This window comes from Papaver somniferum, unplaced genomic scaffold (genome assembly GCF_003573695.1).
Source record: "Papaver somniferum cultivar HN1 unplaced genomic scaffold, ASM357369v1 unplaced-scaffold_125, whole genome shotgun sequence".
Classification (NCBI taxonomy): domain Eukaryota; kingdom Viridiplantae; phylum Streptophyta; class Magnoliopsida; order Ranunculales; family Papaveraceae; genus Papaver; species Papaver somniferum.
The window spans coordinates 7,092,929-7,237,107 of record NW_020621603.1 but is presented as its reverse complement, the minus strand read 5'-3'; the positions used below and the strand labels follow the sequence as shown (position 1 = coordinate 7,237,107).

General features: G+C 37.5%; 4 protein-coding genes across 4 annotated transcripts; 2 read left to right on the top strand and 2 right to left on the bottom strand.

Moving 5' to 3' along the window:
- Nucleotides 1–8,165: 8,165 nt before the first annotated feature.
- Nucleotides 8,166–12,161, bottom strand: LOC113331616. Its single transcript, XM_026578308.1, has 6 exons — nucleotides 12,024–12,161; nucleotides 10,750–11,784; nucleotides 10,051–10,110; nucleotides 9,880–9,893; nucleotides 9,343–9,448; nucleotides 8,166–9,189 (listed from the first exon to the last, which is right to left on the bottom strand). Exons 2-6 carry the CDS (start codon nucleotides 10,918–10,920, stop codon nucleotides 8,446–8,448), a joined length of 1,095 nt encoding a protein of 364 aa, XP_026434093.1. The 5' UTR covers nucleotides 10,921–11,784; nucleotides 12,024–12,161; the 3' UTR covers nucleotides 8,166–8,445.
- Nucleotides 12,162–44,252: 32,091 nt separating this feature from the next.
- On the bottom strand, nucleotides 44,253–44,624 carry LOC113331269. The gene has a single exon (XM_026577997.1). The coding sequence runs from the start codon at nucleotides 44,622–44,624 to the stop codon at nucleotides 44,253–44,255; it is 372 nt and encodes a 123-aa protein (XP_026433782.1).
- A 14,833-nt stretch (nucleotides 44,625–59,457) lies between these two features.
- On the top strand, nucleotides 59,458–61,087 carry LOC113331268 (HIPL1 protein-like). The gene is made up of 4 exons (XM_026577996.1): nucleotides 59,458–59,493; nucleotides 59,732–60,523; nucleotides 60,608–60,821; nucleotides 60,921–61,087. The coding sequence occupies exons 1-4, from the start codon at nucleotides 59,458–59,460 to the stop codon at nucleotides 61,085–61,087; spliced, it is 1,209 nt and encodes a 402-aa protein (XP_026433781.1).
- An 8,796-nt stretch (nucleotides 61,088–69,883) lies between these two features.
- On the top strand, nucleotides 69,884–136,033 carry LOC113331267 (pentatricopeptide repeat-containing protein At1g12775, mitochondrial-like). Its single transcript, XM_026577995.1, has 2 exons — nucleotides 69,884–70,057; nucleotides 135,167–136,033. The coding sequence occupies exons 1-2, from the start codon at nucleotides 69,884–69,886 to the stop codon at nucleotides 136,031–136,033; spliced, it is 1,041 nt and encodes a 346-aa protein (XP_026433780.1).
- Nucleotides 136,034–144,179: the final 8,146 nt, after the last annotated feature.

Here is a 144,179-nt window from a genome sequence, read left to right as displayed (position 1 = left end):
AAGATATGCAACAAAGTACCTAATTTTGGTTTTCCTATTTCCAATTAATGTCAAACAATATCTCTGAATCTCTTAGAAAATTTCTATTATTAGTTTAGTACCTTAACTAATAATCTTTTTCTAGAGTATACACTTTAATTGCTGGTAATTAAAACATATATAATCGAAAATCATAATTAAATACTTTTCAATACTTAGGTTGGGCTCAGCTTGAGCATCAAGGAATATCTTTGAACAATTAATAAGAGTTATGCACATGTTCAAATAACGTCGACATCTAGAAGTTTCCTATCTTAGCTAACCCTAATTTCAAATTGACACACAACATAAAGAAATATGTGAATGTTGGAAACTCGGTTTTTCTCTTGGGATCGGTTATACCATGGCTCCAAAACTAAGTTAGGAACGGTTATACCATGACTCCCAGTATAGGTTATGACCGTTTATAACTTGCTTCCCAATACTAATTAGGATTGGTTATACCGTGACACTAGATATAAGTTATGACCGGTTATACCATGCTTCCCAAAACTAGTTAGGATCGGTTATACCATGTCACACAATATAGGATATGGCCGGTTTTACCTTGATTCTCAACATAAGTTAAAATCGGTTCTACCTTGTCATCTTGCATTATTCATCCAAATATTATTCAACAGTAAACTGGACCAACACACTTATGATTTTCCTTTCGATTATGAAATGAGTTCATACATATATTTCCTTAAACCAATGTAATAATACATAATTTTCTAGGATGAAATTGAAAAGGCGGGGGTCTAACAACCACACCCAATATTTCGATTAGCAATCTGTATGGACGAACTCCAATATACTTTCTAGGTAATCAACTAGATAGTCAGACTCAATTTAGAGAAAAGTATATCGAGGAGTTGATATCTCTCTCACTTGATTTGATTTGATCTTTACTCAAGCAAATAAGAATTTTCCAGTCTTTATCAAATACAAGGATAATAAACTTGGATGGTACCAAAGACCAATATCCAAGGATCAATCAATTTCCAATCAACAACAAAAGGTTGTATTTCACAATTGATCGATACAACGAACAACCTGTGATATTTCAATTATATAACAAAATATAATGCGGAATAGAAATAACACAGACACCAGAAATTTTGTTAACGAGGAAACCGCACATGCAGAAAACCCCGGGACCTAGTCCAGATTGAACACCACACTGTATTAAGCCGCTACAGACACTAGCCTACTATAAACTAACTTCGGTCTGGACTGTAGTTGAACCCTAATCAATATCACAATGATTCAAGGTACAGTTGCGCTCTTTACGTCTCTGATCCCAGCAGGATACTATGCACTTGATTCCCTTAGCTGATCTCACCCACAACCAAGAGTTGCTACGACTCAAAGTCGAAGACTTTAATAAAAAAATCTGTATCACACAGAAAAGTCTACGATAATATATAAATATGTCTCCCAACAGAAAAACCTACAAGTTTGTTCCGTCTTTTAATAAAAATCAAGGTGAACAGGAACCAATTGATAAACCAGACTTAAATTCCCGAAGAACAACCTAGTATTATCAATCACCTCATAATAATCTAAATCGTATGGTAGAGAAACTAGATATTACGGAATCACAAACGATGAGACGAAGATGTTTATGATTTCTTTTTATCTTGCCCTATCGGAGATATAATCTCAAGTCAATTATTCAATTGAACTCGTACGATGGAAAATGGCAAGATCAGATCGCTCAACTACAAGAGAAGTAGTTTCGTCTGGCTTCACAATCCCAATGAAGTCTTTAAGTCGTTAACCGACAGGGTCTCGAGAAGAAACCTACGGTTAAAGGAGAATCGACTCTAGAAAAACCAACTAGTATCACACATGAGGTGTGGGGATTATTTTTTCCGGTTGCTAGACGTCTCCCTTATATAGTTTTCAAATCAAGGTTTGCAATCTAAGTTACCTTGGTAACAAAGCATTCAATATTCACCGTTAGATGAAAAACCTGACTTATCCAAGATAATATCTTTCAACCGTTAGATCGAAACTTAGCTTGTCTCACACACAAATGAAATGTATTCATTTAGGTTTGAGTAACCCTACCTAAACGTGTACATTGGGTTGGTTCACAAATAGTTAACCAATGGTTAGCCATATGAGCACTTTCATATTAACCGTATTCATCTTTCTCATAACTAGTTCAAATGACTCATAAGAACTAGTTCAAGAGTTGTTCAATTGCTTAGGTCTTTATACATAGACACAATTGAAAAAAAATTGGTTTGATTCACTTGAATCAATTCATGAACAATATAGCCACGGTTTGCAAAGATTGCATTCCTTATTGATTTATTGTTTAAGTTCATGAACTTCCGATTTGAGAAATATAACCAGCTTAGGTACGCAACGGGTACGTGTACCATAGCTAACGGACTTGAGTTTGGAAACTCAGCAGAAAATTTCGGTTTGAAAACTTCTATGGGTACGCATACGGGTACGCATACATAGGTGACTGGTTTTTTCAGTTTGCAAACTTCACAAACTACAGCAGAAATTTTCGGTATGAAAACTTCCGCCAGTACGCGTACCTAACCTGTCTCCTTCACCAATATCGCGTGCACACATATACATGCACTTGGTTTCCGGCACATGGATTTATACACTAATGTGCACTATATATGCATATATCCATAGTGGTTACGTAATCTCAACTCCACATTTCAATCATTGAAAGATTCTTCTATAATGTTATGATAGTCGCTAGACAAAAAGAATCGACTATCGTTATCAAAGTTGTTTTCAAGATTGAAACGTCATCATGACTTTCGCCACGGGTAAAGATGAAAATGGTTAAAGCAAAAGCTTACCAACACATATTTCAAGAAACAGATAGGCGAGTAAACTCGACTCGAAATAGCAAATGTGTATGTATGAAAACTATCATACTGATACGACTTTTGTCTCAAGAGTAGGAGATAGAGTAGATAGACTTTTGAGTGACATGTGAGTTCAAGTATCCACATACCTTTTGGTCGGATGAAGTTCCACTGGTTCCTTGAGTAGTTCTTTGTCTTCGTAAGATAATCGCCATGGAGTCTGGAGCTCAACTATACCTATCTATCCTAGACCGAGACTTAGTCATAAGTAAACTAGAAATCAAGACATATAGTTCTGATCACTAACATTGACAAACATGCTTGAGATAGCAACGCATGCGAGTTCGACCGAGCAATGCTCTAACAGAAATTACACATATATCCCACACATAATCAAATAACACTTTATATAGATTATGTTTATGTCGTATTTACGAAGTCCAAAAGATAAGAGTTATACTTCGTAATTCAATATAATTCCTTGATACTTTGACCATAATGTTATGACCAAGTCTAATCACTAGAGTGTCATAAGTATAGCTTCGCATGTTATGTTTTCAATATAAAGCGACTTGAAAGATACGTTAAGAATGTAAACAAGTCAAGTCAGTATTACTAACCTCAAATGGAAGGATGATGTCTTCGTTACAATCGTTACTTCTTCACATTCTTCAGAGTATAATCTTGTAAGTCTCAACATTCCTAGACTTTATAGTCTAACCTAAACGAAGTTGACTCTAGTAATTAATCAATCGACTCTAGATGAGTTTTGATACTAAAATATGACAACGAAATCTGACATACCAACGCTTGGTGGGTTCAACCGAGCTATGCTTTAACAGGTTTCAAGCTATCAAGTGAGTCATTTGAGATTATTCATTTGCAATCTCATTGTTTTCTTGGTTGACAGTTGTGAGCAGTTAGGTAATTTAAAGAATGTACTTCTGGCTATTGAGCTCATTTCTAGTTTAAAGGTGAATTTCTAAAAAATACATTAGTTTCATTGGGTAATGCTACAAATACTGTTGAGGGTGCAAACATTTTTTGTTGTTGTATAACTTCTTTTCCGATGAAGTACTTAGGTATACCACTTGATAGTAAATCCAAAGTTGTAAGAGTTTGAGATGTAATATTGCAGAAGTTCCAAAATAAATTTAGTATGTGGCAAAGGAGATACTTATCAGAAGGAGGGAGGTTACTGTTGAAATCCTAGCTTCAGTTGAAAAGCAGATGAAAAAAGTTTATGAGACAATTTATTTGGAGTATTGTGAATCAAAAATTTAAGAAAGGTTGGATAGGATGGGATAAAGTTAGCTTGTCAAAAGAAAAGGTGGTAGTGCAGGAATCAAAAAAATTAATACTCGTGAACAAGGCATTGCATGCAAAGTGGATTTGGAGGTATGGGAAGGAAGAAAAATCTTTATGGAGAAGAGTTGTTCATCACAAGTTTGGTGGTTACACGAAGGCCTTTTTGCCTAACAACTCTAATAAATATGTTGGTAAGAGTCGTGGGCTGGTATATTGAAGAGCAAAAGTTTTGTTGCACAGAACTCAACAAGTGAGTAATGATGGTAGATGTTTATTCTGGAAGGATGTATGACTCAATGATCAAGCAATTACATACATGTTTCCTGATTTATTTAACATAAGCAGATTACGAAATGCTAGTATTTAAGAAATGTTCGAGGTAAAAACAGGAAACAATTGGAATTTTGTTTTTTGCGGCTTTAAAACAAGAAGAGATTGAAGACACTGCTCATCTGCTTAATATGCTCTCAACATTCAACAACGACGTTGGTAGTGATCACAAGGTCTAGCAAACTAGAACCAAAAATTTCTCTGTGTTAAAGTTCTACAAGAATTTGGAAGATGATGGGATGCTCATTTTTCCTCACGAATGTGTTTGGAACCCAAAGATGCCACAAAAGGTGGTCTTTTTTATTTGGACTCTTTGTTATAATGTTGCTCCTACTGTGGACATTTTTTTTAATAAGAAAAACAGAGAAGTTGTCCAAAACAGAGCAGCTAACTGATGGTTACAGAACCGCATTCTGTTGAGCTAGGCATAGCACCAAGTTGAAAGCTTTCACCACAGTACATAGTAGTTTGGTTAGGAGTGATATCCTCTGCATCAAAAGATTGTAGAGTAGTAAATAATTCCTGTCACTATGGACACTATAAAAAGCTCTATCATGATCAATAGTTGTTTTTTATGTAAGGGAGCTGCTGAATCAAATCAACATCTCGTTTTGCATTGTGATACAATCAGATAAATATGGAATTATTTCTTATCTGTTTACGAGTTGTATTGGGTGTTTCAAGATTCTCTAAAAAGCACCATTTGGGAGTGGAAGAGAAAACATAAAACTAATGACAAAATAAGAAGAAATATTTAGGATATCATCCCTTTGCGATTTGGTGGGAAGTTTGGCTAAAGAGGAATGATAGAGTTTCTAATTGCAAATACAACACTATTGACAGAATCAAAGACAGTGTCAAGGCACTGATCTATAATCGTTGTGTACGAACAACTAGGAGGCTCCGTGTTTTCCTCTTTTTTTTCCTTTTTTTTTGTATAACTTTTTTGCAGATCCATTATTATCTTAATACACTCATTTTTAATAAATTTTGTTCTTTTCGTGTAAAGAAAAAGAATCGTAACTCATGGCTCTGATATATGGCTGGTGCGAGGCTTTTCACCCAGAGCTTGCTATTTCTTTTGGAACTTTGAAAATTAGATGCTCTGATTATTTGGGATCCACTCTTTTTGACGCTGTGCATGGCCTTTTCTTGTTTTCTGAATGCCTGATTCTGAAGCTCTGATCTCAGCTTTTTTATACTTGTACGTATTCTTTTTCTTCTAATATAATCTCACAGTTCAAAAAATTATAATATAATATTTGTACGTACTCTTTTTCTTCTAATATATAATCTCACAGTTCAAAAAATTATAGTATAAAAACGCAAATGTGCGGTGATTTTGTTTCGTTTATTTTTCTAGTACAGTATCAAAAGGTTGGGAAAACTGTATACATAATAGCTTCTGCAATAGAATGTATGTGAAGATAAATGTCTAAATCCACATAAAATAGACATTCATTTTTCCTAAAATTCTTTTCCAACCCCAACTTCTTAAACAAATGTGAAAATGACATGGTTTCATTTTTTTTTAGACATTGTCAAGGTGAATGTCAAGTTTTAGACATTCACTTTGACAATGTCAAGTCATCCTAGTAAGCTTTTGCTTACCTAAATTAATTGAAATATATTAAATAACCATTTTTAGCTCTAATAAATCTAAAAATTACTAAAGATAAAATTTATATTTAATCCATAAAAATTCACAATCAACACCATTGGAGAAGAACTATTTTTCCTCCCTAGAGTTATGGAAAAATTGGAATGAGTATGTTTTATTTGTGTTGCCACCTAAGAAACACACAACCACTATTGGAGAAGCTCTAAACAATACCATCGGTTGATGTTGCCGACTAGTTTCTGTCCTTGCCGCTTTCTAAAACATCGAAAAGTGAGAGACGTACGCTTCTAAATTATGCGAAGCTATAACAAATAAATAAAATAAACATGGAACCTGGTTATGCGTGAAGGAGTGTCTACCAGGGAATGCGCATAAAAGAGACAAAGGAATAGGAATTTGTTCAAGATACTAGGTTCAATGTTCAGGAGAGGAGAGAACGAATACAAAAAGAATCATGATGATTATACCATGATACCCTAGCTCCTTGTGAATTCCGTTCAATATTCAAGGAGTGCATGGCCGTTCTTAGTTGGTGGAGCGATTTGTCTTGTTAATTCCGTTAACGAACGAGACCTCATTCTGCTAACTAACTATGCGGAGGATTTCCTCCGCGACCAGCTTTTTAGAGGGACTATGATCATTTAGACCATGGAAGTTTGAGGCAATAACAGGTCTGTGATGCCCTTAAATGTTTTGGGCCGCACGCGCGCTACACTGATGTATTCAACGAGTATATATCCTTTGGCCGACAGGCCCGGATAATCTTCGAAAATTTCATCGTGATGGGGATAGATCATTGCAATGACCTTGGCCGGAATGACCAGACTACCGGACCCTTCAACAATGTTGAGCGTTAAGACCGTCGTTGCATCAGCATCTGGTGACATGCACATCTGGGTGGTAAGCCGTATACATGGATTCTTGTTCATGTGTACGCCCCATTCATTAGGGTCAACTTAGACGATGGTCATACCCTCAGCATGCGAACTTGTAAAACCACTAGTTGGCAGACTTGCTCTGCTTTCTAGGCAGGGATAAAGTGAATATGCTAATCTAACGGTCGTGAATACGTAAACCCAACTAGAGCGATGTGTTCATTCCCTGTTCATCACAACACGACACGGAATGTGTTAAGGATTACTCCTACCAATAGGTGGGTTGCGCCTAGGCAGGCAGACGGCCGATGTAAAAACTTTTGTCGCATTTTGGAGATAAGATCGTTTCGCGGTTTATCTCAGCTCTACCCGGTAATTATTACTGGAAAAGAGTTTCGGTTCTCGGTTCTCACCCTAGCTCCTTGTGAAACCTCGCTCTGACAGAATTGAAGAAATGAGTTTTGTCGTTAACATTTTTCTCATTTGTTCTTACTTGCTTCTTCTTCCACTCCCTTCTGCTTCTCATCCCTTATGCCTTGATTCAAGTAAGTCTCTCATTCTCTCTGCAGCTTTACCGCGCATATTGAAATTCTTTTAATGAAATCATGATTGTTTTTTGGTTTTTTTAAATGCTACAGAGGCACCATTTAGGCCGAAAATCCCTTTGGAATTTTGTCCTAACGATGAGAGTGTTTGCTGCGACTCCAACCAGGAGTTGGAATTGAAGAAAGCATTTCAGTCTATGAACATTTCTCACCCTGATTGCGCTTCTCTTGTTAAGTCTATACTTTGTGCGGTACGATTTGATCCTAGCTTGCTATTTTATATTGGTTGGACTGAATATTCAGCATGTCAACATACGTGCTGTCTAAAATTCTTAACTAGTTAAGCATGAATGTTAATCATGCTTATTGAGTTTCAATTGTTTGCTAATGTACTTACATGCCAGCATGCCACTATATTATTTTATTTTGAAATTGATATTTGAGATATCAACTTCTCGGGCAATAAATTGAAAAGCAGAAATTCAAATTGGAATATATGGAAGCATCAACCAGGTTGAAATCTTAAATAAGTTGAACAAGAGTGTGATAGATGCAACTTGATGTAAAAAACAAAAGGGCAGAAACCTAGTTTTAGATAGAAAAGATGACATGGTAGTACTAGAGGCAACAAGAGTTGTAAATATCTTATATGGAGAAGCTTAGTACCCAGTTCATGGAGATCAGATTGGTGGTGGAATTTCCGCTCACCTTTTTCATACCTTAGTACTCAGTTCATAGAGATGAGAGAGGTAATATTCGATATACTTGAGGTGACTGTTCAACCTAGACCCATTGACGAAAAAATATTTACCCAAGACTTGATGTTTGATGCTAATGTACAGGAAGAAGACATGGAACTCTAAACTAGAGTTGGACATAAAAAAAGAAAAGCAAGAGACTCATTGGGTAGCTGCAAGTTCTTCCTCTGCTTCACGAAGTAGCTTTTCATTGGTAACAATTGCAGCATTAGTCACATTAGCTTTAGTTGCAACTTCAGCTACAAGCCGTTCCTGAGTAGCTGCATGTGCCTGGGCTTCTACCCGCAGTAGGACCAGATTCCTTCGCAGCTTAGCAATAACGCTTGGAAGTTGCGCCCGCCGAGCATTTACCTTGGTCTCAATTTCCTTCAAAAGAACTTCCATCCAATTAACATTGAAGTTCAGACGTTGAGCGGAAGCTATTACCTTACCCCACCCTTTTAACTTCTCCGCTGAAGGAGGAACTTGCTCAGCTTTAGTCATATCATCGGCAATTTGCAACAGGCTGCGAGTCAAAGAAACCAATGTGTTCATCTCGGGAAGGATTTCCATACTAGGAATGTGACCCTGGTTTTTCACAATCTCCGTGTACATGGCCTCATGTTCTGGAGGAACCCAAAAATCGTACACCAGCACATAGCCGCCACAACCAATCAGTGAATCACGCTCAACCAACTGCTCAAACATAACAGTCCTTCTGCTTTGACCGGAGGACTGAGCAGTGGAACCTAGCTCATTTGAGACAAGAGGAACACCTTGATTGGTACTAGATGGAGTACTTAAAGCAGCTAGAGAGGCAATACTACTCTTGCGGCGTTTAGTCCTGCCATCTTTGCTGGCGCCTTTCTTAGCCTCATGAACCTCATGCTTTCTCGTAGCTGAAACCTCAAAAATAAAAGTAAAAAGAGAGATAAGAAAAATAAAGGACTTTAGACAAACACATCAATAAACATTCCGTGCCAACCCATTCATCCCAGTTGTTGATGCTGATGGTTTTTTCATTTATAGAAGTCAAAATACGTTATCAGCCAGACATACTGGATTCTTGCCTGTACCCTGCTGTTTTAGTTTAAGCTCCTCTTGCAGTTTCTTGTTCTCTTCAGTGAATTTCAACAAATGTTCCGCGCCAACCCAATCATCCCAGCTGTTGATAACGGTTTTAACATTTTTATAAGACAAAATATATTACTAAGCCAAACTTGAAAATTTAAAGACAGTAATATCACGAAAATTTAGATTCCTTTTACTTTTTACTCAATATACAATCTATTATGATTCCACTTCATGATGGGAAGGCATAAAAAATCTGTTAAGTACCACTATTTAACTAGACACTAAATCCATGTTTCTTTATGGCACTGTCAACAAAATGAATTTTACACAAGTTTTTCTTAGACCAATTATATTTAGTTAAAAGGCACAGAACTCATACACAGGAAACTGCAGAAATAAGGGTATGTCCTATGATAGGTAAGTGCGAGAGAGAAAGAACAGTTAAGTATGAGTTAACTTGCATATCCCACACACAAGTCAATAAATTTCTTTAAGACTAAGGTAAAAAGAGCATAAACTCACTTTCTGTTCCAACCCTGCAAAAGAAAGATAGTGTGTTAATAATAGAAGGGTGACCAATCATTCAATTTCTCAACTTTGTGCAGTTAGCAGTAAAACAGTTCACTAGGAAATACAATAAGCACCAGCTCAAAAGAAAAACAAATTTACAAGAAAATAAGAAACTTTACTCACAAGGTAATGGATAAAATATCTCTTTTCCTCCGTAACTTTCTGCATCTTAACTTTTAGGACCTTCATGAACAAATGAAGTATATGTAAGCCATGATAGAACCTAAATAATGATTCAACAGAAGGTAACAAAACCTGTAATTGACACATCGAATAACACATGCTTACTTTATTCCTTATGAAGAACAAGTAATGTAATTCAGATTTTATAAGGTACTACATGAATTATAACTATACGGTAAAAATTATTTCTTTGTTGATGATGATGCAGGCGGCTCTCTTGTGGGGACTAAAAGTGATTCCTATTAATCAAGAAGTAACTCCAAATCCAATATCCCTACAAATTCTTCCATTTTACTGCACTGTGAATTTGGCCAGCTTTAAATTCGGCACCCACGGGGTCAGCCATTACTAGTTAAGAATGGCATTACTTAGAGATGACGAATGGCAGAAACCTAAACCAGTCCATCACCAAATAAATATAGAACTTTCAGTAGTTTCAGTTCAATCAATATGAGAAAACCTAAAATTAGATACTACTATATGTTCAAAACCCTAGATGAAAGCAGAAATTGAAAGTATGATAATTCATTTCAAACAAATGTTTCTTTTCATTCAGATAAAATTTCAACCTTCAAACATTTTCAGTAACAAATTCTGGCCTAAGATTGAAAAAATTAGGTTTTTTTTTATGTTATGAACCTTCGCATCGTGAATACGAGGACCGTGATAAGCAAAAACTCTTTCACCTTCAATATATTCAGAAATACCTAAAGAAGAAGGATCTGCTTCACAACTAGTATTCGCAGAATAATCACCGACAACATCGGCGTCTGTTTCTTGTTGAACACCTCCTGATTTAGGGCAACCCATTTTGGCGGGAAGATTAATGAGAGTGGTGTAGGATAATAATGTTACTTGATCTGTGTTTTTGTTTGATGATAAAGATATTTGTTTCCGAGAAGATTTGGAACTGAGAATGATGAGGGTTTTGCCTTTGCCGCCTAAAATACCCCCCAAACTAAGAATAAAGGGGGAAATTTCAGTTTGGTCGTTTTGACCGCTGTTGTTCACAGGGCCACAAAATGTTATATACAGGGCCACATAAAGTAAACTCCTGTCACCAAAAAGTAAAAAGTTGAAAAAGTTGACTCTTCTTTTCTCATCATTGGAGTTCAGATACACAGGGCCAATTGTACCGCTTTACTCCGCCGCACCACCACCGGTTAATCCCAGAACTCCACTGAACCACCACCGGATAATCCAAAAACTTAGTTTATGAAATTCGACGAAGGTCGCTTAATTTGCGGGTAAGACGAACACAAGCATTGGGGAAACTATGACGATAATCGAAAATCATAATGAAATAATCAATCAAAATCAAGGTAACAAACTAATTTTTGTATTTGAGAAACTGAATTTTCCCATTCATACCCAGAGCATTACAAGACTTCCAACAACTTTGAATATACTTCCTTGACAAACTAAAAACCGTAACATCACAAAATACCTAAAGTTCCAAACTCTAAATTCAACCTTACAAAAATCTCAAATCCATGAGCAAACCACTGGTGCGTTTCATCCACCTCCTTTTGCATCTTCTAATACCTTGAATAGTATCTCTCGGCACTTCTCCTCCTTTGCATAGTTCTTCCTCTCCTATACTTTCTCTTCCTGACATTTTCCAATCCAAATATGTTGTTGTTGTTTCTTTCTTTCTTTTGGTTTGGTTTGTGTCTGCTGATAACATACATAAGCATACTTTAAAAAAAAAAAAATAATAATAAAATAAAAAAAGGGATAAGCAATAAGCCCTGACTGGAACTGATGTCCATTCCCACAAAAAAAAAAAAAAAATCCTTTTCATGTTTTATGTCTTACTACAGACCTTTTGAAGATAATAATCATCTAGAATTAAGATTACGGTGAACTGAAAAAGATTAGGAGCAAGAGTCACATCTACCGGCGGTGGTTACCTTTTGTGAATTTTTTGGGTTAATGTTTTACATGACGTGGCTCGGAGTGCATCTAACACTTTCTCGAAGAGATCAAAATATTCGGCCCTCACAGACTTTTCGGTCGTGTATTTAAGATTCCAGCCGTGTTAATATCTAGGGTCGTCGTTTTTAGGTGGTCCCAAATTATGGTCCACTAATAAAAGGGATTTTATTTTATTTTTGAAGAGAAAAAGAGCTCAAAGGAGCTTCACTTTATCGAAGGACCTCAAACAGAGAGGTTTGAACAGATATACAAAGAGATTGAGAATTTGCGTTCCACCATATATTTACATTCTCATGCATATCATATTGGCATAACAAATGTGCCAAATTATTTGCACTTTTAGGAACATAAACAAAGTTTTCATTAATAAAAGAAGTTGATATATCTCTAACTTCTAAAATCACATACCTAATACTCTAGGGAATGTCATAAACATCACCAAGCACAGCATAAGTAACATTGGCAGCATCACCTTCTATGACTTTGGTAAAGCCAAATCTTCTACCCAATTCAACTCCCAGTTTGCAGGCTATAGACTCCACTAGTAAAGAAGAAGTAGAGTCAAAAGTGCTGGTAGCACATCCCAGAAACGCACCGATGTGATCTCTAGCAATTGCGCCTGCATCGCCATTATTAGGAATGAATGTTGTGTTAACATTGATCTTGATAAAAAGGTGAGAAGGAAGATACCAGTCTGGTAGCCGATGGCCCTAGAGATCAGCAGCTGAAAATTCTGAAATATCGCGAATACACAAGTTGAAATCCTGGGTAGCATTCTTGATAATAATGCTTTCTGAGAAAGTAGCATGTGAGAAAACAATGTCGTTTCTCATCTTCCACAAGTTCCAGAGTATGCACATCTTCATTAAAAAGTGTTAGAGCATTGCTCGGTCGAACTTGCATGCGTTGCTATCTCAAGCATGTTTGTCAATGTTAGTGATAAAAACTATAAGTCTTGATTTCTAGCCTACATAGCTAAAGGTCTCGGACTAGGATAGAAAGTGTAGTTGAGATCAAGACTCCAAGACAATCATCATACAATACGAAGGACTACTCAAGGAAATGGTGGATCTTCATCGACTAAAAGGTATGTGGAGACTTGAACTTATCTGTCACTCAAAAGTCTATCTATTCTATCTCCTACTCTTGAGACAAAAGTCGTGCTGATGTATAGACTTTCATTATACACATTTGTTATTTCGAGCCGAGTTTAACTCGCCTATCTATTTCTCGAAATATGTGTTGGTAAGCTTTCGCTTTAGCCAAATTCATCTTTACCTAGTGACGAATATCATGTTATGTTTCAATCACTTTGGAAATTTCTCTGACAAAAAATAGTCTGTGAATAACGGCTATACAACGTCCTCTGAGAATGTTTCAATGATTGAAATGAGAGTTTAGATTACATAACCATTGGTAGGATATAAGCGTTGTTGTGGAAACACATATATGTATAAGTCCTTATTCCTTGAACCAAAGTTTGCGAACTTTGTTGATCAAGAGAAACGAATGTGGCGTAAGCCAAGTCCGCAAACTGGCGGAAGTTCTTGACCCGAGAATTTCTGCTCGAGTTTGTGAACTCCTTCCGTGAGCTGAAGTCCGCGAACCCAGTCCGCGAACTTGAGCAGGTTATATCTAAAATCGGTTGTTCTCGAACTCATGTTTATATAAACTAAGGAATGCTTTTGCAAACCGTGGCTATAAAATTCATGAACCGATTCGAGTGAATCAAACCATTTTTGCTTTGATTTTGTCTTGTGTAGTTACATAAAATCTAAGCAATTGAACAACTCTCTAACTAGTTCATTTGAGTCATTTGAACTAGTTATGGTGAAGAAGAATATGGTGGATATGAAAGTGATCATATGTCTAACCATTTGGTTAACTATTGTTGAACCAACAAATGTTAATGTTTGGGAACGGTTCGTAAACCCAAAATTGGACATTTCATTTGTGTGTAACAAGCTAAGTTTTCGATCCAATGGTTGAGAAATATTAGATTGAATCTAATCAGGTTTCTAACGGTGAATATTGAATGCTTTGTTATCAAGCTAAAATTGATTGCAAATCCTGATTTGAAAACTATGTAAGGGAGAACTCTAGCAACTGGGAAACCTAATCCCCACACCTTACGTGTGATACTAGTTGCATAGCTAGAGTCGATTCTCCTTTAACCTTTAGTTTCTTCTTCTAAAACCAGGTTAACGACTTAAAGACTTCATTGGGATTGTGAAGCCAGACCGATACTACTTTTCTTGTAGTTGTGTGATCTGATCTTGCATTTTATGTCGTTACGAGTACGATTGTAATAATTGGCTCGAGATTTATATCTCCGATAGGCAAGATAGAAAAGTAATCACAAACACTTCGTCTCATCGTTTGTGATTCCACAATATCTTTTTTCGCTGCGTCGATTAGGATTATTGTGAGGTGATCAATAATTATAGGCTGTTCTTCGGGAATATAAGACCGGTTTATTGATTGGTTCCTGTTCACCTTGATTTATCAAAAGACGGAACAAAACTCGTAGGTATATTCGTGGGAGACGGATTTATCTATTATCGTAGATTTTTCTGTGTGATACAGATTTTTTTATTAAAGTCTTCGACTTTGGGTCGTAGCAACTCTTAGTTGTGGGTGAGATCAGCTAAGGGAATCAAGTACGTAGCATCTTGCTGGGATCAGAGGCGTAGGAGAATAATTGTACGTTGGATCTGCGTCAGATTGATTAGGGTTCAACTACAGTCCAGACCGAAGTTAATTTGGAGTAGGCTAGTGTCTGTAGCGACTTAATACAGTGTATGTTCAATCTGGACTAGGTCCCGGGGTTTTTCTGCATTTGCGCTTTCCTCGTTAACAAAATTCTGGTGTCTGTGTTATTTCTTTTCCGCATTATATTTTGTTATATAATTGAAATATCACAGGTTGTGCGTTATTCAATCAATTAAAATATCCGACCTTTTGGTTGTTGATTTAAATTGATTGACACTTGGATATTGGTCTTTGGTACCATCCAAGTTATCTCTCTTTGATAAAGACTCGCAGATTTATATTTGCTTGAGTAAAGATCAAATCGAGAAATTGAGATATAAACTCTTTGATACACTTTTATCTAGATTGAGTCTGACTGTGTAGTTGATTCTCTAGAAAGTATATTGAAGTTTGTCCATACAGATTGCAAAGCGAAATATTGGGTGTAGTTGTTGTACCCCCACTTTTTCAGTTAGTTTAATTGAATTTTTTGGATTCAAATTCATACTTGTATGTGATTTGTTATGTCCAAAGAAATCCTTCTTTTCTTTCGAAATTAAGGACGCTCTTGTTGTTCTTTCGGGAATGACATTTTATGGGGGAGAGTTCTTTTGAACTTGTGCTTAATTGTCAAATCTTTGTGGAGAGTGCGGCTATGGAATATTTTAGGGGTTATCTTGTATCTTTACAAACTCCTTGATGAATGCATTTAGCTCCGGCTTTATGATTGCATCTAAATAAGATGATATGCTTTTGCTTTCTTTTGGTCAAGAAATGTCTCTTTCGGAAATTTCATTAGGATCCCGTTCTTGTACCTTTGCCAATTTTATTGACAAAAAGGGGGATAATTAATATGTAGTTCACACTACAAATACATATGGTTTTCGGATAATTATGTAAGGGGGAGTGGTTTCCATGTGAGATGGAGTATTGACTAAGGGGGAGTGATACATATCACCATAGTATTGTTGTTGAAGTTGTGATACAATTGGACTTTGACGTTGTGTAATGAAACTATGACATTGTATAACAATGATTGAGAACTATTGTTTTCTTGTTGTAATAGCTACGGATTTTCAAAAACGATGATGCTAAACTTACAACCTTTTGGATCATTGGAGTACTTGGAAGTGACGAAGATTCGAGTAATGTTGAAGATTAGGTAAGAGGAATAGGAGCTACAAAAGTTAATTTATTTATTTTTTTGTATTGCATATGTATTAATAATTTCGTCACTAAAATTGACAAAGGGGGAGATTGTTAGAGCATTGCTCGGTCGAACTCGCATGCGTTGATATCTCAAGCATGTTTGTCAATGTTAGTGATCAAAACTATAAGTCTTGATTTCTAGCCTACATAGCTAAAGGTCTCGGACTAGGATAGAAAGTGTAGTTGAGCTCAAGACTCCATGGCAATCATCATACAAGACAAAGGACTACTCAAGGAACTGGTGGATCTTCATCGACTAAAAGGTATGTGGAGACTTGAACTTATCTATCACTCAAAAGTCTATCTATTCTATCTCCTACTCTTGAGAAAAAAGTCGTGATGATATATAGACTTTCATTACACACATTTTCTATTTCGAGCCGAGTTTAACTCGCCTATCTATTTCTCGAAATATGTGTTGGTAAGCTTTCGCTTTAGCCAAATTCATCTTTACCTAGTGACGAATGTCATGTTATGTTTCAATCACTTTGGAAATTTCTTTGACGAAAAATGGTCTGTGAATAACGGCTATATAACGTCCTCTGAGAATGTTTCAATGATTGAAATAGAGTTTAGATTACATAACCATTGGTAGGATATAAGCATTGTTGTGGAAACACATATATGTATAAGTCCTTATTCCTTGAACCAAAGTTTGCGAACTTTGTTGATCAAGAGAAACGGAATGTGGCGTGAGCCAAGTCCGCGAACTCAGTCCACAAACTTAGTCCGCGAACTGGCGGAAGTTCTCGACTCGAGAATTTCTGCTGGACTTTGTGAACTTTTTCCGTGAGCTTAAGTCCGCGAACCCAGTCCGCGAACTTGAGCAGGTTATATCTAAAATCGGTTGTTCTTGAACTCATGTTTATATAAACTAAGGAATGCTTTTGCAAACCGTGGCTATAAAGTTCATGAACTGATTCGAGTGAATCAAACCGTTTTTGCTTAGGTTGTGTCTTGTGTAGTTACATAAGATATAAGCAATTGAACAACTCTCTAACTAGTTCATTTGAGTCATTTGAACTAGTTATGGTGAAGAAGAATATGGTGGATATGAAAGTGATCATATGGCTAACCATTTGGTTTACTATTGTTGAACCAACAAATATTAATGTTTGGGAACAGTTCGTAAACCCAAAATTGGACATTTCATTTGTGTGTAACAAGCTAAGTTTTCGATCCAACGGTTGAGAAATATTAGATTGAATCTAATCAGGTTTTCATTTAACGGTGAATATTGAATGCTTTGTTATACTTGGAAACTAAAACTCATCTATCACTTGGAAAGTCTATTTATACTCTATCTCCTATATTGAGACAAAAGTCGTATTACTATATAGTTTTTGATTATATACATTTGAGATTTTGAGCTGAGTTTAAATCGCTTACATATTTCTCGAAATATGTGTTGGTAAGCTTTCGCTTCAACCAAGTTCATCTTATATTCTTGATGAAAGTCAAAAGATGACCATGTGAAATTCGCCGAGTAACATCTTACATGGTTTGTGTGATACAATCATTTGGTGTAGACTTGGAATGTTTCGTTATGATTATTTCAATAACTTGAAAATTGCTTTGATGCTAATAGTTCGTGAAAACAGTTATTGTCATCCTCTAAGAATGTTTCAATGATTGAAATAGAGTTTAGAAAACTTAACCATCATTGGATTATGAACATAGTATGCGTGCTTGCATATATGTGATCCATGGCCGGAACTATAGTATGCATATCCGTCTGCGTACCTGTTAGTTGAGAAATTCCAGAGCCTAAATACATATACCCGTACGTGTACTGGCGAAGGGTTTCGGTCCGGGAATTTCTGCTGCGTTTGGAAGTATGCGTACCCGTTTGCATACTGGCGAACCCAAACTCAGTCCGGCTACTTTAAGTATGCGTACCCGTTTGCATACTTGAGTGGTTAAAGTTCTAGAATCGGTTTGTTCATGAACTAATACATTTAAATAATAAGGAATGTATTCTATGAAAACCGTGGCTATAATGTTCATAAATCAATTCGAGTGAATCAAACCGATTTTGCTTCAATTGTGTTCTTGTATACTTCTATGAGAATATAGCAATTGAACAACTCTATAACTAGTTTAATTTGAACTAGTTGTGGTTAAGATGAATAAGGTTGATATGAGAGTGTTCATATAGCTAACTTTGGTTAACTACTATTGAGCCAACCTAGTGTACACGTTTGGGTACGGTTACTCAAACCTAAATGAAAGTACATTTCAATTATGTATAACAAGCTAAGTTCGATCTAACAGTTGAAAGATATTAGCTTGGATCTAATCAGGTTTTCATCCAACGGTGAATATTGAATGCTTTATTACCAAGGTGAAAAATATATAAAGGAGAAATCTAGCAACTATGAAACCTAATCCCCACACCTCCTACGTGATACTAGTTGCAACTAGAGTCGATTCTCCTTTAACCTTAGGTTTTTCACGAAACCCTGTAGGTTAACGACTTAAAGACTTCATTGGGATTGTGAATCCAGACCCAACTATTTTCTCTGTAGTTGCGTGTTCTGATCTTACGTTTACTATCGTGATTGAGTATTATCTTTGCGAAGATTTGCTTGAGATTTATCTCTGATAGATAAGATTAAAAGTAGTCACAAACATCTTCGTCTCATCGTTTATGATTCTGTTAGAGCACTGCTCGGTCAAACTCGCATGCGTTGCTATCTCAAGCATGTTTGCCAATGTTAGTGATCAAAACTATAAGTCTTGATTTCTAGTCTCTTATAGCTAAGTCTCGGACTAGGATAGTAAGTGCAGTTGAGTAGAAGATCTACTCAAGGAACCGGTGGAACTTCTCGACAAAAAGGTATGTGGAGACTTGAACTTATCTGTCACTCAAAAGTCTATTTATTCTATCTTCTACTCTTTGAGACAAAAGTCGTATGCTATATATATAGACTAGATCATATACATTTGGTATGTCGAGCCGAGTATATCTCTCCTATCTATATCTCGAAATATGTGTTGGTAAGTTTTTCGCTTCGACCAAGTTTATCTTTACCTAGTGACGAAAGTCATGAATGTCTCAATCACTTTGAAAACTGCTTTGATGAGAAATAGTGTAACAACTACATAACGTCCTCTAAGAATGTTTCAATGACTGGAATAAGAGTTTAGATTACATAACCAATGGATTCCTTGAACCGAAGTTTTCGAACTTTGTTGATCAAGAGAACTGGAAGTATGGCAATTGGCAAGTCCGTGAACTCAGTCCACGAACTGCCGAAGTTCTCAAACCCGAGAATTTCTGCTGGAGTTGACAAACTACATGCGTGAGCCCAGTCCGCGAACCCAGTCCGCGTACCGGCGTAGTTCTCGAACCCGAGAATTTCTGCTGGAGTTTGTAAGCTCTATCCGGTGTCTTAAGTCCGCGAACCTAGTCTGCGAACTTGAGAAGGTTATATATCTAAAGATGATTTCTGAACTTAATCTTAAAAGACTAAGAATTGCATTTGCAAACCGTGGCTATTAAAGTTTATGAACCGATTCGAGTGAATCAAATCATCTTTGCTTCAATTGTGTCTTGTATAGTTACATAAGATTTCCTTGCAGTTGAACAACTGTCTTAACTAGTTCATTTGAGTCAATTGAACTAGTTATGGTGAAGAAGAACATGGTTGGTATGAAACGCTCATATGGTTAACCTTTTTGGGTAGACTATTGTTGAACCAACAATGTACACGTTTGGGTACGGTTAACAAACCTAGAAGCGTACAGTCATTTGTGTACGACAAGCTAAGTTTTCGATCTAACGGTTGAGAAATATTAGCTTGAACCTACATCAGGTTTTCATCTAACGGTGAATATTGATTGCTTTGCAACTAAGGCAAAACCCTGATTTGAAGACTATATAAAGGAGACATTTAGCATTGAGAAAACTAATCCCCACACGTCCGCGTGATACTAGTTTCTCTGCTAGAGTCGTTTCTCCTTTAACCTTTGGTTTTCTTCTTCTAAAACCCGGTTAACGACTTAAAGACTTCATTGGGATTGTGAAGCCAGACCGATACTATTTTTATTTTAGTTGTGTGATCTGATCTTGCATCTTCTATTGTAATAGTACAATCATATTGATTGGCTAGAGATCGTGAGAGTTCTCCTATAGGTAAGATATAAAAAGTAATCACAAACACCTTCGTCTCATCGTTTTTTATTCCACGACATCTTTTTTCGCTACCATACGATTAAGATTGTTGTGAGGTGATTGATTAATCTAGGTTGTTCTTCGGAAATATAAGACCGAATTATCAATTGGTTCCTGTTCACCTTGATTATTATCAAAATACGGAACCAAAAATTTTAGGGTTTTTCTGTGGGAGACAGATTGATCCTTTGATAGACTTGTCTGTGTGAGACAGATTTGTTTATTGTTAAAGCCTGCGATTTTGGGTCGTAGCAACTTTAAGTTGTGGGTGAGATCAGTTAAGGGAATCAAGTGCGCAGTATCCTACTGGGATCAGAGGCATAGGGAGTACAAATGTACCTTGGATCAGTGGGAGACTGATTGGGGTTCAACTATAGTCCTGTCCGAAGTTAGCTTGGAGTAGGACAATGTCTGTAGCGGCTTAATACAGTGTGTATTCAATCTGGACTAGGTCCCGGGGTTTTTCTGCATTTGCGGTTTCCTCGTCAACAAAATTTTGGTATCTGTGTTATTTCTATTTCCGTATTATATTTGTTTATATAATTGAAATAATACAGGTTGTGCGTTTGAATCAATCAATTGGAAAACCGACCTTTGGTTATTGATTGATATTGATTGATCCTTGGACATTGGTCTTTGGTACCGTCCAAGTTAATCCTTGTGTTTTATTATAGACTCGCTGATTTCTATTAGCTTGAGTGAATCAAAACAAGAGAGAGATATTAACTTCTTGAGATACTTTTATCTAGATTGAGTCTGACTGTCTAGTTGATTCTCTAGTAAGTGTTTCGGAGTTAGTCCATACAGATTGTTAATCGAAATATTGGGTGGTGGTGTTAGACACCCCGCTTTTTCAATTGGTATCAGAGCAGGCAAACACATTTAAGACCTTACAAGTATGTGTTTGTAGCGATCTGACTCTATGTTCAGAGGTGCTATCTCTATTAACGTACCACCAGTCTTCGATGGCTCTAATTACTTATGGTGGAAAATTGCTATGCGAGCTTTTCTTCAAGCACATGATTTTCAATCATGGGTATATGTTGTTAATGGCTATGATGCTCCCATTGTGGAAGTTGGAGATGTAAACGTTCCCAAACCTATTGGTGAATACACCCCTGCTGAGATAAATACTGCAAAGCAAAATTCCGACGGTTTGAATACTATCATACATGCCATTACCCCAAATATTCAGCACCATGTGTCTAATTGCACTCGGTCTAAAGATGCTTGGGGTATCTTAGAAACCGTATGTGAAGGTAACTCCAGTGAAAAGGAATCCAGGCTTCAAAACCTTAATTCCGATTAGGAGAACCTTCGTATGCCAGATGAAGATACATTTGATGAGTTTAATCACAAAGTGTCTGAAATTGTTAATGCATCTTCTGCATTGGGTAAGACTATTCCTGAAAAGGACATTGTGATGAAAATTCTCAGATCGCTGCTATCTAGATACGAGTCTAAGAAGCATGCCATTGTTGAGGGAAATAACCTTGATAATTTTTCCAGAAATACATTAGTTGGAAAGCTAAAGATCTTTGATCATGAGCATACATCCAAAATCGGAAAGGATGTTGCCTTTAAAGCAGTGAAGAATACTAAATTACTTGATAAGAGTAAAAGTGTTTATGTCTCTGAGGATGATCAGTCTGTGGGTGATTTTCAGATGAAGATCTTGACAAATCAGTCTCCTTGATCACAAGACAGTTTAGGGATCTTCTATTGAAGAGAAATAAACGGTTTTCAAGAGACAAACCTAGGTTATCGGATAAACCTCACAATCGTGTTCCTCCTAAAAACAGGGATGCTGACGAGGCTGATGACGAGGATATGCCACAGTGCTTTAAGTGTAAAGGTTTTGGTCATTTTGAAAACGATTGCCCAAATCGTAGAAAATACACTGGGAACAAAGGTCTTGATGTAACACTTGATGAGATGTCTGAGATCTATGATTCTGATGAAGATAGAAAATCAAGTGTCAGTCTTCTATGTGAAAACATCGATTTTGATAACTGTAGCAATACATATATCAATCTTGATGGTTTCGGTGAAGATAAGAAGCCAATCATGATGGAAGAATCAATTGACCCAACCTTTGGAAACTCTGTCTGTAATGTTTCAGGATCTACCGTGTTTTTAGCTGTTGTTGCACCACAGATGCCTGATTATTATCCAAGATTGACGTGTTCGTTTTTTTCTCAGAAGGGTCATGAACTATCCATATGTTACAAGTACAAACATCAATTGAGGCACGCCAACAAACTTCAACGAAGAGCAAATCAGTTAGCAAGGAAGCTTAAACTTGCTCAGAAGACCGCTGAGGTATGTAGGATTTTATCTTCGTCTAAGAAGTTAGTTTCTAAAGACAAAACAAGACCATTTGAGAAGAAAGTATGGTCAAATCGCTTTGATAGACAGAAGTCAGAGGATTCCTCTCATGAGGAAAATGGTGGACAAATCATTTTTCACCACAACACAAATTAATTGTGTTGTTTGGTAAATCTTGTCTCATATGCCTGTTCAAAAGAGACAAGGTTGTGAACGCACAGGATTTAGGAAAAGTTTTCTTAGGTTAATTATTTTCTGTCTATCAAATAAAAGGAAGGGTTACTTTCGACAATTCTACTCTTTGTAGGGTTTAGAGTTGGACGTCCACGAACCTGTTTAAAGGTTTCGAACCCTACATTCCTTTTTCCTCTTTGATATTCTTTATATTCCAAGACTGCTTGTTAAGATTGTGAATTCCAATCACAAAAATTAGTTGGTTATAAATGTTCTCATAAGCATCATGTCTTTGTATGGGAAGGATGTCAACATGATTGTTAAGCCATCAATCAAGGAAAAAGAAAAATCTCCAGTAATTTCGTCCTTGAAAAGAAAAAGGAGGAATACAAGAAAGCCAAGGGATGTCCCTTCTAACTCTCAAAAATTTTGCGATGTTCTTGATGAGTTGAAGGAATTAAGAAAGGAGATTCGTGATATTAAGGCTTGCGTTTTAAGGTCTTTGGAAATTCAGAAAGCCCTGGTTCGACATTACCAGCCAAGACGGTTTGTTGATATTAACTCCTATCTTCACGAACCTTATGTTCCAATGGCTGTTGACGACAAGGAGTTCGGGAATGATAAAGAATTTCTCAAAGACGTTGTAGCCTAGTATGTCTTCTGTTTGGATTTGTTGGAAGAATAACTAGTGCTTTGAATAGCGATGATTGTGACTACACATAGCTATTATTTTCATCTTCTTGTTTTTTGGTTTAAAATTCTAAAACTATTTGGAGGATGATGTTTTGCAATATTTTTTATTTTATTATATTGCAACTTGTTATGGGATATTTGTGTTTACGTCCGTGAACTTTGTTGTCCGATATTTTTGTCAAAAGTAAAGTCGTTCATGATCGGTATTCGTATTGGTTTAAGAATGAATATACTTTTGACATATACAAAAGTTAAGCCTATATTGTCAACCCTTGATGGGAGATAGGTTAAAATCTTTTGTATCCAAGGATTATTGCTATTGTATATGCTTGTGCAAAAGAATGAATCCTTGTGTATTCCACGGTATAGATCTTCATTGATCCATCTTTTTGTATTACCATGAGGCTCCGTAATGTGTCTTATGTTGAGCACGATACAACTAAGTTGATTATTTTTTATTAGCTTGGTTGGTTGTTCCGTGAGGTACGTTATGTTGAGCATTTAGAACTAAATTAATCATCTTCTTGGTTATTTAGTTATTACTCCACAAATTCTCTTGTGTTGAGTACATGAACGATTAATCCAATCACTCTCGTGTATGATTAACTTAGTCGTTGCTCCGTAAGTTTACTTATGTTGAGCACAATGAATTAAATTGATCACTTTTGTGGTTAATTTGATTATATATTCCGATTGAATTATTCATGGTTTACTTATGAATAATTTGATTGAGTTTTGGATATAAAAATCATTCTCATGGTTTTGGTGTCCATTAAAAATCCTTCGTTTCTCTTGGAATTAAGGTTGCTCGTTGTTGTTCCCTTGGGAATGACATCAAATGGGGGAGAGTTCTTTTGAACTTGTGCTTAATGGTCATATTTTGAGGGGTGTGCGGCTGTGGAATTTTAGAGGGGTTATCTTGTATCTTTAAACTCCTTGATGAATGTTGTTAGCTTCGGCTATATGATTGCATCTAAATAAGATGATGTGTGTTTCTTTCTCTCAGTCATGAAATGTCTCTTACGGAAATTTCATTATGATCCCGTTCTTGTACCTTTGCCAATTTTATTGACAAAAAGGGGGAGAATTAATATGTAGTTCACACTACAAATACATATGATTTTCGGATCATTGTGTAAGGGGGAGTGGTTTTCATGTGAGATGGAGTATTGACTAAGGGGGAGTGATACATATCACCATAGTATTATTGTTGAAGTTATGATACAATTGGACTTTGACACTGTATAATATTATGACATTGTATAACAATGATCGAGACCGATGCTTTCTCATTGTTATAGCTACGGATCTTCAACAACGGTGATGCTAAACTTACAACCTTTGGGATCATTGGAGTACTTGGAAGTGACGAAGATTTCGAGGAATGTTGAAGAATAGACATGTGGAATAGGAGCTACTAAAGTTTCATTATCTTTTTTTTATTCCATATGTATTGATAGTTTTGTCATTAAAATTAACAAAGGGGGAGATTGTTAGAGCACTGCTCGGTCAAACTCGCATGCGTTGCTATCTCAAGCATGTTTGTCAATGTTAGTGATCAAAACTATAAGTCTTGATTTATAGTCTCTTATAGCTAAGTCTCGGACTAGGATAGTAAGTGCAGTTGATCTCAAGGACTTCATGGCGATTCATCATACAAGTAGAAGATCTACTCAAGGAACCGGTGGAACTTCTCGACAAAAAGGTATGTGGAGACTTGAACTTCTCTGTCACTCAAAAGTCTATCTATTCTATCTCCTACTCTTTGTGACAAAAGTCGTATGCTATCTATATAGACTAGATCATACACATTTGGTATTTCGAGCCGATTATATCTCGCCTATCTATATCTCGAAATATGTGTTGGTAAGATTTTCGTTTCGACCAAATTTATCTTTACCTAATGACGAAAGTCATGAATGTTTCAATCACTTTGAAAATTGCTTTGACGAGAAATAGTGTAACAACTGTATGACGCCCTTTAAGAATGTTTCAATGATTGGAATGAGAGTTTAGATTACATAACCAATGTATTCCTTGAACCGAAGTTTTCGAACTTTGTTGATCAAGAGAACCAGAAGTATGGCAAGTGCCAAGTCCGCGAACTGCCGAAGTTCTCAAACCCGAGAATTTCTGCTGGAGTTGACAAACTACTTGCGTGATCCCAGTCCGCGAACCCAGTCCGCAAACCTAGTCCGCGAACTTGAGAAGGTAATATATCTAAAGATGATTTCTGAACTTAATCTTAAAAGACTAAGGAATGCATTTGCAAATCGTGGCTATTAAAGCTCATGAACCGATTCGAGTGAATCAAATCATCTTTGCTTTAATTATGTCTTATGTAGTTACATAAGATTTCCTTGCAATTGAACAACTCTTTTAACTAGTTCATTTGAGTCAATTGAACTAGTTATGGTGAAGAAGAACATGGTTGGTATGAAACGTTCATATGGTTAACCTCTTTGGGTAGACTATTGTTGAACCAACAATGTACACGTTTGGGTACGGTTAACAAACCTAGAAGCGTACAATCATTTGTGTATGACAAGCTAAGTTTTCGATCTAACGGTTGAGAAATATTAGCTTGAATCTAAATCAGGTTTTCATCTAACGGTGAATATTGATTTCTTTGCAACTAAGGAAAAATCCTGATTTGAAGAGTATATAAAGGAGACATTTAGCATTGAGAAAACTAATCCCCATACGTCCGTGTGATACTAGTTTCTCTGCTAGAGTCGTTTCTCCTTTAACCTTTGGGTTTCTTCTTCTAAAACCAGGTTAACGACTTAAAGACTTCATTGGGATTGTGAAGCCAGACCGATAATACTTTTATTGTAGTTGTGTGATCTGATCTTGCATCTTCTATCGTAATAGTACAATTATATTGATTGTCTAGAGATCGTGAGAGTTCTCCTATAGGCAAGATATAAAAAGTAATCACAAACACCTTCGTCTCATCGTTTTTTATTCCACGACATCTTGTTTCGCTACCATACGATTAAGATTGTTGTGAGGTGATTGATTAATCTAGGTTGTTCTTCGGAAATATAAGACCGAATTATCAATTGGTTCCTGTTCACCTTGATTATTATCAAAAGACGGAACCAAAAATTTTAGGGTTTTTCTGTGGGAGACAGATTGATCCTTTGATAGACTTGTCTGTGTGAGACAGATTTGTTTATTGTTAAAGCCTGCGATTTTGGGTCGTAACAACTTTAAGTTGTGGGTGAGATCAGTTAAGGGAATCAAGTGCGCAGTATCCTACTGGGATCAGAGGCGTAGGGAGTACAAATGTACCTTGGATCAGTGGGAGACTGATTGGGGTTCAACTATAGTCCTGTCCGAAGTTAGCTTGGAGTAGGACAATGTCTGTAGCGGCTTAATACAGTGTGTATTCAATCTGGACTAGGTCCCGGGGTTTTTCTGCATTTGTGGTTTTCTCGTTAACAAAATTCGGGTGTCTGTGTTATTTTTATTTCTGCATTATATTTTTTTATATAATTGAAATAATACAGGTTGTGCGTTTGAATCAATCAATTGGAAATCCGACCTTTGGTTGTTGGTTGATATTGACTGATCCTTGGACCTTGGTCTTTGGTACCGTCCAAGTTAATCCTTGTGTTTGATTATAGAGTCGCTGATTTCTATTAGCTTGAGTGAATCAAAATAAGAGAGAGATATTAACTCCTTGAGATACTTCTATTTAGATTGAGTCTGACTGTCTAGATGATTCTCTAATAAGTGTTTCGGAGTTAGTCCATACAAATTGCTAATCAAAATATTGGGTGGCGTTGTTAGACCCCCGCTTTTTCAGATTCCACAATATCTTGTTTCACTTCCATACGATTAAGATTATTGTGAGGTGATTGATAATACTAGGATATACTTCAGGAATATAAGTCTGGTTTCTCAATTGGTTCCTGTGCACCTTGATTTATCAAAAGACGGAACAAAACTCATAGGTATTTCTGTGGGAGACAGATTTATCTATTTCAATAGACTTTTCTGTGTGAGACAGATTTTTTTATCAAGTCTTCGACTTTGGGTCGTAGCAACTCTTGGTTGTGGGTGAGATCAGCTAAGGGAATCAAGTGCCTAGAATCCTGCCGGGGTTCAGAGGCGTAAGGAGCGCAACTGTACCTTGATCATTGTGAGATTGATTAGGGATCAACTACATTCCAGTCTGAAGTTTATTGGTAGTAGGCTAGTGTCTGTAGTGGCTTAATATAGTGTGGTGTTCAAAGCTGGACTAGGTCCCGGGGGTTTTCTGCATATGCGGTTTCCTCGTTAACAAAATTTCTGGTGTTTGTGTTATTTCTTTTCCACAATATATTTTGTTATATAATAGAAATATCAAAGGTTGTGCGTTAAGTTCAATCCGTTCTTGAATCCAACCTTTGGGTTGTTAATTGAATTGATTGACACTTGGATATTGGTTTGTGATATCATCCAAGTTATTTCTCTTATTAAATTGGGCTCACAAATTCCTATTTGTTTGATTGCAGATTGAATTTAGAAATTGATATATAAATCTTTAATATACTTTTCTATAGATTGAGTCTGACTGTCTAGTTGATTCTCTTGAAAGTATACTGGAGTTTGTCTATTCATATTTTCGAACGAAATATTGGGTGTGGTTGTTAGACCCCCGCTTTTTCAATTGGTATCAGAGCAGGCAAACACATTTAAGACCTCATAAGTCTGTGTTTGTAGTAATCTGAATATGGAAAAAAGTGATATCTCTGACAATACATCATCATATCAGAAACATTCTTGGTCCAAAGCCTTGTGTTTCCTGAGAAATATCTTTTGTCTTTTCCTTCATCTAAAACTGTGTATAACTGGGAAGCACGCCTAGATGAACAGTTGGATGAACTTTCTAATGAAAGTGATTCAGAAGAGGGACAAGATGTTGATGAGGAAGTATCACAGTATATCAAGCTTTTTTATCATCTCTTAAAGAAAGAAAAATCAACATCTTGCTTGGCTGAATTTCTGACCCCTCTTTGTCTTGAAAACAAGAAAATGAGAAAACTCTTTAAGGGATATGACTGATATATTCTTAAAGATCGAGAGGAAGATCTGCATTCAAAGAATTATGAATGTGATGAACTTCGTCAAAATCTCTTTGTGTTGAAAGAAAGACTTGTAGAAACCGAAGCAAGGTATGACTCAACAAAATTGTATATATGACAGAGAAAAAGTTTTTCTCACCCGAGAGAAACAATTGGACAAAATTTGAAAAAGTTTTTCTCACCCGAGAAGGTTAAATCTTTGGAAGAAAATTTGAAAATATTCAATTCTAGCTCGACAAAATTGTCTTATATATTAGGGGCATGTAAAGAACATCGTGATACATGTGGTCTGGGATATAAAGGTATAGACGCTCCAAGTACTAGTAAGATCAATTTTGTTTTTACTAATAATCCTCCTCAAGCTAAAAATTTCACCGGCGGTAAAAGTGAAAAACTTTCTCCAGCAGCAGATGTCTCGAGAAACCAAGAGTCTCATCCCTCTAAGACTGCTCAGTTGAGAACGGATAAAAATATTCCTGTCAACTGCTATTATTGCGGAAAGAAAGGTCACATTGGAAGAAGATGTCATCTTCGGTCACTGAATGAAAAACTTCATAACGTTCTTGTTTGAATGTCTAAAGAAGTAATAAAACCTGCTTCTCAGTGTTCTATTAGAAATTCATCTCACTATCAAGAAAAGTGATGTGATGGGCCAATTCCTGATTATGAATATAACACGACTTCTACTTACAACTGTAAGAAGAACAATGTTATATGGATGACTGATAACTCTGAAAGGTCTGTAAAGAGAAAAAGGTATCGAAGGAAGAATAAAACTTCAAACTCCTCTCATTTCTTCAAAGATGATCTTGCTCGTAAAATAAGTGTTCCTGATTATATTCACGTAAATAATCGTGTTTCGGAACTCAAGACCAGTATCAATAGTCTCAAGCGCAAGATCAAGAAGGCGAGAAAAGCAGCTGGTTCAGGTAACTTCTGTCCTTCTCTTGTAAACTATTTTGAAGAATCTCATAAGGCTTCTGTCTTATGTCAAGTAAGTGAAAAAGAAAATGTCAATACCCCCGATGCGCTTCATATTCATCATATTACAACCTAACCATTTACTTGTGTGTATCCTCTGAAAGACCATGAGATGATACACATAACTCTCAAGAAGATGTTTCCTTCTTGACAAAATGGTCCATGTTGTACTTTTTGTGTTGATTTTGATCCTCCCTTCTGAGCCTTGATCCAGACAGTTGTTGTGCTTTGTCTGTCTGATGCCTTGGTTGAAACTTTATATTGTTCTTCCTCAATGACAGATGATTTCCAACTTTGTGTTGCCCTCTTTGTGAACCAAAGTTTCATGTCATGAGTTCAGAACTTGTTTTCATAACATGTTCCAAAACTTTTGCTCCTATGGGTTCCTGGTTTTTTGATTTTTTGGTCATAACCATGAATTTTGTGCGCCCAACCCGTTACCAAACGGTTACTTGTAACCCTAGGGTTTTCTTGTGAAAATCACTTATATATATATATCAAGGATCTCTTTTGATATACATATACTTGCTCGGTAACATCAAGACTTCTCTTGGATTTTTGGTACGCACAATGGAATGATGCAATAAGGAAGACAAGTTTGATGATGCCAAAGTTTTTGAACTTCACGAAGAACCCATCTCCATAATTTGATTTCAAGCAATTGATCATGAAAAGGATCTTCCAGTTCAAAGGTCTCTTCAATTGGTTGGAAATCTTCTTCAAGATTTTTAGGTCGTTTGTAAACAACTTGAAATTGCATTAAAGAACCCTGCGTTTCTGAAAAACAAGCTAAAGAAAGCATCTGATGAACTCGCCCTTGTCCATTCTTTTGTCGCTGATGGTGTCTAAGTTTTTTTTTTGGGGTTTTGATTATTATCTAGGAAACTTCTTATGAGAATTTTTTTTTGTGTTTTTAAGAAGGATAACTAGGGTTTGGAATAGCCATTATTGTGAGTACACATAGCTATTACCAACGTTTTCATCTTGCAATGTTTTTAGATTTATTTATTTAAATTCTAAGTTATTTGGAAGATGATTTTTGCAGTATTAATCTTTATGGTTTTATATATTGCAAATTTTTAAGGGATATGTTGTTTACGTCCGTGAACCTTGACTGTCCCATATTTGCTCAAAAATTAACTCTATTATATGTCGGTATGAAAATATTGATAAAAGATAGAATGAACTTTTGACAAACAAAAGTTAAGCCTATTATGTCATTATGCAAATATTGATGGAAGATAGGATGAACTTTTGTTTACAAAGATTAAGTCTATTATATGTCATTGTGCAAATAGTGATAAAAAATAGAACGAATCTTTGATTATTCCGCAGTATTGGTCTTTCCCTAATCCACATCTTTGTGTATGTACTGTGTTTCTCCATAAGTTCTCTTATGTTGAGCATGTCCAATTGAATTGATCATTTTCCTTGTGGTTAATTCAATTGAGATTTCTGGATACGAATTCTTGTTTCATGTGATTTGTTAATGTCCAAAGAAATCCTTCTTTTCTTATAAAAGTAAGGTCGCTCTTGTTGTTCTTTCGGGAATGACATTTTATGGGGCAGAGTTTTTTTTTTTCGAACTTGTGCTTAATTTCCAAATCTTTGTGGGGAGTGCGGCTATGGAATATTGTAAGAGTTTTCTTATATCTTTATAAACTCCTTGATGAATATACTAAGTTTCGACTACGTGAAATCATTGAAACAAGTTGATATGTTGTTATTTTTCGTTCATGAAGTATCTCTATGAAAATTTCATGAGGATCCCACTAGTTTTCGTACCTTTGCCAATTTATATTGACAAAAAGGGGGAGAATTAATGTGTAGTTCACATTACAAATACATATGGTTTACGGATCATTATATAAGGGGGAGTGGTTTTCATTGTGAGATGAAGTATTGACTAAGGGGGAGTGATACATATCATCATAGTATTGTTGTCAAAGTTGTGATACAAATGGACTTTGATGTTGTGTAATAATACTATGAAACTGTATAAGAATGATTGAGAGCAACTTTTTTCTCATTTTTATAGCTATGGATCTTCAACAACTATGATGCTGAGTTGAACACATTTAGAATCATTGGAGTACTTGGAAGTGATTAAGATTTAGAGTAATGTTGAAGAACCAAGGAGATCAAGCATTTGGATGAGAAGCTACAAAGTTTATTTATTTCGTAATCCATATGTATTGATAGTTTTGTCACTAAAATTGACAAAGGGAAAGATTGTTTGATTGCGGATTGAATTGAGAAATTGAGATATAACTCTTTGATATACTTTTTATTAAGATTGAGTCTGACTGTCAAGTTGATTCTCTTAAAAGTATATTGGAGTTAGTCCATACAGATTGCTAAGCGAATTACTTATGGTGGAAAATCGCGATGCGTGCCTTTCTTCGAGCGCGTGATTTTCAATCATGGGTTTACGTTGTTAATGCATATATTCCTCGGTTGTTAAATAGGCACTGTAACTGTCCCTAAGGATATTGGTGATTATGATGCTACCGAGATTCTTGCTGCAAAGCAAAATTCTGACGAGTTGAATGCAATCATCCATGCCATTACCCCAGATCTTCAGCACCATGTGGCTACGTGCACTCGGTCTAAAGATGCTTGGGATATCTTAGAAACCGTATTTGAAGGGAATACCTGTGGAAAAGAAGATAGTGTTAAAAACCTAAATTCTGATTGGGAAAACCTTTGTATGGCAGATGAAGATTCATTTAAGTTTAATCACAAAGTGTCTGAAATTGTTAATTCATCTTTTGGATTGGGTAAGACTATTCCTGAAAAGGACATTGTGATGAAGATTCTCAGATCGCTGCCATCTAGATACGATTCTAATAAACACGCCATCGTTGAAGGAAATAACCTTGATGTGTTTTTCAGAAATACTCTCGTTGGGAAGTTAAAGGTCTTTGATCATGAGCGTATATGGGTTATCTTGTATCTTTATAAATTGCTTGATGAATGCATTTAGTTTCGGATATACGATTGCATCTAAATTAGTTGATATGTGCTTCTCTTTTGGTCATGAAGTGTCTCTATGAAAATTTCATTAGGATCCCACTAATTTTCGTACCCGTGCCAATTTTATTGACAAAAAGGGGGAGAATTAATGTGTAGTTCCACTAAAAATACATATGGTTTACAGATCATTATGTAAGGGGGAGTGGTTTTCATGTGAGATGAAGTATTGACTAAGGGGGAATGATACATACCACCATAGTATTGTTGCCGAAGTTATGATACAATTGAACTTTGATGATGTGTAATAATATTATGACACTGTATAACATTGATTGAGAGCTACTGTTTTCTCATCGTTATAGCTACAAATCTTCAACAACGATGATGATGAGTTGAACACATTTTGAATCATTGGAATACTTGGAAGTGACGAAGATTTCGAGTAATTTTGAAGAACCAAGGAGATCAAGCATTTGGATGAGAAGCTACAAAGTTTATTTATTTTGTATTCCATATGTATTGATAGTTTTGTCACTAAAATTGACAAAGGGGGAGATTGTTAGAGCAGTGCTCGGTCGAACTCGCACGCGTTGATATCTCAAGCTTGTTTGTCAAGTTTAGTTGCCAAAACTATAAGTCTTGATTTCTAGTCTACTTATAGCTAAGTCTCGAGTTAGGATAGTAAGTATAGTTGAGCTTTAGACTCCACAATGTTCATCGAATGAAGACAGAGAACTACTCAAGTGAACTTGTGGAACTTCATCAACAAAAGGTATGTGGATACTTGAACTTATCTATCACTCAAAAGTTTATCTATTCTATCTCCTATTTGAGACAAAAGTCGTATTGCTATATAGACTTCAATTATACACATTTGCTATTTCGAGTTGAGTTTAACTCACTTATATATTTCTCGAAATATGTGTTGGTAAGCTTTCGTTTTAACTAAGTTCATCTTTATTCTTGACGAAAGTCATATTGATTATTTCAATAGCTTGAAAACCGCTTTGATGCTAAATGTTTGTGGATAACAACTATTGTCATTCTCTAAGAAAGTTTCAATGATTGGAATGAGAGTTTAGAAGAAGTAACCATATTTGGATATAAACATAGTGTGTATTCACATTTGTGTAAAATACAGAACCGGGAACCTAAGTATACTGGTTGGTTGTTGGAAGTCCGGAACAAGGTATGCGTATCCGTACGCGTACTGGCGTAAGTTTGGGTTCCGTGAATTTTTGCTGGAGTTTGGAAGTGTGCATTGGTATGTGTACCCGTACGCGTACTAGCGTAACCAAACTCGGTCCGGCTACTTAGGGATGCATACTCGTTTGCATACTTAAATAGGTTACTTCCTAAAATCGGTTTGTTCATGAACTAAAACAGTTATAAAATAAGGAATGCAGTCTTTTGCAAACCGTGGCTATGATGTTCATGAATTGATTCGAGTGAATCAAAATCGATTTTGCTTCAATTGTGTCTTGTATACTTCTATGAGATCTAAGCAATTGAAAAACTCTCTAACTAGTTTCATTTGAACTAGCTATTGAAAATGCAGGGTCTAACAACCACACCCAACAATTCGTTTGGCAATCTGAGAGGACTTACTCCAATATACTTTCTAGAGAATCAACTAGATAGTCACACTCAATCTAGAGTAAAGTATATCAAAGAGTTTAATATCTCTAACTGTTATTCAATCCGGAATCAGCAAATAAAAATCTGCTATCCCGATTGAATATAAGAGGAGTTACTTGAACGTTACCAAAGACCAATGTTTAAGTGTCAATCAATGTAAATCAACAACCAAAGGGTTGGATATTCTAATTGATTGATATTAACGCACAACCTTTGATATTTCAATAATATAACAAAATATAATGCGGAAAGAAGTAACACAGACACCAGAATTTTGTTAACGAGGAAACTGCAAACGCAGAAAAACCCAGGGACCTAGTCCAGATTGAACACCATACTGTATTAAGCCGCTACAGACTCTAGCCTACTACCAATTAACTTCGGACTAGACTGTAGTTGAACCCTAATCAAGGTACAGTTGTGTTCCTTACATCTCTGATCCCAGTAGGATACTACGCACTTGATTCCCTTAGTTGATCTCACCCACAACCAAGAGTTGTTACGACCCAAAGTCGAAGACTTGATAAACAAATCTGTCTCACACAGAAAAATCTATAGATTGAATAAATCTGTCTCCCTCAGAAATACCCAAGATTTTTTGTTCCGTCTTTTGATAAATCAAGGTGAACATGAACCAATTGATAAACCAGACTTATATTTCCGAAGAATAGCCTAGTATTATCAATCACCTCACAATAATCTTAATCGACTAGCGAAACAAGATATTGTGGAATCCCAAACGATGAGACGAAGAAGTTTGTGATTACTTTTATCTTGCCTATCGAAGAAATTAATCTCGAGTCAATTATTTCAATTGTACTCAATACGATAAAATCGGGAAAGATCAGAACACGCAATTACAAAGAAAATAGCTGGGTATGGCTTCACAATCCCAATGAAGTCTTTGAAGTCGTTAACCTATAAGGTCTCGATAGAAACCTAAGGTTAAAGGAGAATCGACTCTAGTTATGCAACTAGTAACACACAAGAGGTGTGGGGATTATATTTCCCAGTTTCTAGAGTTCTCCTTTATATAGTTTTCAAATCAGGGTTTGCAATCCAAGTTACCTTGGTAACAAAGCATTCGACATTCATCGTTAGATTAAAAACCTGATTCAACCAAGCTAATATCTTTCAACCGTTAGATTGAACTTAGCTTGTTACACACAAATGAAATGTACCCTCATTTAGGTTTATGTAACTGTACCTAAACGTGTAGAATTATACAAGTACACAATTGAAGCAAAATCAGTTTGATTCACTCAAATCAATCATGAAAATTATAGCCACAGTTTGCAAAGATTGCATTCCTTATTATATAAATGTTTATGTTCATGTTTAAAACCGATTTTAGAACTTTAACCTTCAAGTATGCAAACGGGTACGCATACTTGAAATACACGGACTAAGATTGAGTTACGCCAGTACGCAAACGGGTACGCAAACTTCAAATCCCAGCAGAAATTCTCGGACATGAACCTGTACGCCAGTACACAAATGGGTACGCATACTTAGGTTCCCGGATTTCTCAAACCAACAGGTACCCAAACGGGTGCGCATACTATGGTTCCCGGACATGGATTACATATGTGCAAGGGCGCACAGCATGACATATCCAATAGTGGTTAAGTGTTATAAACTCTTATTTCAATCATTGAAACTTTCTTAGATGATCACAATAGTCGTTTTTACACACTAGTAACATCAAAGCAATTTTTAAGTTATTGAAATAATCATTATGAAACATTCCAAGACAACACCAAATGATTGTATCACACAAACCATGTAAGATGTTTACTCGGCATTTTTCACATGATATAAGATGAACTTGGTCTAAGCGAAAGCTTTCCGATACATATTTCGAGAAATATGTAAGTGAGTTAAACTCAGCTCGAAATCTCAAATGTGTATATAGAAAACTATATCGTAATACGACTTATGTCTCAATATAGGAGATAGAGTAGAAATAGACTTTCCAAGTGATAGATGAGTTTAAGTCTCCACATACCTTTTACCGATGAAGTTCCACAAGCTCCCCTTAGTAGTTCTTCGTCTTCAAATGATGAACGTCGTGAAAATTAAGCTCAACTACACAATCTATGTCCTAATCCGAGACATCTATAAATAGGCTAGAAATCAAGACTTATAGTTTTGATCACTAACATTGACAAACATGCTTGAGATAGCAACGCATGCGATTTCGACCGAGCAGTGCTCTAACAGTCTCCCCCTTTGTGAATTTTAGTGACAAAACTATCAATGCATATGGATTATAAAATAAATAAAAAATTTTAGCTTCTCATCCAAATGTTTGATCTCCTTGATATCTTCAACACGACTCGAAAACTTCGTCACTTTCCATGTACTCTATGATTCTAAACGTGTTCAACTCAGCATCATAGTTGTTGAAGATCCGTAGCGATAACAATGAGAAAACATTCTTATACAATGTCATAGTATTATTATACAACATCAAGGTTCAATTGTATCACAACTTTGACAACAATACTATGGTGATATGTATCACTCCCTCTTAGTCAATACTTCATCTCAACATGTAAACCACTCCCCCTTACATAATGATCTGTAAACCATATGTATTTGTCGTATGAAACTACACATTATTCTCCCCCTTTCTGTCAATATAAATTGACAAAGGTACGAAAACTAGTGGGATCCTCTTGAAATTTTCATAGAGATACTTCATGACCAAAAGAGAATAACATACCAACTAATTTCTATGCAATAATAAAGCCGAAGCTAAATGCATTCATCAAGGAGTTTATAAAGATACAAGACAACCCCTATAATATTCCACAACCGCACTCCCCACAAATATTTGGCACTTAAGCACAAGTTCAAAAAGAACTCTCCCCCATAATATGTCATTCCCTAAAGAACAACAAAGGTGACCTTGCTTTTACAAGAAAAGAAGGATTTCTTTGGACATAACCAAATCACATGAAAACATGGATTTGAATCAAAAAATCTCAATTGAATCAACCACAAAAATGATCAATTCAATTGGCCATGCTCGACATAAGAGAACTTACGGAGCCTCACAGTATATGCAAAAAAAAGTGTGGATCGGAGATCGACCAATACTGCGGAATACACAAGGATTCATCCTATTTTTCATCACTATTTGCACAATGGCATATAATAGACTTAATCCTTGTAAACAAAAGTTTTATTCTTTCTTCCATCAAAATAATGACATAAAAGGCTTTAACTTTTGTTTGTTAAAAATTCATTTTATCTTTTATCAATACTTTCATACCGACATAATAGAGATAACTTTTGAACAAGTATGGGACAGTCACAGGTTCACGGACGTAAACAACATATCCCATAACAATTTGCAATACATAAAATCATAAAGATTAAAATTGAAAAAATCCTTTTCCAAAAACATAGAATTTAAACAAATAAATCTAAAAAGATGAAGATGAAAACCTTGGACATAGCTACGTATACTCACAATAATGGATATTCCAAACCCTATTAATCCTTCTAAAAACACAAGAAATAAATTCTCATAAGACGTTTCCTAGACATCAAGACAAACTCGTAATGCACATATAAGATGATTTGTACTTGGAGGGCAGAATCAATCTTTTTCGCATGTATTTACACCAAGAATATCTACAAAGGCGTATAAAAAGATTTTCTTAACAAAGAAGTACATATAAAGTCATTAATGACCATGCACTATAGTTCACATAAGATGTTGTGAACATTCAAGAATCCCATAACAATGTGTACTACTGTACATTCTTGAACCTCCTTCTTTGTGATTCACCTACAACATTCTTGTAAAAGCTACAAATTATCTTAGAATAGTATTACTCCAAGAATCCAAGTGCCCAAGTCCAAGAGAAGTGGAACAAGTGCGACGAAACGGAGCAAAACACTCAAAACCAAGAGACAGGACAAATACCAATCTTAACTCATCCAAATTCAAGAATTCTCATCTCCATTTCGAAGAGAATTCAAAGAGGAAGAGAATGTAAAATAATGAGGTCATTTCGAGTTCGGAAGAAGAAGATACGGCCAAAAAAAGTTTACCGAATATCGAAGTCCACAGGCCAGTATGCATACAGGTATGCAAACGTATTTTCAGTGTGCAAACTGGTATGCAAACGAATTTCCCTGGATTTTATTACAAAAACTCATTTGTAAACCGGTATGCAAACGAGTATGCATACCTGAAGTGTACCATGAAGGCCAAAACATCTCGAACAACTATTTTCAAACCGGAACATTTAAGAACCTTAAACACAAATCAAGTTAGGTAGACATGAATGATACACAAGGTACATAGATCATCATAAAAAATGCTCAAGTTTAGAGACATATCTTTTTAGAAGAATCCGATCGAATTCTACAACGTTACCAAACATTCAAATTCATACCCAACATAATATGTATGCCCCAATTCTTGTGCTTCCCTCATCGTATACACAACAGGGCATTTATTGGTGAGGATGCACTTTCAACACAATCAAGTTGTGTTTAGGTGAAAAATGTCTTGCTCATCATGGCACCAAGAAAGAGTTTCTTTACAACTACTTTTGCATTCAACAAAGTTGAGAAACATCCAAGAATCTGTTTTTACAAGTTTTACAAAAGACTTTAGAGAGATACACAAAAATTGAGTCCCTGATGTCTCATTTTAGAACTTAATAAAAACAGTGTCTGCAGATAATGTTTACTACTGCGCAGGGAAACTCTTTTGGTGTAAGAAGACATCCTGACATGTTTACAACAGTAAATAAAACAATTATCATGACATAGTGTATCAGGAATTGACCAATGAACTGATTCATCCTTTGAGGTGATACCGTCAGATAACTGAGATTTAAACTTCTCTTATAATACGTTTAGTTTACTACAACCAAGTGGAGTATGATAGACACATTTTTGTGTCTAATTTGTCCTCAATGTCTGTATTGTTGGAACTCTATTTTTGTACTAATATTGTGTTTTTATGTTTGTTTAGGTGTTTTTGGAGAAAATACCCTTGTCTGGAAAGAGTTGCTCAAAAAGTGATGATTTACACCCCGGAGAAAAGTACTAAAGGCACCCTAGAAATGTCCTGGAGGCGCCCCAGAAATGTACCGGAAACGTCCCAGAAATGTCCCGGAGGAAACCAGAAAAATTACTTTTTCAACCCAAGAATTACTATTTCAGCCCAAATTACTAAGGGGGCACCAAGACAGGATAGGGGGACACCCCTTTTCTTATTCAAATTTCAAACTCTATTTTGGCGGGAAATGTTCTTCACATCTGCATGAATTTTTGATTTGAATTCTTGGGCTGTTTTGAAGAGATTCAACACCCGAAATCCATTGGGCTGGACTTGAGTACACTAAACAGAGTTAGTACAAGCAATTTAATCGATCAACTTGGGCTAGAATAGGAGAACAAAGTAAACAGAGACGTGAGAATATTTTCAGAATATTGGATTCTGTTGGAGGATATACGTGCGTTATGAGAAGATATACAGCTGGGATTCGAATATATCCAGATTAGGAAGTATTCAGAGAGTTTCAGAATCCAAGAGAATATTTGGTAAACACGATTTCGATTAAACAGGAAAAAAATCAAAAATATTATTCTCGCGTCTGCAAAGAATTGAAGAGAAGATTATATGGAGTTATGATGGAAGATATCGATGCTGTTGGGTATAAATAGCTCACTGAGGTCAAGGAGAAAGGGTGTCGAGAGTTGGGAGGAGAGAAGGAACGCTGCAGAATCGAGAACCATGATTTCTCTTTGCTGCTGCCATTGATGAAGATGAAGAACACGAAGAACAGACAGCCAAAGACCGTCGTTCTTCAACGGTGTCTAAGACGCACAACCGTGGGTCGTAATGTGGGTCGTAGTTCGTGGTACAACAACAGTTATCATTTATCGTTCTTTTTGTAACAGCTGAACAGCGCCTTTGCAACAGTTATTTCTGTTGCGATTTTTCTGTTCAATTGTTTTACACCTTTTCATCATTTGTAAACCACTTTTTGAGCAATAAATAATTATTTTGAGAGCATTTTTACTATGATGAGCTAAAACTCAACACTGGGACGACGGAGGAGGCCAAACTTCATACTTGGGGTAATTTCATTAATTATTTTTAAGACTTTGGCATTAAAAATTAATTGAAATATGATTTGATTAAATTGGGTGTTATTTGATTAGATGGGTCATGCTTAGCTTAGGTGATTTGATGTTCCATGCTTAACATTTACAACCAATGTTTTGAGAATCGACTTTGGCAAAATAAGAGTCCATATATGTTTTGAGCGATTATTGTTGAGAATAAATCATTAAGCCTTATGTTATGAAAAATGGCCGAATATTTAGTCCCAGTACCTCTCGCCCATTGTGACAAATATTGTGTATATATTTTTATTTTTAAATCTTTACAAGTCCGAGCAACGAACTTTAACTACCACTTTCAAAACTATAACAGAGTACACAGAGGAGGAGCATTGTTCTCAATAATTAGTAAATCAATATCAACCTCGACATGAGTATTATTCATCATAACTTGATTTATCTTGTCAATATATTTTTGTTCTTTCTGGAGGTATAACTCAACATCAAGAGATAAGCTTTCAAGTCTATTTTCAAGCCCTGAAAACACTTCAAGGGATTTTAAACCGGGAGGAGGTTTAGATAGAATTTCTTCTGCATATTTTATTAAATCAGTCATGGAAGAGAATTTTGAAATCCCTGGATCTGGTGGTGTATTTATTGAGATAACACTTATGTCCATATCAGATCGCTACAAACACAGACTTATAAGGTCTTTAATGTGTTTGCCTGCTCTGATACCAATTGAAAATGCGGGGGTCTAACAACCACACCCAACAACTCGTTTGGCAATCTGAGAGGACTTACTCCAATATACTTTCTAGAGAATCAACTAGACAGTCAGACTCAATCTAGAGTAAAGTATATCAAAGAATTTGATATCTCTAACTCTTAATTCAATCCGCAATCAGTAAATAAAATTCTGCTAGCCCGATTGAATATAAGTGGAGGTACTTGAACAGTGCCAAAGACCAATGTTCAAGTGTCAATCAATGTAAATCAACAACCAAAGGTTGAATATTCTAATTGATTGATCTTAACGCACAAACTATGATATTTCAATTATATAACAAAATATAATGAGGAAAAAAAATAACACAGACACCAAAATTTTGTTAACGAGGAAACTGCAAATGCAGAAAAACCCCAGGACCTAATCCAGATTGAACACCACACTATATTAAGCCGCTACAGACTCCAGCCTACTACCAATTAACTTCGGACTGGACTGTAGTTGAATCCTAATCAATCTCACCTTGATTCAAGGTACAATTGCGTTCCTTACGTCTCTGATCCCAACACGATACTACGCACTTGATTCCCTTAGTTGATCTCACCCACAACCAAGGGTTGCTACGACCAAAAGTCGAAGATTTGATAAACAAATCTGTCTCACGCAGAAAAGTCTATAGATTGAATAAATCTGTCTCCCACAGAAATACCCAAGAGTTTTTGTTCCGTCTTTTGATAAATCAAGGTGAACAAGAACCAATTGATAAACCAGACTTATAATCCCGAAGAACAACCTAGTATTATCAATCACCTCACAATAATCTTAATCGACTAGCGAAACAAGATATCGTGGAATCACAAACGATGAGACGAAGATGTTTGTGATTAGTTTTATCTTGCCTATCGGAGAAATTAATCTCGAGTCAACTATTTTAATTGTACTCAATACGATAGAATCAGGAAAGATTAGAACACACAACTACAAAGAAAATAGTTGGGTCTGGCTTCACAATCCCAATGAAGTCTTTGAAGTCGTTAAGCTACAGGGTCTCGATAGAAACCTAAGGTTAAAGGAGAATCGACTCTAGTTATGAAACTAGTAACACACAGAAGGTATGGGGATTATATTTCCCAGTTGCTAGAGTTCTCCTATATATAGTTTTCAAATCAGTGTTTGCAATCCAAGTTACCTTGGTAACAAAGCATTTAATATTCACTGCAAATATCTTTCAACCGTTAGATCGAACTTAGCTTGTTACACACGAAATGTACCCTCATTTAGGTTTATGTAACCGTACCTAAACGTGTACACCATGTTGGTTCAAAAATATTTAACCGAGGTTAGCCATATGGTTACTCTCATATCAACCTTATTCATCTTAACCATAACTAGTTCAAATGACTGAAATGAAACTAGTTAAAGAGTTGTTCAATTGCTATATTCTCATAGAATTATACAAGAACACAATTGTTTCTGGGTAAAAACTGTTTTTGCTGGTTTTGGTAAATTTGAATGTGTGGATGAGAAACAAACCTAAACCTAAAAAAATGCACTGCACGGGAGTACTTTAGATTCGAGAGATCAATCTGTACAATCCTGGCCTAAACCAAGAAATGACCGTTCCAGTCTTGCTTCAGTCACAAAGTGAAGGAGAAGGGTTGGTCTTAGGGAGGGAAGCGAAGAAGGTGTTGAGACCAAAGTGGTTAATTCTGAAGGTGTGGCTATTTTATGACTTGTATCATAATTTGGAACTGGCTTGCGAAATGAAAGTTATCAGTTCTTTTGTATTTTTCTGGATACTGTGTTGTTATTCTAACCAAAACTCGTGTCTGGTTGAAATAGGTAAAACCTATTTATACAAGTCATATTAAACGCACCCTGATCTTGTAGAAAGTGGGAATGATGGAGTGATGGAGAAGTGGGGTCATGTATAAATGCCAGAAACCACGTTCCCACTATGAAGGAAACGGGTTAGTTTATACCCACTACTTCTTGCCGCCACTAACTGCCCTGCTTTCTGACACTTTCTTATAATGGGCGTGTTGCACGCCGCACGCTGTAAATTGCCAGACCAATACCCTGATGAGCATCCCCCAGTTTGTGACATGTTTGATGTCTCGAGTGTTTTCGTGGAAAACGTGTAGCAGATTACTATGTGTGGAAAGTAAAAGTTAGGAGACTTTCCAAAGGAGAATAACATGTGATGCTATTAGGCTTGTATTGGCTGGTCGCCTAAGACTTTCCACATGCCTGTCAATTCTGTGGTGAATTTGGACGGCTGAGATTGTAACTCATGAGAAAGGGTGGCCATTGATTATGGCCACACTCTGTTGGCGCCTGATAATAGCACAATGTCCAATGGCGTAGTGGCATATTTAGCGCATGCCAGTGACACAATGGCATGTTGGCATAGTTAGCGCATGCCGGTGGCACGGTGGTGCAAGTAGCGCCTGGCGTAGCCATGGCCGCTAGATTTTGGCACATTGGTGTTAGACCCAAATATGGCTTGGCAACATTAGTTCAAGTTGCCACATCAATCCCAATGATCTGGGTATCATTACTTGGATTGGTTGGCGTAACAAATTTACCTAAACTAGGGTTTGGCATTGCCGAAACCCTAATTAGTGTGTGTGGCATGTGGCCACGACACGATGATGTTTTTTTGCAAACGGCGTCATAGCCATGCCAAAGGAACTATATAAAGGCCATAATGTGGAAACGGCCACAAGAGCAAGGGTTGCTATGAGTGGCTATGTTATGGCGCCATTCTTAGGGTTTCCTGGGTCCCGCATAACTCGTGGCATGTTGTGGGGCCCGAAGTGGCGTAATTTGGGCCACGACTGGAAACTAGGGTTTCGATTAAAGCCACTAAAGCAAGGTCGTGTTTCTGATTAGGATACCATAATTGAAGTCTGTTATGGCGTTGGCCATGAACAGAAGGTGGGTTAGCACGTAGGCGCGCTACTTATGACACGTTGACACGTTCGGCATGCTAATGCCGCAAAGCTGCACGTTTGGCATGTTTGGCATGCCAATTAGTGTATTTGCGCGGCATGGCATGTTTGGCATGCCATTAGCACGCCGGAGCGGAATGGCACTTTTTTTTTTTTGCTAAATCATATTAATTTTATTACCAAACAAAACAACAAAGGGTTTTAAAAAATTCAACTGACTGGACAGGCCCAATACAGGAATAAATCAAACTCACAAGTAAAGAAAAATTTAACAATCAAAGCCCATAAACACTAAGCCCACAAATAGACTCCTTACAAAATTTTCAAAATCTAAAGTAAGATGTGTTTTCAGTTTCCATTTCTCCTAAGAAATCTGGTTTATAGTTATAGTCTTCCCATTCTCCTCTTGCTTTGAAAGCTCATTTTTTTGCCATTTTTGTAGCAGAGAAATTAATCACACTATATAAATGTCTGAATGTAATGTTCCTCATATATTTCTTGATGATCTTCCATCTATGCTTGACTATCCAAGGAACTCTCTCTGACATAAAAGCTGTTAAAACTGCTTTGGAGTTCATACTGAAACAAATGTTCATGTATCCTCTTTTTAAAGCCCATTCTCCAGCTATAACCAAAGCTATAACTCCAGCAATGTATGCAGTTGCAATTCCAATCCCTCCTGAGAAAGCACCAATGCATCTTCCTTCACTGTCTCTCCCTACACAACCTACACCTGCTTGACCAGAAGTTCCTCTAACAGCACCATCACCGCAAAGCAATATTTGATTCATCTCTGGGAACTTGAAGAAACATTCTTTCACCATATGAAGATCAGGTCCCCAGTATTGTGCAAATAAAATACAGGATACTGAATGGCACGTTTGGCATGTATGTTTTGCATGCCATTAGCATGTTGGAGAGGTTTTTGGAAAGCCAATTGGATTTGTGACCATCTGGCGCCATTTGCGTTTTTTAACACTGTGGCAGGTTTGGAGCAACCTGATTGGTCAATAGAAAATAGAGGCCGGCCAAGCATGGGCGTGGTCATACTTCCACCGCGCATGGCGGATTTAAAGCGACCTGATTGGTCGATGGGAAATAGGGCCGGAAAGTATGGGACCATCCACAACTCATGTGCGTGTGGCGGGTTTAAGGCGACCTGATTGGTCGACAGGAAACAGGGGCCGGTCGGGCAACATGGGGTGTGTCCACTTGCAAATGGCGCCGGCTGGCCTATGGCCACACCTCCCTTTGTTACTGCTCTTATTCCTAGGCTCCTTTTATTCCTTTTTTTCTGATTTTGGGTAGGATTTTGCACCTACTAATCCACGACGGATTAATTGTCTAGTTCGCCTAAGCTTAATTTCGACCGGCGGGGTCTAATATACTGTGCAGGGCGCAAAACCCTAATTTTTGCAAATTAGTCAGAGTAATATCTGAATCTTGTGAATTATCACAAAATTGATTGAATTATATGTGTTGACACAAAGTTCTTTAAGTTTATTGCCAGAGAGCGATATGCTTTCCGATTGAGTACTTTTATGCAAGGACCTTGACCTTGATACTTGGAAATTCGTGCTACTCTGCTGCGAGTGAACACAAATTTACATGCCATCAATATTAAGGGTTCAGCCGGGGAACATTTCATAGGAAAATACTTGGCAGGCTCCGGTATTAGTGAGTAATGCAGCTAGGAGCTTATACACTCATTAGGCTCTATAGTAGCGAACAATTCATCTAGAAGCTCGAGTTTCAATATAATATGAAGAGAGACATAGGCACTCATCATATTTTGATATATTTTCCAAATTCCCTGTGGAATATAGACATATCAATGTCTACTACATCTGATGCCGGGTTAGGTAGATAGACTTTTACAAATTTAGCCTTGAACTAAAAACCACCATCAACATTAAGTCCCCTGCTTAGCACGTAACAGTGACATTTTTATGGGGTAAGCATGAGATGGTGACAGACGGGAGTAAAATCGAAAAGGAAAGACATGTAGAGGTTACCAGGAAAAGTTTGATTGACCTTCGGTAATAGGCATGAGTGGCCTGTGATCTTTGTACTGGCATGCTGCTAGTTTGGCCACGGAGCGTTTCAGGTTGAGCGGATGGCTTGGACACAGAGCGTTACAGGTTGAGCGGATGGCTTGGTCATGGAGGTTGGTGCCATGGAGCGTTGGCGCTGCGGGCCCAGCTGCCTTCTTCCGTGCATGGTCCAAAAGAAAACCCTCCTCTAATAGAATTCCAATAGCACCCTGCATATAAAAAGGTGTGCTAATCTTCCTCGCCTTTTATTATTCTCTCGTCTGCTTCTTGTGTTCGTTTGCAGCAGCTCGATCATAAGCGTGACAATCGTTAGCGGCAAGGTAAGTTCATCTTCTCTTCGTGTTTTAGTTACGAGTGTAATATCCATGAGTACTTGATCAATTTTGGACATTTAACTCGATGTGAATGACTTTCTTTGTTAGCGACGCCAACGACAACAAAGAAATCTCCAATAGTTATAATCAGCAGCAAGGCGAGCCAGGAGAACTCAAGGTAGGTGCTCTTTTCTATTTTGTGCATGTATCCACCCAACAGTACCATCGATATTCTCCAGAATGTGTAATAAGGTTCTGACTCCAGAAGAATGAGCATTTAACCTCTCAAGTGGATTTCAAAATTTACCAAACTCCATTGCACTCCTGGGATGAATGGATGAAATATATGCTCGACAATGATCATGTCAGGGATAATCTTAAAGAGTGTAGATGCGTTGTTGATCCGTTATTGACTTTAAGTTATTTGGTGTCTGGAAGGATTATTCTTGCCTTTATGATTGCGGTGATGATATGCTGTGGATGCTTGTATGGTCGAAATCTTCCGGAATTTTTGGGTAAAGTAGACGAGATGAGAGGCGTTCCGTTGCCGACGTGCTGCTATCAAGTCTCCAAGGACGTCATTCCAGGCGACATCCTTTGAAACATCTTCTGAATCTTGGACCATTGTATCGAATGGGATGCGATGAGTAGTCCCCAGTTACACTTCTTTCTGGTCATAGATCCGATGGCGTGTCCGGATATGTGAATATCTCTGCGGCGTGTTTTTGGAGTCTTTGATGCACGTGTACGACTTCATGTTGAGAAATTCCTGCGACTCATAAAGCTTTGACAGTGACGATGATGCTGATGTTAGAAATAACTTGGTTGAGAAACGTGAGGATATCTTGTGCTGGTGCAGTCCCCTGTTGTAATTATCCTGAGCCTATTTTCTCTTGAAAGACGTACTTCTATTGCATTTTCTGGTAAGGTGGTTGACGAATTGATGAAGGCGGCAATCTTTTGGATTCGTCATTTGTTGATCAGTGGGAAGGAGTCGCACTTGATAGCTCTGCAGTGTATCCAACTTCCGGCAGCCCATGCACCCCTTCCATAGGAAATTGGAAATCTAGGAACACCGAATTTGGATTTGTCGGTGATGTGCGGCTTCATGCAGGCCTTGGGTAGGCGGTGCTGAGTTCTGAGTAGGTGATGTGGCAAACATGGTGTAGTTGGTATGCGTGGCTTGCTGAGGCGCGACTTTCCCTTTGATTCTTTACTAACAACAACGCTTATGAATGGCTGAGCCAAATACTGCTTATTGGTCAGGCGCCTTCCAGACAAGGAGGTGTGATATCCTTGCGCTACATATTTGAAGAGTGGTGACCTTGTCATGATTATGACTTCTTGGTTGGTTGTCCTTTTTGAGTTGAAAGGTTCTCGACAGTGAAGGGATTCAGCGTTGAGCCTCATTCCCCAGGTGTGTTTTTCGTGGTTCTATCTTGTATGGTCAGTGGGTTAACCATAATAAAGATGTCACCATCTTGCCTCCGTATTGGTGGCTCCATTACTTCCTCCATGGGAAACTAAAATATGCACAAGTTCAGATTATCTTTGTGTATAATGATTGTTGCTATGATGAAGCTCTGGATGGTATTAACAAACGAGTAGCAACGGTTCTTTGCAGCAACTGTGATCAGAAGAGACTGCATTTTCGTGGTAACAAAAACAAGCTGGTTGGTGATTGGATGGATACGGTCACGATCCTTGACAGGGAGGAGTGGTGGCTACGGGCACAAATCCTGGAAGGGAAGAGTGGTGGCTACGACCATGGATCTTGGAAGGAAGGAGTGGTAGCTACGAGCACGAACCTTGGAAGACCACGACCATGAACATCGACGGGCTTTGATAACTCACGTATGTGAGTATATCCCCCCCCTTTTTTTTGGTGAAGGTTCGAGTCCGCTTATCTCCAGCTCGTGAACTTAGCGGATACAAAGGTATATGATAGCACCCAATTTTTCCGATTCGGCAGTTCGATCTATGATTTATCATTCATGGACGTTGATAAGATACTACGCCAGGGATGCCTGATATGCCCATGACAAAGCATATCATTAAGGCAGTGAATAAGCAGTTACAACTGCCGGCTTCGGGAGTGAACGTTGAAGCGGCTACTGAAGTGAAACATTGAAGCGGAGCGGCTTCTGGAGAGAAACGTTGAAGCGGCTTCTGGAGCGAAACGTTGAAGCGAAGCGACTTATGGAGCGAAACGCTGAAGCGGGGCGGCTTCTGGAGAGAAACGTTGAAGCGGGGAGGCTTCTGGAGAGAAACGTTGAAGCGGAGCGGCTCCTGGAGATAAACAATGAAGCGGAGCGGCTTCTGGAGCGAAACGTTGAAGCGGAGCGGCTTCTGGGGAGAAACGTTGAAGCGTCTTCTGGAGCGAACGTTGAAGCGAAGCGGATCCTGGAAAGAAACCTTCAAGCGGCTTCTGGAGCGAACGTTTAAGCGGAGCGGCTCCTGGAGAGAAACGTTGAAGCGGCTTCTGGAGAGAACGTTGAAGCGGAGTGGATCTTGGAGAGAAACGTTCAAGCGGAGAGGCTCCTAGAGAGAAACGTTGAAGCAGAGCGGCTCCTGTAGCAAAACGTTGAAGAGGCTCCTGGAGAGAACGTCGAAGCAGCTCCTAGAGAGAACTCCAGTGTAAGCGCCATTAACCCTTGACTTCGAAAGACGAGTTGATACGATATGGTAGATGGGAAGACGGCGCACAAATAGTGTTGATCAACAAGTCGTGTTTTCTCTTCCTGGGAAAGAATATGCTACTTCTGTTTGATTTTACCTTGCAACTCTCAGAATCTTGATGGTTACAATGTTTAATTTAGAGGACGCGTCAATCAGTACGCTTTCAAACTCGACACCTTTCAGTTGAGTAGTAGTTAGGAGTCCCCAGTTACATTTACCATCAGTACCTTCCAAGAGAGACTGGGATTTCAGGGTAGCTTCTCCAATTGAAGACAATCGCCTCTCCGACGCAACACGGTTGAGGGATGAAAATATATGCTCCATCATAGATTAAACAGTTTTGTGAACAGAGTCCGTAGAAAGCATTAATGCACAACTCCAACAATTGATATCAAGTCATATTTGGATCATGATAATCTAACGCCCGAATTCTGAATCCCTTAACATAATATTCAGATGTTCGTTGTTTCGCTCCCCTTGAGTTGTGGCCATGTCCATCTGAGTTTTGGCAAGAACTTCATGTCTCTCTATTAAATCGACAATGGTAATGGGAGGTTGGTTTCCTCTAGCTCCCCCAGTCTCTCGTCCTGACGAAGAAGTGGTAGCATCTCTGGTGATGATTGGAGGCGTCATGCTCGAAGGAATATTAAGAGTAGCGGCGGCTCTTTCTCTGGTAATAGGAGGCGTCACGCCAGAGGGGATGCTTCTGGTGCTGCTGGTGTTGGTGCTAGAGGGTGTAACGGCATGGGATGTGTTGACTGCGCTTGCGGACGGTACATTAGTGTTGGTAATTCCCTTTTGCTCTCGTTGGATACGTCCACATACTCTTTCTGCATCGTCGTTGGCGGGGGCACATACCTCAGACAAGGATTCAACATTTTTGTGCCATTTCTGAAATTGGTGGAGTTCTCCGAGCGAATGTTTGCTGGATCTTGCTACATCCGGTTTTTCATACTCTTTAAGATTCAAAACATCTCATTTTGCAGATTGACAATATCAGCTTGATTTGCGACAACATCTTCTAATATCTTTGCCATACCTTCCATGGTGATTGGATTTCGAGCATCAGCGGCTTTTGAAGTGTTTGGGATGGTCGGGGTAACTCATGAGGCGGAAAGTTGGGATTGGTGATTGAAGTGGATTCTGGTTAACAATTGAATTTAGACCTAAGATCCACCATCTTGAGTTTGGAAATATTGGAATGAAAATTGAGAAATTGGCGTCGCAACCGAGAGATTAATCTCCCACTGTGGTCGCCAATTTTTTATGGGTAAAAACTATTTCTGTTGGTTTTGATAAATTTGAATGTGTAGATGAGAAACAAATCTAAACCTAAAACAAATGCACTGCACGGGAGTACTTTAGATTCGAGAGATCAATCTGTACAATCCTGACCTAAACCAAGAAATCACCGTTCCAGTCTTGCTTCGGTCACAAAGTGAAGGATAAGGGTTGGTCTTAGGGAGGGAAGCGAAGAAGGTGTTGAGACCAGAATGGTTAATTCTGAAGGTGTGGCTATTTTATGACTTATATCAGAATTTGGAACTGGATTGCAGAATGAAAGTTATCAGTTCTTTTGAATTTTTCTGGATACTGTGTTGTTGTTCTAACCAAAACTTGTTTCTGGTTGAAATAAGTAAAACCTATTTATACAAGTCATATTTAACGCACCCTGATCTCGTAGAAAGTGGGAATGATGGAGTGATGGAGAAGTGGGGTCATGTGTAAATGCCAGAAACCACGTTCCCACTATGAAGAAAACGGGATAGTTACACCCACTAATTCTTGCCGCCACTAACTTCCCTGATTTCTGACACTTTCTTATAATGGGAGTGTTGCACGCCGCACGCTGTAAACCGCCAGACCAATACCCTGATGAGCATCCCCCAGTTTGTGACATGTTTGATGTCTCGAGTGTTTTCGTGGAAAACGTGTAGCAGATTACTATGTGTGGCAAGTCAAAGTCAGGAGACTTTCCACAGGAGAATAGCATGTGATGCATTAGGCTTGTCTTGGCTGGTCGCCTAAGACTTGCCACAGGCCTGTCAATTCTGTGGAGAATTTGGACGACTGAGATTGTAACTCATGAGAAAGGGTGGCCATTGATTATGGCCACACTCTGTTGGCGCCTGATAATAGCACAATGATGCCATTGGCATTTAGCGCATGCCAGTGGCACAATGGCATGGTTGGCATAGTTAGCGCATGACGGTGGCACGGTGGTGCAAGTAGCGCCTGGCGTAGCCATGGCCGCTAGATTTTGGCACATTGGTGTTAGACCCAAATATGGCTTGGCAACATTAGTTCAAGTTGCCTCATCAATCCCAGTGCTCTGGGTAGCATTACTTGGCTTGGTTGGTGTAACAACTTTACCTTAATTAGGGTTTGGCATGCCGAAACCCTAATTAGTGCGTGTGGCATGTGGCCACGACACGATGATGTTTTTGTGCAAACGGTGCCATAGCCATGCCAAAGGAAATATAGCAAGGGAATAATGTGGAAACGGCCACAAGAGCAAGGGTTTCTATGAGTGGCTATGGTATGGCGCCATTCTTAGGGTTTTCTGGGTCCCGCATGGCTCGTGGCATGTTGTGGGGCCCGAAGTAGCGTAATTTAGGCCGCGACTGGAAATTATAGTTTCGATTAACGCCAAGCAAGGTCGTCTTTCTGATTAGGATATCCTAATTGAAGCCTGTTATGGCGTTGGCCATAAACATAAGGTGGGGTAGCACGTAGACGCGCTATTTATGACACGTTCGGCATGCTACTGCGGCAAAGTGGCACGTTTGGCTTGTTTGGCATGCCAAATAGCGTATTGGCGCGGCATGGCATGTTTGGAATTCCACTAGAACACTGGAGCGGAATGACACGTTTGGCATGCCATTAGCATGTTGGCGCGGTTTTTGGAAAACCAATTAGCTTTGTGACCATCTGGCGCCATTTTCCTTTTTTAATACTGTGGCAGGTTTGGAGCGACCTGATTGGTCAATAGAAAATAGGTGTCGGCCAAGCATGGGCGTGTCCATACTTCCACGGCGCGTGGAGGATTTAAAGCGACCTGATTGGTCGATGGGAAATAGGGTCGGCAAGTATGGGCCCAGCCACAACTCATGTGTGTGTGGCGGGTTTAAGGCGACCTGATTGGTCGGCAGGAAACAGGGGTCGGTTGGGCAACATGGGGTGTGGCCACTTGCAAATGGCGCTGGCTGGCCTATGGCCACACCTCCCTTTGTTGCTGCTCCTATTCCGCGGCTCCTTTTGTTCCTTGTTTTCTGATTTTGGGTAGGATTTTGCACCTACTAATCCACGGTGGATTAATTGCCTAGTTCGACTAAGCTTAATTTCGACCGGCGGGGTCTAATATGCTGCGTAGGGAGCAAAACCCTAATTTTTGCAAATTAGTCAGAGTAATGTCTGAATCTTGTGAATTATCACAAAATTGATTGAATTCTATGTGTTGACACAGAGTTCTTTAAGTTTATTGCCAGAGAGCAGTATGCTTTCCGATTGAGTACTTTTATGCAAGGAACTTAACCTTGATACTTGGAAATTCGTGCTATTGTGCTGCAAGTGAACACAAATTGTTATGCCATATCAATATTAAGGGTTCAGACGGGGAATATTGCATAGGAAAAATACTCGGCAGGCTCCGGCATTAGTGAGTAATGCAGCTAGGAGCTTATACACTCATTAGGCTCTATACTAGTGAACAATTCATCTAGGAGATCGAGTTTCAATATAATATGAAGAGAGACATAGGCACTCATCACATTTTGATATATTCTCCAAATTCCCTGCGGAATATAGACATATCAATGTCTACTACATCTGATGTCGGGTCAGGTAGATAGACTTTTACAAATTTAGCCCTGAACTAAAAACCACCATCAACAACAATTGAAGCATAATCGGTTTGATTCACTTGAATCAATCATGAACATTATAGCCACAGTTTGCAAAGATTTCATTCCTTAATATATAAATGTTTATGTTCATGTTTAAAACCGATTTTAGAACTTTAACCTTCAAATATGCAAACGGATACGCATACTTGAAATACCCGGACTAAGATTGAGTTACGCCAGTACGCAAACGGGTACACAAATTTCAAATCCCAACAGAAATTCTCGGACATGAACCTGTATGCCAGTAAACAAACGGGTATGCATACTTAGGTTCCCGGATTTCTCAAACCAACAGGTACATAAACGGGTGCGCATACTATGGTTCCCGGACATGGATTACATATGTGCAAGGGTGCACAACATGACATATCCAATAATGGTTAAGTGTTCTAAACTCTTATTTCAATCATTGAAACTTTCTTAGAGGATGACAGTAGTCGTTTCCACACACTATTAGCATCAAAGCAATTTTCAATTTATTGAGATAATCATTACGAAACATTCCAAGACAACACCAAATGATTGTATCAGACAAACAATGTAAGATGTTTACTCGACATTTTCACATGATATAAGATGAACTTGGTCGAAGCAAAAGCTTGCCAACACATATTTCGAGAAATATGTAAGCGAGTTAAACTCAGCTCGAAATCTCAAATGTGCATATAGAAAACTATATCATAATACGATTTATTTCTCAATATAGGAGATAGAGTAGAATTAGAATTTCCAAGTGATATATGAGTTTAAGTCTCCACATACCTTTTACCGATGAAGTTCCACAAGCTCCCCTTAGTAGTTCTTCGTCTTCAAATGATGAACGCCGTGAAAACTAAGCTCAACTACACAATCTATGTCCTAGTCCGAGACATCTATAAATAGGCTAGAAATCAAGACTTATAGTTTTGATCACTAACATTGACAAACATGCTTGAGATAGAAACGCATGCGAGTTCGACCGAGCAGTGCTCTAACAATTATGTTAAAGATGAATAAGGTTGATATTAAAGTGCTCATATGGATAACCATTGTTTAACTATTGTTGAACAGACTAAGTGTACACGTTTAGGTATGGTTACTCAAACCTAAATGAAGGTACATTTCATTTGTGTATAACAAGCTAAGTTCGATCTAACGGTTAAAAGATATTAGCTTGAATCTAATCAGGTTTTCATCTAACGGTGAATATTGAATGCTTTGTTACCAAGGTAACTTAGATTGCAAACCCTGATTTGAACTCTGTATAAAGGAAAACTCTAGAAACTGGGAAACCTAATCCCCACACCTCCAGTGTGATACTAGTTGCGACTAGAGTCGATTCTCCTTTAACCCTAAGTTTTTCACGAAACCCTGTAGGTTAACGACTTGAAGACTTCATTGGGATTGTGAATCCAGACCCAACTATTTTCTCCTTAGTTGCGTGTTCTGATCTTGTTGTTTTATATCGTGATTGAGTATTGTCTTCTTTAATATTTGCTCGAGATTTTATTTCTGATAGGCAAGATTGAAAAGTAGTCACAAACACCTTCGTATCTTCGTTTGTGATTTCACAATATCTTGTTTCGTTAATCGATTAAGATTATTGTGAGGTGATTGATAATACTAGTTTGTTATTCGGGAATATAAGTACGGTTTATCAATTGGTTCCTGTTCACCTTGATTTATCAAAATACGGAACAAAAACTCGAGTTATTTCTGTGGGAGAAAGATTTATCTATTCAATAGTCTTTTCTGTGTTGTACATATTTGTTTATCAAGTCTCCGACTTTGAGTCGTAGCAACTCTTAGTTGTGGGTGAGATCAGCTAAGGGAATCAAGTGCGTAAAATCCTGCTAGGGTCCACAGAGCGCAACTGTACCTTGATCAGTGTGAGATTCATTAGGGTTCAACTGCATTTCATTCTGAAGTTCATTGGTAGTAGGAAAGTGTCTGTAGCGGCTTAATACAGTGTGGTGTTCAAATCTGGACTAGGTACCGGGGTTTTTCTGCATTTGCGGTTTCCTCATAAAACAAAACTTCTTGTGTCTGTGTTATTTCTTTTCCGCATTATATTTTGTTATATAATTGAAATATCACAGGTTGTGCGATGAATCGATCAACTGGTAAATCGAACCTTTGGTTGTTGATTGAAATTGATTGATCCTTGAACATTGGTCTTTGGTACCGTTCAAGTATTCTCTTATATTCAATCAGGCTCGCAAATTACTATTGGTTTGATTGCGGATTGAATTGAGAAATTGAGATTTAACTCTTTTATATACTTTTTCTTAAGATTGAGTCTGATTGTCTTGTTGATTCTCTTGAAAGTATATTGGAGTTAGTCCATACAAATTGCTAAGAGAAATATTGGATGAGGTTGTTAGACCCCCGCTTTTTCAGTTTGACGTTAATTGGAAATAGGAAAACCAAAATTAGGTACTTTATTGCATATTTGAGAATATTTTCGGTTTTGGAATTTCCTTGTTGTCCAACAACCTTGGTCTATAAATACTTGAGTTTGGATTTCTTGTAAACTATCCTAAGAGCCAGCCAAACTTCATTCGTGTTGTTTCTGGTGGAGCCGTCTATCTGGAGAGGAAAGTAACCTAATTAGGCGAAATATTTTAGGACCGCTCGTTTAAACACTTTTGTGGGATCAAGAAGCTCTACGAGTACCATTGGTAGGAAACTAGATAATTGCATTGTTATTTTAGTTTTCGATTATTGATTTTATTGATTAACGTTTGTTGAAACTTTGATTTCACCTAGTTTGATTATTCTTGAGAGCCTTCTTTTCTGACATAAGGGTCACTCAAACTAGATTAAAGTATCGACATGATCTTTAGAACTGTTTTTAGATGTAAAGACATCGTGTGATAATCCATTATTAACAGACTCCATTCTGTGTGTGATTGATCACAAGAGGATTTAAGTTTTTGTGTGCAGGTACTTTAAAGATAATCGAAGATTTGAAGACGGAGAAGATTTATCTAATTAGTTTTCGTATCTTGTGAATTTTGTGCACATATCTTGATTTTGTGCCAGCAATCTATAGTCGGCCGCCCACTGCATCTCATCCAACGTTCATCAATTTATCACCCTATAAATATAATATCTAATTTAATTTCAACTCACACCATTTCTTCAATATTCATTCTTTCGCTCCACAACTCCAATATGTCAACTCGAGGTCACAAATTTAGCTTAGCTGAAGATGAATGTATTTGAAGGAATTATGGTCTTGTTACACAAGATATGGTCAACGATGCACAACAACAACAACTTACTGTATGGAAAAACATATTTCAGAAATTTCAAGAAGAAACATTGAACCTCAATAATCAAGATACAAATTCTTTGTGTCATCGATTTTGAGTAATCAGCAAGGATGTGATCTTGTTTGTTGCTGCGCTTGTTGAAGGCAGTCGAAACCTAGTAAATGGTCAAAATGAATTTGATGTGGAGCGAATGTGTCGGGTAGAATGTGTAACAGAGTGGGAAAAGATTTTCAATTGGATAGTTGTTATCATATCTTGAGAGTGTTGCCCAAATATGATGCATTTAGATTAACGTTCGTATGATGCATTTAAACAAAGATTTTAAGTTATTATTAAAGTTTAATTTTAATCTTCCATTAAGTTTGATAATCTGATTTTCGAATTTTAATTTACATTAGTGCATCTTTCATTAATCTAGATAATAAGATATAAACTTACAAAAAATACTTTAAAAATTAAAATTTGGGACAATGTTCTTCATCTTGCTTATTTTCTTCATTTCACCAAATTTCCAATCAATGCGCTCACGAACGGAGTCTCATTTGTTTATCTTCTTCTTTTCCTTAAAATTTTTCTTGCCTTGAACTTTTCTTTGTCTTTTCTTAGTTAGAGGTTTGGTTTGGTTAATATCCAAAACTTGTAGACTTCTTTGGTTTTTACCTATTTTTTTTTATAACTGTCACATATCTTACTAACATCGGCTTCAAGCACCACTCCCGAAAAATTAAGTTGGGTAGCCAAGTCTAGTTGGGATTCAAACTTTGCCATCTGAATTTTTTTTTTTGAAGAAAAGATAGAAATTTTTTGGGTAAATTTTTTTGTGTTTGAACGTCACATTTTTATAGAGATGAAGAATGAGCGGTTGGAGGTTTAAAATCAACCGAACGATAGAGACTCGATCGCAACAATATTCACATAGTGGCTCGGCCAGTTTACCGGGCGAACTGGCATGGAATATGAGGGGATTATCCACCCCCATAGGAACCAGCCTTAGATGCAGAGCCTGGCCTGAGGGCGTACAGGCCGTGCGAGGCACAGGGCCCAGCTCTGTGGAGGTCCCTTTTCACACTTACTTGCTTTTGCAAGGACTAGAACGCGTGACCTTGGCTGAGAAAGGTAAGTACACGATCCACCAGGCCATCAGATTGTTCTTGTTATCTTTCAGCCCCTGAATTATACTTAGACTTTAATCTTTATCATATTACCCATGGCAAAAGGAGTTTCCATCGGGTATTTTTGTTCTTATAGGTGGACATTAACAAAAAGAGTTACTACTCCCGTTTAACTTAACGTTTTATCTAGCACACCATTATCTATAATTTTGCAAATTATTGACATTTTTTACCTATTGTCGTTATAAAATTATCAAAAAAAATAAATATATTTGACCTTACAGAAATTTCTACGAATTTTTTTTGGCACATGGCCCTTCTAGGCGCAGGATCGGTTTTGCTTAGATGCTCTATTTATTTAGGATCATCATTGATTTTATTTTGTTTCCTAACGTTGTGCATAACCTCTTCTAGCTTTTCTGAATGCCTGGATCTGAAGCTCTCGTCTCCTTGACCGCCTTTTTATATTTGTACGTATTCTTTTTCTTCTAATATAATCTCACAGTTCAAAACATTAATCTGGGTATACCCTATCAAGCCAGGTATTCTTTTTCTCCTACTATACCCCAATTAATCTGGGTATACTCAATCAAGCCAAGTATTCTTTTTTTTTTCTAATATAATCTCACAGTTCAAAAAGTTGTAATATAAAAACGCAAATGTGGGGTGATTTTGTTTCGTTTATTTTTCTAGTACAGTATCAAAAGGTTGGGAAAACTATATATACCATAAGCAATGACATTGGTTGATGTTGCTGACTAGTTTCTGTCCTTGCCACCTTCTAAACCATCGAAAAGTGAGAGACGTACGCTTCTAAATTATGTGAAGCTGTAACAAATAAATAAAGGGGATTTTGATAAAGTGCCACACTTTCAATTTCATGTTTAAGAAAGTGTCACTGTTTTTTTCAAAATTTATTTAATGCCACACATTTGACCTTTTCCATCCAGTTTTTTTCCAGACATCCGTTAGTGCATAGGTGGCGGTTATCATCTTAGTAAAAGACATTTATGCCCTCGAATCGTCTAACTATAGCGGAGTTAAATCAAGTCCTCATAGTGAGTCATTACCGAGTTAAGTCATGAGTTAGAGCATCAACACTCATTCATCCTCTGGCAGTAACATAAGCCTCAACTCCACCTGCAACAGCATAATAGCATCACCAACAAACACCAAAATCTCCAACAGAACTGCAAGCTCATCAGCAACAAAACACAACCTAACCATTCTCACGGCCTCCTAACATATCTCTCTACACTCAGCAAGTACATCAGTTTTCCGGACACATTTCTGGTTGAATTGTCGGACTAGAACATTAGCCAAATCACCTCCATTAACATCATATAAACGACACAGAACATCACCAGTTCAAGCAATTACAACATCCATACAAATCCAGTTCATAACCTTGTAAAACAATCCACCAGTACCATGGAAACTAGCCACAAGAACCTTAGCAACATTACACTTCTATGGACTGAATTCTAGCTCAAAATTCAACCAAAATTGGTCCTGGACTTAACCCAGTTCAGATCATTACTCGAACAGTGTATGTGCCATTACATAGTGGTGTTGGAGATGAGTATGATGTGATGTTTTTAGCAGCTTCCATGCTTCAATCCTACTTGCATATTCAAATCCAAAGCAAATATACAAAACACAATCGATATTGTTCTTCTTTAAGATACTGAATGTAAGAAAAGCAAAATTCCTTAAGAACCCTAATTAAGCAAGATACCCAAATTAAAAATCAAAAACTTAATTTATCAATTCAGAAACATTTATAAATTAAATTAATACAAACCCATTATCTCAAATTGGAGGAATTTTAAACAAACAACTACGAATTTGATTAATCATTCATCAACCAATGAATATGAACAATCTAAGATTTTTTCTAGTTCTAAGCAATTAATTGAAATAGAATATTTGAAATCTGATTTGTAATATCAAGAACTGGTTGTTCGGTAAACATTAATGGTGTTGATTAGAAATTTGGGCTAAGATCGAGTTTCTTCAGTGTTTGTTCTTCTCATGATAGATTGGAACGATGTTCTAATGAAGACGAATATAGACCCATGAAATTAGGAAGAACATAAAGTGTAACAATTTTATGATGAGTACTGAAGTTGATAAAGACCTTTGAAAACCATATGAGCAGCAGCAGTGGAAGAGGGGAAGGGGAAGATGAAGATGAAGGCGTGTTTTTTTTGTTTACTGGTGCGAGTGATTATGACTTGTGATAAGGTTTGCGAGGGTAAATATGTAAAGTTAACCGATTTTATTGACCAAGTCAACGAAAAATGACCAAATATTTGGGTCAGATGGAAAGACTAACGGTAGTGGCAGTTAATTAATTTTGAAAAAAACGGTGTCAATTTTTTAAACCGGAAACTCAAAGTGTGGCACTTTGTTAAAATTTCCAATTTTTAAATTTATGGAGCTGTACAGAAAAATCTCTAGTTGATAGATCAAATGTTACGGTCTACCAAAAAAGTTCACGGTAAGATGCATTGTCTTTGATAATAAGTTAGCAATTCATAGAAATATAATTTTCAAAATGTGTCTGGTTTACAGAAATGCAATCGGTTCTCGGCGGATTTATTTGGAGTAGATTCTGGGACTCGAACGGTTCCAATTCTCTGTACTGTTTCAGAAAAATCAATCGTGTCTAATACTTCTTCGAAAGACTTCTGTTCAAACGTCTGGGATGCATGCAAAGCTGAACCTATAATAAACTCTCCGTTTGTGCCTTCACTACAAAGTAGAACTAAAGTTCCTGTTAGTTCTACACCTTCCGTACTAGCAGATACATGCCATTCAAAGAGTGATTTCTGTAGATTATTTGGCGGAACTGCAGAAGATAAATTAGTATGTTTCAATGGGACATCGACTTTGCTACACAATACCGAGAATCCCCAGCCACCAAGTAGCATTTGCCTTGAGCAACTCACTAATGGTCCTTACCTTTATATGGATGCTCATCCCGATGGATCCAACCGTGTTTTCTTGGCGAGCCAACAAGGTAAGATATGGTTGGCAACTGTTCCCGAAGAGGGAAATGGAGAAGAAATGGTGATAGATGAAACAAATCTATTTGTAGACTTAACTGACACTGTACACGTGGATACTGAGTTTGGGTTGCTGAGTGTGGCATTTCATCCAAGATTTGTACACAATGGACGCTTCTTTGCTTCTTATATTTGTGACGGGGATCAATGGTCTGGATGTTCAGGAAGGTGCGCATGTAACACAGATGTTAACTGTGATCCTTCAAAGCTTCCTCCTGTTTTCGGATCTCGGGCATGCCGGTTTCATGTTACAGTATCAGAGTTTACAGCTAACAGTAGCGCATCTGATCCAGCTTCGGTAAGTTTTTGAGTGGTCTCCACTAATATATGTGCAACTCCAGACCAAAATGGAGAGGATACTCAATAATATCTCTTTTTTCAGGCAACAAGAGGCAATCCATCCGAAGTGAGAAGGATATTCACGATGGGCATTGCATACAAAAATGCTATTGCAAGCCAACTTCTCTTTGGTCCCGACAGGTATTTATACTTCCTGACGGGAGATGGCGAAACTGAACTCGATCCCTACAATCATGCCAAAAACAAGAAATCCATGCTCGGCAAACTTTTGAGGCTTGATGTTGATAACATTCCAAGTGAGTATTATGACCGAGTTTAAAAATTACAGCTTCTTTTTCATTTCTCCAGGAACATGCTTGGTAACAATATTTGGTAATATTTCAATGTATTGTCAGGTGCAATAGAACTAAGCAAACGTAGTGCATGGGGAAATTACTCTACCCCGAGTGACAATCCATATTTTATGACAAGGGATCACTGCCTTAAATTTGGGCTTTGGGACTACGAAACCCTTGGCGCTGTAGTTTTGATTCAGAGAGGCCATCTTACTTTCTTTGTGTAGACTCTGGCAAGGTTAATTGGAAGCTATTTCTTGTTCATGATTCATTTATCAATTTTCTTTGGATTAGTCGTCGAATATTTGTTTCTTATATGAAGTAGAACTTGTAGGATCAATATGAAGAAGTGAATATAGTGATGAAAGGTGGGAACTATGGATGGCCATATTTTGAGGGAGATTTTCCTTTCCATTCTCTGAATTCTTCTGGAGGAAACAACAATATGAACTCCACAGACTTCATTTCTCACGTTATGGGATATGATCATTCCCAAGCTAATACGAACGAAGGATCTTCATCAATTGCAGGTGGTTTTTTTTATAGGTCCAAAACTGATCCATGTTTATATAGCAAGTAAGTTACATTTTTCTCGACAACTGAAAACAAATGTATTAGGAGATACGTAGTACGCATAAGATGTTATGCAGTGTATTAGGAAATAATATAGGAGTCTATATTTAGGAGAGATACACTTTAAGGAGTTTGAGTTATATTAGGAAAGTGTCTATGTTTAGAGTTTGATCTTAGGTAGGAAAGTGCCTTGAGTGGTCGTCAAGTTTGTGAAAAATATAAATAGGCTGTTAAGCCATGAAAGTTGACATACCAAGATTATTATCAATGTAGTCTTTTACGCTTCCGCGTTTATGCTCTCCTCTCTCTTGCTCGATCCTTAACATGGTATCAGAGCAAGGTGAGAGGAAGAGAGAGGAGAAGGAGAGAAAGAGTTAGTCTTGAAACTACGTTTGGTTGGAGAAAAAAAAATGAAGAATTATCAAAGCTGTGTTGATGTTTGTCAGAAGAAGAAAGATGCGTCTATTAAAGCAAGGTTAGGGTTACTGGATCGTAGCTGCTGGGTCCAAGAGGTTATGTTGTGAGCTTAACAAAAGCTATGCAACACGGACGTTGTAAAAAGAGAAGTTGTCGCAAAGTTCTGACGAGTTTTTTTTTAAAAAAAAAATTGAAGGTCGTCGTCTTGCTTTGTGGAAGGTTCGAGAAGAGTTGTTATTGTTTGAGGGTCTAGAAGGAGTTTGCAAGCCATGAAAGTAGAGGTTTGATTTGCAGCAGACGACAGAAGTTGAAGTGCTGTAGAAGCTACAGCTTGGTAGCTGTATTCGCTGGAGGAAACAATGGGAGATTGAGAATGGTAGCTGGTGAGATGATGGTGCATAGAAAATATGGGTTTCGGTAGGTGCAGCTGCTGCCATGGATTTGATGAATCTTTGGAATGGTGGATTGTGTTTTCTGCCGGTGGCAAGAACATAGAACAAGTTTGAGAGGAAACGCAAGTTGCTGCCATTAAAGGCCTGTTTCTTCGTTGTGGAGAAGTTGACTGAACAAGGCAACGATTGCTGGAGTTTTGGGGTTTCAAAACCCTAAGTTCACGTGAGAACTAGTTTTGTTGCTAGCCGTAAAAAAAAAAAGAAAAAAGTGTTATTAAAAGTTTTTAACAGTTTGGGTGTTACAAAGGAGAATTGTTACAGATGAAGAATAGTAGTGTGACAAAAGGATGTCACAGTTAAGTGTTAGAAGAATTGTGACAGAAGCGTAACAGAAGAAAAGGTCACAGGTGTGATAGTGGACGTGACGAAAGAGTTGTAACGTGAAAAAGTGTGACAGTTTCTGTTAGAGACGTTGCAGAAAACAGTTTTCTGCGTGTTTGTTGATGATTGTTGAGGTAGTTTAAGCAAGAATTTGTGGCAGAAACATGGTGATTGAAGAGTTTGTGGCAGAAACTTGGAGATCCTACAAAGTGTGGCAGACTTTGTAAAGACGACAGGATTGTGAGAGAATCTTGAAGAACAAAGAAGTGTGAAGGTTTCGCAAGAAGTGCGTGACTGGAACAAGAGAGAAGAAGAAACAACATTCATGTTCTGGAAAAAAAAAAAAAAAAACCAATCACCAAGAGGTGATGAGAAAAAGAACAATGTTGTGGAAAAAAAGAAAAAAAACCAATCACCAAGAGGATGAGAAAAACAACAATAGTAGGTTAAAATCCTATGAGTTGTCGAGAGAGTACAAAAAGTATTCTATCGAAGAAACCAAGAAAACAAGAGTACAAGAAGTATTCTTCCGAAGAGGGGACCGAAACGTCCTTAAACTACGAAGATGGGACCGGAATGTCCTTAAACTTCCATAGGGGACCGTAATGTCCTTAAACTTCCGAAGGGGACCGTAATGTCCTTAAACTATGAAGGGGACCGTAATGTCCTTAAACTTCCGAAGGGGACCGAAACGTCCTTAAACTACGAAGGGGACCGTAATGTCCTTAAACTATGAAGGGGACCGAAACGTCCTTAAACTACTGTCTAAAGATTTTTTTTTTCGCAAAAGCGTTGAAAAAAAGAAGAAGAAAGAAGAAAACCGAAGTTAAATTTCTTTTGTCCAAGATGGGCATTCGTGATCTACATGCTCCATCTTGAGGGAGGGTATTAGGAGATACGTAGTACGCATAAGATGTTATGCAGTGTATTAAGAAATAATATAGGAGTCTATATTTAGGAGAGATACACTTTAAGGAGTTTGAGTTATATTAGGAAAGTGTCTATGTTTAGAGTTTGATCTTAGGTAGGAAAGTGCCTTGAGTGGTCGTCAAGTTTGTGAAAAATATAAATAGGCTGTTGAGCCATGAAAGTTGACATACCAAGATTATTATCAATGTAGTCTATTGCTTCCGCGCGTTTATGCTCTCCTCTCTCTTGCTCGATCCTTAACAAAATGCAAGACAACTTCTGCAAATTTAAATCCATTTCTGTGCTTATTTTCTGTTTGTGAATGCAATTCCAGGTATGTGTTTACAGATCTCTACGGTTTTGCCATGTGGGCAGGAACAGAAAATCCAGAAAATAGTGGAAACTTTACAAGTGGAAAGGTTTTATTTGGTTGTGCGCATGACTCTCCATTGCAGTGTAAGATGGGGAAAACACATCCCCAAGGACCGCACCTTAATTTGAATTATGTGTATTCAATGGGAATGGATAATAGGAAAGATATTTTTCTGTTAACAAGCAATGGTGTGCTCATAATTTCTCGTCCTAGTCGTTGCAACTACAAGTGCTCAAAAAAAAAAATTGCGGGTTCTCAGATTCCACAGCATTCTCATTCGTCTGAAGCTGGCACAAATATTAAGGGTTCACAAACTGGCTCAGGTGTTAAGGATTCACAAATGAGTTTTTCGCTTTTCTTTTATTCATTTTTGTTCTTTTTTATGGATTTTACTCGATCACTAAGTGATCACTAAGTTAAGTTTATAACAGTATCTGTTAACTCAACTTTGATTTTATATGCATTAAGTAGTACAATATCGAAAACCAGAAAAGTAATTTTCAGATTCATGAGAAAAAAGTAAATGTCTCAAAAAAAAAACACATAAAAGTCGGTCTGAAATTTGATCTACAACCTAACTTTAATATTTTGATTTAATTTAATTAATTTAAAAAGATATTTCTCAAGGGTTACGTAATTACCCTCTTAAATTCGGCAATAAACCACTTCAAGTAGATTTTTTTCCGAAAAAAAGATGTCCGTCTCAGTATCTTCTATTTGAGATATTGTATTATTTTATTTTGAAATTGATATTTGAGATATTAACTTTTTGGACAATGGATTAAAAAGCATAAATTCAAATTTATTGGAATATATGGAAATATCATCCATTTTGAAATCTTAAATGACTTAAACTAGAGAGTGATAGATGCAAAAAATGAAAAGCAAGAGGCTCGATAAACTCTCATTGGGCAGCTGCAAGTTCTTCATCTGCTTCGCGAAGTATTTTTTCATTAGCAACAATTGTAGCATTAGTCACATTAGCTTTAGTTGCAACTTCTGCAACTTCAGCTACAAGCCGGTACTGAGTAGCTACATGTGTCTGGGCCTCTACCCGCAGTTGGACCCAATTATCTCGAAGCTTGGAAATAATGCTTGGGAGTTGCATGCGCAGCGCATTTACCTTGGTTTTAATTTCCTTAAAAATAACTAAAATTCGGTTAACATTGAAGTTCAGATGTTGATAGGAAGCTATTATCTTACCCCACCCTTTAACTTCTCCACAGAAGGAAGATCTTGCTCAGCTTTAGTCATATCATCGGCAATTCGCAAAAGGCAACGAGTCAAAGACACCAATGTGTTCATCTCAGGGAGGATCTCCATAGTAGGAACATTACCATGGTTTTTTACAATCTCAGTATACATGGCTATCAACGGAAAGTACACAACAAATGACAAGAAACTAAATAGCATATTACAATGAAAGATATAATAAGCAAATAAATCGAGAAGAGAAAAATTAAGATACCACTAAAGTCATACCAATTCTTGCATTGATATTAGAGTGAAGGAATGGTGTTAGGAATTAAATGCAACCATTTTGAATGATTTTCTTCTTGGAAAAGAGATGTTCTTGTAAAATAAAAATAATTTGGCTAATATCTTGTCATCTTGAATAGAGTAATCAGGTGAAAATCTTGTCAATCTCCAAAGTACCTGAACCTAAATAAGCGAACTATGAATAAAACTTCAATAATAGAAAAAATCCCACAAAAGGAAAGGCTAAAGTTCCCATAAGCAGTGAAGGAGAGAATCACACAAGCATAACATGGAACTTAATTAAGAACGAGAAAAAAAATCAAATAATAGTAACCTACACATAAATAAGAATACTAAATTAAAAAGAAAAAGCACCTGCAAACATTACGCCTAATTAAAACTAAAAAATTAGAAATTCTTGCTCAGAGATATTGGGTAGATCTAAGCAAAATGGAATTTAGGTTTTTGTTTTCCTTTTCTTTTCTTTCTGAAGACTCTACCAAGAGGGGACAATGTGGGGTGAAATTAAAATTTGAAGATTTGTAGGACTAAAAGGATTATCTTACTGACTCGAAAAAAAATTTAATAGCAAAGGTGATTCCGTATTGGACAATTAAATATCACGTCAAATTCAAAAACCTCGAAATTTAATCAATTTTATGGTGGAAGAAATATAACTCTCAAGTTTTGAGACCCAAAAAAAATCAATTTAAGACTTGATTGTAAACATAAAAAAATAAAACTTGGCGGAAGGATCTTCAAGGTAAGGAATAAGTTTTATGCTTTCTAACCCAAGTCAAGTTTCCCTCATTGATTCGTGTACTTCAAATGGTTGATAACTGCAAGTCTTCAATCACTTTGTTTACAAGTTTCTTTGAATGAATTTTCTTTTTCATGTGTATTCATATTTGTATGGAGATGCAATATGGAAGAAATATGGAAAGGGACCAAAATCTAGGAAAACAGTGGGAATTTCACTACTTTAAAACTTTCATATAATTGCGCGCATAATCCCTCAATTTAATGTAGCTTAGAAAACCTAAGTTATCACTTCATTTTGGTCTTTTTGTTATCAAACTGATAACAATAAAGTGTTATTAGAGTTTCTCTTCCTAGTAAATTCTGTACGCCTGCATTAAGGAAAATCTTACAACTAATGAGAACCAATGCAGGAAAATTCCTTATGCATCATATACACACAATATTCCCCTGTTAAAGCTTTTACTCTCTTTATGCTTTTCTTAATTTTATTATCGTAAGATTGTACTAAAAGTGAACTTCTCTTGTGTACACTTGGTTTCCTTGCTACTCATCAACCATGAACCATAAGTCATATAGCCCATAATTTCATTCTGCATTAGATGTGGGATTGAAGGTAATAGTTTAGTGGTAGCTCACTTGACATTTGTTGAGAGACAAAGATGATATTGGATCTACACGTCCAAGCCACAACAATGACTACACCTTTTCCTAGAATAGTAAGATAGAGAGTTCTCTTTCCATTGTATTATATTTCTCCTTTTATCGGATTTTCCCCAAGCTCCTTCTTTACATGTGAAATCATGCCACATGTCATTGAAACCCTCTTATTTATCATTGTTGCCATTTATCCTAATATAACCCCTAGCTTCTCACTAATCCCTATCCAATCCTTTCCATTCCATGCACGTGCCCTAATGGACATGTGCCTTAGTCCCCAAAGTACCATTTTCCCTAATGGGTTTTCCCTCTCTTTGGGAACACCTTAACCCTGTTAAGGGGTAATTATTTTCATGTATCAACATAAGTTCCCTGACTATTGGGTTAATTGTTAAATAATCCGATAGTCATCCAATTCTCTATTCATGCGCCCTCGAAGGTGAGAAAAGATAACCCTTATCCACCCACTTTTCACTTGACGGTTGGCTCCCCTACGACATGTCATAAGTCTCTTCAGTTTCCTTCAATCATTTTGTTTTTCACATAGTTGTTACAACCCCTCTCCGGAGGTCGCCTATATATATACATCAGCCCTTTATTTTACTTTCTATTCATTCATCATTTTTATTTTGTCTTTAACTTACCATACATGCCTCATGTCAACTGATTCTTCTAGGAGTGACTCGTCTGAAGAGGAGGAGTCGGAGAATAAAGAAAGTGCATAAATAAAAGGAGCCGAGCTTGGTGACCAGGAGGCGGCGTTGCTACCGAAGCCTGCAGATGGAGACTCTTATACAATTGAAGAGATTATAGAAGTGCCGATCTGAAGCGCGCCTTGAAGCCGAGGGTTCTACGCACCTGTCAAAATGTTTTTATCCCAATGATGACTGTCTCATCCCTATCCTTCTCAATCCCTCTGTGTTACCATACCATACACCCAGATGGGTTATTTACCCGGAGCTGGAGGAAGTAACTATCTTTTCGTTCACCAAAGTCCCGCGCATGGCCGTTCTTCGCGGTGATTATTGTCTTCACATTATTGACTTCCACTCTACAGCAGTAACGCCTTCCATATGGCCACATTTGGCGTTGTACATCCTTTCCAACCCCGACTACGTAGACACTATTAGATCAGCGGGTATTGAGGATGCAATAAACGCATCTCTTCATCGGGAGGTGGTTAAATGTAGGCGTGATATCACGCGGCTTTGTTGTCGCTGGGTGCCTCATGTTCACTCTTTCTTTTTTTCATGGGGGGAAGCAACTGTTATTTTGTAAGATGTGGTTGCGCTTACGGGATTGCCAATCCATGGAATTCATCTTATGATGAAGCGGTTGTCTTTGAGGCTAAGACTAACGAAGATAAGATTATAGGCCTATTTGATAGATTGTAAAGATGAATCTCGGAAGGAGAAGGTGATAAAGGACCAGATGGCAAAAAAGGGGGTGGATCTAAAGTCAGTGGTCGAAAAGAAAACTTAACCCCTGCATCCAAGGGGAAATCCATTCCATCAGAGAGCAATAAACCCCCTTAACCACGTCCAATAGGAGAGCGCTTACTTGCCAGCTCCACCTGATCCTTTGAAGCTCTTCATGGTTCGACTGCTTCACCCGCACAGGCTAACGATTCTTCCGACTTTGTCACTAAACTGAATACATGCGCCTCATTTCCTCTCTGGATCAAATAATGGGCACCTTGACTAGTTGATAAGAAGGTCACACCTCTTCTCTAAAGGAAAAGAACCCTCATGATTAATTAACGAACTTCATCTTGTTTTGACTTTGTCACGATATTTTTGAGTACAGTCTCTAGGACACCATTAAGAGCAATCTCGTGTCGATGGCTGTATCGATGTCGCGTGGTGTTTCTTTCCTTCTGGCTCCGATGTTCTTTGTTATAATATCCGTCGGGTGGACCCGATTCATGAAGTTGAAACTTTTGTTCCTGCTTCCTTCATTTGTTCCTGCTTCCTTCATTCAAGCGTGGGCTGGGGAGCACCTTCCCGGGTATGCCCATGTAGCTCGTTCATTGGCGATCCATCGTGTAAAAGAAGATAAACAAGAAGATAGTACTCTCATAACGATTCCCGCTGCTTATAGTTATCCGCGGATGGTTCTTTGGCGCGGCAAGGGGAATGTGACCAAAGATGACACTTTATGGATATAGCCAAGGATTTCAAGCCCTTCTCTACCATGATGGTCTCTCTGGCCCCGCTAATTATGATTTCACGTCTCCGCTGGAGGGCTCGATGTTGGATGCGTCACAAGTTCTATTAGTACATGATCTTGACTCAGTAATGGCTGTATCGACCAGCTACCTTCCTGGTTTTTACAGTGTTAAATTTATGGCGATGTCTTATAACCTTGATCGTGCGGCTCAGCAACTAGGGTCTGATCAAGGGGTTTCGTTTTCTTACGTTCCTTTGTTTGTTTCCGATGTCCCAGTGGTTCGTGCCATCTTTGATCTTTTTATCTTTAGGGGTGCAACTCGTCTAGGTGATCGCGAGATTATTTTGTTTTCAACATCTTATCCTAGATCTTCTCTTAGACGTTTCCGAGGCAGCTCACAATTATCATGATCAGATTCGTCGATGCGCATTGAATTTTGTTTTGTGTGAGGTATCTACCCATCCTCAACTGGTTTATAATGATATCAAATTACTGCGTGCATCTGATTGTTTTAAGTTGAGTGACGAAGTAGCGAAAGAGCATGACTTTAAATCTGACACTAAAGGTCGTCCCTTGGAACCGCTGATGACTTCTTAGGACCCGCCCGAGGGGTATGATCTATAAGGTCCCTTGGAACCGCTGATGACTTCTTAGGACCCGCCCGAGGGGTATGATCTATAAGGAAGGAGTTGAAGAAGAGAGGAGCCAAGCCTCCTTTTTCCAGCAGCAAACACGCTAGGATTCACATCCCGAAACCCGCTGTCAGCTCTATGGCGATGTAGGTGTGTGGTTAGTTCTTTCTTTCTTCTCCCCCCATTTTTTTCCCATCATTTTCTCAGATTTGTTTTTTTTATTAGAACATGGGTAATCGCAATCATAAATAATTCGCCAAGCAAGATGACTCTAGTAGTATGAGTGGTGTTAAGCGCGTGAAGCTTGGCGGGGATGGGTTCATGTCGAATGTCTGCCCAGACGAAAATCCGGATGATCCCAACCCACTATCATTGATCGAGGATATCCAGTTCTGTATTTCTAAAGTAGTAGACGATGATGCAGCTGGTTTCGATCCCCAAGCTTACACGCGGGTGCATGGTTTTTGGGTTCCTTCTGCCTTGGTCGCTACTTATAGGAGCGTTGTTGAGAGATGCGGCCATTTTTTTGAAAGAGTGTGTTCTTGATATGAAAACACTATGTCATATAAACAAGAACCTCCTGGAAGTCGCTGACAGTATTTAACGGAAGGGGAGTGATCTTATTGAGGTGGGTTTGTTGAAGGGTTGAGAGACTACTATTCAGTCAGCCTTTGGTCTTGGATTTTCCTAAAATGGTTAGTGAAAATGCGGGGGTCTAACAACCTCACCCAATATTTCGATTAGCAATCTGTATGGACTAAGTCTAATATACTTTTAAGAGAATCAACTAGACAGTCAGACTCAATCTTAATAAAAAGTATATCAAGGAGTTAATATCTCTATCTCTTGATTTAAATCTTACTCAAGCAATCTGTGACTCTCGATTAAATACAAGAGAGATAAACTTGGATGGTACCAAAGACCAATATCCAAGGATCAATCAATATCCAATCAACAAGCAAAGGTTGGATTTCACTATTGATCGATACTACGCACAACCTGTGATATTTTAATTATATAACAAAATATAATGCGGAATAGAAACAACAGAGACACCAGAAATTTTGTTAACGAGGAAACCGCAAATGCAGAAAAACCCCGGGACCTAGTCCAGATTGAACACCACACTGTATTAAGCCGCTACAGATACTAGCCTACTACAAACTAACTTCGGTCTGGACTATAGTTGAACCCTAATCAATCTCACACTGATTCAAGGTACAGTTGTGCTCCTTACGTCTCTGATCCCAGCAGGATACTACGCAAAACAACTTCTCCCCAAAACCTTAGAGGTAGGTTTTTGTTATGGAGCATGACCCTGGCCATTTCATGAATATTCATATTCTTTCTTTCAGCAACTCCGTTAGCTTGAGAAGTAATGGGTGGTGAGTATTGTTGAATAATCTCCAGTTTATCACAAAATTCAAATACTTTGGTGTCTTTGAATTCAGTGCCACGATCACTTCTAATTTTCTTTAGTTTGCGACCTTGTTCATTCTGGATTCTATTAACAATAATCTTAAACTCACCAAGGGTTTCATTCTTATGAGCAAGAAATGCTACCCAGGTGAATCTGGTGTAGTCATCTACCATAACTAAAGCATACTTATTTCCTCTAATAGTAGATTGTTGGATTGGTCCAAAGAGATTCATGTGAATTAAATCAAGTGGGGATTTAGTGAGAATATCTCGAGATGACTTAGGGTGAACTTTCGTTTGTTTACCCTTTTGACAGACACCACATACACCATCAATCTTTGCATTGATTTTGAGAATGCCTCTAACAAGTTCTTTGTTAATGATCTTAGTTAAAAGACGATAATTGATGTGACCAAAGCGCTCATGCCAAAGATGTGTAGATTCCACCTTAGTCAAATTGCAACAATTACTAAACTGAGTATCGAGGAGATAACAGTTGTTTTTACGACGAGTTCCTTGAAAAATTACTTTTCCAGTTTTGTATACAATGTCACATCCATTTTCATTGAAGACAACTCTATGGCCTTTGTCACAAATTTGACTAATAGAAAGAAGATTTGCAGTCATACCTTTGACATAGACTACATCATGGATTTCTGGAACATCGGGAAGCTTGATTGTACCCTTCTTGCTAATGTAGCAACAACTCCCATCTCCGAACGTAACTGGTGTAGATGGTGGATTTTCGACAAGGGATAAAATCGTAAACTCATACGAAGCTCTGATCCAGCAATCAGACGTGAGTATTGAGACACGGGTCTCTCATCGAATTCTCAACGAAGAGTACTTTCTCTCAGAGTACATGTAGATATGTAGTCTCACAACTATACAACGGCATATCTCATGAATACTGAACACTTTCAGTGATTATTTCTATATAGTATCACGAGATGGACAGCTCCTAGACAACTTGCTCTACTAGTATAGAGCGATAACGTCTTCAGGAACAAACAACGAGTTTACCCTGACTATATAAAGGATATGACTTACCGACAAGCTCATATCGGGATAACTAATGCTCCTAGACAGCTTTCTCTGCAAGTATAGAGCCACAAGGTTAATTGTTCCTAATTAAGATTAATTCTGTCGTGACATTCACTACTGAATTCCCAGAATAATCTATTATTGCTCCTATTCCATGGTCGAATCCACGACTGGTCTCATGGAATGACAATAGCAATTGCTCATTCCATGGTCGAATCCACGACTGGTCCCATGGAATGGCAATAAACAATTGTTCTGATTCTATGATCGAATCCACGGCTTGATCTCATAGAATAACAATAACTATATTATCTCATTACTCCGATTTCATGATCGAATCCACAACGGGTCTCATAAATGGTAATAGATAAATCTTAATTACTCCGATTCTATGGTCGAATCTACGATCCCATGGAATGGTAATGCTTACTTTATTATTCTGAATTCATAGTCGAATCCTCAGATGATCTTATGAATTAATAATAAACATCTTATTACTCAGTTTTGTGAATTATTCTCCACCGAATTCCACAATTAGTAATAAATAATCAACAACCGGGCGTCTGAGCTACCTCTAAGTAAGCCCCGATTCAAATGGTGAAGGTGTATTCAACGACGATACACTAACAGTCACCGCACGAACGAGTATTTCAAAATACAACGAAACGATGAACCTATGCAAAATAGGGAAGAAAATAATAAATAATTAAAAATATTGACCAGGGTGCTGGGAGCACGGACACACGACCGACCGACCGTGGTCAATCCCATGCCAGTTTTATATTTTTAATACATTTTTATTATTTTCCATGATTTAATGAAAATTCTCTCATTTTATCAAATCTCCTTCGTCTTGAGGAAACTCCTCGGTTTCATGGTATTTTCATAAATTCGTAAAAAAAATATAAAATTAAGGAAAGAAGTGTGGGGCGTGACCGTTGGCCAACCGGCCATGCCTTTGTCCCAGCCGTCCCCACACCTCACGATTTCTCATTATTTTATTATTATTATTATTTCTCTAATTTCATGAAAAAACTCCTTGATTTCATGGTATTTTGCACAAATCATCAAATAATAAATAAAATTATGAAAACTTGTGGGACCGGGCTACTAGCCGACCGGCCATGCCCTAGCCGGTCCCACACGCCCCTTGTTTTATTATTTTATTTTATTTTTCCTTGAATTCATCAAATTCCATGATTTCATGGTATTTCTCTCAAATTAGGAAAAATTCTCTCAAATCATGAAAAATATAAAAAATTATGAAAACTCGTGGGACTGGTCCCCTAGCCGGCCGGCCACGCCCGTGTTTTTATTATTTTAATATTTTTTGCTACGTTGAACTCATGAAAACTCCTTCAATTCATGGAAACTCCCTAAATTCATCAAATTTCTTAAAATTCTTCATAAAATCATCAAAAATATTATAAAATTAAGGAAATGGCACCACGGGACCGTGGTCAGGACCGGCCGACCATGCCTTGGCCTCGGAGGTCCCACGCCTCCTTATTCCTTATTTTATAATTATTTTCCATCATCTCATGGTGTTTTCCTCAGTTTCGTCGAAACCCTAATTTTGGCATATTTTCTCGAATGGATGCTCAATTGCACGCCAGAAAATATCAAAATTCTCAAGACTGAGACGCGGACGCCTTGGGGACACGAGCACGCTATCTTGACCGACCAAGATTGTCTCTTTGGCTTACAGAAGCATGTCCCATCAAGTTTCACAGTTTTGACCTAATTTGCACAATTGCACGTATTAGGTCCAAGACTCTACCATCCACTTTGGATTTTCATGAAGTGATCATCAGGCGGTCACGTGACTTCCTAGGGCCGGTTTCATGACCCCATGATCGGTCCCTCCCTCACGTCATAATTAATTAGGTTTTCTCACCTAAGGCTCAGACGAATAAATGATTAAACCAGCATTTAATCATTCTTTCACCAAAAAATCATCAACTCTTCAGGAGTTCTTTGTATTTGCTCACGTGAGCATATGGACACTACATAGTTGATCCACGGTCCCATGTAGTCGTTCCCTCCTTCGTCCCATGGTTAAACTTCTGACGAACCATGAATTGATCATCAATTGATCAAATTAGGGTTTCTGAATCCAAGGATCATCATTCCAGATTCCAACCTTAATAATTTACGACGACCTCATGGTCATTAATTTTATTAATTATGCTCGGTTCAACGACCAATATTCTAATTAATATTTTTGGTACGCTGCCAATAATCCATCAGATGAGCAACACATGCTCAGACGATCAAATATTCAACAATTCATCACATGAGAAACATTTGCTCAGATGATAAATATTTTCTCAAGGAATATTGGTTCAAAAATCAATATTCAACCATCGAATGAGAAATACTTGCTCACTTCATCGTAAGAACTATACCTCTGTCTCATGACATGTTCAATTCGTGAGTTTCAGAACATCATGTTCAACTCAGCAACTACGTGGACTCATCGTCCCATCAAACCACGAAGTCATCAATTGACTAACATACCACGAGACGTCAATCGTGTCACTTTTGGGGGATATCACTTAGGGTTTTGGTCTGGCAATGTGAGCAAGTCGTGCAATCAGTTGAAGGAATTCACGAGGTAGTGGGTGGAAAATCGACCAAGTGTCCACGCGTTGAGCAACTGGTTTCAAACACGATCTCCACTTCCCCACTCCTTGATTCCATCAACTGTCACACTTCATGGGTTCATGGTGTCTAATATTCCAGCAATATAAATAAGTCTCTGAATCATGATTGAGGGATCAGCGTCAAAAGTATCATCAATCTCACGTCTCATCGATAACACGAGATCATCAACTCATCAATTGAGCAACTACTCTCAATTGAGCAATTTCAATCATTCAGAGCTTATCATATTCAGAATTCACACACCCACAATCTTTGATTACCATTGATTCCACACGTTTCCCAGCTTCCCTACTACAGATCAACCCATCCTCTCTTGTGACCGAATTTACTCTGGAACGGTCATTGTCTTGATTTAGGCCGGAGTACTACAGATTGATCTCTCGATTCTAAAGCACCCCCTTTGCAGCGATGCATCTGTGTGAGGTTTAACATTTCGCTCGGTTCGAGGAGTCTCCTCAGTACGGTCGTCTCCTTAATTCCTTAAAAACCAGCAAATCGTTTTTCCCCATCTACAGATTGGAGACCACAGTGAGAGATCATTCTCTCGATTGCAATCTCACAATTTCACAAGATGGTTGATCTCAGGTCAGGTTCAGTTACGAATCCTAGCACAAACCGTGCTAGCACTAGTAACAACAACAATCAGAATATCCCGGAGACAATTCCGACCTCCAATACTGATGGTGGTGACATTACTCCTCCTCACGTCGAAGGTCATCCACTGTCCGGACGACACCATGAAGAAGTCAGAGGAGATCCACCACCTAGCATTGTTGATATTATCAAAGCGCAGGAGACTCTTGCAAAGAATCAGACTGACATGGCTGCTACACAGAAAGAGCTGTGTAATTATCTCAAAACTCTTATTGACAAGATGTCAGAGAAAACTCAAGGAAAAGGAAAAGAGAAAGAAAAATCCTCAGACGCTGATCCTGAGGTAATTTTGATTCATACAGTAGATGATGATGAAGTCCGAAAAGCTGCAGACGATCTATCGGCGAAGGAGTCATCAAACTTCATCACTCGGGAGGATTTGGAACGCCTTCTGGAGAACCGTGGAAAGGACAAGACCCCACATGTCCATTGTCACCAGCCTCCATACCCTGCTGCTACGCAGAGGATTCCTCTTCCAAAAGGTTATATCTCTCCAACCTTTACTTTGTACGACGGAACCGAGAATGCTCGGGAACATGTTTCTCGGTTCCTGGAAGCTTTGGGTGAACATGAGCATAACCATGTTGTTCGCCTCAAAGAATTTTCAAAATCCTTGAAAGGGAGAGCATACACCTGGTACAACAACATCGCACCAGGAACTATCAACGGTTGGGGAGAAATGGTTAATGCTTTCTATAGGAAGTATTTCTTCGTTTCATAGAAAATTACCCTCTCTGATCTCGGAAGGATGTTTCAAAGGAACAACGAACATCCTAACGATTATGTGAAAAGGTTCAGAGTTCAAGCATTGGATTGCCATGATCCGAACGTCACGGAGCAGCAACTGGTAGACTTGTGTATCAACGGCATGATCCCGGTCTACAGAGCTTTATTAGAAAATATCCGTTTCCATACCTTCTCAGAGCTTCATGAAGCGGCGAAGATATCGGAAACTACAGCACCCGCTTTACTAGAAAGAACAAAAGCTACAAAGGCTGAAGAACCGCGAGACACTCGAGGTAGCAGACGTCTAATCAAGAAGCAGTAAAACCTCCAGCCTTCCACACACATTGTTGGGGAGTAAACATAAAGACAAACCGCCGTGCAAGCATACCTCAGCTCCTTCAAAAGCACAAAGGAAGGATAAGCAAGATGCACAAGCCTCTGACCTACGCACAAGAGTTCCTGATCAAGAAGCACCTGACTTTCCTTTTTCCATTAAAGAGGTGATCGAACTCCTGGATGTCTGGGTCCAAGATGGTGCAATCAAGTTTCCATATGTCAAGAAAGAACCAACTGAAGAAGACATGGAAAGTCCTTGTTACTGCCGCTTCCACAGGTTCGTCAATTATCCCACAAGCGACTGCGTAGTTTTGAAGCATATTTTTAAAGAGAAGGTTGATCCATAGTAACTTCAAATGGGGACTAAAGGAGTACACAAGAATCCTCTCCCAGTCAAAACCTTACACTCTCTAAACAACTTATCAAAGAGGCAGTTCAATCCTTGGTCGAACATGAATTGCGTTATCTGTCGAAGGCACAAAGGAGAGACATGTTCACAGTACTGAACCACATCCTGTCAAGAAGTCAGTTCCGAAAATACTTCTTGAGCCTCCAACCACATACCAAGATATGTACGACTGGGGACTGCTTACCACAGTCAATCTCAGAAGAAACGAATTTGGAAGAACGTTGATCGATGCTGACACCTCCATCAACAAAATTCCATTGAAAACCATCGGATCCACATGCATCACTCGAAAAGAAGATACTCATGCCCCATTTCAATCAGAGACCTTGAAGGAGCGCTCGGAAATACTTATGGCTACATCATTCTCAAATTGAACATAAGTTCAACCTGGACAGAAACCAAGTTTCACATAATCAATCAAGAAGATCCAGGATATGACATGTCCTTCAGACGAGCGTGGATCCATGCTGAAAAGATGGGTACTTACAAAGCGCCTTTGGTTACACATCTCTCAAACGAAGAAAGTTCTAATCCAGAAGATTTGACTGACATTCCTTCATCAGAGTACTTTGAGTAATTTCGACGAGGTTGAAGCAAGAGCCTGCAAAATATGCATAGACATTCATCAAGAGGTTCCGCGCTCAGTTGATCGGTGTCCACCAGGTCTTTTCTCTAAGTCCTTCATCAAGGTACCTCCAATTTCGACTACCTGGGTCTTTACATCAATTTTTCTACCTGAATCCTCTATTTAGGTCCTGTCAGAAGAAGGGAAAACGAAAGAGAGAGATTCAACAAAATGCTGGGGATTGACGGTCCACTGGTCAAGACGATCGATTTCAAAATCCAAAACCAACCAAGAAATCAAGACCAGAATAAAACCTCACATCTCTCAGAAGTCCAAGGTTCAAGATATCATGGAAGGAAAACTAAAGAAAGTCAGCAAAATAAGATTTCTGCATTTCTGCATCCTCCAAGACTTGCAAAGCAGCTTTCTCCGCCTCCAGCTTCTTGGTCAACTCAACAACTTCATCCATCTTCTTCAACACGGAATCACTGGTGGTGAAAGGAGTGTCACCTTCCACTGCTTTCCTGATAGCATCAATCTTTTGACGAAGCCATTTCAGATTGAATCTAAGTTCTTCAGCTTTCTTCAAGTTGTACTCCCAATCAAAGAGTACATCCCGGGTGACAGTATTTTCAGCTGTGATGTGGATATCATTTATAACACGCAAGATGGCTTCTACTTGCCTCGTCAAGAAATAACTATTCTCCGGATCCTTGGTAACGACGATGTTCCCATACGTCTTCCACGGTTTCTTGTACATAGCAGCATATCTAATGAGAACGCTAAATCCACCAACAAACCTGCGATATGGGAGTATCTCACCAAATGAAGGAGTAAAAGAAGTCCCTACGTTGGGATACTCATGCACTATTATCCGGTTCTCAGTCGCTGGAGCAGCGTCAGCAATCATAGGAACAACTTCGGTTGAAGCAACTTTTTCCATTCTCGATTCGGGTTCCACCATCCTACGCAAAATTGGAGTTTCAATCACCTCCACGGCATCAAAAACAAGCTTTCCATGACCTTGAGGTACAGGGATGGAGGTCTCATTATCAACGGCTCCATAGTTGCTCAAGTCATCATTGTTGGATCCATTATTCCCAACTTCAGCATTTGGCACCTAATGTGAAGATTACATGGGATTAGAATGATTCAAGCGTGGAAACACAACAAAACCATAAAATTCAGAATGTAAGTGAACTAACATCATCTAAGTTCCTTATTATGCACCCAATACATGCGCAAATAGTGTAGAAGTCATGAAACACGTTTTCAAACAAGCTCAGCTGAAGAGATTTTACACTGCCATGTATTCAACGGAGAACTGGGAGAAATTGATAAGGAATTTAAGGTTGGGTCATATACCATTATCTTCGTATGGATGTTGAATACAACATATCAAAACTTTATAGCAATCGGATAAACGAGCTAACGGATGTGGCCAAAACATCAGACAACATGCAATCTGGAAAAGTTCTGAAGGTCTCTTGGAAGTTCACTATTTCGCCTTTTTCAGGCCCTAAACATGCTCAAACTTCAAAGATCTCCTTTACCAAAGCTTGGAAATTTCCTGGGCTTTAAGATACATATGCAAACCGAGAAAATCTGACTTCGGACGAGGATTCTACAGCGTTTCTAGTAAAATCTAAAGTCTGAAATTTTCTAGTGACGTATTTCGGCAAAGTTGTCCATAAATTCACATGGATTTTCATTCATTCATTCACGAATCAGCTGTATCATACTTCTTTGAAGAAATTACAGGAGATATACTTACTAAGGGAGTCTCTAAATCATTTGAAGCCTCGACAATGCCAGAATCTCCGTTGACAACACCACTATCTCCATTCGATTCGGGATTTCGGGAATTCTCCATATTCCCATGTCCCAAAGAAGAATGCGCTTCATCAACATGCTTCTTATCTACAATGGTTTCTTCCTGGATTCATCAACAAAAATTATTATTATTTCATTCAAGGAGATGCCGTGATTACCTGCACGAAAGAGATATTTACATCGACTTCTTCATCAGTACTGGATTCCTGAATTGTTCACCTGGGAAAAAGTTGAAGACCATCAATTGATGGATAAAAGGTCTAAAAATAAATAACAAAACCTTGGTCTCGTGATCCTAATTGCACGGGCAAGAAAAAGCCATGACACAAGAAGCGCTAACAACTCACCAAAGAAACGGCTGGGGACTGCACGTCATTTGCTAACATCATGTAGTCCTTACTTCTGGGTGCTCCGCCCCAAAGATTTTCTTCCATCTCCGAGGAGTCTACATTGATCTGAAACCTCACTACACGATCATCATGTGGTATAGTTGATGAAATAACCAGGAGTACAACTCAGTATGAAGGGTCTCTCACCATCACTCAGAGGTCCCAGAAGTACCATTTCTTGAAGTTGCACCCGCGGAGATGTCATCCTTGGAAACATCGTCTTTGAAAGTGTAATCATGGGAGTCAGTCATTCTTGCAAAGTGGTTGTGACAGATGCATAACATTCAGAGCATCATTCAAAGCGCAGGATTCAACAAAACCACGAATCATGGAATAAAGATGCTCACATCAGCGTCTGCAAAAATGGTTCCATCACCAAATCAGCGGTGCTACCACTTTATGCTCATCAAACAATGCTCCAATCATGACATTGAAGCCTTCATCAAGTCGTGGTTTGCTCATGCTCTCTAAATCCGGTAACGTCTCAACTTACGACTAAGTTCAATTACTGGTATTATTATTTATGGCCGAAAAATCACCATTTAATGCTGACTGAGGAACACAACTTTCCTCAGTAAGCAGGGGACTTAATGTAGATGGTGTATTTTCGACAAGGGATAAAATCGTAAACTCATATAAAGATCTGATCCAGCAATCAGACGTGAGTATTGAGACACGGGTCTCTCATCGAATTCTCAACAGAGAGTATTTTCTCTCAGAGTACATGTAGATATGCAGTCTCATGACTGGACAACGGCATATCTCATGAATACTGAACACTTTCAGTGATTATTTCTATATAGTATCACGAGATGGACGGCTCCTAGAAAACTTTCTCTGCTAGTATAGAGCGATAACGTCTTCAGGAACAAACAACGAATTTACCCTGACTATATAAAGGATATGACTTACCGACAAGCTCATATCGAGATAATTAATGCTCCTAGACAGCTTGCTCTGCTAGTATAGAGCCACAAAGTTAATTATTCCTAATTAATATTAATTCTGTCGTGACATTCACTACTGAATTCCTAGAATAATCTATTATTGATCCTATTCCATGGTCGAATCCACGACTGGTCCCATGGAATGGCAATAACAATTGCTCTTATTCCATGGTCAAATCCACGACTGGTCCCATGGAATGGCAATAAACAATTGTTCTGATTCTATGACCGAATCCACGGCTTGATATCATAGAATAACAATAACTATATTATCTCATTACTCTGATTTCATGATGGAATCCACAACGAGACTCATAAATGGTAATAGATAAATCTTAATTACTCTGATTCTATGGTCGAACCTACGATCCCATGGAATAGTAATGCTTACTTTATTATTCTGAATTCGTAGTCGAATCCTCAGCTGATCTTATGAATTAATAATAAACATCTTATTACTCAGTTTTGTGAATTATTCTCCACCGAATTCCACAATTAGTAATAAATAATCAACAACCGGGCGTCTGAGCTACCTCTAAGTAAGCCCCGATTCAAATAGTGAAAGAGTATTCAACGACGATACACTAACAGTCACCGCACGAACGAGTATTTCAAAATACAACGAAACGATGAACCTATGCAAAATAGGGAAGAAAATAATAAATAATTAAAAATATTGACCAGGGTGCTGGGAGCACGGACGCATGACTGACCGATCGTGGTCAATCGCACTCCAGTTCTATATTTTTAATACATTTTTATTATTTTCCATGATTTGATGAAAATTCTCTCATTTTATCAAATCTTCTTCGTCTCGAGGAAACTCCTCGGTTTCATGGTATTTTCATAAATTCGTAAAAAATAATATAAAATTAAGTAAAGAAGTGTGGGGCGTGACCGTTGGCCAACCAGCCATGCCTTGATCCCAGCCGGCCCCACACCTCACGATTTTTCATTATTTTATTATTATTATTATTTCTCTAATTTCATGAAAAAACTCCTTGATTTCATGGTATTTTGCACAAATCATCAAATAATAAATAAAATTATGAAAACTTGTGGGACCGGGCCACTAGCCGGCCGGCCATCCCCTAGCCGGTCCCACACACCCCTTGTTTTATTATTTTATTTTATTTTTCCTTGAAATCATCAAATTCCTTGATTTCATGGTATTTCTCTCAAATTAGGAAAAATTCCCTCAAATCATGAAAAATACTTAAAAATATAAAAAATTATGAAAACTCGTGGGACCGGGCCCCTAGCTGGCCGTCCACGCCCCCACGGTCCCACACGCCCGTGTTTTTATTATTTTAATATTTTTTGCTTCCTTGAACTCATGAAAACTCCTTCAATTCATGGAAACTCCCTAAATTCATCAAATTTCTTAAAATTCTTCATAAAATCTTCAAAAATATTATAAAATTATGGAAATGGCACCACGGGACCGTGGTCACGACCGGACGACCATGCCTTGGCATCGGTGGTCCCACTCCTCCTTATTCCTTATTTTATAATTATTTTCCATTATCTCATGGTGTTTTCCTCAGTTTCGTCTTGGCATATTTTCTTGAATGGATGCTCAATTGCACGCCAGAAAATATCAAAATTCTCAGGACTGAGACGCGAATGCTTTGGGGACACGTGCACGCTATCTTGACCGACCAAGATTGGCTCTTAGGCTTACAGAAGCTGGTCCCATCAAGTTTCACAGTTTTGACCTAATTTGCACAATTGCACGTATTAGGTCCAAGACTCTTCCAAACACTTTGGATTTTGATGAAGTGATCATCGGCGGTCACGTGACTACCCAAGGCCGGTTTCATGACCCCATAGTCGGTTCCTAATTAATTAGGTTTTCTCACCTAAGGCTCAGACGAATAAATGATTAAACCAGCATTTAATCATTCTTTTACCAACAAATCGTCAACTCTTCAGAAGTTCTTTGTATTTGCTCACGTTAGAATATGGACACTACATGATTGATCCACGGTCCCATATAGTCGTTTCCTCCTTCGTCCCATGGTTAAACTTCTGACAAACCATGAATTGATCATCAATTGATCAAATTAGGGTTTCTGAATTCAAGGATTATCATTCCAGATTCCAACCTTAATAATTTTACGACGACCTCATGGTCATTAATTTTACTAATTATGCTCGGTTCAACGACCAGTATTCTAAGTAATATTTTTGGTATGCTGCCAATAACCCATCATATGAGCAACACATGCTCAGACGATCAAATATTCAACAATTCATCACATGAGCAACACTTGCTCAGATGATAAATATTTGCTCAAACCAAGGAATATTGGTTCAACAATCAATCTTCAACGATCCATCGAATGAGCAATACTTGCTCACTTCATCGTAATAACTATACCTTTGTCTCATGACATGTTCAATTCATGAGTTTCAGAACATCATGTTCAACTCAGCAACTACATGGACTCATCGTCCCATCAAACCACGAAGTCATCAATTGACTAACTGATAGACGCATTTATGTGTCTAATTTGTCCTCAATGTTTCGTATTGTTGGTACTCGTTTTCGTCCTTATTATGGTGTTTTGTGTATTTTTAGGTATTTTTGGAAAATAAATATTGTTGGAAAAATCGGCTCGAAAAATCACTCGGAACACCCCCTGGAGGACACTTGCTACACGGAGCCCATATTTGGTTAAGGGGCACCTCAATTACTAAGGGGTACCCCAGGTCACCCCCAAACCTGGAAGCTGCTATTCGAACCCCACAACTGGTTAGGGGGACACCATCTTCTTCGTTTGAAATTAAATTTGGCGGGAAAAAGAAGCACTGAAACTGGATGAAGTTTCGACCGAAATTTGAAGCAGTTCTTGGTAGACTAAAGGGATGAAACTTAATGGCTAGTTGTGATATGTCCTAACAAAGATGGTATGGGTGTTTGTTTCGACCCAATTTGGTAGGAATTGCCGTGGTGAAGAAAACAGGGAGTACGTGGCCGAAAAAATCCATCACGGGATTACAGCAAATTGAAACGAGTAATGCTCGTGTTTGGATGGAGTTTGGACTCTGCAAAGGCGTGTATAAGGAAAATAAGGAAGGTTGGACAGCTGCAGATGCTCGGATGAAGAAAAAAATATCCGGAGAATATTTTTTATTTACTGCCGAATAATAGAGAATTTGTGGTATGTAACTCGATATTCGAGGGGGATGTTGAGTATAAATAGGCCGCTGGGATATCATAGAAGGGACGGAGAGATTGGGAGAGAAATAGAGCACCACCGAGCGAAAAATCAAATTTGCAGAGCTGCCATTTCTGCTACTGCAAAACTGAAGAACACGAAGAACGGACCTGCACCAACAGTCGTTTTTGAACAGTGACAACAACTCATTCCGTGGGTCGCAGTTTACAGGATAAAAACGCAACAACAACAGTGGGGCTCTTTGTAACGGTTTTTGCCACAGTTATAAGCGTTGCAAACCCATTTTTTATTATAATTCTCCCTTATTCATCATTTGTAACCCTTTGAGCATAAATGAAATCAACTTTTGAGCGTGTTTCCAACATGATGAGCGGCTAATTCTCTCGTAACCAAGGCAATGTATGAAGCTATTCACACATGAACAATGGGTAACTATTTCATTTTCTCTAATATTTAATTATAATTCACTCAATCACTGCTTTTGCAGAGTTCTTAAAAGTTTACATAATTTTCTTCATTAGTTGTGATTCAATTAGATAGGTTATGCTTTGGTTAGATAATCTATGCTTAGGGGATCAAATTAATTTTTGAGAATATGTTTGATTATTTGTGGATTAAGAAATAAAGGATTAAAAGGATAATCAGAGTTATGAAATGATTGACATCATTCATGTGTAATAGTGGATTCTAGTGTCTTGGTTATTTTCCAATCACTTGAAATCAATTTTGAGTTAAGTTTTCTATATTTTTAAGTTCTATTAAGTCTAGAATTCATTGCCTTCACAAGCCTCAACGAACTCTTTACTACAACATCATTGAAAATACCATCATTTTGGCGCCGCCGATGCGGGCTTGTCTTTAGGATAGAGTTTTTAGATTTATTTTTTTTTAGTTTTTTTGTTCTTCTTTACGTTTTTGGGTTTTTGTCTTTTCCTTTCAGATTTTGGGAATTTGGAGCGAAATAAAGTTTTTTCCAAAGCTTTTGGCGAATATTTAAAGACTTGAAGTAAAAGGCAAAGCGAAAGGAGCTAAAGAAGAAGATTTTTTTTTATTTTATAGAAAAAGAGAGAAAAAGAAAGAAAGTGTTATTTTATTAGATTGTATTAGGAATTCTTTTTATTTTGTATTTTTCTTTTTCTTTTTGCACTTTATTTTTTGGACCTTTCTTTTGGACTTTGGACATTTGGGCATTAATTTTTTTTAAACCCTACGGAAGGGTAGATTAAATATTAAACTGTTTGCAGAGAAGGACGGTGATTACGATATCACCTCGGCCCCTCGGGTTCGTACACAACATAGGAGTTGTGGCCCGAGTCGAAGACAACGGTTCATCCCCCGTCTGGAACGGGAGGTAAGTTTGTCGAAACACTCGCGAATCCCCTGTCAGCGAGTTACTGTATTCCTTCGTTTGCATATATGCTGAGGAACTGAAAACGGTTGTTTTAAATTCCTCAGCGAGTTACACGTGAGAATCTGCGGGAATCCCGTGAGCGTACTTCCTTGTTGGAGTCTAGGATACAACTTCTGGAAGAGGAATTACAAAAGGCTCGATCCCTCCCTTTTCCAAGAGTTAAGGATAGCATGCTGTGTCTTGACAGAGAAAGGGACAATGCCCGTGCTGAAGCCGGTGCTCTAAGCAAGGCCCTTGCCGCGTCCCGCGCTGAAGTAGCTCGTCAGGCTGAGTCTGAGAGAAATCTTGAAGTGTGTATGTACAGATTGAGCAAGGGGGTATCAGAGATAAACAAAGAAGTCGACCACCTTCGTCACATGGATTCGATGAAGCAGGTAGAATTAGATGCCAATCAATTTACTCCCACCAACCTTCAACTAGATTATAAGAAATTATCTGCGGAGTATGACCATCTTGATGAAGCGCGAGATGCGGTTGTTAATGAGTATGAAGAAGCTTCGGCTTGTGTCGAAGGTATAACCCTATTCCATCGAGTGTGATTGTGTCTTTTCTATGCTAACTCCCTGGTGTTGTCTTTTTCAGATCTCGAGGGACAACTTCGCGTTACAAATGAAAAACTTGAAAAGGCTCAATCTTCCTTAGCGCAGCAGGAAGAACAGACCAATCATTTCAAGAGTTTAGCGGCAACCCGCGAGGAGGCCGTTGGTGCTGCTTCTAAAGAAGTGAATCGTCTATCTTCATTGTTATCCCATTCCCAACAGCGGACGACAGTTATTAAGCACAAGGCTCGGTGGCAATTGGCTGAGGAGACGAACAAGATGCTAGAGAAGATAGAACTTGGCCCAAAGAACGAGCATGGTCTTGTGAAGAACTATCCGCATCGTCCAGTTCCTGCTGCCTTGCCTGGATCCTCGGGACCCTCATCCGGTGGGAGCGTCCCTTCAAGTCTTCGGAACAATCCTGCTGATGGGGCGGCATCATCTAGGTAGAGACCGCAGCATTTTGTAGAGACCGCGGCATCATTATCCTTCCACTTTTTGTAATCATGTAAAAAGAATATTTTTTGCTAGTATCATGTAAAAGGAATATTTTTTGATGTGTATTCTTCCTTGAATTGGCCTTCCACTTTTTGTAATCATCCTTTATGAAATGGATCCTTTTCTTGATATACCTGCAATGTTAGTTTGTTTTTATTTTAAGCATTGTGATGAAAGACTCTAAAAATAAAAGAGGATTTTAAGTGTTTGGGTGCGATCCCGAAGGGAGGTACCTTCGTGATCGGCTTGAGACCTGTCACCCCGCTGGCGAACCCTTGGCCAGAGGATTCCCAGATGGTGGGGGCCGAGGCAACGTTCTAGGATATGGAGTTAAAAAATTTACATACACCCATTTCGTCGACCCGTTGCCTTAAGATTGGTTGGGTATCTCTTTCTGCTGGGTGCCTTCCCCCCGGTCTTACACTTATGGACACTGACGGGGGAGCCCTGAGAGATTGTAGATTAACTACTTTCCCCAATATTGTCGATAGGTTTAGTTACTTGATATATAGAAATCTTGTTTGATTGATAGGTTGAGGCCTTCAATTCCTCGTCCAGAGATAGAAACATGTAGAGCGGTCACGCTCCCTTCTTCTTCTGGTACCCTTCACGCAGTTGCAAGGCTGCGTTGCCCCTATGGGAAGTATGTTTTGAGCCACTTAGCATTCCAAGGATGTCGTAGGACTTCGCCTTTCAGATTACGAAGGTAGTAGGAACCGCTTCCCGCAATTTCGTGTATTATAAAAGGTCCTCCCCACGTAGGTGCTAACTTTCCCCATCTCTTCTCTCGTTGATACTGTGGGATTGTTCTCAACACATACTGTCCCTCTACAAAATTCCGAAGCTTTACCTTTTTATTGTACTCCCTTGCAAGTCTTCGTTGGTAATTTTCCATCTTCTGCAATGCCGCTTCCCTTCTTTCTTCTAGGTCGTACAATCTCTCTAACATCCTGTCTGTTGTGATATTTTTCTCCCACGCTTCGGTCTTTGTGGTTGGCATGAGTATCTCTGTAGGGATGACTGCTTCAGCTCCATAAGTGAGGAGAAACGGGGATTCCACGGTGGCAGATCTTCTTGTTGTTCTGTATGCATATAACACATTATGCAACTGTTCACACCACCGCCCCTTATGTTCGTCTAATTATTTTTTGAGGATAAGGGCGAGGGTCTTGTTGGTGGCTTCCGCTTGTCCGTTGCTTTGAGGGTATATAGGGGTGGATTTGTTCTTCCTTATTTTGAAAGCATCGAAGAGCATGTCTATGTTTTTCCCTTGTAATTGCTTACCATTATCGGATACGATTTCTGCTGGTATGCCGAACCTGCAGATGATGTTCTGGAATATGAAAGTAAACACATCCACGTCTCTGATCCTGTCTAAGGTTTTAGCTTCCACCCATTTACTTAAGTAGTCCGTGGCTACTATGAAAAATCGCCTTTTCCCTGATCCTTCGATGAAAGGCCCGACAATATCTATGCCCCATTTTGCGAATGGCCACGGGCTATCTACAGAATTCAACATTGTTGCTGGCGCGTGTATCTTTTTGGCGAAACGCTGACATTCTTCGCATCGTCGGGACATTCTTGCGGCATCCTGTATCATCGTGGGCCAGTAATATCCTTGCGTTTTGGCTTTTTCGGCTAGTGATCTCATACCGCTATGATTCCCTGCGTCCCCATCATGGATGTCATTTAGAATTCGGTGCCCCTCTTTTCGAGATAAGCAACGTAGTAACGGTCCGAGGAAGGATTTCTTGTACAGGACCCCATCCCGGAGATCATATCTTCCTACTTTGGAGAGTATTTTCCTAGCTTGTTTATGATCCGCGGGTAAGCTTCCCTTTTCGATAAACGCATGGATCACCGTTCTCCAATCATCTTCGTTGCTGAAGTCTTCGTCTTGATTTGCTCTTGACATGATATCTTCTTCGTCAAAATCGTTATGGATGTCCTCTCCTACTTAATCTTCGGTATTTTCCTCCTCTGTATCTTGATTGGTAGCGAAGGAGAATTGAGGTGTAATCGAAGGCTCGTATACCCTTGTTATTTTAATAGCTTCGATGCTTTCGTCCTTCAGCATGGATGATATATATGCCAGGGCATCTGCGTGCCTGAGATCCCTTCTGCATAAGTGCCGGAACTTGATGTTCGGAATTTGTTATGCCAATGTTTGGACCAAGGCCATGTAAGCTGAGAGGGTGTCATCGTACACGTTGTACTCGAGCCCTATTTACCGTATGACAAGCTGTGAATCACTTGTTAGTCTTACGTAGGCTACTTCCATCTCTATTATTATTCGGAGGGCATGTACGACTGCCTCGTATTCGACGATGTTGTTGGTATGATCTTTGAATTCTAACCTGAGTGCCTGTACAATCCTTTCGCCGGTTGGGGTGGTGATGACAATGCCTATTCCTGCTCCTTCCTTATTTTTGGAACCGTCGACGAAGACTTCCCATTGTTTTTGACTCGAGGGTTCGAGGATATCCATTGGATCCTTGATTTCTTCCTCGGCTTCTGGTATTCCCTTAATCTCATCGCCGTTGTCCAGGGGAAGGTCTGCTAAGAAATCCGCCAAAACTTGGGATTTTAGAGAATGTTGAATTTCATGAATGATGTTGAATTGGTCCAGGTGGGTGTTCCACTTGGCTATTCTGCCCACTTTTCCCGCGCTTTTGAGGACTGCTTCCAGTGGTGCTTTGCATGGGACCCGGACGAAGTGAGTTAGGAAGTAGGTTCTCAGCTTTTGAGTAGCCCATATCAATGCTAGGATAAGCTGTTCGATCTTTGTGTAGTTCCTTTCCGCATAATTGAGGGTCTTACTGACGTAATAGATAGGTTCTTCTATCTTCGTATTGGTTTTGACCAACACTGCGTTGACTGCGACTTCGGTTGCTGCTATATATAATGCCAAAACCTCATCAGGATCCGGCTTCTGCAGGATCGGAATCGAAGCTAGGTGTTCTTTGATTTTTTGGAAGGCTTCTTCGCATTCTGCGGTCCATTCAAACTTGCTCCCTTTTTTGAGAATATTGAAGAAATGTCTGCATTTTTCCGAAGATCGGGCAATAAATCTTCCCAAGGCTGCTATGGACCCATTGAGCTTCTGAACTTCTTTTAAATTCTTTGGGGATGGCATTTCTACTATGGCCTGAATCTTCACTGGGTCTACCTCGATGCCCCTTTTTGTTACCAAATACCCGAGGAATTTCCCTGAGGTGACACCGAAAGTACATTTCTCTGGATTTACTTTCATGCGGTGTTTCCTCATTGCTTCGAAGATGTCTCTCAGATCCTTGTGGTGATCTTTGCGCAGCTTGCTTTTGACGAGCATATCGTCAACGTAGACTTCTAAGGTGCTTCCGATCCATGGCCTAAAAATAGCATCGACCATTATTTGGTATGTTGCCCCTGCGTTTCGAAGTCCGAAAGGAATTCTAGTGTAGCAATAAAGACCATGTGGTGTGTAGAACGCTGTGTGTGGCTGATCCTCTTCTGCCAGGGCCACTTGGTTGTAGCCAGAATGTCCATCCATGAATGACAGTTCTTCGTATCCTTCTACTGCTTCTACCAGCTGGTCTATGCTTGGCAATGGATAGCTATCCTTTGGACATGCTTTGTTGAGGTTAGTGAAATCGATGCATATCCTAACCCCCCCCCCCCATTTTTCTTAGGAACGACGACCATATTGGAGATCCACGTAGGGTACTTGACCTCCTTACGAAAACCCAACGGAAAGATAAGTCCGTACGAGATCTAGAAAAATGTAGATCCGTGGATCTAAGTAATAAATCTTTTAACCAGTAAATGACGATACTGTCGGTAGTACCGAAGAAAACGGGTGCGTTTTTGAACATGGTAAAGTTAATAAAATATAAATATTGTTAAAGATAATGAAGCAGAGCAATCTTACGTTAATTTAATTATGAAATCACAGGATAGATAAATCTTTTACCGGGACGAAGTCCCTGTTTCTAGCGCCAAATTGTGAACACACAAATCACGAAGGCATCTGAATGCTCACACCCAAACATCGTAATTTAGAATGATTTATAATGATGATATCATAGTGTTGATTCCTTGGCTCAAAACCCTCGGGTTTATCACAGCCTCATCTAACTCCGTGCAAGGCGTTTGCGCACGGGATATAAGTAAAAACAAAGAAAACAAAACATAGAAGTAAAGATTCATGGGGTTTTAGGCAAACGTAAAGTGCTGAAATATAAACAAGACCGAGGTTTACGTGGTTCAGCACTAAGGCCTACGTCCACGGGGTTTTTCGTTTCACTATATACTTGACGGTTACAGGAGTAGTCGAATGACTTTTGAGTTTACATGTATTTCTATTGTAAAGGACTAACTTACGCTCAAAATTCTTCTCTCTCCTTCTCTTCCTGATTTTTCCGATCCCCCTTCCTCTTGGTGGAGAGGGGGTATTTATAGGGTTAGTGTGTGGGACCCATATCTGAAGGCCGTTGGAACCTTATCTTCTTGTGTTTTGTGTCCATCACGCAGGGGTCTTCGTTCGTAAATTCATCACGCAGAGTCATCCTCGTTCGTTCCACGGGTTGATCGACATGTATGCTGCTCAGGGTGTTTAATGCGGGTAGTTGAGGCGCCTTCTCGTGTCAGGCAAGTGTTTTCTGCCTCTATCGCGTCCATGTCAGTACATCTTCTCTCCATCGTTGATCTTGGCTCCTTTCGTGGATGAGATAAAGTAACTCTTTGGGGAGTTATTTGGTGCTCCGCAGTACAACGTGTTACCGGAACATCCTTTAACTTCTATCCTTGGATTGTTCGGGCAAAGATCCCTCGTTGACGGGATGGAATTCTTGGTTATGAGCATGTGTCATCATACTTTTATGACCTTGTCCGCATGCCCTCCATGTATCTTCCTATGTACACGTGTTTGATGATGAAATATGTGCACACACGTGGACTGGGTCTCTGTGTAGTGGACTCTTGTTGTAATCATGTATTGTTTTATAAGATCGCTTTTACTTATACATGAAGTTAATGTTACCGCTCCCCCCCCTTTTGAACCCTGATGGTATGTTAGCGTACTTGTGCTTTCTTACGGTGCGCGGCAGATTTAGGCCGCATTTTAGGTAAGTGTGGCTAGCTAATTATGTGGTCGATGGGGGTTTAATTGGTTCATGGAGTTTGTTGAGACATGTGTGGCGGTCTATAGGCATGTATTTTTGCATGCCTAACCAGACACTTGAGGCAACTTGTGGCCTTGTATCTTTTTATAGCTGACAAAATGCGCAGAGCATCTTGTAGCCTCATATTTTTACATAGCCGACCAGATGCGCGGGGCAACATGTGGTCTTGTGTTTTTGTATATCCGACCAGATGCATGGAGAAACCTGTAGCCTTGTATTTTTGTATATCCGACTAGATACGCGGAGCAACCTGTAGTCTTGTATTTCTGTGTAGCCAACCAGATGCGCGGTGAAAAAGCGGGGTCTAACAACCACACCCATCATTCGCTTAGCAATCTATATGGACAAACTCCAATATACTTTCTAGAGAATCAAATAGACAGTCAGACTCAATCTAGATAAAAAGTATATCAAAGAGTTTATATCTCAATCTCTCGATTTGATCTTTACTCAAGCAAATAGAAATCTGCTAGTCTTTTATCAAAGAGAGATAACTTGGATGGTACCAAAGACCAATATCCAAGTGTCAATTAATTTAAATCAACAACCAAAAGGTCGGATATTCTCATTGATTGAATAACGCACAACTTGTGATATTTCAATTATATAAACAAATATAATGCGGAATAGAAATAACACAGACACCAAAATTTTGTTAACGGGGAAACCGCAAATGCAGAAAAACCCCGGGACCTAGTCCAGATTGAACACACACTGTATTAAGCTGCTACAGACACTAGCCTACTCCAAACTAACTTCGGTCTGGATTGTAGTTGAACCCCAATCAATCTCACATTGATCCAAGGTACAGTTATGCTCCTACGCCTCTGATCCAGCAGGATACTGCGCACTTGATTCCCTTAGATGATCTCATCCAAAACTAAGAGTTGCTACGACCCAAAGTCGAAGACTTTAATAAACAAATTTGTATCACACAGAAAAGTTTACGATAATAGATAAATCCGTCTCCCACGAATATACCTACGAGTTTTGTTCCGTCTTTTGATAAATCAAGGTGAACAGGAACCAATCAATAATACCAGACTTATATTCCCGAATAACATATCAGTATTATCAATCACCTCACAATAATCTTAGTCGGCGCAGTGAAAAAAGATATTGCAGAATCACAAACGATGAGACGAAGTTTGTTTGTGATTACTTTTTATCTTGCCTATCGGAGATAGAAATCTCAAGCCAATTATTACAATTGTACTCGTACAATAGAAACAACAAGATCGGATCACACAACTACGATAAAAGTAGTATCGGTTTGGCTTCACAATACCAATGAAGTCTTTAAGTCGTTAACCTGGTTTAGAAGAAGAAACCAAAGGTTAAAGGAGAATCGACTCTAGCTTAGCACAACCGGTATCACACAGAATGTGTGGGGATTAGGTTTCCCAGTTGCTAGAGTTCTCCCTTATATACACTTTCAAATCAGGGTTTGCAATCAATATTAGCTTAGTAACAAAGCATTCAATATTCACCATTAGATGAAAACTTGATTGGATTCAAGCTAATATTTCTCAACTGTTAGATCGAAAACTTAGCTTGTCACACACAAATGAAATGTCCAATTTTGGGTTTATGAACCGTACCCAAACATTAACATTTTTTGGTTCAACAAGTCAACCAAAAGGTTAGCCATATGAATACTCTCATATCAACCTTATTCTTCTTCACCATAACTAGTTCAAATGACTCAAATGAACTAGTTAGAGATTTGTTCAATTGCAAGGAAATCTTATGTAACTACACAAGACACAATCGAAGCAAAATCGGTTTGATTCACTCGAATTGGTTCATGAACTTTATAGCCACGGTTTGCAAAAGCAATTCCTTAGTTTATTTAAACATTAGTTCAAGAACAACCGACTTTAGATATAACCTGCTCAAGTTCGCGGACTGGGTTTGCGGACTTAAGCTCATGGAAGGAGTACACAAACTCCAGCAGAAAATCTCGGGCCGAGAAGTTCCGCAAGTTCGCGGACTTGGCTCATGCCACTTCCAACTTCACTTGATCAACAAAGTTAGCAAACTTTGGTTCAAGGAATAGGACTTATGCATATATGTGCTTCCACAACAATGCTTATATCCACCAATGGTTATGTAATCTAAACTCTCATTTCAATCATTGAAACATTCTCAGAGAACGTTATATAGTCATTATTCACAGACTATTTTTCATCAGAGCAATTTTCAAAGTGATTGAAACATAACATGACTTTCGTCACTTGGTAAAGATAAATTCGGCTAAAGCGAAAGCTTACCAACACACATTTCGAGAAATAGATAGGCGAGATAAACTCGGCTCGAAATAGAAAATGTGTATAATGAAAGTCTATATATCAAAACGACTTTTGTCTCAAGAGTAGGAGATATAGTAAATAGACTTTTGAGTGACAGATAAGTTCAAGTCTCCACATACCTTTTAGTCGATGAAGATCCACCAGTTCCTTGAGTAGACCTTCGTCTTGTATGATGATTGTCATGGAGTCTTGAGCTCAGCTACACTTTCTATCCTAATCCAAGACCTTTAGCTATGTAGGCTAGAAATCAAGACTTATAGTTTTGATCATTAATATTGACAAACATGCTTGAGATAGCAACGCATGCGAGTTCGACCGAGAAATGATCTAACACGCGGAGCAACCTGTAGCCTTACATTTTTGTATAGCCGACCAAATGCGTGGAGCAACTTATAGGCTTGTATTTTGTATAGACGACTAGATGGATCAACCTATAGCCTTGTATTTTGTATAGCCGAACAGATGGGTAGAGCAACCTGTAGCCTTGTATTTTTGTACAGCTGACCAGATGCGCGAAGAAACCTGTAGGTTTGTATTTTTGTATAGCTGACCAGGTGCGCGGAGCAACCTGTAGCCTTGTATTTTTGTATAGCCGACCAGATTCGCAGAGAAATCTATACCCTTGTATATATATATTGTTTTTTTTGTATAGCCGACCAGATGCATGGAGCAATCTATAGCCTTATAAGTAAGGAACCCTCGATACGAAAATATAAAACCTGTTTTTATTATGTGTGGTCGCGTCTGTTTTGTGAACTGATTACATCAAAACTTTGTATTATCATGGATCCTTACTTCGTGTCTTGCATCGGTTCCTCGCATCAAGGTGATCTGTGATTCTCTGTGACTCAGTAGAAGGGGATCATGCTTGATTGTTTTATCATCTATCTCAATTTATCATGATGTGTGTTTTCGGTTGAAGATACTTCTGATGGTGAAGCATTCGATTGTTGGGTGGACTAACCGTCAATGATAGTGGAAATACTTAGCGTCGTTCTTGTCCATTTTGTTAACATCTACTACCATTGGGTGTAGATTAATTTCCTTGTTTGCTATCCATTGCTCGCGTAATCCGACAATTTGTTCCCGGCTGCATGGTAAAGGAGGCAGTTTGATGAAGTCTTGTTTTAGTCCTCTAGCACCTTCTCGGTTTCCATTGTAGAGTTGAGATGCGGGCGCACTCCACCTATCTTGGTTTTTATTTGTGCAGGTGTTACATGGATACACCGATATTGTGTTAACTATATGGCGCTAGGTGTAATCCGCATTTGACTCGTCAACACAGTCAGCAATCCTAGTCGCTGCCTCCTCCATCTCGACAAAGGTCTGGAACCTGAGATTGACTAAGTTTCTCCTGCAGACGGGATCATCCGCACATACAAATATCTACCAGCGCTTCCTCCTTGATATCCTCATGGAAATTCAGCGCGAAGTTTCGGAACCGAGTAATATACCTTCTACTTCTTCCCATATCGGGTGATTACATCTACTCAGATTTATTGACGTGACTTTTCTCTTTGCTGAGTGAAATTTCTGAGAAAAGGAGTGGACATGTCCGCCCACGAATCTATACTCCCTGGTTTCAAATTATCGTACCAGGTGAATGTTGTGTCCGTGAGTGACTTTGGGAACTCTCTTAAATACAACCTTCCGTCGGAGACATGATCGTTCATAGTTGACAGGAACCGGTTGAGGTGCTCACAAGCGTTTCCATGTCCACTGTATACTTTAAATTTTGGTGACGTGTAATCTTCTGGGTATTGATACTCGGAAACTTCAGAGGAATATAGGTTGTCATAAAATCATAATTATCTTGTTTCACCACGCAGTAGTCTGTCTCCAAGTACTTTGCTATTTCTTCTTGTGACGTTACTACGAGTATATCTTTTTCGTTCCCATCGTTTTTCGTTGTTTTCTTGATAGCGCCTTGTTCTGCTTCATCCGCCTGTTTCATTAGTTGTATCAATTCTTGTCTTCTGTGGACGTGGCTTTGTAACTCTTTCTGCATGCTTATAAAGATAACGGTGTCAAGTGTGTGTTGTCGGAAGCCTGTTGTTTGTATTTTTCCACACAGAGTTTGTCCTTCCTTCATATGGTATTTGTATGATCATATTTGTAACTACTCCTCTTATCAGTACTACCTCCTCGTTGTCTTTATGCACGTCGTCTATTGTCACCTCATCGAAATTGACTGGTCGATTGGTTAACTGGTTCCCAACCGCTTTTGTACTGGTGTTTTCTAGGTCTGTCATGATGTACAAGAGACGAGTCTCCGGGTGTGGTCACCAAATGTTGAGATATAAAGATGATATTGAATCTGTATGTCCAAACCACAGCAATGACTACACCTTTTCCTAGAATAGTAAGAGAGAGAGAGAGATTTCCATTGTACTATGTTCCTCCTTTTATAATCTTTTTCCAATGTTTCTTCTTTACATGACATCATGCCACATGTCATTGAAACCCTCTTATTTACCATTGTTGTCATTCTTCCTAATATAACCTCTAGCTTCTCACTAATCCCTATCATATCCTTTCCATTCCATGGACGTCCCCTATTGGACATGGGCCTTAGTCCCCAAAGTCCCATTCTCCTTAATGGGCTTTCCCTCTCTTTGGGAACTTTATATCCCTGTTAAGGGGTAATTATTTTCATGTATCAACAACAGTATGCAAGGAAATATCAATCTGAAACTATTCGAAAAATCAATAAGATCGTCTACTCTTATCTTCAAATTTCTTTCCATGACTATCTTGTTTTAAAATTTTGACTATTCTTTAAGTTGAAACATACCAATATTTTCCTATAAAATATGAATCCGAGATTATTTAATCCAACTTCAATGGTTTTTCTTTTTTCCTCAGCTATTAAACCTACTTCCTTATGTCAATCGAGGTTTATAAGCCTAATTCATGCATCACAGATAATTCAAATCCTCAGTTTCAATAGTGTTATGGCATAACTCGGTTGAACCCACCAAGCGTTGGTATGTCAAGTTTGGTTGCCATATTTTAGTATCAAAACTCACTTAGAGTCGCTTGATTATTTCATAGAGTCAACTTAATTTAGGTTAGACTAGAAAGTCCATGAATATTGAGACTTACAAGTATTACTCTGAAGACCTGAAGAATGTGAAGAAGTAACGACTGCAACGAATACGTCATCCTTCCACTTGAGGTTAGTAATACTAACTTGACTTGTTTCCATTCCTAACATATCTTTCAAGTCTCTTTATATTGAAAACATAACATGCAAAGTTGTATATATAATACTCTAGTGATTAAACTTGGTCATATCATTATGATCAAAGTGTAAAGGAATTGTATTGAATTACGAAGTATAACATTTATCTTTTGAACTTCGTAAATACGACATCAACATAATCTATGTATTTAGTTACTTGATTGTGTCTGGGATATAGGTGTGATTTCATCCTAGGAAATTATGTATTATTACAGTAGTTTAAGAAAGTAGATGTACGAACTTGTTTCATAATCGAAAGGGAAATCATAAGTGTGCAGGTACGGTTCTTTATTGAATATCATTTGGATGACCAATACAAGATGACAAGGTAGAACCGATCTTGACTTATATTGAGAATCAAGATATAACCGGTCATAGCCTATATTGTGTGACAAGGTGTAACCGATCCTAACTAGTTTTGGAAAGCAAGGTGTAACCGGTCACAAGCCACATTGGGAAGCAAGGTGTAACCAGTCACAAGCTACATTGGGAAGTAAGGTGTAATTGGTCACAAGCTATATTAGGAAGCAAGGTGCAATCGGTCACAAGCTACATTGGGGAGCATGCTAACCGATCACAACCTATCTAGGGAAGTATGGTATAACCGATCACGACATATATTGTGAGTCATGGTATAACCGGTTCCAAGAGAAAAACCGAGTTTCCAAAATTCACACATTTCTTCATGGTTGTGTCTGAATTAGGAATTAGCTAGGGTTTGTTAAGACGAGAAGCTTCTAGATGTTGATAATATTTGAACATGTAGATAACTCTTATATTTAATTGTTCAATGATATTCCTTGATACTCAAGGTGATCCCAAACCAAAATATTGAAAAGCATTTAACTATGATTTTCAAATATATATGTTTTAATTACTAGCAATTAAAGCGTATCCTCAAGAAAAGGTTTATTAGTTAATGTGAAAAACTAATAATAAAAGTTTTCTAAGAGAGATTTCAGAAATATGGTTTGGCATTTAATTGGAAATAGGAAAACCGAAATTAGGTACTTTAATGAATATCTGGAGAATATTTTCGATTTTGGAATTTCCGTGTTGTCCAAACAACCTTGGTCTATATGTATTTGAGTTTGCATTTCTTGCAAACTACCCTAAGAGCCATGCAAACTTCATTCGTTTTTCTGGTGGAGCCGTCTATCCGGAGAGTAAAGTACCCTGATTAGGCGAAATCTCTTACGATCGCTCGTTTAAAGACTTATGTGGGATCAAGAAGCTCTACGAGTACTGTTGTTGAGAAACTAGATAATTGCATTGTTATTTTAGTTTTCATTTATTGATTTGATTGACTAACGGTTGTTGAAACTTTGATTGCACCTAGTTTGATTATTCTTGAGAGCCTTCTCTTCTGATATAAGGGTTACTCAAACTAGATCAAAGTATCGACACGATATTTAGAACCATTTGTGGATCTAAAGACTGTTAACAGACTCCGTTCTGTGTGTGATTGATCATGAGAGGATTCAAGTTTATGTTATGCAGGTTATTGAGAAGACAATTTAATATTTGAAGACGAAGAAGATTTGCTTATTAGTTTTCGTATCTTGTGAATTTGTGCACACATCTTGATCGGATGGGATCCAACTAGATCTTGTTTATCTTTGATAGACTAGTGATTATCTATTTGATAATATCGTCATCAGTTTATATTTACTCTTTGAGTTCTTTATTTATTGATTGCGAATTCAGAAATTGGTTATTTCAGTAATCAAGTTTTGGATTTATCTAACCAGATAAAGGAGTTTATTAGGTTAAACATAAGAGACTTTGTTGACAACTCAAACATATCTTTTACCAAAGATTGATTAGAGTGGTTACCAAACAGTTTCATTCCTTTGTTATTTGGAATACGATCCAAAGGAGTAGTTATTCACGTTCGTGACTCTAGAAGTCGAAGACGCAGGGATACTGAGGAAACTAAGTAGCTAGGAGTAGTCTACTTTGTCTCAACTATACGAAGTTGGCATTAGATTTTGTATAGCGGCTTAATTCTGAGAGTATTCAAAACTGGACTAGGTCCCAGGGTTTTCCTGCATTTGTGGTTTCCTCGTTAACAAAATCTTGTGTTGTGTTATTTATTTTACTTCCGCATTATAATTGTTTTATATTACAATAAAATAATACACTTGTGTGTTAATCCGAATCACTTGATATTGATCCTATAACAAATCGATTTCGGACTGTAGCTATTATCAAGTTGTTGTATTGTCTCAACTTAGTCCATAGACGATTACCCTTGATGTAGGACTTATAGGTTGATGTTTAAAAGATTGTGGTGTATTTGCGTACCCTCGTCTTTTCACATAGGAAAGTTGGTTCTAACATATTTGGCAACATCATCTTGTCTACAGTTTTGAGCAACTGGAATGTTCCAATGGGTCCATTTTAATTGTTTTCATGGCTTTTCTTTAGCTGAGTTCATGAATGGTGGTTCTCTATGTTAATCCATCTTCTTGATGGTGAAACAAATCCTTTCTTCATAATAAGGCCTTTTTTGAGTCAAAAATAAATAAAAAAGAGAGATGATTAACGGTAAAAACTTCGCTGAAAATTAGTTAATTTTTTTAAATGAAAAATAAGTACAATAAAAATAAATTAGTAATGTGATTAAATTTACTATTAGTTTATGTTTATCAAGGTTAAATGTTTTTTCTCATTTATTCATGATATTATAAGAAACCTAATAATCATTAATATTAGTTTATGGAGACAATGATAAATGTATAATATTTGTTTCTCTTATTTTATTTCAATTTAAAAATATTTTTTAATTAAAATTATACTTTTTTTTGATGTTAATATTATATATATTTATATTGAATAATAAAATAATTAAAGAGTAATTACACAAAGTTTTTGGTAGGTAGCCTAGCGACAAGCTGGGCCCCAGCTCCTCTTTGAATTTCAACGCCTAAACGATAAAAAAATAAAACTACCTAAGCCACTACTAGCGTCATTACTAACCAAACAATTCCTAAGACGCTTGAAAAAATAAGAGTATCCTCACCAAGTTTTCATGTTTATAAAATGCAAACTATAGACCAAAAATAATGTTAGTTTATCTTCTTCGTTTATACTTTTCATTTATTATGAAATAAAAAATTATCCTCATTCCCGTAGAAAGGTAAGATAATAATTGGTTGGTTATAAACTTATAATTAATTACGTGTTTCCTTTTTGAATTTTTTTTTGTCATGATTAAATATTGACGGATATGCTTTGCTTTATGAAAACAAAACAGGAACTGATTCAGAAAAAGATATAGCTAAAATTTGATTTGTAATATGCACACTCTTTAAAGATGTGTGCACACATCTAGATTCAAAAAAAAAAAAGTAAAAAGAACATACACTATTTTTAATTATATAGTTTATTTATTTATTTTTACGTTTAAGAAAATTAACTTATTTTTACCGATGCTCTTTTAGCCAGTTATCTTTCAATTTTTATTATTCTTTTGAAATAGTTTATGACAAGATCTTGGTCTATCTTCTTTATTTTATTTTTTTACAAACTAAAATATAATTTAAATAAAATAAAAAAAATAGAAGTGACTAAAAGATAAATCTTAATCATTTTGAACCGATAAGATTGAATTGGATTATGCACAAAATTTGACATTTTTAAAAGAAAATGTGTTTTCTCTCCTTTTTTTCATGACCCAAAATACCAATTCTCATAATTGTTAATATTATTACTTTTTTAATTTTAAAATAGAATTCACTTAAAATTGTTTTCCTATGCGTTTTTAATTTTTTGTCTTAAAGAAGAAAACATAAAAGTCAAAAATGATGTTAGTTTATCTCCTTTCTATATTTTTTACTTCCATTTATGTTGCAATATAAAATGAACTTGTTCCTGTAGAAAGTTTAATAAGTGGTTTGTTATGATTAGATCTAATTTTTAGATACAACTGACACTATGCATATGGATACTGAACTTGGATCGTTGAGTGTGGCGTTCCTTCAAAGTTTTGTACACAATGGTCACTTCTTTGCTTTTTATATTTGTGATGGGGAACAATGGTGTGGATATTCTAGAAGCTATACCTATAATATAAATGCTAATTGTGATCCTCTAAAGCTTCATCTTGTTTTCGGATTGTGGGAATATCCCGATTTCATGTTACTATATCAGAGTTTACAGTTAACAGTAATGTATTTGATCCATTCTTGATAATCTTTCGGGTGAACCCCACTGGTGTACGTGCGACTTATGACTGGAGTGAGAAGGATATCAATAATATATAGTTTGATTCTTTTTTTTCCAGGCAGCAAGAGGTAATCCATAACAAGTGAGAAGGATATTCACGATGGGCATTGCATGCACAATGTTATTGTAATCCAAATTCTCTTTGGTCCGGACAGGTACTTATACTTCCTGGTGGAAGATGGAGAAACTGAACTCGATCCATACAATCTTCCGTAGGAAAAGAAATATGTGCTCGGTAAAGTTTTGAGGTTTGATGTTGATAAGTTTCCAAGTGAGTATTATAATTAAAGCTATGGTCGAGTTTATAATTGCAACTTCGTATTCAATTTTACATGAATATGCTTTGATAATATATTTGGTAATAGTTCAGATTATTTTCAGGTTTAATTTAACTAAGCAAATGCAGTACATAGGTAAAAGATAATCCGTATATATATGAAAAGGAATCACTGCTTGAAATTTGTCGTAGGGTTTCGAAACCCTTGGCGTTGTAGTTTTGATTCATAGAGGCCGTCCCACTTTCACTGTGGTAACTCTAAGGTTAATTGTAAGTTATTTCTTATGTATAATAGTCTTTCATAAATTGTCTTTGGACCGCTTTTATCCTTTTTAGTTATGGGATATTCATCGCTTAATTAAGTAATATTTATAGGATCAATATGAAGAGGTGAATATAGTGATGAAAGGTGAATATTATGGATAGCCATATTTTGAGGTAAATTTTCCTTTCCATTATGCATTCCACGATCTTCATCTCTCATGTTATGGTATATGATCACTTCGATGCAAATAAAAATAAAGGATCTTCATCAATTATAGGTGGATTTTCTTGTTAATCTGAAACTAATCCAATCTTATACTGAAAATAGTTAACTTTTCCCCGATTTGTTCCTAACAAATGCAAGATTATATATTTTCCAAAAACTTATATCGGTTTGCTTTGGTTATTTTCTGCGTACGAATGAAATTCCAGGTACGTGTTTGCAGATTCTGAAAAAGCGGGGGTCTAACAGCCACACCCAATATTTCGCTTAGCAATCTGTCTGGACAAACTCCAATATACTTTTAAGAGAATCATCTAGACAGTTAGACTCAATCTTAATAAAAGTATATCAAAGAGTTATATCTCACTTTCTCGATTCAATACTTACTCAAGCAAATAGAAATCTGCGAGTCTAATTGAATACAAGAGAAACTACTTGAACGGTACCAAAGACCCAATGTTCAAGGATCAATCAATTTAAATCAACAACCAAAGGTTGGATTTCCCAATTGATCGATTCAACGCAGAACCTGTGATATATCAATTATATAACAAATATAATGCGGAAAAGAAATAACACAGACACAGAAGTTTTGTTAACGAGGAAACCGCAAATACAGAAAAACCCCGGGACCTAGTCCAGATTGAAAACCACACTGTATTAAGCCGCTACAGACACTAACCTACTGCAAACTAACTTCGGTTTGGACTGTATTTGAACCCTAATCAATCTCACACTGATTCATGGTACAATTGCGTTCCTTACATCTCTGATACCAGCAAGATACTACGCACTTGATTCCCTTAGCTGATCTCATCCACAACTAAGAGTTTTTATGACCCAAAGTCGAAGACTTTAATGAACAAATCTGTATCACAAAACAGTCTACGGTAATAGATAAATCTGTCTCCCACAGAAATACCTAGGAGTTTTTGTTCTGTATTTTGATAAATCAAGGTGAACATGAACCAATTGATAACCCAGACTTATATTCCCGAAGAACAGCCTAAAATTATCAATCACCTCACAATATTCTTAATCGACTAGCGAAAGAAGATATTGCGGAATCACAAACGATGAGACGAAGGTGTTTGTGACTTCTATTATATCTTGCCTATCGGAGAAATTAATCTCAAGCCAATCTTACGATTGTACTCACATACGATAGAAACAGCAAGATCAGATCACGCAACTACAAAGAAAATAGTTGGGTCTGGCTTCAAAATCCCAATGAAGTCTTCAAGTCGTTAACCTACAGGGTCTCGAGAAGAAACCTAAGGTTAAAGGAGAATCGACTCTACCTAATACAACTAGTATCACACAGGAGGTGCGGGGATTAGGTTTCCCAGTTGCTAGAGTTCTCCTTTATATAGACTTTCAAATCAGGGTTTGCAATCAATGTTAGCTTAGTAACAAAGCATTCAATATTCACCGTTAGATGAAAACCTGATTAGATTCAAGCTAATATATTTTAACCGTTAGATCGAACTTAGCTTGTTACACACAAATGAAATGCACGTTTATTTAGTTTTGTGTAACCGTACCCAAACATGTACACTTAGTTGGTTCAACAGTAGTTAACCAAATGGTTAGCCATATGAGCACTTCCATATCAACCATATTCTTCTTTACCATAACTAGTTCAAATGACTCAAATAAACTAGTTAGAGAGTTGTTAAATTGCTTAGATCTTATAGAAGTATACAAGACATAATCGAAGCAAAAACGATTTGATTCACTCGAATCAATTCATGAACTTTATATCCACGGTTTTCAAATATGCATTCCTTAGTTTATATAAGTTTGAGCACGAATAATCGTTTTTAGAAAATAAGCAACCTAAGTACGCGGACTTAAGTACGCGGACTTAAGTACCCGGAATGAGTTTGTTTTTAGTTCACAAACTCTAGTAGATTTTCACGGGACGTGAACTTCCAATGGTGCGCGTACTGGTACGCGGAATTTAGTTCCGGTTTTCCTGAGCAGCAAGGTACGCATACTTTGGTTCAAGGAATAAGGACTTACATACATATGTGTTACCACACAATGTTTATATCCTTCCCAGGATATATATTTTAAACTCTCATTTCAATCATTGAAACATTCTTAGAGGACGTTATATGATTGTTATTCACAAACCATTTTTCGTCAAAGCCATTTTGAAATAATTGAAAGTTAATATGACTTTCGTCATTAGTAAAGATGAACTTGGCCAAAGCGAAAGCTTACCAACACATATTTCGAGAAATAGATATGGGAGATAAACTCGAATCAAAATAGCAAATGTGTATAATCAAAGTCTATATAGCAATACGACTTTTGTCTCAAGATATGAAATAGAGTAGATAGAGTGATAGATAAGTTCAATTATCCACATACCTTTTAGTCGATAAAGTTCCACAAGTTCCTTGAATAGTTCTTCGTCTTTGTATGATGATCGTCATGGAGTCTTGAGCTCAACTACAGTTTTTATCCTAGTCCGAGACTTAGCTATAAGTAGACTAGTAATCAAAACTTATAGTTATGATCACTAACATTGACAAGCATGCTTGAGATAGAAACACATGCGAGTTCGACCGAGCAGTGCTCTAACAGATTCGTATGGAGATAACAATGGGAACTTTAAAAGTGCTAAGGTTCCATTTAGTTGTGTACATGACTCTTCGTTGCAGTGTAAGTTGGGGAAATCACATCATCATCTTATTTTGAATTATGTTTTCTCAAATGGGAAGGAAAAATAAGAAAGATATTTTTATGTTAACAAGTAATGGTGTGCTCAAAATTGCTCGTCCAAGTCGTTGTAACTACAAGTGCTCAAAAGAAAACTTCATGGCTTCTCATATTCCACGATATTTCCTTTTGTTTAAAACCGATACAGCTGTTAAGGGTACAAAAATGAGGTTTCCGCGTGTCTTGTATTATTTTTTGGTCTTTGTTCTGTATTTTACCTTGTAAGTCGGGAATAACCGGGTTATAAGTTATGGTGTAATATTATTTGTTATCTTGATTGTAATAAGAAAAAAATCTAATTATCTATGCAGTTATAAGTGGAACCATACAAGTTTCTTAGTAACAAGAACCAATAGGAAACCATAACGCAATCGAGCCTTGAATTCAGCGGTAAACCACATCAAATAAAAACCAAAATTAAAATTAATTGGAATATGTGGCCATTGTTGGAAGAATCAACCAATTTGGAATCTTTAATAACTTAAACAAAATTGAAATAGATGCAACTTGATGTAAAAAAAAAAGCAAAGAAATTGAGTTTTAGATAGAAAAAAATGATATAGTACTACAAGCAACAAGTGTTCAAAATATTTTGTTGGTTGACATGCTTAGAGCAAACACTGTGGTAACGTATTTTTTTGCTACTACCAAGATTTGTTGCTAAGCGAAGGATGAGAAAAAAAATCAAGTACAATTATATTTGGTTATATGACGATGAAAACTCAGTGTCCATCTAAAAGTTTTATGGGTCCACCACTAAAAAAGCAAAAACATTAAGTCTAATAGCGCGTTTGGATACACATCCAGAAGTAACTTTTTGATTTCTAGAAGTCAAAAAGCAAGAAGTCAGTTTGGTTGTAGAATTTCAGAATGACTTTTAGAAGCAGAAAAATAGACTTTTTGTGAAGCAAAATATCTGGACTTATGCTTTGGAGAAGCAGAAGTCAGAAGCAAAATTGTATCCAAACGTGCTATAATAGTGGACCCAATACGGAAGCTGAGTTTATGCACACTACCGAAACTTAGTTTCCGCTTTGGCATCAGGTATCCAAGACGTGCAATCCTCTATGTTAAAACCTAATTTACGATATCATATTATGGTTTTCCCTTATGATTTGTGTGACTTTTTGATTTAGCGAGATTAAGTTCTAGCCTTTTTAGGTAGGCTTTATTAAGAATGCGCAATTGGGGGATATCGAAACTAATTGGGGGATAGAGGAAAAAGACAAAAACTGGATCCAAATATCAAATCAGGGTCACCCCTTATCTAATTATTTTTTTAATTCCTAATCTACCCCTCACTAATTAGGTTTAACGGTTAATTATAATTAGTAAAATCTTAAGATTTTTTGTTAAATGATTAGTGTGTATTTTTATTTGAATTTGGGTGAGTGAGGTGAGAGTAGAAGGAGGGAAAAAATATTTGAGAGGGAACTTTTTTTGGTGAAAATGGAGGATGATTGTGAAGAGAGAATTGTTGCTAAGAGGTTGAAAATTTGATTTTTTTTCTTTGAATCCACCATTTTTGCAGCTGAAAAAGCTTGGTGGCGGCATGGACGTGGTTTGAATACCATGTCAGAATCATCCATACCGGCATGGTATTCATACCACGTTCATGCTGGCACAGAGCTTATCCCCCATTTTGAATTGAAGCTGGCATAGTATTCAACCAAAAAATTATGTCGGCACGCTATCCAGGGGGTCTGTGGGGGTCCGGGGGGCGTAGTGATGAGTGCTAAAAATTGTATATTTTTATCCCTTTTTGTTGGCAATTAACTCATCTTTTGTGCATTAATTCTACATTTTATCCCATATTCTGTATTTTCATTGTTTTCAAGAATAAATATTTTTCTTACTTAATTTTTCATTTTTAGGTAATAAATAAAGTATGGATGACTTGCGGAGCGGAAAAGAGATGAAGAGTGGTGAAAAGCCGGAAGAAATTACGCAAGGAAGCCGCAAAGAATGGAGCGCACGTCCAAAAAGCTAGGAATGGGCTCAAGAAGGAAGAATTGTTCTTAAAGAAGATATGGGCTTGGCATACCCAAGGCCCAAAACCCTTACCCAAACCCATTTTCTATATCCATACCCGCCTCCATTCTCAGCCGTTAGATCGGATCCATCTCATCATCCAATGGTCGCTTCTTCATCGTTCATCAAAATCTGAAGTCCCTGCAAAACACCATAGTACGTAAATTCCAAGCCTTCAGATTAGATCATATTTAGATCCTACGGTCGCTTCTTTGCCTGCGCATCAAATCTCGATACTTCCGCTTAACACTACAACACCTAACCTCGATCTTCGCCGTCAGTTTTGATGTATCTCGTCATCCTACAGTCTCCCCTCATCCATTTCCATCGTGCCGTTGGATCATTCCATCATCCTATAATCCTACGGTCCAGCTTCGCGAAACATCAAAATCCTCTACACCTGCTCAACACACTAGTATCTTATACCTATACCCTAACCAAACACCCCCTCCTTCCTCCATCGACTTCTTCTCTTCCCCCCCCCTCTCTGCAGCAGAACCCGTACCACCACCTTCTCCATCATCACCACTACCCACTCCACTGCCACCGCCACCAACTCCTCTACCACCACCACACCTCCACCATCATCACCCCTACCTTCCTACAGCTATTACCCATCTTTATAGCCCCCTAATTCGTCAATTTCTCCCCTGCCGAAACCTAGGTGAATGGTTGACGAATTAGTGAAGCTAGAAAAGCAATTGAAGGCATGGGAATGGAGCTGGTGAACGAGGAGAGGAATGGGTTGAAGAGGGAAGCGTCAAATCGCAGGTTTGGTAAGAAAAATCCCTAACCTAATTTTTCTGTCCATTTAGGGTTTGTTTGATAAAACCCTAATTACTGCTAGGGAGAGCATGAGGAAGAATAGTGGCAACATGGGTATGATTAAATTAGTCGAATTAGGTGAGAAACCCTAATTTTGTCACTGTTCAATTTGGGGATTTGGGGGAATTTTTCTGTAAACCCTAATTTGGGTGTCTGGGTATAAAAAGGGGACTGTGGGTGTGATGTGAAGGTATGCTGGACTAGCCAGTGTCCAGAACTTTGCTGTTCTGTATATGTTCTATTCTTGGTTTTCACTGTGTAATGTTCATGTTCTGTTTATGTTCAATTTTGAATTCATGTTTCAATTATCTTGTATGATGTATGTTAGTGTTAGCATGTTAGTCATGAGCTAAGTCTCACTAGCTGAGGCTCAGATGAAGCTTTAGTGGACTGTTAGGTAGTGGAATGTTAGGTTAGAAGCCTTAGTGCCTGTTTTGCTTGTGCAATGGGAAGAAATTAGTGCTCTGGTATGCCTGTGATTGACTGTGCTGTCAAAAGACAGTCAATACTAGGGGCATATCAGTGAGCAAGCTGATTTTCCTCCCATTCTAGATGTATGCATAGGATGTTCAATTCAACCTAGGATCACATTGTTTGGCTAGGACACAAGGGTGGATTCAAAGCCTTAGCTTAGCCCACAATCTGTTTTACAGTCACTTGCAACTCTAATTCTGTTATTCTTATTGCTCAGTTGAGTTTTCCTTGCTTTTTATTTAGCTTTTGCACTTCACATCTTGTTGTGCACTGAAATCAGTGCACTGCCTGCCATTGCCCTTGGCTTAGGCCTTGGTTCTTTCTCTTTGCTTCATTTCCATTGCCATCTTCACTGCCATTTTCACCATTTCCTTTGATTTTCTTCACTATCACTCTCCACTGTCACTGTCACCTGTTTTGTGTTTTGTATTTGTATCTGTTTTCTTGTGTTTGTTTTATCATCCATTGTCTCATTATTTCACTACCATCTTCATTGCTTTGTAAATATCACAGCTTCACTGCCACTATTTGCTCTTTCTTCTCATTTGTTTCTCCTGTTCTTGTTACTGCATTCATTACCTTGTTTTACAAAAGCCCATTGTAATCTGTTTAAAGCTCAAAAGCCTAGCTCAAGCTAAGGCCCAAACTGTTAGCTCAAACAGGCCCAGCTCAAGTTTACACCAAAAAGTTCAAATCACTCAGAAACCCAAAAAGGTTAATTCCAGTCCACTGTGAACTCAAAACCCAACGCACTTGCAAAGGTCCAGAATCAAGTTTAGAGATCCAGGGCTCAGTTCACTACACTAAGCCCAAGCCCAAATTCAAAACCAAAGCCTAGTGCACTACAAAACCAACTGAGCCCAAGCTCAGTTCATTTCATTAAGACAACACCCCAATTCATTCGAAGAGTATTCAAAGGCCCAAAGCACAATCATAACCCATTGGTTACCAAAATCCATTGGTACCCAAAGCCCAACAATAGCAATTTTAGAGCCCAAAATAGTTAGAAACTACAAAACACCCCCAGTCTCTGTGGATCGACCCGTACTTGCACGAGCTACATCTGACGACCGTGCACTTGCGGTATTACTGTAGGCCCGTTTTCATTTCGCTTCAATTTTATACGCTTTCCCGGGCCCACCAAGTTTTTGGCGCCGTTGCCGGGGATTGGTGCTGTGTTTTTCTTGTAGTTTTATTAGCTATTTTTGCATTTCACTGCATAGCATTTGCATCTGCATCTGCTTCACTTCATTTGCTGTTGGGCCTGCTGTTCTGAACCTGTTTTCCTCTGCTGGGACGCCACCAAGGAAAAGAACCAAAGCCCAACTGGGTTTTTGCAACAATATCAGAGCAGCTGGGCTGTGCTTAAAAGGTAACCCATTTAAGAGAACCCGAATTGTGGGCTTCCAATTTTTAATTGTGTGCTTGTAATATTAAAGCCAATTTTTGGGCTTTTTATTTTCTGTTGGGTTTGTAATTAATTTTTGTGGGCTTGTTTGTTTAATTTGTGGGCTTGTTTAAATTCTTTCATTGGACTTGTATTTTGGACTCTGGGTTTAAACCCAGCTGAGCTTGTAACCGATTGTGGGCTTGTTTCCACTCAAGAGTGGACCTCGAAACCAAAGTTTTAAAACAAACGTCGGGCCTTAACCAACTGGGCCAAATTAAACTTTCAAAATTAAAACTTAGTGTTTCGTGGGCCGCAGCCTTCCTCCCATTCCATTAGAGGACCAACAGTGGGCTTGCTCCCAATTTCAAAACCAAAAATTTCTCCCATAAAAAACCAAAGTTTTCCAAATGTTTCCCTAAAAAACCAAAATTTTCTTTTTCCCATCAAAGCCAAATGTCTCCCGACAAAACCAAATTTTTCCCAAAAAGTCCAATCCCATTAAAAACCAAATTTTCTTGTAGATAATGTGTTAGTTAAATTTCCTTTTGTATATATTTTGTGCTCATCCATTGTGACTCCGAATATGTTGGAGTTTTGCCTTGGATAACGGAGTTTTAATTCTTTGCTTTCGCCGAAATCGGGTATTCTCTCTCCTTTTACTCTACTCAGCATGTCCCTTTCCATATGTTGCATTTTAATTCTTTCCATATTTTGAAACATTGAGGACAATGTTTAGTTTAGGTTTGGGGGTATAGAGTAGATACCATGATAATATGCTATAATTGAAAACAAGAACTCCTTCTTTTTGAAAAAAAAAAATGAATGAAAAATGAAAATAAAAATAAAAAATTGAAAAAACAAAACATAAAAATCGAGCTCATTTACCTTGAAATGTTGACTCTTGTGCAAATATGTAATTATTAGGAGTCTTAGTCTAGATATTTAGGCACCCTGATTCTAGCACAATTCACATAGTGATAAGAAATTTGCACGCGCGATCTACCAATACATGTATAGCCTCGATCTTCAAGGTGTTTGATAGGAAGTCACGATTTCCAATCACTTTAGAATACTGAACGAAACTTGACTAGCTTGTTCTTTGGTTGGTTGGGATAGAAGGTGGAGGTTACATTAAGAAAGACAACCATCGAATTTAACTGGGTGCATCAAAAAGGGCTACCTCTTGCAAAGTGTCATGTAATCTTTTGTTTCCTTTTGTATATGTATCAAAAGTGTTTCTTTATCAAAAAAAAAAAAAAAAAAACGATGTATATTTCAAAGAAAAAAAAAAATATATATCAGAAAAATACAAAAAAACAAGTGTTTATCAATTCCATCCTCTCTTGTTCCAAAAATAAAAGAGAGTAGTCAATGTAAATAAGAGTCATGTAAAGAGTCATTTTGTTGTTTCATTGTAATAAGCAAGGAGGGTGTATGCCATTGATGTACAACGCGAGTAATTGTGAAACCCTCCTATCATTCACAATTCTCGTAAAGTCCGGACAGCTAGCTAGATTTCGACCTTGGTTCTTAGCCTGAGAAACTATCTCTTGGTGATTAGTAGTCATAACATCCGATCTTTCTTTACACATGTGTAGATACACTTTACTCTTATCACATGTCTTTATTTGTTATCAGTGCTAGGATTGTGCCTTTGATAGCTAGATTGACATCTCCATTTTGCTGTGAGCTTAAACTGTCTTGCACATGTCACATTTGATGGAATCTGAGCTTATATTTTGACCTAGAACTTTGTAGGTACGTTCTAAGCAAACCTTCACGAGACTTCACTCGTCCACTAGGGACACTTAGTGGTTTAAAAGGCTTAGTGCATACGCTAAATGCATTCGAGAGACCAGCGACAGTGGTATAGTAGGATTTCCTTAGTTTTGTTTTACTTGAGGACAAGTAAAATTCAGGTTTGGGGTATTTGATGAGTGCTAAAATTGTATATTTTATCCCTTTTTGTTGGCATTAACTCATCTTTTGTGCATAATTCTACATTTTATCCCATATTCTGTATTTTCATTGTTTTCAAGAATAAATATTTTTCTTACTTAATTTTGCATTTTTAGGTAATAAATAAAGTCTGGATGACTTGCGGAGCGGAAAAGAGCTGAAGAGTGGTGAAAAGCCGGAAGAAATTACGCAAGGAAGCCGCAAAGAATGGAGCGCACGTCCAAAAAGCTAGGAATGGGCTCAAGAAGGAAGAATTGTTCTTAAAGAAGATATGGGCTTGGCATACCCAAGGCCCAAAACCCTTACCCAAACCCATTTTCTATATCCATACCCCCTCCATTCTCAGCCGTTAGATCGGATCCATCTCATCATCCAATGGTCGCTTCTTCATCGTTCATCAAAATCTGAAGTCCCTGCAAAACACCATAGTACCTAAATTCCAAGCCTTCAGATTAGATCACATTTAGATCCTACGGTCGCTTCTTTGCCTGCGCATCAAATCTCGATACTTCCGCTTAACACTACAACACCTAACCTCGATCTTCGCCGTCAGTTTTGATGTATCTCGTCATCCTACGGTCTCCCCTCATCCATTTCCATCGCGCCGTTGGATCATTCCATCATCCTATAATCCTACGGTCCAGCTTCGCGAAACATCAAAATCCTCTACACCTGCTCAACACACTAGTATCCTATACCTATACCCTAACCAAACGCCCCCTCCTTCCTCCATCGACTTCTTCTCTTCCCCCCCCCCCCCTCTCTGCAGCAGAACCCGTACCACCACCTTCTCCATCATCACCACTACCCACTCCACTGCCACCGCCACCAACTCCTCTACCACCACCACACCTCCACATCATCACCCCTACCTTCCTACAGCTATTACCCCATCTTTATAGCCCCCTAATTCGTCAATTTCTCCCCTGCCGAAACCCTAGGTGAATGGTTGACGAATTAGTGAAGCTAGAAAAGCAATTGAAGGCATGGGAATGGAGCTGGTGAACGAGGAGAGGAATGGGTTGAAGAGGGAAGCGTCAAATCGCAGGTTTGGTAAGAAAAATCCCTAACCCTAATTTTTCTGTCCATTTAGGGTTTGTTTGATAAAACCCTAATTACTGCTAGGGAGAGCATGAGGAAGAAGTGGCAACATGGGTATGATTAAATTAGTCGAATTAGGTGAGAAACCCTAATTTTGTCACTGTTCAATTTGGGGATTTGGGGGAATTTTTCTGTAAACCCTAATTTGGGTGTCTGGGTATAAAAAGGGGACTGTGGGTGTGATGTGAAGGTATGCTGGACTAGCCAGTGTCCAGAACTTTGCTGTTCTGTATATGTTCTATTCTTGGTTTTCACTGTGTAATGTTCATGTTCTGTTTATGTTCAATTTTTGAATTCATGTTTCAATTATCTTGTATGATGTATGTTAGTGTTAGCATGTTAGTCATGAGCTAAGTCTCACTAGCTGAGGCTCAGATGAAGCTTTAGTGGACTGTTAGGTAGTGGAATGTTAGGTTAGAAGCCTTAGTGCCTGTTTTGCTTGTGCAATGGGAAGAAATTAGTGCTCTGGTATGCCTGTGATTGACTGTGCTGTCAAAAGACAGTCAATACTAGGGGCATATCAGTGAGCAAGCTGATTTTCCTCCCATTCTAGATGTATGCATAGGATGTTCAATTCAACCTAGGATCACATTGCTTGGATAGGACACAAGGGTGGATTCAAAGCCTTAAGCTTAGCCCACAATCTGTTTTTACAGTCACTTGCAACTCTAATTCTGTTATTCTTATTGCTCAGTTGAGTTTTCCTTGCTGTTTTATTTAGCTTTTGCACTTCACATCTTGCTGTGCACTGAAATCAGTGCACTGCCTGCCATTGCCCTTGGCTTAGGCCTTGGTTCTTTCTCTTTGCTTCATTTCCATTGCCATCTTCACTTCCATTTTCACCATTTCCTTTGCTTTTCTTCACTATCACTCTCCACTGTCACTGTCACCTGTTTTGTGTTTTGTATTTGTATCTGTTTTCTTGTGTTTATTGTTTTATCATCCATTGTCTCATTATTTCACTACCATCTTCATTGCTTTGTAAATATCACAGCTTCACTGCCACTATTTGCTCTTTCTTCTCATTTGTTTCTCCTGTTCTTGTTACTGCATTCATTACCTTGTTTTACAAAAGCCCATTGTAATCTGTTTAAAGCTCAAAAGCCTAGCTCAAGCTAAGGCCCAAACTGTTAGCTCAAACAGGCCCAGCTCAAGTTTACACCAAAAAGTTCAAATCACTCAGAAACCCAAAAAGGTTAAGTCCAGTCCACTGTGAACTCAAAACCCAACGCACTTGCAAAGGTCCAGAATCAAGTTTAGAGATCCAGGGCTCAGTTCACTACACTAAGCCCAAGCCAAAATTCAAAACCAAAGCCTAGTGCACTACAAAACCAACTGAGCCCAAGCTCAGTTCATTTCATTAAGACAACACCCCAATTCATTCGAAGAGTATTCAAAGGGCCAAAGCACAATCATAACCCATTGGTTACCAAAATCCATTGGTACCCAAAGCCCAACAATAGCAATTTTAGAGCCCAAAATAGCTAGAAACTACAAAACACCCCCAGTCTCTGTGGATCGACCCGTACTTGCACGAGATACATCTGACGACCGTGCACTTGCGGTATTACTGTAGGCCCGTTTTCATTTCGCTTCAATTTTATACGCTTTCCCGGGCCCACCACGTAGCCCCTCCCGTCTGTGTTCGACCTGCCGGCACAGTAAGTTGATTTTCGAGCATGCCGGTACTGCTACCGGCATGGTATGATGCTTAAATTTCTATGTCGGCACATGATGTAAAGTATCCATAAACTTCTATCGAGCATGCCAGCATCAAATAACGGCGTTGAATGTTAGTTACCACACATGTCGGCACCATTTTCCGGCATGGTTTTCATCACTTCCAGCGATGTAAATTTTTTTTATTTTCGGCATGGTATTCATCACTACCAGCATGCTCTTCATCACTTCTGGCATGGTCTTCATCTATACCGGCATGGTCTTCATCACTTCCGACATGGTATTCATCACTTCCGGCATGGTCTTCATCACTTCCGGCATGGTCTTCATCACTTCCGTCATGGTCTTCATCACTTCCGTCATGGTCTTCATCACTCCTGAATGTTTAAAAAAAAATCGTTTCCAAAGTGAGGAGCCGACAGAGAAGGAAAAGAGAATTTGAAAAGGAGTGGGAAAAATATAGAATTTGAAAGGGAGTGGGGAATATATAGGTTTCAAAGCCCTAACCTTAAAAGATATTAATAAGAGGTGAAGATGGAAATGGGGGATATGTTTTTGTTTTTTTATTTTAAGTTTTCTAATTTTTATTTTGAGGGAAGGGTGTTTTAGTATTTTTTCCCCAAAAAACACCCCTTAGCAGACACCTTTGGTTGGGGGAAGTAATTCATATCCCCCAATTAGTTTTGATATCCCCCAATCGCGCGTTCTTTATTAAAGGATCATAAGGACACATGATCAAAACTCATGTGTGAAAGTCAGAATGATGTTGATATCAATTTATGTTTACATATGTTGTGTTTAGCATAACATATGAGTTTTGGGTTTAAACTTTTGCTATTGACACGCAATAGTAAAAACGGAATCAATCTTTCTCTAGTAAAGGTTGTTTTGTCTTTGTTGTTGTTCTTTTGTTCTTGCAATAAGATGAAAACAAACAGGGGGAGAGTTCTTTTTGAATTGGTGCTTAAATGATATATCTTTCTAGGGAGAAGTGGTTGCGGAAATCAAGGTAATAATTTTTATTATTATTAATTAATCATTTATCCTATTATTAAAAGCTTGATTTTATTGCATATATTTTTCTTTTGCTTAACAAAATTCGATGATGATATATTTCCATTATGATGTATGGATTGATTATTGTGTTTCAATTGTTTCCGGTTAAGAAAAACTATGCCAATTCTATTGATTGATTTGGTATCTTCTTTATTGTTTGGTATCATTTGTTTAGTCCATTTGATTCCGGATAAAAAAAATAATTTAATTCTGATCTTAGTTTAGGCTTATCAAATATAGGATTCGGTTATTCAAGTCTAATCGAAGATCTTGACAAGAAAACTAGTTAACTAACCTAGTCTTTTTCTTGTCTAAAGGAAGGTCTAAGTTATTCCATGAATAATTAGAACCTGATAAGATAAATTGAGTTAATTATGATCTCTTTTTTTGTCTTATCAAATAAAGTGATTGTACATACATAATCGGTTCGGTTTGTAACTAAGTATCTTAGTTGATTTATCGGACTAAGAGAAAATTGCTTCGGGAAATTGTTTCCTTGATAACATAGTAAAACAAGATTACTTTTGTAGTTACGGATTCAGTATTGGTTATCTAAAATGGTATGTAAAACCTTTGTGCTTAACTCTCATAGGTTGTACAAATTCTTATGGATTTGTCAGATTCATTCAGTTTGCTCTTTTGTTTATTCATTTCTTTGTCATTTTTGTGACAAAAAGGGGGAGAAGTATATGGAGTAAACAAGTGATTTATGATCACTAGGAAAGGATATATGTGTTTAAATGTTATATCTAACGAACGAGTAAAGCATGGACTAAGGGGGAGAAACATATCATCATGTTGTGTAGAATTTCATACTACAAAAGGGGAATAACAAATATTATCGGATTGAATATATACCTAGCTTTACTTTAGGGGGAGTAAATCTTTTGTTACTCAAATGTCAAGAACAACATTTCTTTTTTGAATATATGCAGGATATTGTGTTGTTGAAACTTCGAATCAAGCGTATCTAGGATTATTTTTTTTTAATTCGTTTATCTCCATATGTAATAGAGTTTTGTCACTAAAATTGATAAAGGGGGATATTGTTAGAGCATTGCTCTGTTGTACGCACCAAGTGTTGGTATGTCAAGTTTGGTTGTCATATTTTAGTATCAAAACTCATCTAGAGTCTCTTGATTAATTATTAGAGTCAACTTCATTTAGGTTAGACTATAAAGTCTAGGAATGTCGAGACTTACAAGTATTACTCTGAAGAATGTGAAGAAGTAGCGACTACAACGAAGACATCATCCTTCCACTTGAGGTTACTAATACTGTCTTGACTTGTTTCCATTGCTAACATATCTTTCAAGTCGCTTTATATTGAAAACATAACATGAAGCTATATTTATAACACTCTAGTGATTAGACTTGGTCATAGCATTATGATCAAAGTATCAAGGGATTATATTGAATTACGAAGTATAACGCTTATCTTTTGAACTTCGTAAATACGACAGAAACATAATATATGTATTTAGTTACTTGATTATGTGTTGGGATGTAAGTGTAATTTCATCCTAGGAAACTATGTATTATGATATTGGTTTAAGGAAGTAGACGTACGAACTTGTTTCGTAATTAAAAGGGAAATCATTAAGTGTGTTGGTCCGGTTATTTTATTGAAGAATATTTGGATGACCAATGTAAGGTGACAAGGTAGAACCGATCTTAGCTTATGTTGAGAATCAAGGTAGAACCGGTCATAGCCTATATTGTGTGACAAGGTATAACCGACCATAACTAGTATTGGGAGACAAGGTAGAACCAGTCATAACCTATATCTAGTGACATGGTATAACCGGTCATAACCTATATTGGGAGTCATGGTATAACCGAACTTAACTTAGTTTGGGAGTCATGGTAGAACCGATCCGAAGAGCAAAAAAAAGTCTCCAAAATTCACATATTTCTTTATGTTGTGAGTGAATTCGGAATTAAGGTTTGCTAAGATAGGAAACTTCTAGATGCTGACATTATTTGAACATGTGCATAACTCTTATCGTTAATCGTTCAAAGATACTCCTTGATGCTCAAGGTAATCCCAGACTGAAATAATTGAAAAGCATGTAATTATGATTTTCGATTTTATATGTTTTAATTACTAGAAATAAAGCATATACTCTAGAAAAGTATTATCAATTAATGTGCTAAACTAATAATAGAAATTTTCTATGAGAGATTTCGGAAATATTGTTTGACATTAATTTGAAATAACAAAACCGAAATTAGGTACTTATTGCATATCTTGAGAATATTTTCGGTTCTAGAATTTCCTTGTTGTCCAAACAACCTTGGTCTATAAATAGTTGACTTTGCATTTCTTGCAAACTATCCTAAGAGCCAGGAAAACTTCATTCGTGTTGTTTCTGGTAGAGCCGTCTATTCGGAAAGGAAAGTAACCTAATTAGGCGAAATCTCTTACAACCGCTCGTTTAAAGCCTTCTGTGGGATTAAGAAGCTTTACGAGTACCATTGGTGGAAACTAGATAATTGTGTTGTTATTTTAGTTTTCGATTATTGATTTGATTGACTAAAGGTTGTTGAAACTTTGATTGCACCTAGTTTGATTATTCTTGGAATCCTTCTCTTCTGACATAAGAGTCACTCAAACTAGATCAATGTATCGACAGGATCTTTAGAACTGTTGTTAGATCTAAAGACATCTTGTGATAATCCATTGTTAACAGACTCCGTTCCGTGCTTGATTGATCACAAGAGGATTCAAGTTTTTTGGTGCGGGTACTTTAAAAATAACCAAAGATTTGATGACGAAGAAGATTTATCTAAGTAGTTTTTGTATCTTGTGAATTTTGTGCACACATCTTGATCGGTTGAGATCCAACTAGATCTTGTTTATATTTGATAGACTTGTGATTATCTAGTTGATGAGATCGGCATCACTTAATAGTTTATCTTTGATTTCTATGTTGTTTGATTTCAAATCCGGAATTTAGTTATTTCGATAATTAAGATTCAGATTGATCTAGCCCGACAAATGAGTTTATTAGATTAAACATTAGAACCTTTTTCAACGATTCAACATATCTTTGCTTAAAGATTGAATAGAGAGGTTAGTGGTTACCAAACAGGTTTGTTCCTTTACTTTTTGGAATACAATCAAAAGGAGTTGAGTACATAAGTATTTACAAAGGTAAAGCAACTCAAGATAGTGATTTATATCTTGGGATTCATGTGCCTGACCCGAAGGTAGAAGACGCAGAGATACTGAGGGAACTAAGTAACTAGGCGTAGTTTACTTGGTCTCAACTATACGAAATTGGATTTTGTTCTTTGTATATCGGCTTAATTCTAAGAGTATTCAAAACTAGACTAGGTCCTTAGGTTTTTCTGCATTTGCGGTTTCCTCGTTAACAAAATCTTGTTTGTGTGATTCACACCGCATTATAATTGTTTAGATATAATAAAGTAAATACACTTGTACGTTAATCCAAGACACTTGATAGTGATCCTGTAATCAATCGTTTCTTATACCGTAACTATTATCAAGTGTATACCTTGTTGTTGTATTGTCTCGACTATTGTCTATAGACGATCACACTTGGTATCAGACTTATATATATGTTGAAAAGAAACGATTGTGGTATATCTGGGAACCCTCGTTGTTTCATGATGACAGTGAAGCATAGTCATATCTGGTATTGTACTACATTTTGTTTCACAACATTAACATGTTATCTCGTTCTCTGAAATCAAGGAATCCATTAGGACTCATGTAACTGTTGTTATTTCTTATTTTTCTTCCTTACGCTTTTGTTGTGTATGGTTCAAGGGTTTTCTCCCATTTCCCGTTGTTGTTCGAACCTATTGTCTTTAATTTCTTGTTTTTACAGGATCTGGTTGAAGGTTGGGTTGCATTGGATGCTTTCTTTGTACAATAATAAATTAAATGGAATATTGGCTGATGAAATGGGTCTTGGGAAGAGAAGGCAAAGATTATTACTTCTTTGTAGTATCAAGGTGTGCTTTCTTCATAAGTTCTCCCTAGTTTTTGTGTGTGTCAACTCATCTGGGATAACTTATTCTATTGCTTACTTCCAACATCTAAGTATACAGTTTTTGTGTTCTCATGTTATTTGGATGATACTTTTTTTGATCATAAAGGCTGGAGAACGAAGTAGCCATTAGGTCCCTTAGAGCTACAAGTTTTGTGAGTTTCCATGTAGGAAGTTTATAAGTTTCTATGTATTTGATCCCTTAGAAATTTGAAACTTAGTAAGTTTCTATTATTCTCTTAGAAATTAGATACTTAACAAACAAAAAAACTGTTACTTAAAAAATTTCAGTTCTTTTTTGATATGAATTGATTGAATGTAATATGAATTGATTGAAGAAATTGTTGTTGGATGTGGATGGTGAATGGATTGAAAGGTGTATTATTATATTTGGAATTGTTGTTTATTTCCGGTAAAGTCATATTTCCCTGGTCAAAATTTATCAGTATTGACTAATTTTGACCAGGTCAATATTGACTGGCAGTCACAAAAAAAATCGTAACGGATTGGAGCTGTTTCAATATGACACGTAGTAATGGCTTTGGCTTGTTACTAATGTGACACTTAGTAACGACTTCTACCTGTTACAACCCTGTAGTTACGAAATTTTTTGTAACGACTTTCATAAGTTACTACATGTCAAGTCGTAACGGCTTGACTTTGTTACATACGCCGTTACAAACCAAAACTCGTAACGACTATATTGTCGTTATGAAAACTTTGTAATACCCCCTTTTCGTAACAGGTAATCGCCGTTACAACCCCCTTTTGTCACACGCCAGTACTGTTTCTAATCAGGAAATTTGTGTGTGGATTCCCACTATTACTGGCACTATCATGGCCCGTAAAGAGATGGAATCCCTGATGTTATCAAAGTACACCAACTGATATGTGAAGCTACATGCCAATAGGATATGAGTATTTTCCAACAAAATATAGACGACTTTACTACAAGTTAGATATAAATGGTCCTAATTAACTCTACAGCTGAAGACATTCTCATCTGGAAGTTCATGAGACACGCAAAATTTACCCCTCAATTTTTTCAGAAAGTTCTAGAAGAATAACAGGGTGAAACTTCTCGGATGAGAGAGAATCAATTCCCTTGGAAAAAATTATGGGAAATCAAGAGTCGCACCAAAAATAAAAACATTTATCTAGAGAGGTCTACATAACGGTATTTTCGTAGCACAAAGAATTGGTAGATTCATAGAAGGAGTTTCCACTGAATGCAACTTATGCTCAGATGATGTTGATTATGTCAACCATCTCATCTCATGATTCATTGTAATTTTGCTAGGGAAGTTTGGTATTCCTCTCCATTAGGTTTGCGACTAAATGGAAATAATGAGATGGAATTTATTGCTCTGGTAAATCTTTGGTTAAGAAATAACGATAACAAATATTCTCTATTTATGGGATTGGCCATCTGTTGGGCCATACGGAAGATTCGCAATGAAAAATCTTTTGAGCATAAGAGTTACAGTGCGCAAGCAAAGGTGCTTTATTGGTTTAACTTGTACTACAATTGCAATGAAGAAGGTACGACAGAAGTAGAGGAGACTAATAATCTTGCGGCGAGAACTGAGGAATATCAAGTATGGAAACCCCCACTGTACCCAACAATAAAGATTAGAGTTAGACGCGGCCTGAAAAGATGGGTTGTATGCATGTGCTGCGATTGCCAGAGAAAGTAGAGGTCTCTGATGTGGTGCTGGTACGGGACTTGGTAGGGCTGATATAATTGTGTACGCTGAAGCTGACGGCTTTCTCTTGGCAGCTGAATTAGCAACTGGGTTGAACATACCTTATGTTCCCATCATCATTGAAGGTGACAGTTAGGCTATTGTCAAATGCTTAACTGGTGAGTCAAGAACAACCCCTTGGAGGATTTGGAAGCTGAAGGACGACATCTTTAGCTTGATAACTACTCTTAATAATAGCAGTGCTTTCAACCACGTGCCAAAGACAGCCAATACAACTGCTCATTCTCTCGCAGCATATGCACTGTCACACAAAGTCTAAGCCAAATGGACTCTAGTCATGATATCCCAGCTAATGTTCTGGAATAAGACAACTTAGTTTTTTTATTTCGTAATTCAATCTTTGTATATCAAAAAAAAAACAATAATAATAATAATAGGTACTAGTAAATTTAGTATTATATACATATATATACATGTATGTATATTAAAAAAAAATTGAAACAAACATTTATTTCAAAAGTTTTTATTCAAATATATTGATTAAAAATAATTTAGTTTTAAAATATTAAATATATTTAAAGCCAATAAAATTAAAATATTATGAGATAAATGTTTGCTTTTGTCATTTGTTACAACAACATACATTGAACCTAATATGTTTTTCTAAAGATTAACTTCAACTGCTCTATTGCCGTTTTCTTTTCTTTTGTGGTTTGATTCTCTAACACCTGTCTCATGTACACCTTTTTTTTTGACAACACGTGGTGTAAATAAAAATGTTGGAATCGAACTGGATGTTCGTCAATGTATCGAAATTTTGATGGATATATTATTGCGGTGTAACATAGTCGTATATGGTGATGAAGTCGTCCAACTTTTCATTTTGTAAATGAAGCACTCCAAACTACCCTAGTCGGTAAATTCTCGAATTATATTCGTATAAACAAATCTGTCCATATCATCCGAGTGGGTATGAACGGTACGTATTTTCGGAATCGTGACTTAGATTTGTGAATTTTCATCCTATAACGAATTATATCTGTATTTGTGAATTACCGAACTATATGGTGCGTATAATACTTTTCCACATCATCACCAAATTATCATCAAAATTTCTGGATATTAGTCCTCCATTGAAGTTTACATTAATGGAGGGAAGACCCAACTTTTCGGCTCATAATTTCGCAAAATATGCCTTTAGGCATAATTTCTAGCAGTTTTGGTAACTGATAGACGCATTTATGTGCCTAATATGATCCCAATTGTATATATTCTTAGTGCTCGATTTCGTATTTATTATGGATTTTTATGTCTTTATAGGTGTTTATGGAGAAATACACTTGTGCGGAGAAATTCGGCTCGAAAAGTTGATAAAGGCACCCGGAGGACACCTGCTATACGGACCCTTGATTTTGGATAAGGGGTAACCTAATTACTAAGGGGTGACTCATTTCCAGGAAGCTGCTAAAGGGAGAACAGCACAGGATAGGGGGGGTCACTTTCCTTCCCAAATTCAAAAGAAGAAAATTGGCGGGAAAACTAGCTTTCACGCCTGGCAATTTAGGATTCGAATTTTTGAGGAGTTTTATGGAGATTAAATCACTGGAAATTCTTGGGATGGACTTGCTAGAGGATAGGTCATATGCAAGTAATTTGGTCGATCGAATTGGGATGGATAAGCCGTGAGAGCAAAACAGAGGAGATGGACATGTATATCGCGTTTCAGAGATTGTGTGAGAATTTGACGCTAGGATTTGTACGTATCAGGTCTAGTTTTAGTCCTAGATGGAGTATGACGCGTTTAGAGAGTTTTGGAAAAGCACGGAATCAACAGAATCAGCACATAGAGATTATTCCCATAACTTCCGGCCAAATAAAAAGAAAGAGAATAATTGTATACAGACTCGGATTCTTGGGTCCTGTTGGCTATATATAAGTTGTTTCGAGACCCAGGGAAGGTATAAAGTGTTTGGGGTCGAGCAGGGACCAAAGAGAGACCGGAGGAGCGAAGAACATGAGTTGCAGGAAAAGTTTCATGATGTTGCTGCTGCTGCTCGAGGAGGAAGAAGAAGACGAAGAACGGACCCTTCATAGCAGTCGTTATTCAACAGCATATATCTTCTATCGTTTCCTGTAACAGCACATATTGCATAAGTTCTCTGTAACAGTCAGTTTGTAACGCCTATAAAACGTTGCGAACTGTCTGCTATATTAGTTTCCTCTTGTTTTTCACCCTTTTGAGCTATGAACACCTATTTTGAGCACGTGATTAATATGAGGAGCTAAACTCCATTGCTGAGGCGACGGAGGAAGCCATTTTTCCAATTATTATGTGGTAAATTCTATTTAATTTAATTTTCGTAATTCTTTTATGATTATTTGCACTGAACTGAAATCGAATATAAGATTCTGATTAAGTGGTTGTGTTCTCAATTGATGGGTCATGCTTAGGTTAAGTCTTTTGATGGTCCATGCTTTCGATTTACAACTATTGTTTTGAGTATCTACTTGTCTAGGCGAATATTAGAATCACTTCAAACGTAAAGAGTTGCATAATTATTGACTAGATTAAATCATATAAAAATTGGAGATTGATGGAATCCTGAGTCTCAGTGTTTTTTATAATCTTGATAACAGTTTCTTTTTTAAGTTTTCTATTTTAATTTGAGTCTAAAATCGAGTCCACACAATCCGAGTTGAATCTTTATTACCACTTTTTCTAAAACATCAATTTTTGGCGCCGCCGACGCGGATTTGTGTATAGATTTGTTTTTAGGTTTTATTTTTATTTTTGTTCCTTTTTACGCCTTTTGGTATTTCTTGTTTGTTTTCAGATTTGGAACTGAGCTAAAGAAAAGGGATAAAGTGCTGAAAACAAAAGCGAATCCAAAGAAGGAAAGAAAAGAGGAATCCAAAAGGAGTGGAGAAGAAGTTCTGTATATAGCTATTTTATTTTTATTTTTTTAGAAAAAAACTTTGTATTAGGGTTTTTATTATTTTTTTAATTTTTATTTTGTTTTTGGACACTCTGGACACTTCTGGACATTATTTTTTTTAAAACCCTACGGAAGGGTTAAGATTAAATATAAACTGTTTGCAGAGAAGGACGACAGTTACGATACTATCTCGGCCCCTCGGGTTCGTACACTGACATCGGAGTCGGTGGCCTGAGTCGACTTCAACGGTTCATCGCCCGTCTGGTACGGGAGGTAAGACTCTGTCCACCCACGAATCCCCTGTCAGTGGGTTTTCTTTTGTGTGACAACTCACACCCCTGCAATAGAATGTCGAAATGGTATTACAATAGCTAACACAACGAATATCAGACTGAGTTTCAAAATGGACGTTACTTTGACCATAGTGTGAATAGTAATTGGGAACATCAGCCCTTTGAAGGTTATGGTCCATACCATGGTGAGCCAAATTACTATTCATACGCCCATCGGTCATACGAGCAAAATTCCTCTCTACTAGAGTCTGCACGAAAGTTAGCTGAGTCGACACAAAAGTTACTTGAGTCGTCACGTAGTTCACCTGAAATGAATAACTTATTTATGGACGAAAGCAATGCAATGTGTGAACCTTATTTCCTAGATATAATCAGGAAGTCTTGTGAGTCGACTCATAAAATGTTGTTAGAGGCCCAGGAAAGAACTGCTCAAGATAGTCTTAATTTCCAATATAGTGTTTCCAATAGTACCTTTGAAAATGAAGATAGTTATTCACATAATCAAGATGACGAGGATAAAATTGGTAACACTACTTGTTTAGATGAGGTTCAACCATTTTCATGCTATTATGATGATTATGACGAGGATGGTGTTGATGAATAATTTGAAATATGTAGGCATAGTGATCAGGAATTTGTTACTCCAAATGAACTTTATGATGATAGTGTTATTTCTAGTTCAGTTCCCGATAATTTTAATGATTATTCACCTATTCAAAAGGACGAGGATTTGATTAGAGATACCACTTCTTTAGATGATGTAGTATTTCCTTTTGATTACGAAGTTGATAATGGTTTAGAGGAACAAGTTTATTCTGAGAATATCGTTTTAAAGTCTAGCGATTTAGAAACAATGGTCTTAGACGAAGACAATGAACTCGTATAGATATTAAATATGGGTGAGGATGCGTCACTTGAGTATAACCTAGAAGAAGCAATTGACTATTTTCAGGATTCCAACGATCTATAAATTAAGGAAATTGTAGCTAGTCTATCTAGAGATACCCAAAACTCTAAGTTTGGGGGTGATTATCATTCTCCATGTGCCTCAACCATTTTACAAGATTATCTTCACACACGTTTGCCTGAACCTAGTGATGTCCATAAGGAAGTTCAGTTGTTAGAAACCATCCTATGGTTGATGAGGTTAGACCAGGCTATGATACTAAGATCGACTTTGTTTTCCCACCAAATATTTTTCAACCAATTGTGGGAACGTATAAATTTCAAATGTGTCAATTATTAAGTTCTGAGACTAAACCTAATTACTTTAGGATATTAGAATCGATACATTTTCTTAAGAATGACCACTACTCTCACTATGGTCAATTATGTAAGTCAAACCTGATTGACTTAGAGGATCCTCAATTATTTAGGTTATTATTATGTGCTTCTAAGTTCTTATTTGAGTATTTACAGACTCTAGGACCTAATAATTCGGATCTCAATTTTGAGGAGTTGCAGCCTAAAGAAATATATTTGGACCCAGTTATAGAACCTGAACCACAGCTAGATGTAGTTGTCTTAAACAGGAAACTAGACAAGGGTGTCCTTTATTTGTTTATTTTCTTGACAGGTTGCAGATTCTTTTTATTTGTGATAGCTCTATTTGGTTTTGATGACCCACAGAAATTTCGGCTATTACTTTATGATTCTATGAGGTGACTAATCCTTTCTTAGTCTGGCTGAAGACTTTAAACTTAGCACTTCTTGGGAGGTAACCCAACATTCATGCGACACGGTAATATCTTTCCTTATCTCTTTTTCTTCAAATGGTAACAGTTTCTCCTTGTTCATGCTTTAAATTTCATCTTTAGAACATTGAGGACAATGTTAGATTTAAGTTTGGGGGTATGGGAGAAACTTTTTAGTTGCAGTATGAATAAATAAACTCCAGAACCTAGAAATTTATGCCTATTGAGGATTGCACTAACTAATCTAAGTGGATGGAAGCATTTTGATCGTAGGAGTTGAGGAACCAATCTGATTAGATGGAAACATCTAGAAGAGTCTATTCATAAAAGCACAGAGCTCATGTGTTAGAAATAACATGATAGTTTCACCATATATCGTTAGTCCTTTTCACTTCTATTTTTATTTTATTTTGTTTTTAAACTATGTTTCTCTAAGTGATTAGGTGGGGCTCACGATTCAAGTTGTTACCAATGCTAGGGCGAATTAGAGTGATTGAGATACCATGAAAAAAAAAAGTTGAGAAAGAAAAAGAGATGAAAAAAAAATGGTAGTTACCAAAAAAAGTAAAAAAAAAAAAGAAAAAAAAAATTGAGACCAGACCATTTGACCAAAAGGAATAAATTCAATAAAGTCGACCACTGGTACCCTTGTATATGCCAGTTGTGTTGACCTAGAGTTAGGTTGTCGACCACTGGTTCCCTTGTATATGCCAGTGTGTTGATATTAGTCAGACTAATATCTCAATCCATTAGGATAGGTTCATTTTTGCGGAGGCCTTCAGACAGATATGGGAAATGTCGTTCACTTAGTAAACATCAAAACCATCTATGTTTTTCTATATCCATCTTCTTGATCTATTCATGTGATTAGTTTTAACTCCGAATATGATGTCCATAGTGCAACTATCTGAGTAGGGTTCTGTCACTTATATATGAATTTTAGTATGCTTGAGTGCAAACTCGTGTACATCAATTGGAATTTCGCATCAGGGTACTTCCTCCTGCAGTCAATAAGTATGCCAACCAAGGAGATTCTTTAGTGCTTTCCAAGGTTCTGCGTAGATAGCTAGGGTCTGGAGTATTAAGGTTTTGTGGGTATATCTCTTGTAAGCCCTCACGAGACTATAACTCGGCCACTAGGTCCACCTAGGGGTTTAAAGGCTTATTGCATACACTAAATGCAATCGACGATGCCTGCGACAGTGAGTTAGGATTTTATTTTCTATTTGATTTGCTCGAGGACTAGCAAATAATAAGTTTGGGGGTATTTGATAGACGCATTTATGTGTCTAATATGATCCCAATTGTATATATTCTTAGTGCTCGATTTCGTATTTATTATGGCTTTTTATGTCTTTATAGGTGTTTATGGAGAAATACACTTGTGCGGAGAAATTCGGCTCGAAAAGTTGATAAAGGCACCCGGAGGACACCTGCTATACGGACCCTTGATTTTGGATAAGGGGTAACCTAATTACTAAGGGGTGACTCATTTCCAGGAAGCTGATAAAGGGAGAACAGCACAGGATAGGGGGAGGTCACTTTCCTTCCCAAATTCAAAAGAAGAAAATTGGCGGGAAAACTAGCTTTCGCGCTTGGAAGTTTAGGATTAGGATTTTTGAGGAGTTTTATGGAGATTAAATCACTGGAAATTCTTGGGCTGGACTTGCTAGAGGATAATAGGTCATATGCAAGTGATTTGGTCGATCGAATTGGGCTGGATAAGCCGTGAGAGCAAAAAAGAGGAGATGGACATGTATATCGCGTTTCAGAGTTTGTGTGAGAATTTGACGCCAGGATTTGTACGTATCAGGTCTAGTTTGAGTCCTAGATGGAGTATGACGCGTTTAGAGAGTTTTGGAAAAGCACGGAATCAACAGAATTCGCACACAAAGATTATTCCCGTAACTTCCGGCCAAAGAAAAAGAAAGAGAATAATTATATACAGACTCGGATTCTTGTGTCCTGTTGGCTATATATAAGTTGTTTCGAGACCCAGGGAAGGTATCAAGTGTTTGGGGTCGAGCAGGGACCAAAGAGAGACCGGAGGAGCGAAGAACAGGAGTTGCAGGAAAAGTTTCCTGCTGTTGTTGCTGATGCTCGAGGAGGAAGAAGAAGACGAAGAACGGACCCTTCATAGCAGTCGTTATTCAACAACATATATCTTCTATCGTTTCTAGTAACAACACATATTGCATAAGTTCTCTGTAACAGTCAGTTTGTAACGCCTATAAAACGTTGCGAATTGTCTGCTATATTAGTTTCCTCTTGTTTTTCGCCCTTTTGAGCTAGGAACACCTATTTTGAGCACGTGATTAATATGAGGAGCTAAACCCCATTGCTGAGGCGACGGAGGAAGCCATTTTTCCAATTATTATGTGGTAAATTCTATTTAATTTAATTTTCGTAATTCTTTTATGATTATTTGCACTGAACTGAAATCGAATATAAGATTCTGATTAAGTGGTTGTGTTCTCAATTGATGGGTCATGCTTAGGTTAAGTCTTTTGATGGTCCATGCTTTCGATTTACAACTATTGTTTTGAGTATCTACTTGTCTAGGCGAATATTAGAATCACTTCAAACGAAAATTGGAGATTGGTGGAATCCTGAGTTTCTGTGTTTTTTATAATCTTGATAACAATTTCTTTTTAAGTTTTCTATTTTAATTTGAGTCTAAAATCGAGTCCACACAATCCGAGTTGAACGAATCTTTACTACCATTTTCTACAACAACATAAAACTACATCAGTAACCCCCTTCTTGCACCTTGCTTCTGATGCAGTCCAGATTTTAGCTCATTTCATTGTTTAGCTTAGCGTGGTATTTAGTTGTTTTTATTTTTTTGCTCTGCAGTAAACTATCAACAAAACAAAACTAATCCTTTAAGAATTGCTTCAGTAAAAGAAAAGAATGACACTTGCATCCTGCACTTCAAGAAGAGTAGTTGCATTACTTCAATATTTTTATTCAAGATGCACGTACTTTGAAACTTAAATTGGTGTTGTGTTGGCCTCCCACTGTGCAAACAACCATCTAATGTATACTACCTCTGTCCTATTATTAGTTGACCTAGTTTACTAATTTTACTAGGTCAACTAATAATGGGACGGAGGTAGTATAAATTAAAATAAACATTTATCTGATAATGTTTTTATTCTAATGTATTGGTCAAAAAATAATTTAGTTTTTAAATATTAAATATGTTTTAAACCAATAAAAATTAAATATTATGAGGTAGGTGTTTGCTTTCATTGTTACGACAACAAACATTGAATCTTATACTTCACATAAAATTTGTTTTTAACATGCTTTACCTTTTAGTTTGCAGGTTACAAAATTTCTACACTGTCCTTTTCTTTTTTTGTTTACACAACAACATACAATAGAAAGACGCTTTTAAAAGCTCATATAAATACCAAACTTAAGCCTTAAGCATAGACCATATCGATTGTGGAATTTCGGCCTAGTACCTAACATATTCATAGACCAATATGAATAACGAAATTTCCAAACTTAGCTTAGAACCAATACCTAACACTCACCCACCAACATATCCACGGTCACTAAATTAGCAATACCAAAATGACTAGGTCCAGATGGACCACACAACCTGACTCAACAGATATATCCTACCGCTCAACCCCTTTCATATCTTAGAAGCATGTCGTTACTTGTTAGGCTCTACAACTGGTTTAGTCTGGGAAAACCCTCTCAATAGATATGTAATTACTAACCAGTGGCTAAGAAATCGTGGTTAGCTGCAGCTATGGCTATTTTCATGCAACCTATTGCAGCAGTTAACAACGGTAAGAATCAATCCGCGGTCATTAAGGAAGTCCATGCTTTAGCTGAACTGGCTAAAGAAAGTTGCTCGGACCTGATTGGCAGACATTGTTAGGAAAAAACAATAAAAATCGGCTAAGAAGAAGATAGTTGAGGCAACAATAAAATCTATAAGCCTAAAGCAGTGTAGTCAATATCGGCCGTATCGGCCGATATATCGGGATATTTCGGATATCGGCCTTGGAACGGTAGGATAAGTATTATATCGGCGATGCGATATCTTGGCGATAATATCGTCCGATATTAGCCGTATCGGCCGATATATCGGGGATATTTCGTGATCCTATTTTTCTTGATGAGCATGATGAAAATGATGAATGGTTGGATCCACAGAACTTGGAATACTTGGCGGTAGAAGGTGATAATGTAACTTTGGATGATTTGCAAGATATTCTTGGTGAAGAAAGTCGGCCAGTTGGTAGTAGAGGTGCATGTAGCTCTCGAAGTAAGTCTACTTACCCAACCGACTCTGAGTATGATGGATATGATATTGATCAATTGATGCTAGACACAGATTATGGACTACTTGATGGAGCTAATGGAGTTACTAAAGATGATGATATCAACAGTGGCTCGTATGTTTTTGAATAAGACTGCAATATCCTTGTTTAATTACCATTTTAGGTAGTAAACTTTAAAGTTGTTGAAGTTACTCTCCTGTTTTTGGTTTGAACTTTTAACTTGTTTAATTACCATTTTAGGCAGTAAATTTTTAAGTTGTTGAAGTTACTCTCCTGTTTCTAGTTAGAACTTGTTTATTTATCATTTTAGGTAGTGAACTTTAAAGTTATTGAAGTTACTCTTGTGTTTTTTGATAAAATTGATGGTAGCTATATAATTATAGTCTCTAAATTTGGAACCGATATTTGAACGATAATATCCCCGATATAAATTCGTACCAGTGTATCGATCCTGGCCGAGATAAACCGATATCCGATATTAACTACATTGGCCTAAAGAAAGGAGGATTCTTTGATCTTTTTAAGTGCCAGGTGTTTTTGAGTTTGTTAAAGTTCAATGTTTTGAGATTAATAGTTTTTTTTTAATAAGAAAGAAGATACATTACAAACTTAAACTTTAATTTAGATAAGAGGAATAGTTTATGAGATCTACAAACTCTTGAATGGAGACTCGATGACCTCATGCTTAAATTTCAATGTTTTGAGGTTAATGTTTTTCTTTCCAAGTACTTAGTAAGTGCTCTTGTCATGGATACGGTTTCGGTGTTCTAGCTTTCACAACCTTAGGAGAATTGGGAGATGACACTGTGGCTTTTATAAAGAGATTGACGAGTTGTATTGCTAGTCATGACGCCAACTACAAGATAGGCAACTAGTTTTCTTTTTCATAGATTAGGACTTCCTATTCAAAAAGGAATTGGTGCCTAGCTTGTGGCTAGGCTCTCTATCAACTTTGTGTAATATTCTTTTGGTAAAAATAAATAAGTTTTTTTTTTGTTTACTAGAACACCGCTGCCACGGTGGGAGGGCCGACCGCAAAAAAACAAAACACCATTCCAATAGGATTGTAAAAGAAAATTATGATCCCTAATGACAGATGCATCCAATTTATAAAAGAGATATCAGTATTATTCAGGAGTGATACTTGTATCTTGAAAGATCCGTTTTAATGAAAATTAGGAAAATGCAAAACCCACAACTGAAGTAGTACATGGAAAAATGTTTCACCCCAAAATCTTCGTAGCGCAAATAATTTGATCATTTCACGTGAGATTGTTTATTAACTTTGTTATTTATGCACGTTTGCACGGTGAGTGGCCGACGAAGAATTGCACTTGCAAACGTTTTCTTAGTCATCAGAAAAAAAAAATCACCTGCATGATACATTCATAGAGCAAGATAGACGTGGATGCACTGTGGAAAACTCAGAAAATGGCAAATACTCGAAAACCGATGCTACATTTGCAGTAATTTTCCTGTATGAACAAGTGTTCCACATGCATAGTCAACTGTCAAGTCAACAAACCATGACATAAAAATAAAATTTACTGAATGAATAAAATTTGGGGTTCTCACTCCTCATCTTCTTCTTTTTCTTATCTTTGTCTCACCCCTCTTTTTCTATATCTCTGCATCTGTAACTCAAGATAGTGAGTTTGAGTGCATGGAAAAAATTACTCCTTCCATTCCTTTTTAATAGGATGGCTTCTATAAATGAATGTTTCAGAAAAAATAGGTTGATTTTCTAATTGGGAAAGTCAAATATTACTTTAATTTTTTAGGACCATTTTTCTCTTAATTTCTTTTGATGACAAGTGTCATGGGGATCATTTCACTTTACTTTTTTGATGACAAGTGTCATGGGGACCTTTTCACTTCACTTCTTTTATTGACAAGTGTCATGAGGACCACTTTCAATGATTAGTTCTCTTAATTTTTCTTAAATTTCTCTAAAAACAAAATCAGCCTATTAAAAATCAACGGAAGGAGTAGTTTAAATTACGAACACCTATTCAGTATCTCATCTTCTTCTTTTTCCTAAAATCACAATATTCCCCTGTCTAACTTTTCAAGTATGATTGTTTGTTAATTCATTTTATTTTATTAGATCTTGGTATGGGTTTGTTTGATTTTCGGGTTTGTGATTTTGATTCTTGGTTTGATAAACAATTAGAGAAGAAGAAGATCGTAGTTTGTTTGTACTTGAAGATGAGACCTATAGGGTTTGCCTTTTTTCAGATCAATCAAATATGAAGATTGTAAAGTTTGTAGAGAAGCAGATTTCACAGGGAAAGTGAAAATCTCTGCTCCTGTAACTATGCAGTATCATTCTCTGCTTCTGCAATTGATCATAAGTGATCATGTTGCAATCTAGAAATCAATGTATTGAAGTATAAAAGCTTCAGTTTGATCAAATTCACAAAACGAGGAGAATGTTTTTTTTCTTTTTTGAAAAAAATTGTAAAATAAGTTGATGGATTCCACTCAAAGATTAGGTATTAATGATGGTGTTAGTAATGATTGGGGTTATGGTGTTGGTCGTGGTTCTAGTTCTGATGGTGTGGTAGTGGTGGCGGCGCTGCTGCTGCTACTGCTGGTGTAGGTGAAGAAATGAGAAGGTGGTTCTGGTGGTGACGGAGGTGGTGGTGATTTGGTGTTGCTGGCGGGTTTTTTTTTGGTAAACATAATACTTTGATTTTGGGGTGGCGGCGGTGTTTGAATTGGTGGCGGTGCTGGTCACCGAGGTAATAGTGGCGGTAGAGAAGGAGTAGGTGGTGGAGGCAGTTGAGGTGGTGGTGGAGAAATGGAGGTGGTGGTGGAGAAATGGAGGGATAACATATGTTTGAAGGGGATGTGGAAAGTCGTATCCACTACAGCACTACTACAAGTGGTTGTGGAGGTGGCAGTGAATTGCAGAGATGGTGGTCGATGGGGATGAATTTAGGGTTTTCTGTCTTTTGGATTGGTGATGCAGTGAACATATCGTACCAAAATCCTTTATAGATCAACGGTTTCAATCACCTCCCGTGTTTTAAATTCATCTTATCCAACGAACCATATTGAATCTGCACACAGAAATCCCTTACCAGATGAACGACTCTCATCAATTCCGTGTTTCTTAATTTATGTAATCCAACGAACCATATTGAAATTGCACACATAAATATTTGTAATCTTTTTATCAAATTGTTAGGGTGCATTTGACAAAAAAGTGGCCATAAAAGGGACTCCCTCCCTACGGGCCCTTCGGGCCCTCCGACCGGTCGGCCCAATTAAAAAAAAAAAATTGACCTAGCAAAATGACTAACCTACCCTTAACCTTCCCTATAGTTAAGGGTAGGTTAGTCACGAATTAATTTATTCTTAACCGAACTCAGAGTTCGGTTGATTCGTAAAAAAATACTTTTAACCGAACTCCTTGTATTAGAACAACACAAGTCCATAAGTTCGGTTCCTTCGAAAAATAAGGATATCACCGAACTTTAGTTTACGAAAATAATGAGAAGTCCACAAGTTCGGTTCGTTCGCAAAAATGTTAAGTTTTCTGTGTAACCGAACTCTACCTTTGAAACTTCGTAACCGAATTCTACCTAATTCGCCAAGGAATAAATTTCGTAGTAACCGAACGTTTGCCTAATTGCATATATGCATATATAAGTCCAGTTCGGTTGATTCGCAAAATATGTTGAAGTTTGCGAACCAACCGAACTTATAACATTACGTTACTTCTAACCTGCAGTTCAGTTGGGAACTTGGTTGTGTTGAAGTTTGCGAACTAACCAAACACACAAGATGTACCCAAATAAATTGTTAAGTTCAAAGTTCGGTTACCTACCATTTTATCCTAGGTAACCGAACATTACACTGTACGACCAAAACCTCCATTAACGAGCGAGTTCGGTAACATGCGTGTTTGGAAAACGTAACCAAACTACACTTTCAGGTGTGTTCGGTTACATGTTCTTGACATATGGTAACCGAACTGGCCCAAATCTACATAAAAAATTTCATTTTTTTTTGAAAGTTTGGAGCAATTCAACCAACATTATCTAAGTTTGAAGCATACCTGGGTACCCAAATACCCTTCTCCGGTTGTGGTTGGTAAAATCCATCGTTTTTCATGCTTTCCTTCTTCATCTTCTCTAACTTTACTCTCTCAATAATTCTATTTCTTTAAAAAAAAACCATCTGATTTTTCAATCTCACTAATTATCTTTAACTTAATCATCTCACTAATCATTACACTAACTAATCATCACTCAAAATTAATCAGGAGGATAATTTAGGTATTAATATAAATATCCAGATAAAGAGTGACCTAGATTTACTTCTAATGTCTTTACCCAAAATAAAATCATGGTCCCAAAAAAACCATTGTCCCCAAAACATCGTTCAAAAAGAGATCATGGTTGGCCCATTAGAAGTTGCCCAGCAGGAATGCGCCTTCGATGTTCGCCGCTGCCAACCAATAAACAAAATACAGGAGTAAAGAGTATTGTGCAACTTCGAGCCAATATCTCTGCTAAACCTACTTCTCTCTAACTTCGAGCCAAAAATTCTGCAGCTACTTGTCTCTCCCCCTTTTTCTTTCTTCTTCGCAGTTTCTCACTATGTTATCGCCAGTAAATGATATTCATCAAAAGAGTTTTCTCGAATTTCTTTCCTATGAAATCAGAAAACTTTGTGAGAGATTATTATCATTGTGGTGTAGAAATAAAAACAAGTACCCAATTTGAGAGCTTTATAAAGGATCAATGCAACTCTGGGAAGGTTAAAAATCTTGATGTTGCAATGGCTTTCTTTGATACAATGATTTCCACAAACCCATTACCATCTACTGATACTTTTAATCATCTGTTAACTTCATTATCCAATATTACATGTCATTCCTCTGTTTTTCCGTTGTATAAAAAGATGAATATTGCCGGAATCCGACCTGATGTTTATACATTGAGTATTCTGATATACTGTTGCAGTCAAATGAATCAAATTGATTATGGGTTCTGTTTTTTTGGTGAAATTTGAAGAGGGGTTATGATCCTAATGTAGTGACTTACACTACTTTGATAAAGGGTCTTTGTATGCAAGAACGGGTAGGTCCTGCACTTGAACTGTTCGAGAAAATGATTGAACAAGGTATTCGCCCGAATGCTGTTACATTTAACACTCTTATATGCGGGTTTTGTAGGAATGGGGAAGTCTGTTTTGCTTTAGAGTTGCAGAGGATGATGGTGGAATGGAATTGTAGTCCTAATGTGATCACTTATACTACTCTTATTCAAGGTCTGTGTATGCAGGAGATGATAGGTCCTGCCTTTAAACTGTTTGGAAAGATGATTGATCAAGGTATTCAACCTAATGCTGTTACTTGTGGGTCTATTATATGTGGGCTCTGTAGAAATGGGGAAGTTGATTTTGCTCTAGAGTTGCAGAGGATGATGGGGAAATGGAACTGTACTCCTAATGTGATCACTTATACTTCTTTGATTCATGGGTTTTGCAATTCTGGCAAGTTAAATCAAGCAATCAAACTCTATGAAGAGATGTGTAGTTGGGGAATCTCACCGAACGCAGTAACACTCACTGTGTTATTAGATTCTTCATGTAAAGATGGGAGAATGAAAGATGCTTGCCATGTATTTGATCTGATGACCAAGTTAGGAATGGAGCCTGATGTAGTAACATATAATTCATTAATCAATGGCTACTGCAGGGGTTGCAGATTGGATGAAGCTATTCAACTCTTTTACAAAATGGAACAAAATGGTATCAAAGCCAACCAAGTTACTTATAACACCCTAATTGCTGGACTATGCCGAGTTGGAAAAGTTAGCACTGCAGGACGCTTATTTGTCCATCTACAAATGGCCAGTGAAAATGGTGAAGGTGTGTGAGCAAATCATGAGAAATTTTCTGTGGTCAGGTGACCCTTCAGAAAATTAGTGACACTACAACAATGGGATAACGTATGTTCTCCTTTAGAAGAGGGAGGTTTGGGAATCAAAAGACTAGAAGTGAATTCCGAAGAGGATTGGGAAAAATTCATGTGTGCAAAGTTCATGAACGATAAAGGTGAATGGTGTGCTTATAAAAAATCCTCTGTATGTCCAGGGATTGAATGGGATCGAAAGATGTGAAACAACAAACTAGATGGTAGTTGGTTATGGAGTTAGTATCTCACTGAGGGATGATGTGTGGATAAAGGAGAATTCCCTAAGTGAAATATTTCCAGAAAATGATTTTATAAGTCAGAACAAGCAAATGAAGGTTACCGATTTGTGATGGAGAATGGAGAATCTGTATTCAGTTGCTTCATTTCGTTTCTGTGGATGAACTGCATGTATTTAATGGTGTTGAAGTTAATGGTGATGAAGATAAGAGGATATGGGTGGAGAATTATCTGGTGATTTTACAACAAGATTGGCTGTTAATCAAACAAGGACAAATTATCTAAAATGTTCATGGGCTAAGTCTGCTGGTTCCCAAGTATGCATCCAACTACTTCAAGCAACGTTTAGAAGATAATAAGAGGGGTGTGTGCTACAAATGACAATGTGAGACGCAGAGGTAGTCACACTGTTTTAAGGTGTTGTTTTTGTGGTAATGCTGAAGAGACAATGGAGCTCTTGCTATGGTTCTGTAACTTCAGCGGAATCATATGGAAGTGTCTAGGAGGTATGTTTTTATTTATCAATCCTACTTCTTCTGAAGATATCTTGAACTTTACAAAGTCTAAGATTAGCGCAGTTAAGGAAATCTGGTTGGTAGCTGCTTCTGTAACTATGATGGAACTATGGTTTCTTAGAAATAGAATTGTATTTGAGAATGATGTGCCTGATGTTACAAAATTCAAGAAGAGAGTCATGAAATTTACTAGTGATTTTAACATTAGAATGAAGGGTAATATGTGGGACACTGGTTGTGACCATCAAGTTCTGAGAAACTTTGATTCAGAGAAGCGAATAGTACAGACACGACACATTAGAAGGTTCCTTTCAATCTTCCAAATGAAATTCAAGTTCTGGTTTGTTGTGATGGTGGTGCTAGTGGGGGTGATCCTGGTGTTGCTGGGTATAATTTCATATGTAAAGAACACAGAGGTGGTTTTCTTTTTGCCAATCAGCAGGGTTAGGCATTACAATATACTTCCTGGCTGAAGTTGGCTATCATTTATGCATCTGAATTGGCTGTGGTGGAGGGAGTTAGAAACCTGCTTATCTACTCTGATTCAAAGTCGGTAATCTCCATTTACTGTTCTGGTAAGGTACCATGGTTTGTGATGGCAAGATGGAATCAGATTTATACACGGGATCAGTTTTGTGCATAGTTACAGAGAAACCAACTTCTCAGCTGACAAGTCAAACTAAAAGACAAAAATCTTATATAATCCCCAACCCCTTCCCCGCTCCCTTCCATCACCTACCAGTCATGCATATGGTCAAATCCATTAATAATGAGACTCTCTGTTTTTTCATGGGACCAAAATTGATAAGGGAAAAATAGGGTTTAGTTCAAAATCATATCCAAACATACTAATTAGTCCTGACCCATTCAACTAAGTACTCCCTCCGTTTCAGAAAGACAGTCCGCTTTGACTTTGTCAAGATATTAAGGAGACCATAGTAGTTTACATGCCTACCCTTAATTACTTGTCTAATTTATTTCAATAAAACTGTTAGTAATAAAAACTACCAGAAATTGTTATAGGATTGTAAATAAATACAAAAAGGAATGAAGAATATATTTGTTTCCTTAATTACACAAATTTCATTAATAGATTGGATCCCATTAAAAAAGATTTTATAAATATAAAAACTTAAGGGCATATTAGAGAGTACATTGGAAAAATATGACTATAACCAGAAGCTGGACATAATTTTGAAACATGCCAAAATGGAATAGAGGACGGTCTTTTTGAAACAGAGGGATTACAAATTAGTCATTTTTTACGGAAAGTACACAAATAACCTTCCTGATTTACAATTTAGTCCAAATATTTACAGTTTAGTCCAAAGTGTCTCATGATGATGTCAGTAGTTTTAAATAATATAAAATAAAAACAATTTATTTTTCGAATCGTTTGTCCAAAATTCACAAACTTTATATATTCGGAAAGCTCTTTCCGACAGGTACAAAAAGAGTACCCATATGACTATATAATTTTCATTTTTTTTTAAATTTACACTGGTGTAGATTTATGTACACATCTGCAAAAATCCAGAAAATCCAATATCAGTGATAGCCAGACTGCCACTCTAGTCTATACAGACTGACAAAAATATCAACCACGCCAAGCTCTAGTTAAATAATAGCTGGATTTGCAGAGGTTGGTTTAGCAGTCAACCTGTATCGAGGATAAAACGATAAAGCATAAGAAATCGCGGGTTGAAAAAGAAGGGATTAACCTTTCACCAACAACCATATAAGAAACAAAGCAAGAAAACAATCAAAGTAAAAAAAGTTAGTCAGTTACTGACTTAAAGAGACACAATCTATTTGGGTCAACATAACAGGCCACACATAGAGAATACCAGCGTACAAGTATGTACAATCTACAAAAAGTAACAAAGTAGCGCATTTATTCAGATAAAACAATCCTTGCATTCAACACAGAGAATTTCAGTGAAGAAAATATGCACACATCTACCAAAATATGACTGAACGCTCACCATGGTTCAGAATAGCATACACAACCTTCTCCGACATGGTTGATACTCTACATATTACGAACACATAAATAAAAAATATATACGTTGTACATTAAAGTGTACATGCTATACAAACAAAAACATATACTATTGTACAGATATGTACACCTCTACAGAAATCCTAGCAAATCCTACGTCCATACAACTTAACATGACATACATCCATGAGAATGAACAATGGTGTACAACTATGTACACATCTATAAAAGTCCAGAAAAAGGATATTACCCTTAAAGATAAAAATCTATGCAGTTGCAGCATAAGCTTATCAAGTCAATCTGTGCAGCATAAGCCTTTCTACAGTGCATCAGTAGGCATTTATGCATCATAAGCTTATCAAGTCAATTTTTTTCCCATGTGCACAAATTTGTACACCCAAGTTACTTATGCAAGAATAAGCTTATGAAGTCATTTTTTCACATGTGCACCAGATTGTACACCCTGTTTATAGTTTATGTGAACTTGATCGCTCTATGCTACATTGTTATTCAAGCATTCCAATCTTCCTAGAAAGAATGTACACACTAACAATATATAGTAGTTGAAAGTAATGGATCATATACCTCTTTGGTACTGAACTGAATGAAAGTGAAACCTCGTGGCTCTCCTCGCTTTGGACCACAAGTGTGCCATAAAAAATTCTCTGACTCGATCCTTCCATAAGGAGAAAACATCTTGATCAAGACCGACCTATAGTTAGGAATACAAATTCAACGACTATTAGTACTAGTATAAGGGAGGGAGGGAGTGATACATGCTCGGTTATTCTTTGATCAAGATTACTGATGCATAGCCTTCTTTCAATGGACACTTATCTAGACATGATGATCAGCAATGGTGAGAGGCAAACGGTGAGCAGCAATAGTCGTGATCCAGTTTCTCCCTTCACATGAAAGCAATCAACACCATTATGAGTATTAGTTTGTTAGATGAAAAGGTTCAACACTGAAATAGAAGCAAATTAATATGCGAAAATACACTAAAGAAGCTAAATAAAATTGTAAGCATATTCCATCATCAACTTTTTCAAAACCAAAAGCATGACAACCCCTGGTAAGCATCATTTGTTGTTAATAATGAATACTAGCGATGTCACTATAACAACTATGTACATATTAACAATGAACAAGTGTACAACTATGTTCACATTAACAATAAACATGTGTATAATTATGTACACATTAAGAATCAACATGCTATATATAATAGGCATTGATAAATTCAACTGCTATCAACTTCTAATATGGGTATTTCTGAAGATTCTTGTAGCACTTCAGGTGGTGATGATGGCCCCACCAGTGACATTGTAGCAATCAAGTTTTATATGTATAACCGATAAAAATAATTAGATATTATGTCACTACAGAAGAAAAAAATGAATAGTATACCTGCATAATAAATTATTTCTCTCAAGTTACTACACTGATTATTAATTAATTCCAAACGGATATAGAAAATTCTACCTGAGAGTCATGTCGTTATTTATCAATGTAATATTATATGTACGGATTCCCTGCATGCTAGCTGCTCAATTCCTATGAACATATGTTTCAAAACCAGGAAAATGAATTTAAATATTTAGATCCCAATACAATACGTAACAAAAGAAATAATTGACCATTGATATCCCAATACAATACGTAACAAAGGAAAATGATTAATATACTTACTATTCTTTTCTTTGATAGATATATGATTGTAGCTTCTGATTCTCATCCTCTTTGCACTAATTTAAGTGAGACACAACCAATTTACATTCTTTACATTTTTATTTTTGTAGTTTTCGTACTGAAAAATGACTTGTTTTCTTGTTTTGAGTGTATGGAGGCGCCATTTACTCCAAAGTCATCTTTAGTGTTCTCTTTAGGGCTGCCCATGGTTCGGTTATTTAACCTAGACCGAACCTGTCCAAACAGACAGAAAAATACAAAAAACCAGAAACCGAAAAACTAAAAAACCAATTTTAGGTGGTTGGTTTTGGTTTGACATTACCAAAAACCTGATAAAACCAAACAAACAAAAAATTCCGAAAGTAAGTACCGAAAAACTAATAAAACCCAGAATAATAAGTAACCAACTTTTCAATACTATAATATATATAAAGTTGAATTAGTATATGATGCATGTCGTAACCACAACAAATTAGTGAATATTTTTCCACCTAATTAACAAGTAATATAGTGTAGTCAATTTCGTTCCCACGAGGAGTAAGAGGTTTTAGTTGTTTAATTGTCACAAAAAGGGGGGTTTTCTTGTTTTAAGATTGCAAAAATAAAGTAAATAAAGTAATCAAAAGTTTAAGTTGAAGTCAATAAGAGATATTAGATCAAGGAATCCTTCTTTGTTGCAAAACAATGGTTCAAGTTATGTTCTTTTCCACTTTCTGTTAGTCACGGATTACCACCAATCGTAGGTTAACAGGTTCGCTTAGCTAACCCCAAAATTCCTCGTTTCACTGAGTAACAGATCCGCGTAGTTATCATATTCTATTCCAAAGAACTACCTTGAGGTTCTCTTACAAGATGTAATTCCAAAGAACGCATTAAGATTTATCAATTTAGGTTTGATACTAGTAGTTAGACTTGGTTCGCTCGGTCCACTTTCTAGCGTTGTTTTCACACACAATTGCTCCACGGAATCTCTCCGCAAGGTCTCGTGTTTTCTACTTATGTAAAGAGTCAAGAAACGATTACTTATACCCTAACTTTCACTAGCTTTAGATAAAATTAACAAATCAATTTAGCGTGAACTCTAAACAAACTATCGATCAATCATAATCACTCATATTAGTAAAAACAAATGATAATCATGTGAAAACTTCAAAGTAGATTTAATACAAAACTCAAAACATGTCAAGAACTAGGAATTCACCCTCAATCAATAAGAAAATTAGTCACACATAATTTGGAGTTCACAAAGAATAAAGAAAAGAGAAAGCAAACAAAAACCAAAGTGTAATGTGTGTGTAGAGGTGTGTAGAGAAAAGTAGAAAACTTCTCTATTTATAGGCTTCAGTATGCTTGCAATCTTCTTGGGATTAGGATCCCTTTCCCATTCAATCTCAAAGTCCAAGTATTGATAAAATTCCTCCTCTTCTTTTCCAAATTCAATTTCAAGTCAAATTCCACATCCAATTCCAAATCCTAGTCTTCACACCCGTGAGAAAAGTTCACACAAAATTCTGTTATTTTTGGTCACCGGAAAAGTCATTGGGATCACCGGAAAATGGACGGTAAAGTCACCGCCGACAACATGAGATTCTCCCTCGCTAACGGAATATTCCGTCACAGGACGTTAAATTAACAACTGACTTAACGGTCTTCCGTTAGTCAACTGGGTCAAGGTAGAGAGTTAGTTAGCTCACTCAGCTATCTTAGTCAGGGCTTACTCAGTTAAGTCAAAGGATGGATCGAGATAAGGTATCTGAATCGCTGAGTCGACTCGTCGGAAGGAAGATTCAGACAGAGTCTCCTCTGTTTCAGGTCAGTTCCATGCCATATTTCGGCCTATATATTCTTTCTTCATTCCCTGCATCAATCCTACACATACATCTAACTCATTCTGCAGCACCAACAACATCATACTTGCCTGTTCTTGATTCACTGCAGCATCAGCTCCACCACTGTCTCTTATATAAGCACAATGAACTCAAATTCTGCACCACCAACACATAACCCATTCTCTGCAGCTTCTTCTTGTCTTCAAACAGATTCAAATCAAAACAAACCCATTATGGTCACCAGAAGCAGCAACCACTTATTCTACTTAGAGCATCAACACTCCCTCTAATCACCACCAACACTCCATTCTATTTCAGCTAAAATTCAAATTCAAAAGAGAATCCAAGGAATAGCGAAAAGTTTTCAACATCTTAGAACATATAGTTAATGGGAAGTTAACAATGGAAGGGATAATGATATTCTCATTCATAAGTGGCTCCCAGGAGAAGAGAATACTGTACAAACTTTAGATTCTTTTGGGGAACAAGGTTTACTTAAAGTATGTGACCTTTTCAATGAAGATGCTACTGACTGGGATGCAAATAAGCTTAAAATGTGTTTTGATGATGAAAGTATACAATTTTTTTTTAAATCAAGATTAACGTTAACAAAAAGGACAGACTCAGATGGAGTCTGACTGCTGATGGGGAATTTTCTGTTAAGTCCCTATAGAAACAACTAAGTGTGGACTCTGAACAGAGGCCAAACACTTCTAGTGTTAGGTCTAGTACTTGGAAGGGAATGTGTAAAATGGGAGTGATGCCTAGAATTAAAGTTTTCTTGTGGAAATGTTTACATGATATTCTCCCTGTGGGAGAAAGAATCAGTAAAATTTTGCCTGATATAAGCACTACTTGTGTTCTTTGTAATGGGTTAGTTGAAAGTTTAGATCACATATTCATGACCTGTGAGTTTGTTAAAAAGGTCTGGAATCACTTGCCTTATAACACTAATAGAATGAAAACTAACAGTACCACCTTGCATAACTGGATCAAAACTTGGTTTCAAAACAAAAACAAAAAAAAAGCTTTTCATGATGATGTTAGCTGGGAGAACATTTGTGCTATCACTATGTGGTTTGTTTGGAAATACAGGTGTGAAAATGTGTTTAATGGCAGTAAACCAAACTACAAGTATACAAATTTTCAGATTATGACACATATAATGGCAGTTAAGAAGTTGGAAGTTCCTAAGAAGACTGGGTTTGAAGAAGGAAAACAAGGAAAGGCTTATTTTACTGTGTTTCATAACAACAATGATATTAATGATTACATAATAATGTTTTCCACGGATCATACAGGGAGGTTCAGAGGAGCAAGGTGCATCATTTCACCCCCAAGGTGTAGACAACAAGGATAAAAAGAAGACCATGATTACTGTGATGCAGTGGTTGAATGATATAAAATTCAAAAATGTCGCAGTGTCTTGGCAAATGAATGAGTCCTATGGTGACTCTACTCAGGTGAAAGAAAAGTGAACATGGAGAACTATATGTTAGACAACAATTTCAGTAGGTTTTTTTAACTATTTTAGATCTTTTGAAGTAAATATAAGTAATAATATAGAAGTAAATGCAGTTCTGTTGGGAATGTTTAGACTTAGGGTTCTTTTTGAAAAGGATTGGTCGTGGTCTGATAAAGATGAGAGAAATATGAAGAACTGGCTTGAAACATTAGATAGGATGGATCTGTCTAGAGGCAAAACAAGTTTTGCATCAAGTTTCTCTCAAGATAATGAAGGCTGTACTAATAGAGGAGACATAAATAATGGTTTCAGCGGGGGGGGGGGGGGGGGGGGGGGGGGGGGGGGGGGGGTGAAGAATCTGATTATGA

Coding starts and splice junctions, on each gene's coding strand:
- LOC113331267 (XM_026577995.1), top strand. CDS start 69,884: ATGAGTGGTGTTAAGCGCGTGAAGCTTGGCGGGGATGGGTTCATGTCG. Junction 70,058..135,166: donor ATCCCCAAGCTTACACGCGG/GTGCATGGTTTT, acceptor TGAAATTTGAAG/AGGGGTTATGATCCTAATGT.
- LOC113331616 (XM_026578308.1), bottom strand. CDS start 10,920: ATGGGTTGCCCTAAATCAGGAGGTGTTCAACAAGAAACAGACGCCGAT. Junction 10,111..10,749: donor CTCGTATTCACGATGCGAAG/GTTCATAACATA, acceptor TTGTTCATGAAG/GTCCTAAAAGTTAAGATGCA. Junction 9,190..9,342: donor AGGGTACAGGCAAGAATCCA/GTATGTCTGGCT, acceptor TTTATTTTTGAG/GTTTCAGCTACGAGAAAGCA.
- LOC113331269 (XM_026577997.1), bottom strand. CDS start 44,624: ATGAATCAAATATTGCTTTGCGGTGATGGTGCTGTTAGAGGAACTTCT.
- LOC113331268 (XM_026577996.1), top strand. CDS start 59,458: ATGACCAAATATTTGGGTCAGATGGAAAGACTAACG. Junction 60,524..60,607: donor GCGCATCTGATCCAGCTTCG/GTAAGTTTTTGA, acceptor CTCTTTTTTCAG/GCAACAAGAGGCAATCCATC. Junction 60,822..60,920: donor TGATGTTGATAACATTCCAA/GTGAGTATTATG, acceptor ATGTATTGTCAG/GTGCAATAGAACTAAGCAAA.